General features: G+C 38.8%; 2 protein-coding genes across 2 annotated transcripts; both read right to left on the bottom strand.

The window, feature by feature from the left end:
• Positions 1–35,865: 35,865 nt before the first annotated feature.
• Positions 35,866–52,204, bottom strand: LOC106083027 (keratin-associated protein 19-2-like). The gene is made up of 2 exons (XM_059365698.1): positions 52,103–52,204; positions 35,866–36,327 (listed from the first exon to the last, which is right to left on the bottom strand). The coding sequence occupies exons 1-2, from the start codon at positions 52,202–52,204 to the stop codon at positions 35,866–35,868; spliced, it is 564 nt and encodes a 187-aa protein (XP_059221681.1).
• Positions 52,205–52,497: 293 nt separating this feature from the next.
• Positions 52,498–141,551, bottom strand: LOC106083026 (protein dissatisfaction). The gene is made up of 6 exons (XM_059365697.1): positions 141,416–141,551; positions 130,795–130,875; positions 121,805–121,966; positions 59,132–59,589; positions 58,082–59,002; positions 52,498–53,055 (listed from the first exon to the last, which is right to left on the bottom strand). The coding sequence occupies exons 1-6, from the start codon at positions 141,549–141,551 to the stop codon at positions 52,498–52,500; spliced, it is 2,316 nt and encodes a 771-aa protein (XP_059221680.1).
• Between the last annotated feature and the right edge of the window lie 2,628 nt (positions 141,552–144,179).

The raw sequence follows: 144,179 nt of genomic DNA, 5'->3' as shown, positions 1-144,179 counted from the left end.
CGCACATGCTAACCTCTGCCCTAGGGTGGCCTCAGGTACGAATCTATAACTCTCAGAATGGATCGAGCGGTATAAGGCTCCATACTTGTACCGGATCTCTGCAATGCCAACTATGATGGAATACTGCGAACAGAAATGCCAGGCGCAACCATTCTAGCAGGATATGGTGACGACATCACGGCAAGAGGCACGAAATGTGCATAGAGCAAACCACAGCAGATGATGATAAGGGCAAAGGACTAGTTGAACTTCCACGGCTTGCAACTTGCGATGCAGAAGACGGAGTTGCTACTCCTAATGGGAAAGAATTAAAAGCGTGCTAAGTTTGGCCGGTCCGAATCTTGGGTACCCACCACTATGGATACCGCTTAAAATTTACCCTTATTAACGGACTTTGTATTTGAATTATTTTGGTCTCAAGAAGTCCTAATCGGGATATCGGTACTTTGGGGACCTGTACCACCATATTGACCGATTCGGATACAATTTGGCACTGATGTTGAAAGTCATAAAATAGGGTTTTAGGCCAAATTTCAGCCAAATCAAGTGAAAATTTAGACTACTAAGGGCTGAAAAAGTCAAATCTGGGGATCTGTTTATATGGGGGTTATATATGTTTATAGGCCGATTCGGAAGAGAAGGGAAGGGAAGGGAAGAAAAGGGAAGAAAAGGGAAGAAAAGGGAAGAAAAGGGAAGAAAAGGGAAGAAAAGGGAAGGGAAGGGAAGGGAAGGGAAGGGAAGGGAAGGGAAGGGAAGGGAAGGGAAGGGAAGGGAAGGGAAGGGAAGGGAAGGGAAGGGAAGGGAAGGGAAGGGAAGGGAAGGGAAGGGAAGGGAAGGGAAGGGAAGGGAAGGGAAGGGAAGGGAAGGGAAGGGAAGGGAAGGGAAGGGAAGGGAAGGGAAGGGAAGGGAAGGGAAGGGAAGGGAAGGGAAGGGAAGGGAAGGGAAGGGAAGGGAAGGGAAGGGAAGGGAAGGGAAGGGAAGGGAAGGGAAGGGAAGGGAAGGGAAGGGAAGGGAAGGGAAGGGAAGGGAAGGGAAGGGAAGGGAAGGGAAGGGAAGGGAAGGGAAGGGAAGGGAAGGGAAGGGAAGGGAAGGGAAGGGAAGGGAAGGGAAGGGAAGGGAAGGGAAGGGAAGAAGTGATACCCTAAATATTGTGTTGCCCAAAAAGTAATTGCGGATTTTTTAAAAGAAAGTAAATGCATTTTTAATAAAACTTAGAATGAACTTCAATCAAATATATTTTTTTTACACTTTTTTTTCCAAAGCAAGCTAAAAGTAACAGCTGATAACTGACAGAAGAAAGAATGCAGTTACAGAGTCACAAGCTGCGAAAAAATTTGTCAACGCTGACTATATGAAAAATCCGCAATTACTTTTTGGGCAACCATACATGGTTCTACATTTAGATATCAAATTCGTTTTCTACTCCCAAATACCTTTATTTGAGCCCCATATTGCAATGGTCAATAAAAAATTGCAGTTTGTGGGGTATTTTGGGAAAGGGCTAGACCCCCAGAACGGTGGTCCCGAAAATGGGTATCAATTCTTGCTCTGCCCCCAATACCTTTCATTTAAGCTCCAATTACGCCATTTTCCTGAAAGCCTATGTTCTGCTCAACAAATTTCTGGAATATTTGTTACCGCTTAGATCAACTGGTAGATCAAAAGTTATAGCCCCTTGAAAGTTGGAGACGGGGAAGCGGTCAACTTTGCCACTCTGTATGAAAGATATAAACCAATAACGCAATTTTCCTGAAAGCCCATGGCCTCCTCTATAAGTGTTTATACAGGGTCAACAGTAAAAAAGTTGTGAACTTTTTTTTGAATTTTTTCGATGTTTGGCCCACTGTGCGGCGTAGGTGAGATGATGAGAATAATGAGAAGTTACTTGCATGACGGGATACTTATCTATAATTCTTAGAATGACCGAGTATCAACAGCTGCTGGCGTTAGACAATCTTTAGTGGCTCAGCCAGTTGTACAAAGGACGGTGGTTCTTAGGGTCATATCATCCTACCGGACAGTGCCGGAGTCTGTGGCCTTGAAATAGCCGGAATGGTTCTAATAGACTTATGACACCAAAGAATACATTTTTATGTCAGTTGTGTACTCTATTTTTAAACACCTTTCATTTAATACCCATATTGCCCCAAAGCTGTAAAAGTGTCCTGTTGGGTAGTGTTTTTGGAGGTGGCGGACCACGCCGACGCTTAGGGTGCCATTTTTAAGCCAAGTTCACACTCTACTCTTGAATACCTTTCATTTGATACCCATATTGTCCCAATCGGTAAACATGTCCGTTCGGGTGGGTTTTGGGATGGGGCGTTCCCCCAGGTTATTTGAACCCAAAGATTTATGGCAATTTCGTGTTTTTGGGGTAACATAATATGGCATACAAAATTTAGCTTAAATCGGTGCACCCATATCCGATACCTAGCGTTTTCAAAAATTGGGATAAGGGGGAGGGCCCGCCTGGGCGCCGCCGTAGCGCAGAGGTTAGCATGTCCGCCTATGACGCTGAACGTCTGGGTTTCCTCTACTAATGCTGGCAACACCAGTGCGACACCTCTTAGGTACGGCACCCCGTTCGGACTCGGCTATAAAGAGGAGGCCCCTTATCATTGAGCTGCAACTTAAATCGGACTGCACTCTTTGATATGTGAGAAGTTTGCCTCTGTTCTTTAGTGGAACGTTCAAGGGCAAAATTTGCAATTTTTGAAGGGTCCGCCTATGACACCGAACGCCTAGGTTCAAATCCCGGCGGGAACATCAAACAAAATATTCTACGGTGGTTATTAATTCTGGCTACATTTTTGAGGTATTCTGCCAAGTCAAACCTTCTCTCCCAAGTGGTGTCGCTATGCGGCATGCCATTCGGACACGGCATCCAAAAAGAGGCCCCTTATCGTCGAGGTTAAACTTTAATCGAACTGCAGTCATTGTTATGAGAGAAGTATCCTCTCTTCCTTAATAGAATGTTCATGGGAAATTTAGTAGTAGTAGTTGGATTCAACTTAAAATTAGATGCCAATCATAATCCACGGTCCCTAAGCGTGTGAATACGGCCAATTTTAAACAGCTGCCCAAAAAAGGATATTCCAAAAAGATGTGACCATTGACAAAACCAAAACAGCAAAGAGAGGTACCATCATCATCATCTTCATCACCATCGTTGTCATCATCCATAAATAAATATTCAATAAGCCATCAAACATGAAAGAACGATTTCATTCTTTCTATGCTTGGCCGCCCACCTTTCTTGCTCTTCTTGTTGGCTCAACTTCTTTGTGAACGGTAAAATTTTCTAAGAAAATATCCTTTGAAATTTGTGAAAGTAAAGAAGGAAAAGAAAGCTACACTGCTAAGATGCCTGCTTGAAAAGATGAATGTTTCTTTTGGTGTTTGTGGCCAAGAATGGGATGGGGGGGGAGGGTGGTAACTGATGGCATTACTTGCCATGACAATAAAATCCTTGATAGAAGGCAAAAAGGATTGTTGGTTTGCATGAGAATCAAGAAAAGAAGAAAAAAATATATAAACCATGAATAATACAATCAAAATATAAACATCATGTGCATATGGACATGGCGAGCATGTCATTCATATGTTCGCTTGGCTAAAGGTTATCCCAAGTGTTCCGGTAAGGTGGCATATAACGCCAAGGGTTGGTTTGCTTCATTTCTCCAAGACACTTTTCTTGTTGTTTTGGACATCATGAGGTCTTGGGACAAAAGGACAAGTAGTTTCTTTAAATGATTTTTTTTTATTTATTGCATTTTCTACCATGGTGAAGAAAAATAATCGACATAGGCCACCAAAAAAAGCCTTAAGGATATTGATATGGTGATTGGTTGACAATGATTGAAGTTCAATACAATTCAATCCCTCATCAACATTTTATGGTCATCCGCAAAACATTACCACTGAACACATGGAAGACTTGTTTTGCATAGGGTGAGGGGCCACAGAGTACACATAGGAAAAAGTGATGTCTAAAACCACTTCTCAATTCCCCAGTCCAAGCCCGGGAAGCGAAATGTGTATACAGTATACCTAAATGACAGTTATGGGTTTTAGACTTGTGGAATATCGCATTCACCGTTTTCATTCGCAGTCTACTCGTAAATACCTTTCATTTGATGCCCATATTATGCCAATCGGTGTAGACGTCCTCCGATAGGGCCTTACAGTGGGGAAGTCCCCTTCCTACTTGACTCAAAATTTTAATATCGGATACATAATTTTTGTTAACCATTAGGGGCCAAGGTGGAAATTGATTAAATTATACAAGAAAGATTAACCCATCGTTGCCAATATTTATACATTGCTCTGTTTGCATTAAGAATTAGAGGGCCTTTAATAATTTAAGATCCAACATACTTAACCAATCCTTAGACCAGTATGAAGTCGACAACCCTTACGAAACTCTATAAACACAGGCGATTTATAAACAAATTTTCTGGACGATTTTAACGCAATGGGTTGCGTAAAAATCGGTGCGACGAAATGCTAAATCATACGCACATGCAACAACAATCAATGTGGAGACCATTGAATTTTGGTACGACATTGGGTTTTTATTTTATTGTTTGCATTATTTTCCAATGCTAAGAATTTTTCCCAATCAGTCTGTGTTCAATAGTAGTCTTAAGGTTAGATCATTGCTGCCATATTCGTAAATTCTCGGGTTCTACAGAAAGACAGGCTTATGTAGATAAGTGCCAGTGTCCGTAATCGAGACAGCTTGTCTCGACATAGCACCTGGTGTTTGCCCCGCACTAAGATTAAATCCGCGCTTAGCTCGCATTCGTAAAAGGCTTTCTTCTGCACACAGTTGCATCCACGCTTAGCTCGCAACAGCACTTAGCTGGCATCCGCACTTAGCTTGCATCCAATCCTACCTCGCATCCGCACTTAGTTTGTTTTCCGCACCTATCTCGCCTCAGCACTCAGTTGCATTCGCGGTTAGCTCGCATTCGCGCCTAGTTCGCATCCGAACTTAGCTTGCCCCGGCTACTTAGTGATAGCGTAGCCGACTGCAGATAGCTTTTTGTCACATACGCTCCTCTACTACGTTTTTATACCCTTCACCATAAGGTGGGGATATACTAATTTCGACATTTTGTTTGTAACACCTCGAAATATGCGTCTGAGACCCCATAAAGTATATATATTCTTGATCGTCATGTCATTTTGAGTTGATCTAGCCATGTCCGTCCGTCTGTCCGTCCGCCTGTCTGTCGAAAGCACGCTAACTTCCGAAGGAGTAAAGCTAGCCGCTTGAAATTTTGCAGAAATACTTTTTATTAGTGTAGGTCGGTTGGGATTGTAAATGGGCCAAATCGATCCACTTTTTCATATAGCTGCCATATAAACCTATTTTGGGTCTTGACTTCTTGACGCTCTAGAAGGCGCAATTCTCGTCCGATTTGATTGAAATTTTGCACGTGGTGTTTTGGTATCACTTCCAATAACTGCGCTAAGTATGGTTTAAATCGGTTCATAACCTGATATAGCTGCCATATGAACCGATCTTGGGTCTTGACTTCTTGAGCCACTAGAGTGCGCAATTCTCATCCGATTTGACTGAAATTTTGCACGTAGTATTTTGGTATCACTTCCAATAACTGTGTTAAGCATGATTTAAATCGGTTCATAATCTGGTATAGCTGTCATATAAACTGATCTTGGGTTTTGACTTCTTGATCCAATAGAGCGCGCAATTCTCATCCGATTTTTTGTATGAGGTGTTTCGTTATGACTTTCAACAACTGTGCTAAGTATGGCGCAAATCGGTATATAACCTGATATAGCTGCCATATAAACCGATATGCGATCTTGATCTTCTTGAGTCTCTAGAGGGCGCAATTCTCATCCGATTTGGAAGAAATTTTGTACAACGTCTTCTCTCATGACCTTCTACATACGTATGGTCTAAATTGATCAATAGCTTGATGCAGCTCCAATTTAAAGCTATCTCCTGATTTTGCTTCTTGAGCCCCTAAAAGGCGCAATTCTTGTCCAAATGAACTGAAATATTACACAATGACTTCTACAATGTTCAGCATTCATTTATGGTCCGAATCGGACTTTAACTTGATATAGCTTCAATAGCCTAACAGTTCTTATTCAATATTCTATGTTTGCCTAAAAAGAGAAACCGCGCATAGAACTCGACAAATGCGATCTATGGTGGAGAGTATATAAGATTCGGCCCGGCCGAACTTAGCACGCTCTTACTTGTTTCTGTAGATTTAGTAATAGCGATACGTGAAATCCAGAATGTCATGTTATATCTTAATAGGTAGAGCGTGCACCTCCCCTTACCTACCACCGAACTGTAAGTAGTTACCATATCCACCAACCAGTCACTCGAATCCAATCTTCCTGCCGAATACGATGATCCAGAAATAAGCCACGCTGGCGGTAAATTTGCTCACCACGGGCATCCGACATCAAGGTGCTCAAAAGCGACGCGTTCCATCAAAGCTCAACGAAAGTTCCCGATCAACAACAAATCGACTGTCTTCAGTAAATGCACCGAAAACCACAACAAGAGGGCCTTGAACTTGCGAAGGTCTCACCGTCTGGATTACAGCATCTGAGTCCGCATCAACATCCACCAAAAGTTCCCTATCAACTAAATATAAATCGACTGCCGTCGGCAACTGCACCGACCAAAAGCTTAATCCACCCATCCCGAACGCTCATAAACAAGAACCGAAGATGATAACCTACTCACCCTACGCTACATTTAGATACACATATATTACACAACTGGACTGTAACATAGAATTAAGCTAATGAAGCCACCTGTATTAGCACTAAAGGTTCGTGGGTCCTTAAGTTGAGCCTGGAGACGAATGAACTTACTTGAACTGCCTTTGACAAAACTGCGTTACACCCACCGATTGGAAAGCCGAATCCGTCTTGTTACGCAGGATATGTTAGAACACCTTTGGGGTTCGTATGGTTGCCAGTTGAGGAAATCCAAGCATATTAAGTTCATTGCAAATGAAAAAATTGTCCAACAAGGAACTGTGCGGATAGTTTTCTAATGTTAATGAACGCTTTCCGACTCAAGTTTTAGCTCAATGATAACTGGCCTACCTGCTTGCATAGTTAACTCATAAGAAAATTCAGCTTATGAGATACAAGCATTTTAAGTTATTTACAAATGAAAATATTTTCCACCAATATCTCAACAAGAAACAGGAATGACCGTTTTCCCACCTGAGTTTTAGCTTACTAATAAGGGACCAACCTACGAGTCCGTATGGAATGCTGAACAGCGAAACCTCCCAGTAGAGAAGTTCTAGTTTGCTGAAGATGTTACAAATGTCGCCTGTATAAGTGAGAGGATGGATAGGGTTAAGTAAGTTATGGTGGGTTACAGAATTACTATCGATACCACCGTGATGAAATCCTATCCGCCTTTGACGCCGAACTCCAGGATTAAAAACCTGGGTCATAGTTTAGATTTTTTTGTTATTTGCCTTTTTGCTACTATGGTATCACAATTGTCTCAGTGAGTCTGTTTAAAAGACTACCACACTATCTAACCTTACCTATCCCCTCAGCGATGGTAATCCCAACCCAATGCTGGCGACATTTGTGAGGTTCTGTACTATTTGATATTGCAGCCATGAAAAAACTTCTCTTCAAAGAGGTGGCGCACAGCGCCACCCCGCTCGGACTCGGCTAAAAAAGGAGGTTCCTTATGGAGCACAAACGACCGCGGTAGTTCTGGCTCAATTACGATCCCGATTGGATGTGTGTGCCGATTGTGAACTTGTGCAACGACATTCGTCACCTGTTTAAGTGCCACGCCAGACCCATTCGGTTATTAGTCCCCGGACAGCAACTTTCATAGCTATCACTTGACTTCCATTGGTAATTTTTTCCAATGTTTTTTCCGAAAAGACAAATTTCATGGGTATAATCGTGCCACTTCGTTTGCTTCAACAACTAGCCTTAAATGAAGGGGACCAGCCCATCCAGCTTTTCTCTGCCTGTTTCCTTATGAGATTGACAACTCCCGCTGTTATGACATATGTCATAGTGCTCAGTGATCTGTTATCGAGCAGCCTCTTCCGCGTCTCCTTCTAGTCCTTCATCGACGGCTGGGCGTAGAAAAAACCCCATTTCAATCTTGCTTTCTTTGAAATAAAGATCATGAAAGTGTCCACATATAGCCTGAGTTTCAAGGGTAGTAGATCCCATTCCCCAATTCCGGTTATCATAATGTCATACATCTCTGCCTGACATAGCGATATCAAATGCAACGAAGTGGACTCTCAATACCCCGTCCCCGTCTTCAACTTGGAGTGACCATTCAATATCAAACTCTCATGTTCTTGAATACAGTATCCGCCATCAAATTCTCCCTGTCAGGAATGCCAATACTGAAAATCCTATCTCGAAAGGGTTTTGTTATCAGCTAGTCTGACTGCCAAAACCACTAACTTTTTGCCAATTAATTCGTTCGCCAACTCATCCAAATCAGTTGATTTTATAAAGGAAAAACAGCTGATGTCGAAGATTTGGCGAACGAATCGAATGACAAGCTGTTAGTGGTTTTAGTAGTGAGGTCTTCCTAAACTTTCCCTCCGCATTTAACTAAAACAAGTAAGAGCGTGCTAAGTTCGGCCGGGCCGAATCTCAAAATTTCAGCCAAATCCGACGAGAATTGCGCCCTACAGAGGCTCAAGAAGTCAAAAGCCAAAATCGGTTTATATGGCAGCTATATGAAAGCATGGATCGATTTCGCCCATTTACAATCCCAACCGACCTAAACTAATAAAAAGTATTCCCGAAAAATTTCAAGCGCCCAGCTTTACTCCTTCGAAAGTTAGCGTGCTTTTGACAGACAGGCGAATGGACGGACAGACAGACGGACATGGCTAGATCGACTTAAAATGACATGACGATCAAGAATTTATATACTTTATGAGATCTTAGAATCTTATTTCGAGGTGTTACAAACAGAATGACGAAATTAGTATACCTCCCATCCTATGGTGGAGGGTATAACAAACAGAATGACGAAATTAGTATACCTCCCATCCTATGGTGGAGGGTATAAAAACACAAGCAATAGAAAAACACCAGCTCCGAAATTTCAGGCAAATCGAGTAATACTTGCGCCCTCCAGAGGCTCATAAATTCAAACTGGGAGATCGGTTTATATGGCAGCCATATCAGGTTATATACCGATTTATACCATACAGTTGTTGGTTGTCGTACCACAACGACATATGACAAATTTCAATCATATTGGATAAGAATTGCGCCCTCTAGAAGCCCAAGAAGTCTAATCGGGAGATCGGTTTATATGGCGATTTAGACCCTACTTCAAACACTGGTTGGAACTCAAAATAAAACACTTCATGCAAAATTTCGACCAAATCGGATAAGAGATGCGCCTCTGGAAGCTCAAGAAGTCAAGACCCACGATCGGTTTATATGACAGCTATATCAGGTTATGTGCCGATAGCACAGTTGTTGAAAGTCATAACGAAGCACATCATGCGTAATTTCAGCCAATTAGGATAGGAATTGCGCCCTCTAGAGGCTCAAGAAGTCATGTCGGTAGATCGGTTTATATGGCGGCTATATCACGTTTTAGCACAGCTGGCACAGCTGTCGGAAGTAATACCAAAAGACAACTTTCAAAATTTCACCCAAATGCGCCTTCTAGAAGCTCAAGAAGTCAAGACCCATGATCGGTTTATGTGGCAGCTATATCAAAACATGGACCGATTTGACCTTTTTTACAATTCCAACCGACCTACACTAGTAAGAAGTATTTGTGCATAATTTCAAGCGCCTAACTTAGAGTGCTTTCGACAAACGGACGGACGGACAGACGAACGGACATGGCTAGATCGACTTAAAATGTAACGATGATTAAGAATATATATACTTTATAAGGTCTTAGACGCATATTTCAAGGCGTTACAAACGGAATGACGAAATTAGCATACCCCCCATCCTACGGTGGAGGGTATAAAAAGATAGTGGATTTGGTATTGAGACCTTCCTCAGCTTTCCCCTCGCATTGAACTGAAAAGCGAGATCTGAAAACCCCCGCAATGGGCTGCATAATTAGCATCTCTACGAAACCTACGTTTCGTCGAGGCTGGGTTCGAATCCTGGAGAGAACATCAGAAATAATTTTTCAGCGGTGGTTATAACCTCCTAATGCTGGGGACATTTGCGAGGCTCTTTGCCATGTAAAAACTTCTCCTCATCATTGAGCTTAAACTTAAATCGGACACAACTCGGTGATATGAGAGGTTTTCCCCTGTTCCTTCAGGGAATGTTCATGGGCAAATTTGCATCTACGATACCAATGTATGGCGTTGGCCTCTATGTTTACGTAGTTTTAACTCAGGGTAGTTTGGGGACCTACTTGAACATTCTCAAGCTGGACATTCTAATGGCAAGCGGATGTCCTCTTTGTGAACAGATCTCCAGATCTTGCAATTCTTCCCAGGACCATTTTTGAAATGGTCTTCATACAGACATAATTTTCGATTTTCCTTCTTAAATGTATAGAGATTTTATTTTTGATGATTTTGCTGACGGATATTCAAGCATTGGTTCATGTACTCTTTACTAGATTTTTTTCTCAGTGTATAACATCTGCATATAACATTTGTGGATTTGAGGCATGTCATAGAACTTTTTCCTACGTTTTTATAAAAATATATTTCTTCTCCAACATTATGGCTCAAGAAATTACACTAAAAGACAATGGACAACGAACAATTGGCCAATGGCTAAAAACTTTTTTTTTCATCAAAAAATGAAGGAAAATCCTTTATCTGTATTTTTGCTTTATCGTCTTAACACTTTCTTAGTTTTTTATTTGTTATCCTATCTTGATGTTTTGGGAAAAAGGACCTAAAGGGATTTTCTTCTTCGTATGATAAGATTTTCTTGGTTTCCATTTCTTCGAGAGAGAGCGAGAGATGTTTAATTGTTGTAATCCTATTCATCTTTTTGCCAATTGCAACAATCTGTTTGTGGCGATTATATGAAGCTTTGCCTATGTATGTGTGTGTGTGTGCTGCAGAATATATGTTTGTGTGACAAAATATATTCAATTTTTTGAGGATTTTTGCATTGGTCTACAATAATGAAAATATGTCCTTATTTTGCCTGTAGTTATTATTTTATATGTGAATAAAACCAGATGCTTAAGAGTTGAAGATATTTTGGTGTCCCATTGCAGAGGATATGTTTGCAAAATTCTGCAAATGCAACATAGGCTCTGACAGATGTTGGTTATTATTTCCGATAAGAAAATCCAAAGTAGTTGAAGTTAATTGTTAACTATTTATAGATGATTATTCGATAGATAGAGACATCGTGTGTGTGTTATTGCGGGTTAAATTGCAAATTTTTTTAATATTAGCCAATGAACAGAGAGTATAATTCTCTCGTTAAAAAGTGTGTTGCCTTGTTCAAGTCACAGTTGAATTATAAGCGACTTTTTTTTTCTGAGGAATCCGAACAGCATACCACAGAGGGACAGCACATCTACAATACAATACCCAATTTTCTATTCCATAACCAAATGCAGAAAATTTGTCCCCGCGGACAATTCCAATTCAAAATGATCCCGTTATCGAATTTTTTGTCTCTCCCACGAGCATAGTCTATCCATAGGTGCCCTATCAAAAGACTTTCCTTCTTCATTTTCATATCTTTGAATAGTCAAAGAAGGCATTGTACTTAAATACTCTTTAACTATGTCAAGTTGGACTATATCTCATATAGCTCATGATTCCAACAACATTGATATTCTACTTTTTTCATGTGTGCATGTTAAGGCTGAATTTACCTACGTAGAAGTAAAATGGTTCTTAGATTTTACATAGAATTTCCCTTGCAAATATTCTCAGAGAAGTCTTATACGTTTCAGTAACTTGAAAAATCTATTTTACCGAAGAGGGTACTAAACAATTGTTCTTGAAGAGTGCAACACGCTCATATAAATAAGCCGATATAGAAGGATTATACAGTGGGTTATTAGGTGTTTTATACTAACTAACTGCTCCAAATCCTGGAAAAGACCCGAGAAGGACAAATCCATCTCTTTGTTGACTACAAAGTCGCCTTCGATACTCCTTTACGTTCAAACGTATTTCAAGCCATGTCTGAGTTTGGTATTCCTGCAAAATTAATAGGACTCAGCACTACGCGTTCCTCAGTAAGAATAGGAAAGAACCTCTCCGAACCATTTAATACCAAACGAGGTTTCAGACAAGGAGACAGCCTATCGTGTGATCTCTTTAATATCCTGTTGGAGAAGATTATACGAGATGCAGATGTGAATGGATATGGCACACTAATCACAAGAGAATACATGCTACTCGCCTATGCCGACTACATCGACATTATAGGTCGGTCACCGGAAATATTGAGTAACTGCAGTCTTCGAAAGAATCCAAAGAGAGTCAGTGAAAATGGGTCTGGCTGTAAATGGAGATAAGACGAAATGGATGGTTTCAACTCCCAAAAAGCCTTGCACAACCGAGCAGCTAAAGAACATGGAGAAAGTTTGAACCACAACTTTGAGACAGTGAGTAACTTTATCTACCTCGGCACCGACGTAACCGAAACAAATGACACCTGTTTTGAGACTAAGCGAAGAATAATATTGGCAAACAGATGCTACTTTGGACTAAGTAAGCAGTTTAGAAACAAGGCCACCTTTCGACAGAAGAAGATTAAACTATGCAAGACACTAATACTACCCGTGACAAAATATATTCAAACTAATCTGCCCTTAAGCATCATCATAACCGTCTTCTCAACAGCCACCTCAACACTCACACGATCGCCTCCTTCGCGCACTATGCCCATGGCCTTCTAATCCAGGCGTTTAAGAGCAGCAGAAGACTGCAGCTCAACCGAGATGAGGAGGTTATCTGTATAAGCACAAACCTTAAAAGATCGCGCCAATAGCTGAAGCAAAGAATCCATCATGAGATTCCATATGAATGGACCACATATGTGCTGTTATATGGTTCTGAAGCATGGGTACTTGTGAAAGCAGATGAGAAGTGCTTGGAGTATTTGAGAGAAAGATTCTTCGTATAATATATATGGAACAGTTTGCGTTAATGGAGAATATAGGCGACGTATGAACCACGAGTTGTATGAGCTGTATGACGACAATAGCATAGTTGCACGCTCAGAATACAACGGCTGCGTTGGCTAGGTCATATTGTCAGAATGAATGAAGAAGCTCCAGCAAAGAAGTCTTTGGTACACGCAAACCGGGAAGACCAAAATCCCAATGGAAAGATCAAGTGGTGGGAGACACTTCGAAACTTGGTGTCAGAGATTTTAGAATGAGCGCAGAAGATCGAGGCGCTTGGCACGCTATTCTACGTTCGGCTAGTGGAACAAATATTCTGTCATAGCCAATTAAAGTAAAGTTAGTATACTAACTAAACTAGAATTCCCATGAACATTCCTTTAAGGAACATGGGATACTTCTCTCATATCAATGAGTGCAGTCCGATACAAGTTTAAGCTCAACGATAAGGGACTCCCATTTTATATAACGAGTTCGAACGGCATGTCGTATAGCTACAGCACATGATAGAGAAGTTTTAACATGAAAGAATATCTCACAAAATTAACCAGCATTAGGAGATATTCCCGCTGTCATTTTTAGTCAGGCTTTCGGCGTTCTAGGCGGACATGTTTGTATTCTAGCCATCAAATTCTAGTTACAACACAGTTCCAGTTTTTTCTTAAATTGGGAAACGGTAATAACATTATCCTTTCCCATACAACGGGGTTAGAAAATTACCCCCTCTCACGAAAAGGGTATGAAATTACCTTTTCTCAGGAAAATGGTACTATGAACACCATTTTCCAAGCGAAAGGGTCCTAAAACCACACTTTTCCAAGGAAAAGGGTCCTAAGCCTATACTTTTCCATGCGAAGGGGTACAAAAACTATACTCTTCCAAGGGAGAGAGTACTACAACTATCCTCTTCCAAGGGAAAGAATACTACAACTACCTCTTTCCAAGCGAAAAAGTACTAAAACTGTTCTTTCCCAATGGAAATGGTCTCAAAACTAAACCCTTGACATAGGGTATTAAATCCCTTGTAAAAGGGTACTTCAGCTACCCTTTCCCTTGAGAAAGGGTATTAAATCTCTTGGGAAAGGGCTCTAAAGCTACTATTTCTCTTGGAAAGGATATTACTAATTTCCCAAGGGGAAAGGGGATCAGAACGTTCTCAAGGGAAAGGGCATTAGAACTTCCCAAGGGAAAGAGCACTAAAGCAATCCATTCCCTTTGTAAAGGCTACAAAAACGAATCCCTTGGGAAAGGATACTTAAGCTACCCTTTCCCTTAGGAAAGAGGAGTAAATATACTCTTTCCCTTAGGAAAGGGTACTTATCCTACCCTTTCTCTTGGGAAAGAGCACTAAAGCTACCCTTTCCCTATGGAAAGGGAACTCAAACCACAATTTCCCTCGCAAAATGGCTTTAAAATTATCCCTCCCCTTAGGAAAGAGTATTAAATCTATCCTTTCTCTATCCATAGCTAATTAAACCTATCCTTTCCCAATGTAAACAAGCTACCCACTTCCTTTTAAAGTTACCCTTTTCCTTGTGAAAGGGTACTAAAGCTACCATTTCCTTTGGAAAAGGGTATTTAAGCTACCCTTTCCTTTGGGAAAGGGTATTAAATCCACCCTTTTTTTGGGAAAGGGTATTTCAGCTATCTTTTCCTTAGGGAAAGCGTGTTGAAGATACCCTTTCCTTTGGGAAAGGTTATTAAAGCTATCCTTTCCTTTGGGAAACTACGCTATCCCATGGCAAAGGTTATTAAAACTACTCGTTCCCTTGGGGAAGGTATTAAAACAACACTTTCACTTGGACAAGGGTATTATCACTAACTTTTACTTTGCGAAAGGGTACTTAAACTACCCTGTCCCTTAGTAAGGGGTATTAAAGCTACCCTTTCCTTTGGGAATAGGTATAAAAGCTTCGCTTTCCCATAGGAAAGCGTTTTTTTTCCTTGGGAAAGGGTATGAAAACTACCCTTTCCCTTGGGTAAGGGTACTGCAAATATCCTTTCCCTCGGGAATGGTACTAAAAATAATAAAATCCTTGGAGAAGTGTACTAAAACTACCCATGTCCTTGGGAAAGGGTATTAAAACTACCCTTTCATTTGGGAAAGGGTACAAAAACTACCGTTTCCACTGGGAATGGTACTGAAAATACCCTTTCCTTTTGGAAAGGGTACAGAAATTACCCTTTCCCTCATTAATGGTATTAAAAATAATAAAACACTTGGAGAAGTGTACTAAAACTATCTTTGCCCTTTTCTTTGGAACGGGGTATTTAAGCTGCCCTTTCATTCAGTAAAGGGCATTAGAGCTACCCCTTCCAATGCGAAAAGTTACTTAAACCACCCTTTTTCTTGGGATAGGGTACTCAAACTACTCTTTCTCTTGGGAAAGGGTACTAAAACTACCCTTTTCCTTGAGAAAGTGTACTAAAACTTCCCTTTTCTTTGGGAAAGTGTACTAAAACTTCCCTTTTCATTGGGAAAGTGTACTAAAACTACCCCTTCCATTGGGAAAGGGCATTAAAATTAACCTTTTCTTTGAGAAAGGGAATTAAAACTATCCTTTTTCTTTTGGAAATCGATTTAAGGTGCCCTTTCCCTTGGTAAAGGGTACTAAAACTACTATTACTCTTGGAGAAGTGTACTACATTTACCCTTTCCCTTGGGAAGTGGGGCTAAAATTACCCTTTCATTTGGGAAAGATACTAAACCTTGACTTTCCTTTAGGAAAAAATATAACAGCTACCATTTCCCGTGGGAAAGGGTACTACTACTGCCCCTTCTCTCGGGGAAGGGCACTAAAACTACCCTTTCCCTTGGCAAAGGGTACCAAAAGTATCCTTTCCCTTGGGAAGGAATTAAAACTACACTTTGCCTTGGAAAAGTGTACTTAAACGATACCCTGTCCCTTGGGAAAGGGTATTAAAGCTACCCTTTCCTTTGGGAGAGGATAATAAAGTTACACTTTCCCATAGGAAAGCGTTTTAAAACTACCTTTTTCCCTTGGACAAAGGTTTAAAAGTACATGTTCCCATGGAAAAGGGTTTTAAAGCTAAATGGTACTAAAACTACCTTTCCCTTGGGAAAGGGCATTAAAAGTTTTAATATCCTCTTCCAAGAGAAAGGGTATTTAAATTGTCCTTACCCATGTGAAAGGGTACTGAAATAACCCTATCACTTGGGAAAGGGAACTTAAACTATACTTTCCCTTTGACAAGAATACTAAAACTATCCTTTTCCTTGGGAAAGGCTACTTAAACTTTCCTTTCCCTTGGGAAAAGGTACTTAATTCTCCCATTCCTTAAGAAAAGGTTACTAAAACTTCCCTTTCCAGTCAGAATATATCCTTTCCCATGGGAGAGGGTACTATATCCGCCCTTTTCTTTGGCAAAGGGTACTAAAAGTACCCTTTCCCTTTGAAAAGGTTACTAAAATGAACCTTTCCCATGGGAAAGGTAGTAAAACTACGCTTTCCTTAGGGAAATGGCACTAAAGCTTCCATCTTTTTGGAAAAGGGTACTTAAATTTCCTTTTCTCAATGGAAAGGGTTCAAATTGCCCTTTCTTTTCATAAATGGTACAAAGGCCGTCTTTCCCTTGGAAAGGGTACTGAAACTACCCTTTTCCTTGGGAATGGTTGAATTACCATTTCCCATGGAATTGGGTGCTTAAATTACTATTACCCTTGGAAAACGCTACTAACGCTACCTGGTGAAATAGTACTAAAACTTCCCTTTTCCTTGGAAAAATGGTACTCAAACGACTTCTTTCAAGGCAAAGGGTACTTAAACTACCCGTTTTTAATGGAAAGGGTACTAAAACTACCTTTTACCATGGGAAAGGATAATTAAGCTGCCCTTGTTCAAGGGAAGGGATACTAAAACTAACTTTTATTAAGGGAAAGGATATGAAACTACCCTTTTCCAGTGGAAAGGGTACTAGGTTAGGTTAGGTTGGGTTGAAAACGAGGGTGCGGTTATTAATCGTCCCCATGCGACTATGGACATACACTTGTTTAAAACCCCCTATCCCTAGGGAACAACAACCTCTCCCAAAGCTACACTTTTCCAAGGGAAAGGGTACTTTATTATTTTTTTAACTTGAAATGAATACCCTCCACCATAGGATGGGTGGTATACTAATTTCGGCATTCCGTTTGTAACACCTCGAAATATGCGTCTAAGACCCCACATTTCTATTTTTGATCGTCATGACATTGTAAGTCGATCTAGCCATGTCCGTTTGCCTGTCCGTCTGTCCATCCGTCTGTTGAAAACACGCTAACTTTCGAAGGAGTAAAGCTAGGCGCGTGAAATTTTGCACAAATACTTGTTATTAGTGTAGTCAGTTGGGATTGTAAATCGGCCAAATCGGTCCATGTTTTGATACAGCTGCTATATAATGAAATTTTGCATCAAGTATTCTGGTATGACACCTAACAACTGTGCCAAGTATAGTCTAAATCAGTCCATAACCTGATTTAGCCACCATATAAACCTATATCCCGATTAGACATCTTGCACCTTTAGAGAGCGCAATTTCTATCTGTTTTGGCTGAAATTGTGCATGTGGTGTTTTGGTATCACTTCCGACAATTGTGCCAGGTACGGTGTAAATCGGTTCATAACCTGATACAACTGCCGTATAAACCGACCTTGGGTCTTGACCTCTTGAGCTTCTAGAGGAATTCTTATCCGATCCGCTGAAATTTTGCGTCAAGTGTTCTGATAGGACTCCTAACAACTGTGCTAAGTATAGTCTAAATCAATTTAGACTTTTTGAGCCTCTGGAGGGCGCAATTATTACTCGATGTACCTGAAATTTTGGAGGTGGTGTTTTTTTATGACTGGAGTTTTTATTACCTCCACCATAGGATGGGGGTATACTAATTTCGTCATTCTGTTTGTAACTGCTCGAAATATTCGTCTGAGACGCCATAAAGTATATATATTCTTTACCGTCGTGACATTTTATGTCGATCTAGCCATGTCCGTCCGTCTGTCTGTCAAAAGCACGCTAACTTCCGAAGAAGTATAGCTAGCCGCTTAAAATTTTGTACAAATACTTCTTATTAGTGTAGGTCGGTTGGTATTGTAAATGGGCCATATCGGTCCATGTTTTGATATAGCTGCCATATAATCCGATCTTGGGTCTTGACTTCTTGAGCCACTAGAGTGCGTGCGCAATTCTTATTCGGTCGGAATGAGATTTTGCGCGAAGTGCTTTGTTATGATATACAACAACTGCGCCAAGTACGGCTCAAATCGGTCCATAACCTGATATAGCTGCCATATAAACCGATCTTGGGTCTTCACTTCTTGAGCCTCTAGAGTGCGCAATTCTTATCCGATTGGAATGAAATTTTGCACGACGTGTTTTGTTATGATATCCAACAACTGTGCCAAGTATGGTTCAAATCGGTTCATAACCTGATATAACTGCCATATAAACCGATCTTGGGTCTTGACTTCTTGAGCCTCTAGAGGGCGCAATTATTATCCGATTGGCAAGAAATGTTTTGTTACGATATCCAACAACTGTGCCAAGTATGGTTCAAATCGGTTCATAACCTGATATAGCTGTCGTATAAACAGATCTGGGGACTTGACTTCTTGAGCTTCTAGAGGGCGCAATTCGTATCCGATTTGGCTGAAATTTTGCAAGACGTATTTTATTCTTACTTTCAACAACTGTGTCAAATAAGATCCAAATCGGTTCATACCTGATAAAGCTGCCATATAAACCGATCTTGGGTTTTGATTTCTTGAGCCTCTAGAGGTCGCAATTATTATCCGATTTGCCTAAAATTTTGTACAACGGATTCTCTCATGACCATCAACATACGTGTTTATTATGGCCTGAATCGGTCTATAGCCCGATACAGCTCCCATATAAATCGATCTCTCTATTTTACTTCTTGAGCCCCCAAAGGGCGCCATTCTTATTCGAATTGGCTTTAATTGTGGTCCGAACCGGACCATATCTTGATATCGCTCTAATAGCAGAGCAAATCTTTTCTTTTATCCTTTCTTTGCGTAAGAAGAGATGCCGGGAAAAGAACTCGACAAATGCGATCCATGGTGGAGGGTATATGAGATTCAGCCAGGCCGAACTTATCACACTTTTACTTGTTTTAAGGTTTCGTGTCTTCATTTATGTTGCCATGCTCCTGAACCTCTCATTTTTAGGTCTCTTATGATTTTTCTTAAGTGTTTTATTAAATTTGAAGGAAATTTTATTATTTTTTTAAATTTTTTTCTAACATCAAAATATTTTTTAGTGATAAAATTGCAAAACGTGATCTAGTTCCAATTTAATACCACCCAACTCGTTGTTAACACCTTTTTGTCTTTGCTCTTTATGACTGAAAATAAAAGAGAAGGAGTTTCCCCTTTCAAAAAGGAAAAACCAAAATGTCTGATGTCCATTCAACTTTAATGTAAGTCCACGAAACTCGTTAACAGTTAGACAAACAAGCCAAAATAAAGAAGGACACTGATGACAAAGTGCTGTTTCAATGCCAGAACATCATCAAAAACACACACACAGACACACACTGACAAGTACATATAACCAGCGCTGTCATTATTGGCTTGATGGCCAAAAGCAGCCAAAGATGTTATGCGGGGTCAAAAAGACAAAAAAAAAGATGGCAGGATTGGCAATAAAATCAAAACGTTTGGCGGAGAAGCCACATGGCATCACATGGTGTAAGAATGTAATAAAGCTGCCTGTAAACCCTTTCTAGAACATGACATTAATGGCATGAACTTATCGCATTTAGAAGTGACTAACCTTAGCGGGAGTGCTATGCAGCAAAGGCAATAAGGCCATATATAAGCAAGAAAGAGAGAGGGAGAGAGAGAGAGAGTTAGAGAAAAAGAGAAACCAGGTAAGGTCCATTTTATCATTTTGTAGTCTATCTGTTTATCTATATGTGTGTGTTTGTGTGTGTTAAGGATATGCAAGTCCTTTAGCGTTATCAGAGCTGTTTAACTCCCTGCACAAAGACATAAAGTAAAACCACAGTTTGCGTGATTCGCTGCATTACACTCATGGCGCAGCTTCTCATAAGTGTGTACTTGTTATGTGTGTGAGTGTATGGGTGTGTGTTTTACCATTTGCTTCTGTTTCCTGTTTTTCTTAACAGAACCTGGGCCATCGGTACCATCACTAGTCATGACCAGATACCAAATGCGATTTTCAATGTGAGTATCAACAGCATCCATCGTTTGTTCTGGTTGTAGAGGCACACTCCTTTCTTTTCTTCTCTCTACCTTAATATGGGGCGATATATTAAACTTAACAAGTCGTATGTCACATCTTTATACTGCGCCAGGTGATGTTAGGTATATAAGAGAAGAAAGAAAATGAGAGAGAAGCAAGAAAATGAAAGAGAGCAATGAACAAATAAAAGCATGTTTGGCCGGGCCGAAACTTGGGAACCCACCAGCATGGATTCTCGTAAAATATGGGAGCTATATCTGGTTATAGGCCGATTTGGACCGTACTTGGCACAGTTGTTGAGAGTCATAACAAAACACAATGTGCCAAATTTCAACCAAATCGGACAAACATTGAGGCTTCTAGGGGCTCAAGAAGTCAAATCGGCAGATCGGTTTATATGGGAGCTTTATCATATTCTTGACCGATTTGGACGGTACTTGATAAAGTTGTTGGAAGTCGTAAGAGAACACTTTGTGCAAAATTTCAGCCACATCGGACAAACATTGAGGCTTCCAGTGGCTCAGAAAGTCAAATCGGGAGATCGGTTTATATGGGAGCTATAACAGGTTATGGACCGATTTGAATCGTACTCGTCACAGTTGTTGAAAATCATAACAGAACAGCACATACAAAATTTCAGTCATATCGAATGAAAATTGAGGTTTCCAGAGGCTCAAGAAGTCAAATCGGGTAATCGGTTTATGTGGGAGCTATATCCACATCTGAACCGATATGGCCCATTTGCAATCCCCAACGACCTACATCGATATTAAGTATGTGTGCAAAATTTCAAGCGGGTAGCTTTACGCGTTCAACTGCTATCGTGATTGCGACAGACGGACGGACGGATATGGCTAGATTGACCCAGAATGTCGAGACGATCAATATGATGTCCTAGATCAATATTTCGAGGTGTTACAAACGGAATAACTAGATTAGTTCACCCCCATCCTATGGTGGTGCGTATAAAAAAGGTCTTACTCTCAACATGCCGCCTCAGCGTACATGTTTGTCCTTTTTTACTCATAGGAGTGGCACATCCCAGAGTGCCACAGCCTCTACACGCTTCTGGTCCGTGCCGGGATTGGAGAAAACCCCGGACGCTGGCTCTGTTCGGTTTGCCAGAACCTCATAAAAAGAATTTTTTTTTTCAAACTTTCGTCGAATTTAATTTTTCTAAAAAATTTCGTTAAAATTTTGATTTTCAAAAAATTTCATCAAAATGTAATTTCTTAGAAAATATCGTCATGTTTTTTTTAGAAAATTTCGACCAAATTTGATTTTCACAAAAATTCTTGTCGAAATTAGATTTTCATAAAAAATCTCGTTCTTAGAAAATCTTGTCGAAATTTGATTTTCAAAAAACAAATAATCGAAATGGGATTTGCTTTGAAAATCTCGTCGAAGTTTAATTTTTATAACAAATCTAGTCAAAATTAAATTTTCATAAGAAATGGCGTCGAAATTTGAGTTTCTTCGAAAATCTAGTCGAAATTTTATTTTCGTAGGGAAAGGGGATCTTCTTTGATAATCTCGTCTTAATTCTATACTCATAAAAAATCTCGTCGAAATTTAATTTTCATGGAAACTCTTGTCGGAATTTGAATTCCATAAAAAATCTAGTCGATATTTTGAATTCTTAGGAAATCTTGTCGAAATTTTATTTCATAAATACTCTTGTCGAAATTTGGTTTTCATAAAAATTGCTTCGAAATTTGAGTTCGAAACCTATAATTGAAATTAGATTTTCTTCAAAAATCTCGTCGAAATCATCAAAATAGAATTTTTATAAAAAATAACGTCAACATTTGATTTTCTTAAAAAATCGCTTGGAAATTTGATTTGTAAGAAATTTTATTTTCATATTACATTTAATCGAAAGTGGAATTTCTTCACAAATCTCGTCGAAATTTGATATTCGTAGAAAATATCGCCGAAATTTAATTTTCACGGAAACTCTTGTCAGAATTTGATTTTCATAAAACACCTCGTCGAAATTTGGGTTTCATAGGAAATCTTGTTGAAATTTGATTTTCATACAAAGTTGTGTCGAAATTTGAATTTCTTAGAAAATCTCTTCGATTTTCATAGTTACTCTTGTCGAAACGTATAATCGAAATGAAGTTTTCTTCAAAAATCTCGTCGAAATTTAATTTTTATTAAAAATCTCGTCGAAATTGAATTCTTCTGAAATAGCATCGAAATTTGATTTCGTCAAAATTTGATTTGTTAGAAAATATCGTCGATATTTAATTTTCATATAAAATTTTAACGAAACTGGAATTTCTTCGAAAATTTTGTCATTGATATTTCGGACAAAATATGGTTGAAATTTAATTTTCAGAAGAATTTCGGAATTTGTTTTCATAACAAATCTTGTCGAAATTTGGATTTCTTAGGAAATCTTGTCGAAATTTGGATTTTTTAGGAAATCTTGTCGAAATTTGATTTTCATACAAAGTTGTGTCGAAATTTGAATTTCTTAAAAAATCTCGTCGAAATTTTATTTTCATAGTTACTCTGGTTGAATTTTCTTCAAAAATCTTGTCGAAATTGTATTTTTATAAAAAAGCGTCGAAATTTGATTTTTAAGTAAGTCTCCTCGATTGATTTCTTAGAAAATGTCGTCGAAATTTAATTTTCATCCAAACTCTTGTCAGAATTTGATTTTCATGAAAAATCTCGTCAAAATTTGGATTTCTTAAGAAATGTTGTCAAAATTTGATTTTCATTAACATCTCGTCGAAATTTGATTTTCGTAAAATATTTAAACATTGGATAATCTTCAAAAATGTCGTCAAAATTTGATTTTCATAAAAAAATCTCGTTGAAATTTGAGTTTTTTAGAAAATCTCGTCGAAATTTGATTTTCATGAATCATTTAATCGAAATTGGTATTTATAGAATGTCTCGTCGAAATTTAATGTTTACAAAAAAATTTCGTCGAGATTAAATTTTCTTCGAAAACCTGAACAAAATTTGATTTCCATAAAAAATCTTGTTGAAATTTAATTTTTATGAAAACTTTCGTCGAAACTTGATTTTCAAAAAAAATCTCTTCGAAATTAATTTTTTTACAAAATCTCATTTTAATAGAAAATCTCGTCGAAATTATATTTTCATAAAAATCTCGTCGAAATTTGAATTTCTTAGAAAATCTCGTCGAAATTCGATTTCCATAAAAATTTTAATCGAAATTGGATTTTCTAAGAAACTCTTATACAAATTTCATTTTTATAAAAAATCTCGTCGAATTTTAATTTTTTTTGAAATTAAAATTCTTGTCGAAATTTACGTTTCTTAGAAATTTTCGTCGAAATTTGAGTTTCTTAGAAAATTTCGCCAAAATTTAATTTTCATACAAAATCTCGTCCAGTTTTGATTTTCATAAAAAATCTACGCAAATTTTGATTTTCATAAAAATCTCGAGGAAATAAATATGATCTTCATAAAAAATTTCGTCTAATTTTGAGTTTCTGAAAATTTCGTCGAAATTTGATTTTCTTAGAAAATCTCATCCAAATTTGATGTTCATGAATCATTTAATCGAAATTGGTATTTATAGAATTTTCAGCAAATTTTCTTCGAAATGCTGAACAAAATTTGATTTCCATAAAAAATCTTGTTGAAATATAATTTTCATGGAATATTTCGTTTAAACTTGATTTTCATAAAAAATCTCGTCGAAATTAATTCTTTTACAAAATCTCATCTAAATTTTAATGTTTTTTTTTAGAAAATCTCGTCGAAAATTGATTTTAATAGAAAATCTCGTCGAAAATTGATTTTAATAAAAAATCTCGTCGAAATTTGAGTTTCTTAGAAAATCTTGTCGAAATTTGATTTCCATAAAATTATTAATCGAAATTGGATTTTCTAAGAAACTCTTATACAAATTTTATTTTTATAAAAAATCTCGTCGAATTTTAATTTCAAAAAAGTCTTGTCGAAATTTACGTTTCTTAGAAATTTTCGTTGAAATTTGAGTTTCTTAAAAAATTTCGCCACAATTTCATTTCAATACAAAATCTCATCGAGTTTTGATTTTCATTAAAAATCTTCGCGAAATCTTAAAATTCATAAAAATCTCGATGAAATAAATATGATCTTCCTAAAAAATTTCGTCTAATTAAGAGATCCTCAGAAAATTTCGTCGAAATTTGATTTTCTTAGAAAATCTCGAAAAAATTTAATTTTCCTAAAAAATTCTCGAAGAAATTTGATTTCCATAAAAATTCTCGTCGAATTTTGAACTTCATAAAAAATTTCGTCTAATTTTGAGTTTCTCAGAAATTTTCGTCGAACTTTGATTTTCTTAGAAAATCTCGTCGAAATTTGGTGTTCATAGAAACTCTTGTCAAAATTAGATTTTCATAAAAAATTTTGAAGAAATTTGATTTTCATAGAAATCTCGTCGAAATTTGATTTTCATAGAAAATCTCGATGAAACTAAATTTGCAGGGAAACCGTCATCTAAATTTTAGTTTTTTAGAAAAATCTCGTCGAAATTGGATTTTCTTAGGCATTTTTAACGAAATTTGATTTTCGAAAAAAATTTCGTCGGGAATTGATTTTCATAGAAACTAAGAAACTTTAGTCAATATTTGATTTTCTTACAAAATCTCGGCGAAGTTTGATTTCATAAAAAATCTCGTCGGAATATGATTTTCATAGATACTCTCGTTGAAATTTGATTTTTATAAAAAATTTCGTCGAAATTTAATTTTTTGTGAAAACTTTCGTTATATCTTGATTTTTATAAAAAATCTTGTCAAAATGTTAGTTTTTAAAAAAATCTCGTAGAAATATGATTTCAATAGAAAATCTCGTCGAAATTTGAATTTCTTAGAAAATCTCGACGAAATTTGATTGACAAAAATCTCGTCGATATTTGAGTTTTATAAAAAATCTTAGGGAATTTAGATTTTTTTAAAATTGGATTTAAAATTGGTATTTCTTGTCGAAATTTTATTTACCTAAAAAATCTCGTCGAAATTTAATTTTCATGGAAGCTTTCCTCGAAATTTAATTTTGATAAAAGTCTTGTCGAAATTTGATATTCATAAAAAATCTCGTTGTAATCCCACCGAAATTTGATTTTTATTGAAACTTTTGTCGGAAAATGTTTTCAAAAAAAAACTTCATCGAAATTTTATTTTAATACAAAATTTTATCGAAATTTGAACATGTGGTCCAAATTAATTTTGCATGGAAAATTAGGACGGAGTTTAAATTTTTTACACATAAAAAAAATTCTGCGATTATAAATTTCCGTAGATAATGTTCATGGTGGAGTGTACAAAATATTCCGCTATTTCAAATTCATTTTTAATTTTCTTTTGTTAACCCCCCCCCACCTCTTGTGCCCTTCAGGGTTAATCATCATCTTCAACATTATCAACATGCAGTTGGTTGTTACGCGTTAATACCTTCATGTGAGCAGGACCACGTGTTTAATTCACCACATTCAAGCAATTGCCTGTTAGTACGTTCGTTCAACCCACACCAACACCCACAACAATCCAACCCAAGTCATAGCCATAGCCAGGATATGAAAAAATCCCATCCACGATAATGCCACATGCAACTCAACGAGCCAAAGAGCCACATTTAACCGCAGCCAGTCATACAAGCAACCGACCAACCAACTAACGTGTGCCTGTGTGGTTCGAATTCAAGCATTTTCGGCCAACAAGCTTCGAGTCAATCATTTTCATCCTTTAACCGTTGCATTGACTCAGCTTTCAGCTGTGAGCATTACCAGAAATGGGGGCAAAGCAACAATTCTTGCAACACCATCATCGGTAATTGCTAGTCCCCTGTGGTAGAGATGGTGAAATGGTGGCTGTAAGGGAGGAAACTTTATCGCGTGTTTGGTGTGTTAATTCATGCTTTACCCATGGCCTTTCAAAAATCTTCTCCTCCGCCTTCGTAACCCCTTTACGAGGGAGTGGAATTTACCAGTGCACGGGAAAAATTTTCAGCATCTAACTTTGAATATAAATCTTCTCTCAAACACAAGGACAAAAACTACAGACAGCCAAGGAAAAATTGTGGGTAAAGGCAGATATTTTGACTTTTTCTATGAAAGTCATATATCCGCGAGATTTTCTAAGAGAATTAAATTTCGACAAAACAACCCTATGGTCGGACAATATCCGATTGTATGAAAACAATTTCGATACAAATTTCAATGAAAATTTTAGTTTCAGCGAAATTTTCTAGGTTTTGTAAGGTTCAAAGAGGGTGCGGGTTTTAGTCTGCCCCATGACACTATGAACTATGAACATTATTCAGCTTAATGTACACTCTAAAAATGAAAAGTATCTCCGAAATGATCCAAGCCAAAGGATCCACGCTGCTCACACAATCCTTCACCGTTTCCCATTCTATGCGCCTTAGTTGGTTTAAGCTAGGTATCATATCAGCATCTAAGTTACCGAGTCTGTTAGCTGACATAGGAAATGTTCCAACATCTCATTATCTTGTTCATCAGCCCTACATACGTTGCCACTTGTTACACCTAATCTGCATAATTGCTCCTGCAGTCCTATGTAAACCGTAATGATAGTGAAAGCCATTCTAACCTCCTTCTTGCTTCCTCTCCGTGAAAGCCTCGTCTTCTCAAGATCCGGGTCCCCCCATAGCTCATTCCTCGTCCTACCGGCCGTGTCACTGATCCACAGCGCTCGTTTCCCACGCCCTTAACTTCAACTGCGTCATCCCGAAAGGTTTACCAAGTTTAATGGTAATAGTCCTCTAGCCTCTACTGTCAATTCGTCTGCTCTTTCGTTGCCCCTTACTACGCTATGGCCACTCACCCAAAGTATGCTAATCATGCCATCCTTAGTGACCTTACCATCCTGTTTGTTATAGCCCTGATGACCAGTTTACTGTCCGTACAGATAATCACACTCTAAGTCCTAGCGATAACCCCATACCAACTCAAGCTTTCGGTGATCGCCCGGTTCTCCGCTTTCAAGACCGTATTATGGTCAGGCAGTCGGAAACAGATATCAGACCCTGGGTCCTAAATTAAGACCCCTAGGCCCATTCTGTCCTCTAGCTTTGATTGATCCGTATAACAAAAACTTCCTCTTTGCAATACCAGAGTTTTATCAATCCAAGACTGTGACGCTGACAGTTGCAGATGCTTGAACTCGATCTCAAGCATAGTCATTCCATCCATGTTTTCTATCGTCGCTTCTATAAAATCGCGTTGAGGAACAGGTCCAATCTTCTCCCATATCAATGAGTGCTCCCCCATTCAAGTTTGAAGCTTAATGATAAGGGGCCTCATTGATGCGTGCCGCAGTGCGAGAAGTGCCGCAGTGCGAGAAGTGCCGCAGTGCGAGAAGTACCGCAGTGCGAGAAGAGCCGCAGTGCGAGAAGAGCCGCAGTGCGAGTGGTGCAGCAGTGCGAGAAGTTTTTACATGACAAAGTACCTCACAAATGCTGCTAGCATTAGAAGGATACCGCTGACATTTTTTTTTCTGATGTTCTCGCCATGATTCGAACCCAGGCTTCAGCGTCATAGAAGGACGTGCTAACCTCTGCGCTACAGTGACCTCCACTTATGTCATGAGACCCACAATTTATCCACTATTCCCTAGCACATGGTTTATGCAGTTTCTAAGAACCAGGTCAACCCGATACTGGTCTAAGGATTAAAGAAGTGTTTCGATCTTCTCCTATCCTTCTAGTCTTCCCAATCATGAAGAAGCACAAAGCAGCCTTGAACACGTATCCATATCTTAAGTTTAAGCCAAGCTTGCCATGGAGACTTGGTCAAGTCCTGCCACAAGAGAAGTTCCTTCATCCTTCTTCTCCCTATGGAGGACATCCCATGTCTCTACGACCAAGCCTCCGTAGAATGCCATGTCTTAAAATTTAAGCCAAACTTGTCATGGAGACTTGGTCAAGTCATGCCATAAAAGAAGTTATTTCATCCTTCTTCTTCCTATGGTAGATGTCTCTACGATCAAGCCTCCGTTTCGCTTGCCTATGACCTCCGGCAAGCGTTCCGTCGTAAACTTGTTGTTCAATCCTTTGATGAAGATCGTCGCCTTTGCGAGCTGGAAAATATCCCCCTTCCTCACCATGTAGAGCTTTGCTCTCTGTTAGGGCAGTAAGGATTCGTCCAACGAGATTCTTAAGCATGTCAATACATCAGCATGCCTCCATTGTTCTCGCAGCTCCTGAATTCAATATATTGATCCTTTTCGGGATTAAACATATGTTCCAAGATCTGCTCGTTAACCAGATCCTCCACTTGGAATTGATGATCTAGTCGAATCTTATCGGATTTATTGCTGATGTCGATAACTGGTAACGATCTCTGATCTGCCTACTACTACTTTGGGGTTAGAGGGCGGCTTAGCGAGCCCCTGCCTTTTCCGATGTGGTTGTGGGGGCTCAAGGGCCTCACTTTTTTCCTAACAAAGTTGATCCAACTTTGTCTTCTTCCGTCACATACTGTCCGGGGTCTTCGACGTGGGAGAGCTGACACCTCTTCCCAGAGTACTTAAAACCGTGGAGCTCTTTCTCCTTTTTCAGCGGTTTTGCGGTGTTCTGCTCTTCGGGAGACTTGAGAATCTGTTTTACTACCGCTGAAGTGGTTTTAGTGTTTATTGTATCCCTAGAAACGTCCTGCACATCCCCAGATCGCGTTGCTGGTACATCTTCCACAGTTTCCTTCGTTTTAACCCGCATGGATTTTTAGGTTTTTTGGGTCTTTGCTCACTTTTGCAGTCATCCTACTGACCTCTTCTACAAATTTTGCACAAATACTTTCTATTAGATTAGGTCGGTTGGAACTATGAATGGGCCATATCGCTCTATGATTTGAATTTGCTGCCATAAAAACCGGTTCTTGGATTTTGATTTCTTGAGCCCCTAGAGGGAGCAATTCTTTTCCGATTTGTCTGAAATGAGATGCATGAGATGTTTTGTTATGGCTTCCAACAACTGTGCTAAGTATGGTCCAAATTGGTTATTAACATGATATAGCTGCCATATAAACCGATCTCGGATCTTGACTTCTTAAGCCTCTAGAGGGCGCAATTATTATCCGATCTTGCATGAGGTGTTTTGTTTTGACTTTCAACAACTATGCCAAGTTTGATCTAAATCAGTTAGTAACTTGATGTAGCTGCCATATAAACCGATCTCGGATCTTGACTTCTTGAGCCTCCAAAGGGCGCTATAATTATAAAATTTGGCTGAAATCTTAAAAGAGGTGTTATGTAATGACATTCACCAACAATGTCAAGTATGCTCTAAATCGGTTCATAGCCAGATATAGCTCCCATATAAACCGATCTCCGATCTTGACTTCTTAAGCCGCTAGAGGGTGCAAATATTGGCTCTAGCCAAAGACATCACAGCGGTACACCGCATCATCGGTCCATGTTTTGATATAGCTGCCATATAAACCGATCTTGGGTCTTGACTTCTTGAGCCTCTAGAGGGCGCAATGTCTGAAATTTTGTATGAAGGATCCTCTCATGACCATCAACATACGTGTTGCATCGGTCTATAGCCTGATGCAACTCCTATATAAATTGATCTCTCTATTTTACTTCTTGAGTCCCCAAAGGGCGCAATTTTTATTCGAATTGGCTGACATTTTACACAGGTCTCCAACGTATTTATAATTTAATAGTGGTCCGACCCGGACCATATCTTGATATCGCTCTTATAGCAGAGCAAATCTTTTCTTATATCCCTTTTTTGCCTAAGAAGAGATGCCGGGAAAAGGACTCGACAAATGCGTGGGTGGAGGGTATATAAGATTCGGCCCGGTCGAATCTAAGCACGCTTTTATTTGTTTATATCTGAAGGGGGAGCGGACCCTCTCCCTTACCCTAATTTTCGGAACTGCCAGATCTTGGAGATGGGTAGTGCGATTACAAAAATTTAGTATCCAAATTTCGGATGGGGTACCTGGGGGGGACGCCCCACCCCCAAAACCTACCAACTATATACATAGATCAATCACGACAATATGGGACTGAAATGAAAGGTATTTAGGATAAGAAAACGTATTTGATATCCAATTGTCGGACCAAGTGTTTGGAGGACCACCCCAACCCGCAATACACCCCTAAATCGGACATATTTACCGACCATGGCAATATGGGACTCAAATGAAAGATATTTGCGAGTAGAATAAGAATCTAATATCCAAATGTGGAACCAAGTGTTTCGGGGGCCACCCCTCCCCAAAAATATTCCCCAAAGAGGACAAATTTACGACTATAGCAATATGGGGCTCAAATGAAAGGTCTATGGGAGTAGAGCACAAATCTGATATCAATATTCAGGAAGAAGTGTCTATGGGGCCACCCCACTCCCATAAAACCTCCCATTCCTATATGAGGCTGTAATAAGAATTATTCTAGAGTAGAACACGAATCTGATATATATTTTCAGGGCCAAGTCACTGAGTGGCCCCCAAACCGGACTTATATGGGGCTCAAATGAAAGGTATTTGGGAGTAGACTACCAATCGAAGGTGTTTGGCCACGTTTCTGGGGGTCCGCCACCTAAACCCACCAACGATCACCATGGGTGCCTTCCCACAACCAAAATCCCATAAGAATATCGGGCTCAATTAAAATCGTTTATGAATGGAGTACATTTAACATCCAAACATATATGAGCCTAAAACCGTCGAGAGAATTCATAGACCAATAAAGATCAAATGGGATTCAGATAATGACATTTATATTGTTATACTGTTACACAAGCGAATCACACATATTTTTGTCGTAGGATGGTATTTCACTAAAAGCTCTTTAATTGTCGAAAATAAATATTCTAGGGATAATTTTGTTCCATATAAAGTAAAAGAAGACGCAGCGGAGCGGGCCCGGTTCAACGGACGATATTAATGCATTTTTACTTGTTATCCATTGGGATAACAGGAAACTCCTAGATGAGACTCACTTATCTCCTACTACAACTCACCACCAGGGGATACACCAGGTTGGAGATTGACAACCCCCGCGAAAATAGAAATTTTTTCATAAACCTAATTTCGACAAAAAATTATAATTTCAACAAAATTTTCTATAAAATTAAAATTTCGAAGAAATTTTGTATAAAAGTCAAATTCTCTATGGAAATCCAAATAATAATTTTTGCTCGACTGTATCAACTCCATATCCTCAACCACATTTCAGTTAAACTGGTTTTTTGTATTTGGAAGCTGTAAAGTTGCATGATTTCAATTTTTTTTTTCTATCACTCTTTCTCTTCCTTCCTCTCTCTTAGTCATTCGCTTATCCCAGGTCATTCGAGTGGAAGGATAAATGATTTTACTTTAACACATACATATGTATATTTTTGGCATAATGATAATGGTGGAGTCCTGTAAATGAGTTGCAGGGTTTCATGAAACTTTTCGTTTGTGCGGTATGCCATTGTAATGTGCCAAAAGGGCGTTTTGAAATGAAGCGATTAAATGGTTTTGTTATTGTTGTTGCCAACAACCAATTCAGCATCATTGCATTGCTGACAATGGAATTCAATGAAAAACTTTCAATTTGTATGTGTTTGTATATAGAAGGAGCACAAGCATCAGCAGTTGGCATTTTGGTTTTGGCCCATCATCAGCGTCATCATGTCAATGGTGGGCTTTGATGCATTAAAAAAAGAAATTTGGGAGTTTTTTTTCTGTTCTGCTATCTGGTAATAATGGGTTTACAACTATTTGGTAATAACTGCAGTGTAGGGGTTTCTAAACTAGTGCCCACCTTGAGTTGTATGGGTGTCTCCAGAGTTTTGAATAACAAATAAAAAGGCCGGGTCGAACTTTGGATACCCACCACCTTAGTTATATATGCAAACCACTTTTCGTCAAAATCCGGTAAAAAATTCATACCTTATGCCCCATAGCTCCTATAAGTACAAGTCATTGTTCAATTGTATATTAGAAAATATTGGTATTTTAAGTAGCTATATCTAAAAATAAACCGATCTAAACCATATACGACACGGATGTCGAAAAACCTAACATAAGTCACTGTGTCAAATTTCAGTGAAATCGGATTATAAATGCGCCTTTTATGGGGCCAAGACGTGATATCGGTCTATATGGCAGCTATATCCAAATCTTGACCGATTTGGGCCAAGTTACTGAAACATGTCGAAGAGCCCAACACAACTCACTGTACCAAATTTCGGCGAAATCGGACAATAAATGAGCCTTTTATGGACCCAAAACTTTTAATCGAGAGATCGGTCTATATGGCAGCTATATTCAAATCTAGACCGATCTAGGCGAAATTGAAGAAGAATGTCGAAGGGCCTAGCACAACTTACTGTCTCAAATTTCGACGATATTGGACAATGAATGCGCCTTTTATGGGCCAAAAACCTTAAATCGAAAGATCGGTCTATATGACAGCTATATTCAAATCTGAACCGATCTGGGACAGATTGAAGAAGAATGTCGTAGGGCCTAGCACAACTCACTGTCCCAAGTTTCGACGACATCGGACAATAAATGCGCTTTTTATGGGCCAAAAACCTTAAATCGAGAGATCGGTCTATATGGAAGCTATATCCAAATCTGAACCGATCTGTGCCATATTGCAGAAGTATGTCGAGGGGCTTTACTTAACTCACTGTTCCAAATTTCGACGATATCAGACAATAAATGCGCCTTTTATGGGCCAAAAACCTTAAATTGAGAGATCGGTCTATATGGCAGCTATATCCAAATCTGAACCGATCTGTGCCATATTGCAGAAGTATATCGGGGGGCTTAACATAACTCACTGTCCCAAATTTCGGCGACATCGGACAATGAATGCGCCTTTTTTGGGCCAAAAACCTTAAATCCAAAGATCGGTCTATATGGCAGCTATATCCAAATCTGAACCGATCTGTGCCATATTGTTGAAGTATATCGAGGGGCTTAACTTAACTCACTGTTCCAAATTTCGTCGACATCGGACAATAAATGCGCCTTTTATGGACCCAAAACTTTAAATCGAGAGAACGGTCTATATGGCAGCTATATTCAAATCTAAACCGATCTGGGCCAAATTGAAAAAGAATGTCGAAGGGCCTAGCACAACTCACTGTCCCAAATTTCATCGACATCGGACGATAAATGCGTCTTTTATGGGCCAAAAACCTTAAATCGAGAGATCGGTCTATATGGCAGCTATATCCAAAACTGAACCGATCCGTGCCATATTGCAGAAGTATGTTGACGGGCTTAATTTAACTCTCTGTTCCCAATTTCGGCGACATCGGTTTATAAATGCGCCTTTTATGGGCTCAAAACCTTAAACCGAGAGATCGATCTATATGGCAGCTATATCCAAATATTGACCGATCTGTGCCATATTGTAGAAGTGTATCGAGGGTTTTAACTTAACTCACTGTCCCAAATTTCAGCAAAATCGGATAATAAATGTGGTTGCTATGGGCCTTAGACCCTAAATCGGCGGATCGGTCTATATGGCAGCTATATCCTAATATGGACCTATCAGGGCCAAATTGAAGAAGAATGTCGAAGGCCCTTACATAACTCACTTTTCCAAATTTCGGCGACATCGGACAATAAATGCGCCTTTTATGGGCCAAAATCCTTAAATCGAGAAATCGGCCTATATGGCAGCTTTATCCAAATCTGAACCGATCGCGGCCAAATTTAAAAAAACATGTCGAAGGGCCTAACGCAACTTACTGTACCAAATTTCGGCGACATCAGACAATAAATTAGCCTTTTATGGACCCAAAACCTTAAATCGAGAGATCGATCTATATAGCAGCTATAGTAAAATCTCAACCGATCTCCCCCAAATTTAAGAAAAATGTCGAAGAGCCTATCACAACTCACTGTCCCAAATTTCGGCAAAATCGGATAATAAATGTGGCTTTTATGGACCTAAGACCCTAAATCGGCGGATCGGCCTATATGGCAGCTATATCCTAATCTAATCCTATCAGGGCCAAATTGCAGAAGGATGTCGAAAGGTCTAACACAACTCACTGTCCTAAATTTTAGCAAAATCGTATAATAAATATGGCTTTTATGGGCCTAACACCCTAAATCGGCGGATCAGTCCATATGGGGGCTATATCAAGATATAGTCCGATATAGCCCATCTTCGAACTTGACCTGCTTATGGACAAAAACAGCATTTGCAAAATTTCACCTCTATCTCTATTTTTAAAGACTGTAACCTAATTTCAACAGACAGACGGACGGACATGGCTAGATCGTCTTAGATTTGTACGCTGATCTAGGGTCGGAAATGGATACTTCGATGTGTTGCAAACGGAATGACAAAATGAATATACCCCCATTCTTCGGTGGTGGGTATAAAAACGATGGCCTCTAATCCTTTGTAGTACTCCCTACTCAGGAAGCTTGGCGTGCCTAGATTCTTATGCAGTACTTTGTGCAGGCTATATACGTCACGTAGGCCACCTAAGAGCAGAGGTTAGCATGTCCGCCTATGACTTTGAACTCCAAGGTTCGAATACTGGCGGGACTATCAGAAAACCATTCTCAGTGGTGGTTAACCCCTCCTTATGCTGGCGACATTTGTAAGGTGCTATTGAAGCTTTATAAAAACTTCTCCCCAAAGAGGTGTCGCTCTGCGGCACGCCGTTCGGATTCGGCTATAAAAAGGAGTTCCCTTATCATTGAGCTTAAACTTGAATCGGACTGCACTCATGTGACAAGTTTGTCCCTGTTCCTCAATGGAATCTACATGGGCAAATTTGCATTTGCAGATACTTTACTGGTCCCTATCAATTCACCATAAACCAAGCTTTTCACATCAGTACAGTCCGATTCAAGTTTAAGCTCTATGATGACGGACTTCCTTTTTATAGCCGATTCCGAACGGCGTGCCGCCGTGCGACACCTCTTTAGGGAGAAGTTTTTACATTGCTTCTATGCATGGCATAGTAGCTCTCAAATATCACCAACATTAGGAGAGAATAACCACCGCTGACATTTTTTTCTGATGGTTCCGCCAGGATTCGAACCTATCCTTATCTTTCTTGAACCAGCCAGGGGCTTAGCCATATTCGTTCCTCTGCCATGTATTTTGCCTCTGTCTTATTAAAGGTCTCCGCCTTTCATTTCTGAGTAACTTCAGGTCTGGTGACCAACATGTTTGGATTGGCTCTTTATAACTACCATATAGGACTTGTGATGGAGTGGGAAGGGCATCTCGGTAACATAGAAAGGGAATTTTGATAAGAAAAACAGACGAATAGGAAGGAGAAGTGGAACTGTCGGAAATATTAGTCTGCTCTATGACTATATAATGGAATGTGGCTATGCCACTGCAAAAATAGGAGTAAACAGGATCAGATTTCTTGGCTTGTACCAAAACGAGTTTCGCGCCAGCCATTCCTGCAGTGTTTTAAACATAAGATTTATTCCCTACGTATCCTATTTCCAAATAGTTCAGTAAAATTTTCAACTTAAAAGTCTTTTTTTTTGTAAAAAAGTTAACAATATTTATTGGCCTACACAAATATATAACAAAAACTTATCTCTTGAAGGGTCTTCCACCATACAAACCACCATAACCCGGATAGCCTGGATAACCTCCAAATCCACCATAGCCGCTGTAGCCATTATAGGCATTGTAACTGTTATGGCCCCCATAACCGCTATAACCTCCATAGCCACCACCACCAGGATTGAAAAGTCCATAACCACCTCCATAACCGGCAGTGTTGCTGGCAAAGCCACTGCTATATCCATTGAAGCCACCATAACCACCAAATCCATTGCCAGGATATAAACCATAGGCATTATAGGGAGAAATGCCAAATTGTCCAAACGAGCTGGAGCTACTGGATGTCTGGGCAGTGCTTTGACCATAGCCAAAGGAGTTGCCAACAGGAGGACCACCGAAACCAAAGTTTCTACCCTGCACCTTGGCAGGTCTTTGGCCATAGCAGCAAATGCTGGCCATTATCACTAGCAGGGAAATGGTGCTTATATGCTGGAAAAGAGAGGGAAAAAGAGAGTGTAGTAGCGAAGTTAGAGAATGTATGGTAAAATCGGATGTGCTAATAAAAGGAGAAGTGCAAGATGCTGCTTTATGTTAATTATACCCTCCACCATAGGATGGGGGTATACTAATTTCGTCATTCTGTTTGTAAATCCTCGAAATATTCGTTTAAGACCCCACAAACTAGACATTTTAAGTCGATCTAGCCATGTCCGTCCGTCTGTCTGTCAAAAACACCCTAACTTTCGATGGAGTAAAGCTAGCCGCTTAAATTTTGTTATGACTTCCAACAACTGGACCAAGTTTGGTTTAAATCTATCTATAACCTGATATAGCTGTCATATAAACCGATCTTGGGCCTTGACTTCTTGAGTATCTAGAGGGCGCAATTCTCGTCGGATTTGACTGAAATTTTGCACGTGGCGTTTTGGTATCACTTCCAACAACTGTGCTATGTATGGTTCATAACCTGTTAAAGCTGCCATATAAACCGATGAAAACAAGAACCGATTTGGCCCATTTAAAATGCCAACAGACATATGACAATAAAAAATTTTTGTGCAAAATTTCAAGCGCATAGCTTTTGAAAGTTTGCGTGCTTTCGACAGACAGATGGATGGACATGGGAAGATCGACTTAAAATGATTCCTCCTTCTTACTTCCATTCAGTAATACCCTTGTCTTCCAACGATCTGGATGCCCCCATAGGTTTTTCGCCGTTCTTCGGACCGTTTCGCTGTTCCACAGTGTTGCATGCGCATTCTTCGCCCACGCCCTTAGCTCGGACTGCGTTGACCCGAAAGGCTTCGGGTTAACCAAATTTATTGACGGCAGTTCTCCGGCCTTCACCGCCAAATCATCTGCCCTTTCATTTCCACTTACTCCGTTATGGCCCGGCGCCCAAACAATGCGGATGTTGCCATTCTCAGAAACGGCGTTAATCTTCTTCTTGCACTGCAAGAATGTTTGCGACCTTACCGTCCTGGTTGTTAACCCGCTTATGACCATTTTGGTGACCGTAAAGATTTTTACACCCGACATCCTCGAGTTAACACTACACCACTACCCGCATTCCGTAATCGCCCGGATCTCCGCCTGCAGAACCGCATTATGGTTAGGTAGTATAAAACAGATCTCTTCCAGATGGCAATACTAGGATTCGATCAGTCCAAGACTGTGACTGATAGCAGTCCAAGACTGTGACTCCACCTATGCCAAGACAACATGTTCTCTGAACCTGTTGTATGGTCACCAACTGTGCCCTCTAGCTTTGATCCATCCGTGTAACATGATCTTCCAGATGGCAATATTAGGGTTTCGTCAATCCAAGACTGTGCCGATGGGAGCAGTGCCCCGCGTTGAACCTCAAGGTTTATCTCATGTATTCGATCGGAAACCTCTTCCCTTCCTTCCAGGTATCCTATGGTCGCCTTGATTATACCACGATGGTATGAGCTGCTCCCATCCTCAATCCATTCTCCCATCGCCTTAAATCTCATAGCCGCTGTGGCTGCTTGACATTTAAACTGTATGTCGGATGTCGGATGTCTAGAATTGTCTCCAGTGCCCTCGTGGGCGTGGTTCTTATCGCTCTGCCTATGCCAAGACAACATGTTCTCTGAACCTGTTGTATGGTCCTTATAATTAGATATAACTGCCATATAGACCGATCTTTCTATTGAGAGTCTTAATTCAATAAGAAGCGGATTTGTTGCCCGACTTTGCTGAAGCTGTGATATGTGTATGAGCTCTCAGCCCCTATTTGCATATTATAATGGATATGGTAGTGGAGTTTTTATAAAAGAGAATGGTCAATTTATCCATGGTGGTGGGTTTCCAAAGTTCCACGACCGAATTTAACACCCTTTGTACTTGTTTTAATTATTTTTTTAATTTATTGTATCTTATTTTATTTTATTTTTTTTTGTTTTTATTTTATTTTATTTTATTTTATTTTATTTTATTTTATTTTATTTTATTTTATTTTATTTTATTTTATTTTATTTTATTTTATTTTATTTTATTTTAATTTGTTTATTTTATTTTATTTTATTTTATATTATTTTATTTTATTTTATTTTTTATAATATTATATTATTTTATTTTATTTTATTTTATTTTATTTTATTTTATTTTATTTTATTTTATTTTATTTTATTTTATTTTATTTTATTTTATTTTATTTTATTTTATTTTATTTTATTTTATTTTATTTTATTTTATTTTATTTTATTTTATTTTATTTTATTTTATTTTATTTTATTTTATTTTATTTTATTTTATTTTATTTTATTTTATATTATTTTATTTTATTTTATTTTATTTTATTTTATTTTATTTTATTTTAATTTATTTTGTTTATTTTATTTTATATTATTTTATTTTATTTTATTTTTTATAATATTATATTATTTTATTTTATTTTTTATAATATTATATTATTTTATTTTATTTTATTTTATTTTATTTTATTTTATTTTATTTTATATTATTTTATTTTATTTTATTTTATTTTATTTTATTTTATTTTATTTTATTTTATTTTATTTTATTTTATTTTATTTTATTTTATTTTATTTTATTTTAATTTATTTTGTTTTGTTTTATTTTATTTTATTTTATTTTATTTTATTTTATTTTATTTTATTTTATTTTATTTTATTTTATTTTATTTTATTTTATTTTATTTTATTTTATTTTTATATTTATTTATTTTATTCCATTTCATTTTATTTTATTTTATTTTTTTTTTATTTTTATTTGTTTTATTTTATTTCATTTTTAATTTTATTTATTTATTTGCTTTCGTTAATTTTTTATTATTTTTCTGTTCTCTTAATGTTATTTTTTACAAAACTTACTTTCATTTTCGTTTCTGGCTTCGAATTATTCTGCTACTAATCCAACTCTGCTGCTTGGTGAATATCTCGATACTGTTGACATGGTTCTCAAAGATCATTCATTTTATAATAAATCGCCTGTTTTGAAATCCACATTCGTTTACACGGTACAAATCCATTTTGGCCTTTTAATTATGTTTTGCTAAATGTTTGAAATGAAATGAAAATCAAGATTTCATCACTCGAGAATGACTAGAAGTCTGTTTGTAGCTCCGCAGACAATAGAGCGGAAATTTCGAATATTTTCCGGGTGCTCTGCCACATTCCCATGCAATGACCGAAACCTCTAAGCAAAGCACAAGTCATTCACACACAATCAACGCTCAATGGATCATCAGCGGCAGACTTCATCAGCTGTAGTTGCTTGGAAAATATTGTTATAATTTGGGTTACTGACCTAATACTTGGGAATTCCCTCCGCCAACACTTCATTTAGTCTTGCCACCAAACATCTAATAGAGTTGCAAACCTCGCATGTTTTTAACAAATTAGACAGATCTCAACATAGATTTAATGTCCCAATTTTAATCATAAACTTAACATTGAAAAAGTTCATTGTCTTTGGATTTTTTTCGGAAAAAAAAGGAAAATTATGACAAAAAAAATACAAACGAATCACAAGTGTAGAAAACTCCAAATGACCATTAAATTTCACACGCTTGGTTTATTTTTTCCAACATTAGTTAAGCTGCAAATACATTAAAAGCGAAATGAGTTTCAGAGTTCAATGTATGAATGAAAAATGTAAAAAAAAAAATTATTTAAATTTGAACATACATATATGATTCAAAATGTCATTTATATTTTAAAAATAATTAATTTTTACGTAACATTAAAAAATATAAAACATAGAGGAGGACAACTTGTCCAAAATTTCGTCGGGCTGTGATGAGGGAAGTAGGAACTATGTTAGTTTGTCTAACAACTCATTCTAGCACTTAAGAATTCAGAAGTGGTGTGGAGCTAACGCGAGGTCGTTGAGTGTGAACATCTTTACCGAAAGTAAAATTGCCATAAGGGCAATAACAACCAGGACGGTAAGGTCACGAACTGTTTTGCAGTGTAAGAAGGAGATTAACGCCTTCTCTGAGGATGCCAAAATCCGCATCGTTTGGGTGCCGGGCCATTACGGAGTAAGGGGGAATGAAAGGGCAGACGATTTGGCGGTGAAGGCCAGAGGACTGCCGTCAATAAACTTGGTTAACCTGAAGCCTTTGGTATCGACGCAGTCCGAGTTACGGGAGTGGGCGACGAATGCTCATGCAACATTGTGGAACATCGAAACGGTCGGTAGGACGGAGAAAATCCAATGGGAGGATCCAGATCGTGAGAAGACGAGGCTATTACTGAAAGGAAGCAAGAAGCAGGTCAGTATAGCTATTGGTATCATGACGGTACACATAGGACTACGAGCTCACTTATGTAAAATCGGTGCGATAAGTGCGACAAGTGATAGCATGTGTAGGGCATGCGGGAAAGATGGTGAGACATTGGAACATTTCCTTTGTCATTGCCGGGCTTTCGTGTCTAACAGATAGCGGCACTTAGGTGATCATGAAGCATCTTAGGGGAGTGGTATTGAAAACAATTAAGGAATTTGTAAGTAGCACGGAATTCCTAACTTATTGGGTTGCCCAAAAAGTAATTGCGGATTTTTTAAAAGAAAGTAAATGCATTTTTAATAAAACTTAGAATGAACTTTAATCAAATATACTTTTTTTACACTTTTTTTCTAAAGCAAGATAAAAGTAACAGCTGATAACTGACAGAAGAACGAATGCAAAACTTTCGGCAATGATGAGGCTATAAAATCGCACTTGGTTCAGTTTTTTGCAGATAAAGGCCAGAAGTTCTATGAGCGTGGAATACTATATTTGCCAGGAAGATGGCAAAAGGTTATCGCACAAAATGGCAATTATATATTTGATTAAAGTTCATTCTAAGTTTAATTAAAAATGCATTTACTGTCTTTTAAAAAATCCGCAATTACTTTTTAGGCAACCCAATATTTTTAGAGATTGGAAAATGCAAATGCAAATTTTGCCGATGAACATTCCACTAACGAACAGCGGCTAACTTCTCACATATCAATGAGTGCAGTCCGATTCAAGTTTAAGCTTAATGATAAGGGGCCTCCTTTTTATAGCCGAGACCGAACGGCGTGCCGCAGTGCGACACCTCTTTGGAGAGAAGATTTACATGGCATAGTACCTCACAAAAGATTGGCCAGCATTAGGAGGGGAAAACCACCGCTGACAATTTTTTCTGATGGTCTCGCCAGGATTCGAACCCAGGTTTTCAGCGTCATAGGCAGACATGCTGACCTCTGCGCTACGGTGGTTACTTTATAATTTTTAGAGCACACAACAAGCCGATTACTGGCTTAGGTTAATGTTCATAGTGGCATGGAGCGGATTAATATCTGCACCCTCTTTTCAACCTAACCTAACCTAACCTATTCAAAAATTGTGTCAAATGCGTCTATGGTGGTGGGTATATAAGATTCGGCCCGGTCGAACTATACACGTTTTTACTGTTTTTATACCCACCACCATAAGATGGGGGTATACTAGTCTAGTCATTTCGTTTGTAACACCTCAAAATATTGATCTAGGGCCCCATAAAATATATATATTCTTAATCGTCTTGATATTCTGAGTCGAACTAGCCATGCCTGTCCGTCTGTCAAAATCACGATAACAGTCGAACGCGGAAAGCAGGCCGCTTGAAATTTTGCACAGATACCTAATATTGATGTAGGTCATTGGGGATTGCAAATGGGCCATATCGGTTCAGATATGGGTATAGTCCCCATATAAACCGATCCCCGGAATTGGCTCCGTGAGCTCCTAGAAGCCTCAATATTAGTCCGATTTGGCTGAAATTGGGAACAAAGACTTGAATTAGGACCTCCAACATACGTGCTAAGTAAAGGGTGATTTTTTTGAGGTTAGGATTTTCATGCATTAGTATTTGACAGATCACGTGGGATTTCAGACATGGTGTCAAAGAGAAAGATGCTCAGTATGCTTTGACATTTCATCATGAATAGACTTACTAACAAGCAACGCTTGCAAATCATTGAATTTTATTACCAAAATCAGTGTTCGGTTCGAAATGTGTTCATTCACCGTAACGTTGCGTCCAACAGCATCTTTGAAAAAATACGGTCCAATGATTCCACCAGCGTACAAACCACACCAAACAGTGCATTTTTCGGGATGCATGGGCAGTTCTTGAACGGCTTCTGGTTGCTCTTCACTCCAAATGCGGCAATTTTGCTTATTTACGTAGCCATTCAACCAGAAATGAGCCTCATTGGTAATAAAATTCAATGATTTGCAAGCGTTGCTCGTTAGTAAGTCTATTCATGATGAAATGTCAAAGCATACTGAGCATCTTTCTCTTTGACACCATGTCTGAAATCCCACGTGATCTGTCAAATACTAATGCATGAAAATCCTAACCTCAAAAAAATCACCCTTTATGATCTGAATCGGCCTATACAAAGATATAGCACCCATATAAATAGATCCCCCCCGATTTGACTTCTTGAGCTCCTAGAAGCCTCAATTTTCTTCCGATTTGGCTGAAATTTGGTACAAAACTTGGAGTTATAACTTCCAACGTCCATGTAAAGTATGATTCGAATCGGTCTATTAACAGATATTGCCTTTATATAAACCGATCCCCGGATTTTAATTTATAAGCTCTTAGAAGCGTCAATTTTCATCCGATTTGGCTGAAATTTGAAACAAAGTCATGTACTACGACTTTCAACATCCATACCAGGTATGATCCGAATCGGTATATCAACAGATATAGCCCCCATAAAAACCGATCCCCGGATTTGACTTCTTGAGCCTCTAGAAGCCTCAATATTCATCGGATTTGGCTGAATTTTGGAACATAGACTTGAGTTACGACTTCCAACATCCACGCAATGTATGACCCGAATCGGTCTATTAACAGATATTACCTTTATATAAACCGATCCCCGGATTTTTATTCTTAAGCTCTTAGAAGCCTCAATTTTCACCCGATTTGGCTGAAATTTAGAACAAAGACTTCTGTTATGATGTTCAACATCCATAAAATGTATGATCCGAATTGGTCTATAAACATATATAGCCCCCATATAAACCGATCCCTGGAATTGACTTCTTGAGCTCCTAGAAGCCTCAATATTCATCCGGTTTGGCTGAAATTTGGAACAAAAACTTGTGTTGTGACTTCCAACATCCGTGCTAAGTATGATTCGAATCGGTCTATAAACAGATATAGCCCTCATATTTTCACCTGATTTGGTCCAAAACTCTATCTTATGACTTACAGTGCCAAATTTTATCCGAATCGTTTACTATGGTGATGTAGGTCCCCTTAAGTATCGATATCCCGATATGACTGCTTGAGACCAGAATACTTCAAATACGAACATTTTTAGCGGAATCCATGGTGGGGGTACCCAAGATTCGGCTCGGCCGAACTTAGCACGCTTTTACTAGTTTAGTCTAGGCTCGCCTGTTCTCTTCCATTGACTATGGTTTCGATGACACCAGTTAGAACTCCTTTAAGCAAATCTGGATTATAGTTAACATTTTAAAGCATTGCCTGAGAGGGGAATTTTGTTCGAAACTCAGCAGTTTTTGAGCAAATTCTGCCACATGAACAAATTCTGCCAAAATTTTCGAAACACAATTATTCCAATGGACATGAATACATTCTCTTATAGTCTTGTAAGTATCATAATTTCGGATAGGGTACCTAGGGGGGCCGCGCCACCCTAAAACCTACCAAACATATATTTAGACCAATCACAACAATATGGGACTCGAATGAAAGGTATTTAAGATAAGAAAACGTACCTGATATCCAAATGTTGGTCCAAGTGTTAGGGGGACCACCCCCAAACACCCAAAACACCCCTAAATCGGACATATTAACCGATTATGGCAATGTGTAGCTTAAATGAAAGGTATTTGCGAGTAGAATACAAATCTAATATCTAAATGTGGGACCACGTTTCTGGGGGTCCACCCCTTCCCCAAAACACCTCCCAAACAGGACTTATTTACTGACCATGGGAATATGGGGCTTAATTAAAAGGTATTTGAGTGTAGAATTAGAATCTGATATCCAAATATGGGACCAAGTGTTTGGGGGGCCGCCTCTCCCCAAAAACATCCCCCAAAGGGGACAAATTTACAACCATAGCCATATGGGGCACAAATGAATGGTCTTTGGGAGTAAAGCACGAATCTGATATCAATATTTGGAAAAACTGTCTATGGGACCACCCCACCCCCACAACTCCACCACTTCTTCCATTTACAAATATTTTTCTAAGCACTTAAATTATTATCCTTACACAACTTACCATAACCTCATCCATTTTAAAGATTTTTTTCATTTACTATTTTATTGTAATTTGTTATATATTTTTTGTTTTTCTTATATACTATACATTATTACAATTTAAATATTAAGCTAATAACTCTCATATTCATCTCGATATATACTAATAACCATATTGTGATGCCTTCGATTGAGTATTTTGTTTATTATTATCTCAACGCTAAAGTTAACATATTAAAGAGATTATTGTTATATTATATTAAATGCCTAATGACTGTTATAGATTTTTTTTCACTCTTTCTCACTCGCATACATTGTCAAAGGATTCCTTTGTTCCAAACACAATTCATCAATTCAAACAATTTTATTACAATAATAATACTATGCATATGTTATATGCTAAAAAATACTACAAAAATAGAATAATAACAAGAGAATCTTAAAAAAAAGAGAGAATTAAAGCATAAAAAAAATGCAATTTACAATCATGTGAATATGAAGTAACAAGCTTGCATGCATGAGAGAATGAATTTCAAAAATTCAATTTAAATTAAAATATTGCTGGCATATATGCGAATGTATGGGAATTATCAGGGAACGCTTAAAGCAAAGTTATTTTTTCATTATTTCTAAATTTGAGCAGAATGCAATAACTCAAATCAACCACCCTCAAACTCATACATCATCATGATGATGTTCCCGGAATAACTCAGGCTGCCAGGTTTGTGCTTTACTTCAATGATGGAAACGCGCCAAATAAACCACGAAATATAGAAAAAACATTAAAAAATATTTTTTTTTTTTTTTCATAAAAAACACACACACACACAGACCATTACACATCCATATATTCCTCCTTCCTCCCAATGTAGTATAAAAAAAAATTTATAAACCAATTTAGAACCAAAAACTGTAGCAAATGCCATGTGGTAAAGTTGTGCGCCTGATGATATGCTATGCTTTTGATATATTCCCCAAACAAAGTGATTGTAACAAAATATCCTTTGGCCTGCATTTTTTTTCTTCTTTGTAAGAAAACAAGCATAAAAAACCAAATCCTAACCCACCTGTCAGCTGCAGCATAAAACTGAGCTCCCTTTTAAAAAATGTGCCCTCCAACTAACGAAGAGCAATAAAAAGCTAAAAAGCGATATTCCATTTAAGTTTTCTTTGCCTTAAAAAAAGTCCTACTCCCCCCCCAAAATAAAAACATGGTATATTTTAAATGAAATATAAACATTGAAATGGAATAAATCTATTTCTAAGAAATAAAATGGGGAAAAAGAACCTAATTTCCATTAGGCATTGTTTAAAAAATAGTTTTTTTAGGAAAATTCAAGAAAAAGTTCAAAGTTAATAGAAGCCAATGAAACCCAGTAAGGAAAGGCAAAAGTCGAGCGGTGCCGACTTTATAATACCCTACACCCACACTATAGATACAAAGTGGGAGCTATATCTAATTCTGAACCAATTTTTTCAGATGTTTTCAGATGGGTTATTAAACAATCCGTATCAAATTTCTGGCAAATGTGTTCAAACTGTAATAAATGCGGTGGACATATGACAAAATTGTTGCAAATCTAACGAACATATATATGGGAGCTATATATAAAGCCGAACCGATTTCTAGCAAACTTCTTAGATATTGGGGTGGTAGTCGGGGAAAGTCACCAGAAATATCGAGAGTCATTAGAAAATCCTTCCTGCTAAATTTCGAGAGAACCGGTTAAGAAATGAGCACTTTATTGCAATATTTCTCAAAATCGGATGAACATATACATGGGAGCTATATCTTAATCTGAACCGATTTCAAGCAAACTTAACAGATATTGTAGAAGTCGTCTGGAAAATCGCTGTACAAAATTTTGGCAAGATTGGTCAATGAATGCGCTTGCAGTGACCATAGAAGTGAAAATCGGGCGATATACATATATGAGAGCTATATCTAAATCTGAACCGATTTCTATGAAATTCACCAGTATAATCGAGAGTCATTAAAAAATCCTTGCTGAAAAATTACGAGAGAATAACTTAACAAATGACCATTTTATTGCATTATTACTGCAAATCGGACGAACATATATATGGGAGCTATATCTTAATCTGAAGCGATTTCAAGCAAACTTAACAGATATTGTGGAAGTCGACGAGGAAAGGGCTGTACCAAATTTGGGGAAGATTGGTCAATAAATGCGCTTGCAGTGGCTCCAGGAGTGAAAATCGGGCGATAAATATATATGAGAGCTATATCTAAATCCGAACCGATTTCTATGAAATTCAAGAGTGGTATCGAGAGTTATTAGAGAATCCTACCTGACAAATTTCGAGACAATCAGTTAACAAATGGCCATTTCTTTGCATTATTACTGCAAATCGGACGAACATATATATGGGAGCTATATCTTAATCTGAACCGATTTTGGGAAAACTTAACAAATATTGTGGAAGCCGACGAGGAAAGGGCTGTACCAAATTTTGGCAAGATTGGTCAATAAATACGCTTGGAGTGGCTCTAGGAGTGAAAATCGGGCGATATATATATATGAGAGCTATATCTAAATCCAAACCGATTTCTACGAAAATCACCAGTAACATCGAGAGTCATTAGAGAATCCTTCCTGCCAAATTTCGAGAGAATCGGGTGACAAATGCCCAATTTATTGTTGTATTACTCCAAATCGAACGAAAATATATATGGGAGCTATATCCAAATCTGAACCGATTTTTATCAAATTCACCTGTAGTATTGAGGGTCGGAAGAAAATCCTTCCCAAAAAATTTCAAGAGAATCGGTCTACAAATGACCATTTTACTTCGGTATTACTAGAAATCGGACAAACATATATATGGGAGCTATATCCAAGTCTGAACCGATTTTTTCCAATTTCAATAGGCTTCGTCTCTAGGCCGAAAAACATGCCTGTACCAAATATGAAGACGATCGGATGAAAACTGCGGCCTGTTAACACAAATTAACATGGACGGACAGACAGACATACAGCTCAATCGAATCAGAATATGATTCTGAGTCGATCGGTATACTTATCAATGGGTCTATCTCTCTTCCTTCTGGGTGTTACAAACAAATGCACTTAGTTATAATACCCTGCACTAAGTTATAATACCCTGTAGAGGTGTAGGGTATAAAGAGTAAATATGTAAATGATATTCTTCTTCTTTTCTCTATGTATAGAAGAGACCCATGATTGACTGACTGATCACTGCTCATGAAATTTTGCTCGAATGTTGATCTTCGTAGGTGCGAGATAAGGCCAAGTTTGGTGATATTCGTATGTTTAGCTAGTAAAAAGTACCAACTAGTATGAAAATGGGTAATATTTGCCCAGGGCGAACATATAGAGCTTAAATTATTACTTTCGGCTCAGCAGAGCATTTCGAAAAAATAAGGTCTGAAGAAAACAAATTTGAAATATCGTAACGGAGTACCGTAATTGGTACTGTTTGGTACCTTCCTTACCCACTGAGCTAAAGTTCCGAATTTTGGTACTTATTTGGTACAAATATAGTACCAAAAATGTACGAAATGATTGTACTTTGGACATGGCGAACGAATAGAGCTAGAATTTTGGATTTTTTTTAAAAAATGGATGTTGGTTAAAGTGGAGGTGGGTAAATTTGTGAAAAATAATTCTATAGAACGGCGGAAAACATACGTTTAGTAACGGAGTTGGTTCATGTCTGGTATACGGTACCAGACATAAACCAACTTAGGGGAGTGGCATGGAAAACAATTGGGGATTTTGAAAGTAGCAAGGAATTACTAACTTAAATTTTCTCTCACAAGGTTACTTTTTTTTTGTACCCTCCACCATAGAATGGGGGTATACTAATTTCATCATTCTGTTTGTAACATCTCGAAATATGCGACTGAGACCCCATAAAGTATATATATTATTGATCGTCATGTCATTTTAAGTTGATCTAGCCATGTCCGTCCGCCCGTCTGTCTGTCGAAAGCACGATAACTTTCGAAGGAGTAAAGCTAGCTGCTGGAAATTTTGCACAAATACTTCTTATTGGTGCAGGTCGGTTTGAATTGTAAATGGACCATACGGTCCATGTTTTGATATAGCTGCCATATAAACCGATCTTGGGTCTTGACTTCTTGAGCCTCTAGAGGGCGCAATTCTTATCCGATTTGAATGAAACTTTGCACGAAATATTTTGTTGTGATATTCACAACTGTGCAAAGTATGGTTCAAATCGGTCCATAACCTGATATAGCTGTCATATAAACCGATATGTGGACTTGACTTCTTGAGCCTCTAGAGGGCGCAATTCTTATCCGATTGGAATGAAATTTCGCACGACGTGGTTTGTTATGATATTCAATAAATGTGCCAAGTATGGTTCAAATCGGTCCATAACCTGATATAGCTGTCATATAAACCGATCGGGGATCTTGACTTCTTGAGCCTCTTGAGGGCGCAATTCTTATCCGATTTGGCTGAAATTTTGCTTCATGTATTTTATTATGACTTTAAACAACTGTGCCAAATAAGGTTCAATACCTGATAAAGCTGCCATATAAACCGATCTGGGATCTTGACTTCTTGAGCCTCTAGAGTGCGCAATTCTTATCCGATTGGAATGAAATTTCGCACGACGTGGTTTGTTATGATATCCAATAAATGTGCCAAGTATGGTTCAAATCGGTACATAACCTGATATAGCTGCCATATAAACCGATCTGGGATCTTGACTTCTTGAGTCTCTAGAGGGCGCAATTCTTATCCGATTTTAATGAAATTTTGCACGACGTGTTTTGTTGCGATATCAAACAACTGTGCCGAGTATGGTTCAAATCGGTCTATAACCTGATATAGCTGTCATATAAACCGATCTTGGGTCTTGACTTCTTGAGTCTCTAGAGCGCGCAATTCTTTTCCGATTTGGCTGAAATTCTGCATGACGTATTTTATTATGACTTTCAACAACTGTGTCAAATAAGGTTCAATACCTGATATAGCTGCCATATAAACCGATGTGTGGACTTGACTTCTTGAGCCTCTAGAGTGCGCAATTCTCATCCGATTGGAATGAAATTTCGCACGACGTGTTTCGTTATAATATCCAACAACTGTGCCAAGTATGGTTCAAATCGGTCCACAACCTGAAATAGCTGACATATAAACCGATCTGGGATCTTGACTTCTTGAGCCTCTAGAGTGCGCAATTCTTATCCGATTGGAATGCAATTTTGCACGACGTGTTTTGTTATGATATCCAACAACTGTGCCAAGTATGGTTCAAATCGGTCCATAACCTGATATAGTTGCCATATAAACCGATCTGGGATCTTGACTTCTTGAGCCTCTAGTGGTCGCAATTATTATCCGATTTGCCTGAAATCATGTACTACGGATCCTCTCCTTTTTTGCCTAAGAAGAGATGCCGGGAGAAGAACTTGGCAAATGCGATCCATGGTGGAGGGTTTGTAAGATTCGGCCCGGCCGAACTTAGCACGCTATTACTTGTTTTGCCTAAGAAGAGATGCCGGGAAAAGAACTCGACAAATGCGATCCATGGTGGGGGGTATATAAGAGCCGAACTTAATCAGTGTTTTTATTTCTTGCTTCTAATCAAAACAACAAATACACTTTAAAGAGTCTCAGCAATTGTGATGTGTTAAATATATCAGGGGCGGTCTGCAATGATCGCAATTTGGCCCCTTTGCCAGAGGGCTCATCATATTGCGATGACACCAAAAGATTACACGCTTCCACCTTCTCTCTAATAAGTGAGCAGAGCAACGGTTTGGAGGCCACCGTAGCGCAGAGGTTAGCATGTCCGCCTATGACGCTGAACGCCTGGGTTCGAATCCTGGCGAGACCATCAGAAAAAATTTTCAGCGGTGGTTTTCCCCTCCTAATGCTGGCAACATTTGTGAGTTACTATGCCATGTAAAACTTCTTTACAAAGAGGTGTCGCACTGCGTCACGCCGTTCGGACTCGGCTATAAAAAGGAGGCCCCTTATCATTGAGCTTACACATGAATCGGACTGCACTCATTGATATAAGAGAAGTTTGCCCCTGTTCCTTAGTGGAATGTTCATGCATTTGGAGTGGTAGAAGCATGCCACTCGAATGAAACGTTGGATCTTTTTATTCAACATTTTCTTACAGCGCAGCAAGAAAAAACTTAAAAATTAAAATAGTTATTCTCCTTCTAACACTGCAAGACTGTTTGTGACCTTACCGTCCTGGTTGTTGTTGCCTTTATGGCCATTTTAGCACCTCGCGTTAGCACCACACCACCTCACGCATTCCGTGATCACCCGGATCTCCGCCTGCAGGACCGTATTAGAGACAGGCAGTCTAAAACCGATCTCAGTCCTTGGGTTCTCCATGCATTCCCCTTCTTCCCTTCCTTCCAGGTTTCCTATTGTCGCCTCGATTATACCGGCGTGTTATGAGCTGCTCCCATTCTCCATCCATTCTCCCATCGCCTTAAGTCTCATAGATGCTGTGGCTGCCTCACACTTGATCTGCATGTCAATCAGTCGGCCATCTTGACCCCTCTACATAGTGCCAAACATCTGTGAGCCTTCGCAGGGCGCTCCTACATGTGACACTTTCCCTTAAGTTTCCTGTCCAAGATCACTCCTAAGTATTTGAGTTCGTCAGATATCGAAATCGTTTGAGGAAACGTGGTGCGTCAAATTGGCCTACCTTCACCTCGTGAACAGGCAAATTTCAGTCTTCTCTGAGTTAACATTGAGACCCCTGGGTCAGGCCCAGTCATATGCCATATGCAAGACCTTTTCGGCCCTTGTGCATAGCTGGTTCGAATCCTTACCCCTAAGAAGTATTATAACATCGTCTGCATTGTAGACGAGTTCAAAGTATGAAAGTTGTTAATAAACTTTCTTACGGTAGTTTTGATGCCTAAAAACTAATGCTCATTCATGATTGACGTCGGTTATTCATTGTACAAAGCACCTTTAATTCCCAAAAATGCTTCCATTTTATATTTCTTGACAGTGGGAGAACCCTCAATGTAGGCGACTAGATCGTGAAGGGCTGTTTCAGTGTACTTGACCTTTACTATACTCAAGCTGTTGCCGAGACAGGTGATCCCCAGGGATCTTTGCCCTAAGATATGTTTCCATCAACCTCTTTAGAATCTTCAACATCAATGATGACAGACTAATAGGACGAAAATTCTTCGCCTTCGCATCTTTGCTCTAAGATATATTTCCATCAATCTCTATAGAATCTTCAACATCAAGGATGACAGACAAATAGCCTTCTTAGCCTTCGTGTGGTAAGATTTTTCTTATTTTGGAATGAAAATTTCCTCTGTGTAACCCCATCCCACATATGACATGCTGATTCAAGCAGAGTATATCTCTCTTAGCCTACGAGCCAGTCTATCGGACACAGCTTGAAATTCAACCAGTGACACATCATCAGGGCCAGGCGTTTCAGGTGTTGAAACCTTTTATCTCCCAAAGGATTTTCGACTCAGACACAATTTCCCCAATTACCTCCGACGAATGCAAATCAGTGACAACCTCCACATAGACCATTGGAGATTTTCCCGGTAAATGTACTTCAACGAGTAGTTCTAGTGTTTCTTCACTAGACATTATCCATGCGTTCTCTGACTTCTGAATATATCCCTCCATAATAGGTCTCGAGGATACCTTAGGAACCGGATAATCATTTACCCCGGATACTACATAGCTTTAAATAAAACTAGCAAATAACCCACATTTTTAAAGGCGGCCTACAGTTAAATGATAGAAATTAAAAAGAAAAATATTTAAATTAGATAATCTTTTAAAAAACTAAAAAATTCCGTAAATTTTTTCCAAAATCCTCCAATCCTAATCATATTTCTTCCTCACATAAAATTTCTCCCAATAACATTTTAGAAAATTTACTTCTCCTGCTGTTGTTGCATCAAAGCCGTAGCGGCATTTGTCAATCCTGCATGGGCTGAATTTACAGCTGAACTTCCTGTGGCCGTTGTAGGTTCCATGGTGTACATATCCCTTAAGAGGCGAGCTATGGGTACATTACCAATTGTCTCCTTAAAGAATAAACTCTCTATGGTACCCGTTCTTATCGAACGCAATGAAGGCAACAGCAACAACAATCTGCCAAAACGTGTGGCCTGACGTGGATAACGTATACGCACATGATCCGAGAGTATACATTGGGCCTGATCCTGTAGCATTTCCACAGGTTGAATATCACACAACCCGGGAACTTCGGGAGAGAAGAGAGCAATGGCCTTCATACAACCCACCTCACTGCCATCGGGAGCTATTTGACGAAACCGCAATAGGATTTCTTGTATTGTCTTAATTTCACCTTCCGTAGTCTCATCTTGAGGCAGACGCTCCTTGATCATGGATGATTCAAAAATGGGTGTTAAATCCAAAGGTATTATCCATTGGGCCAGATTGAGAAGGAATAACTCCTTCCAGGATTCCTGAGAAACAAAAAGAGATAAAAAGATATTAAAAGTTTTGAAATTTCAAAGAATTGGGGACCATATAGACAAGCAAGAGCGTGCTAAGTTCAGCCGGGCCGAATCTTATATACCCTCCACCATGGATTGCATTTGTCAAGTTCTTTGCGCGGTATCACTTTTTAGGCAAACAAAGAATAAAGGATAAAAATTTTTATGCTATTGGAGATATATCAAAATATAGTCCGATTCGGACCATAAGCGAATTGAATGTTGAAGACCATGGTAGAAGTCATTGTGTAATATTTCAGCCCATTTGGATAAGAAATGCTTGTAGTGGCTCAAGGAGCAAAATCGGGAGATCGGTTTATATGGGAGCCGTATCAAGCTATAGGTCGATTCAGACCATATTGGACACGTATATTGAAGGTCATGGGAGAAGCCGTGGTACAAAATTACTGCCAAGTCGAATGAGCCCTCCAGAGGCTTAAGAAGTCAAAACATACCATCACGTGCAAAGTTTCAGCCAAATCGAATAAAAATAGAGCGCTCTCGAGGCTCAAAAAGTCAAGACCAACGACCGGCTTATATGGCAGGATGTGGACCGATTTCGACCATACTTAGCACTGTTATTGAAAGTTATACCAAAACACCACCAGTAAAATCGGGCGATAACTGCGCCCTCTAGAGGCTCAAGAAGTTAAGGCCCAAGATCGGTTTATATGGCTGCTATATTAGGTTATCAACCGATTTGAACCATACTCAGCACAGTTATTGAATGTTATACAAAAAAACCACGTGCAAAATTTCAACCAAATCGGACGATAACTGAACCTCAAGAGGCTCAAGAAGTCAAGGCCCAAAATTTGTTTATATGGCAGCTATATTAGGTCTTGAACCGTTTTGAACCATACTTATCACAGTTGTTGGAAGTGATACCAAAACACCACGTGCAAAATTACACTCAAATCGGACAAGAATAGCGCCCTCTAGTGGTTCAAGAAGTCAAAATCCAACAACGGTTTATATGACAGCTATATCGGGTTGTAAACCGATTTCAACCATACCTAACACAGTTGTTGGAGGTGATAACAAAACATCACGTGCAAAATTTCGGTCAAATCGGACGATAATTGCGCCATCTAGAGGCTCAAGAAGACAAGACCCAAGATTTATTTGGCAGCTATATCAAAACATTGACCGATTTGGCCCATTTACAATCCCAACCGACCTACACTAATAAAACGAATTTGAGCAAAATTTCAAGCGGCTAGCTTTACTCCTTCGAAAGTCAGCGTGCTTTCGACAGATAGACGGACGGACGGACATGGCTAGTGCCATCTAAAATATCATGACGATCAAGAATATATATACCTAATGGGGTCTTAGAAGCATATTTCATTGTTCAATTTTGTAGAAAAATATATTGGTCTCTTTGGTAGCTATATCCAAATATAGAGCGATCTGAACCATATACGATGTGGAAAAGACTAACACAAGTCACTGTATCAAATTTCAGCGAAATCGGATTATAAATGCGCCTCTTATGGCCCCAAAACCTAAAACCGAGAGATCGGTCTATATGGCAGCTATATTCAAATCTGAACCGATCTGTGCCATATCGCAGAAGTATTTCAAGGAGCTTACCTTAACTCACTGTCTCAAATTTCGTCGACATTGGAAAATAAATGCTCCTTTTATGGGCCAAAAACCTTAAATTGAGAGATCGGTCTATATGGCAGCTTTATCCAAATCTGAACAGATCTGAGTCAAATCGAAGGAGGATGTCGAAGGGCCTAACACAACTCACTGTCCCAAATTTCGGCGACATTGGACAATAAATGCGACTTTTATGGGCCAAAAACCTAAAATCGAGAGATCGGTCTATATGGCAGCTATATCCAAATCTGAATCGATCTGGGCCAAATTGAAGAAAGCTGTCGAAGGGCCTAAGACAACTCACTCTCCTAAATTTCAGCAAAATCGGAAAATTAATGTGGCTTTTATGGGCCTAAGACCCTAAATCGTAGGATAGGTCTATATGGCAGCTATAACCAAATCTGGACCGATCTGGGCCAAATTGAAGAACAATATCGAAGGGCCTAACACAACTCTTTGTCCTGAATTTCAACAAAACCGGACTACAAATGTGGCTTTTATGGGCCTAAGACCCTAAATCGGCGGATCGGTCCATGTGGCAGCTATATCCAAATCTGGACCGATCTGGGCCAAATTGACGAAGAATGTCGAAGGCCCTAACACAACCAACTCACTGTCCGAAATTTCAGCAAAATCGGATAATAAATGTAGCTTTTATGGACGCGAGACCTTAAACCAAGAGATCGGTCTATATGAAAGCTATATCGAAATCTGAACCGATCTGCACCAAATTGAAAATGGATATCCAAGGCCCTAACACAACTCACTGTTCCACATTTCAGCAAAATTGGATAATAATTGTGGCTTTTATGGGCCTAAGACCCTAAATCGGCGGACTGGTTTACATGGCGCTATACAAAGATATAGTCCGATATAGCCCATCTTCGAACCTAATCTGCCTATGGATGAAAAACGAATCTGTGGATAGTTTCAGCTCAATATCCCTATTTTTAAAGACTGAACCGTGATTTCAACAGACAAACGGACAGACATTGCTAGATCGTCTTAGATTTTTATTGCTAGATCGACTTACAGCTTGAAATTTTGTACAGACTTAACATTGATGTAGATCGTTGGGGATTGCTAATGGGCCATATTAAGATATAGCTCCCATATAAACCGATCTCCAGATCTAATTTCTTGAGCCCCTACAAGCCGCAAGTTTTGTTCGATTTGTCTGAAATTTTGCATGTGATGTTCTAGTATGACTTCCAATAAATGGGCTAAGTACGGTCTAAATAGGTCTATAACTTGAAATAGCTCCCATATAAACCGATCTCCCGATTTGACTTCTTGAGCCCCTGGAAGTCGCAGTTTCTCTCCGATTTGGCTGAAATTTTGCTGGTAGGGTTTTGTTATGACTTCCAACAACTGTGTCAAAAACTGTACAAATCGGTATATAACCTGATATAGCTCCCATATAAACCGATCGCCCGATTTGACTTCTTGAGCCCCTACAAGGAGCAATTTTGGCCCGACTTGGCTGAAATGTTGTATGTAGTGTTTTGTTATGACTTCCAACAATTGTGCAAAGTGCGGTCAAAATCAGTCTATAACCTGATATAGCTCCCATGTAAACCTATCTCTCGATCATCCTTGTTCGGTTCCTAGAAGCTTTAAATTTTGTTGGTTTGACAGAAGTTTGGTATGTAGAATAATATTATGCCCTTAACTTATTTTGTATAAATTTTAGCAGAATCCATGGTGTTGGGTTCCCAAGATTCGGCCCGGACGAACTTAGCATGCTTTTACTTGTTTTTTTGTATCCTCCACCTAGTATAGGGGTATTCTAACTTCGCCATTCCGTTTGTAAAACATCGATATATTGGTCTTAGACCCCATAAAGTATATATAATCCTGATCGCCATGACATTCTAAGTCGATCTAGCATGTCCTTATTTTCGATGGAGAAAATTGAAATTTTGCACAAATACTTCCAATCAGTGCAGGTCAGATGGGATTGTAAATGGGTCATACCGGTGCATGTTTTGATATAGCTGCCATATAAACCGATCTTGGATCTCGACTTCTTGAGCCTCTAGAAAGCGCAATTATTATCCGATTTGGCTATAATTGAGCATGTAGTTATTCTTTTTTACTTACAACAACTGTGAAAAATTTGGTTGAAATCGGTCCATAACCTGATATGGCTGTCTAGTGGATCAAGAAGTCGCAATCCCTATCCGATTTGGATGAAATTTAGCATGACGTGTTTCGTTACGACTTTCAACAACTGTGCCAAGTATGGTTGAAAACGGTCCATAAACTGATATAGCTGTCATGTAAACCGATCTGGGATCTTGACTTGTAGAGCCTCAAGAGGTAGCAATTCCTATCCGATTTCGCTAAAATTTTGCGCGACGTGTTTCATTACAATTTCCAACAACTGTGCTAAATATGGTTTAAATCAGTCCATAACCTGATATAGCTGTCATATAAACCGATCTGGGGTCTTGACTTCTTGAGCCACTAGGGGGTGCAATTCATATCCGACTTGGCTGAAATTTGGCATGACGTATTTTGTTATGACTTCCAACAACTGTGCCAAACACAGTTCATATCGGTCCGTTACCTGATATAGCTCTCATGCAAACCGATCTGGGGTCTTGACTTCTTGAGCCTCTAGAGGTCGCAATTCCTATCCGATTTGGATGAAATTTGACGTAACGTGTTTTGTTATGACTTCCAAAGACTGTGCCAAACACGGTTCATATCGGTCCATAACCTGATATAGCTGTTATATAAACCGATCTGGGAACTTGAAGTCTTGAGCCTCTAGAGAGCGCAATTATTATCCGATTTGGCTGAAATTTTGTACAACGACTTCTTCCATGACCATCAAAAAAAAGTGTCAAATAGGGTTTTAATCGGTCTATATACGTGCCAAGTACGTTTGAAATCGTTCAGGAACCTGATATATCTCCCATACAAACCGATCTCCCGATTTGGCTTCTTGAGCCCTTGGAAGCCACAATTCCGATTGAAATTTTGCATTTGGTGTTATGTTGTAACTCTCAAAAACTGTACCAAGTACGGTCCAAATCGGTCCAGAACCTCATATAGCTTTCATATAACTCGATCTCCCGATTCGACTTATCGAGTCCTTACAAGCCGCAATTTTCGTCCGATTTGGCTTAATATTAATATAGACCAAATTATATTAAGACCAATTTTCTATAAAGTTTGTTAAAAGTTAAAAAATTATTGAAATTCCAATTTTTACTTTTATTTTTTTTAAAAATTATTTTCTTAACTGTTTGTTAAAAATGGTTTTCAAGTTTGCTTGCACAAATTTGTTGTACAAATTTTTTTGTACAAATTTGCTTGCACAAATTTTTTCGCACTAATTTGCTTGCACACATTTCTTTCTTTTCCTTTTTGCCCTTACCTGCAACAAAAGTATCTGATCACTGCGTGACAATGTCTGAAATGGCATCAAGCATTTCACCCATCGCACAGCCATAAAAAGCAGACGGGCTGTGGTCTCCTGCAACATTTCCCACGACATGAGGCGTGAGTCCAGGCCAATCAATTGCTGTGGCAATGGTGGAAACAGTATGGAGTTATGCATTTGGTATTGAATGATTTCCTGACATTTGTCAGGACTTAGAAGGAGTTCAATGAAACCATTCTGGCGTGCAGCATAAAGGGCAGCAGCAGCTTGCTGTTGCTGTTGCGAGGGTGTTGAGATGCTGGTCGTTGCTGTGGCATTCGTTGAGGTTGGGGCTGTTGAGGAAGAGGTTGCCGCAGCCGTTGGCAATGGCATTCCCGCATGTAGACTTGAATGTAAGCCCAAAGTTGTGGGTGGTGGTGGTGTTGTACGGCTCGAGGCTGGAGAGGGTCTTATCTGGGTGAAAGCAGTCAGGTGTGGAGGTGAATTATTCAATGTATTGGAGGGCGATGAAGAGGGTGAGCCTCCATTGTGGGTGCTTAAGTGCATTTGATGTAGGCCCAAATTGCGATTGTTAAAGGAAGAATTGTTGTTGTTGTTGTTGCTAGTCGACAGATGACCATTGTTGCCACCTAGATGTTGTAGGTGTTGTATGCTGTGTTGCAGTGTTATGGGCGAATCGGAAGCATTTGTATGATCTGTTGCCTCGGAGGGTGACAAGGGTTCCTCCGGTTGGCCTTGTGAATGATAGCCAGGTGACAAAGGTGGTGGGGTAGCCGAGGGTGTCTCTGTTTCAACATTGACGCGAGGCGACTCACTGCCCAAAGAGGAACGACCACCCACTGATGATATGGACTGTATGGAAGCCGTGGGCGAGGGTGACGAATAGTGATGGGCCAAAGCGTTTTTACTATAAAACTCCAGGCTGGTGGTGCTGGCGGCTCCATTACTGCCCGCCGATGAGCCCTCTCCTCGACTGGCAGAAGTGGTTGTCAAGTCATAGGTGGCCACAGGATTTGCCAATGAAGCCATATTAGGCCCTGGCACTGAGGCGGTGGAGGCATTATTATGGTTTGCCCCCAGATTGACACTGGCTGCCGCCGCCGTTAAGCCCGGCAGCTTGCTGGTCGCCTCCGCCAAGAGATTGTGATGCATATGTGGCAAAAGATGTGGGGGAAAAGGCAAGTGTGGCGGTGGCACATGTCCTGCAGCCGCATTTGGTCCATGTCCCGGATGATGAAAGGCCGTAGGATGTGGAGTTCCATGATGGAAGCCTGCGGCAGCTGCATGATGTGTGGATATATGTGAAGTATAATTGAAGGAGGCGGAAACATTGGTAACCAGCGAAACTGGCAAGTGGCCAGCATGAGGATGAAAGGCTCCCGGATGTGGGGCCAAGCCATTTAGATGGTGATGATGATGATGGCCATGATGGTGGGCAGCATGATGTTGATGCAATTGTGGATGAAGCTTAGGTTTGCGGGGGCCTCTTTCGTGTTGGACAGCTGGAAAGTAAAAGAAAAGAAAGGAGGGGGAATTTTAATTATCTAAAAAAAAATCAAAAAAAGTACTTTTTTGAATTTTTCAGCTTATCACTCGCTTTTTGCTTTGACTGCAAAAGTTAACCAAATTAAATGAAGAACAATATGAAGGCAAATGAATTTTCATATTCTTGTAATACAAAAAAGTTAGATTCGACCTCCAAAATCTCTACCAAATATGATTCAAATCGCTTCATAACCTTATACACCTCCCATATAAACCGGTCTGGGATCTTGAATTCTAGAGCGGCTAGAGGGCGCAATTACTACCCGATTTGGCTGAAATTTTGCATGAAATGTTTTGGTTTAACCAACAACAACTCTGCCCATAATCTCAAAACAGTCCATAATCTGATAAAGTTCCCATATAAACCGTTCTCGGATCTTGAATTCTAGAGCCGCTAGAGGGCGCAATTATTAACCGATTTGGCTGAAATTTTGCATGAAATGTTATGGTTTAACCAACAACAACTCTGCCAAGCATAGTGGAAATCGCTTCATAATTGGATATAGCTGCCATATAAAGCTATTTCGGATCTTGATTTCTTAAGCCGCTAGAGGGCGCAATTATTATCCGATTTGGCTGAAATTTTGCATAAAGTGTTTTGACGTGACTATCAACAACTGTGCTAAGTATGGTTTGAATCAGTTCATAATCTTATAAAGCTCTTATATAAACCTTTTTCGGATCTTGACATTTTGAGGCGCTAGAGGGCGCTGAAATTTAGCATGAAGTGTTTTGGTTTGACCACCAACAACTGTGCCAAGTATGGCCCAAACCGGTGCATAACCTGATATAGCTCCCATATAAACTGATTTCGGATCTTGACATTTAGAGCCGATAGAGGGCGCAATTATTATACGATTTGGCTGATATATTGCATGAAGTGTTTTGGCTTGACCATCAACAACTGCGCCAAGTATGGCCTTCAATAGCATAGCAACTCTCATCCATTATCCTTTGTTTGTCAAAAAAGAGATATCGGCCAAAGAACTTGACAAACTCGATCCATGGTGGAGGGTATATAAAATTCAACCCGGCCGAACTTCGCACGCTATTATTTGTTTTTAATTTTATTAACTTTTTTTCTATAAATTTTATATATACCTAGGTCCTTGCTTCCAACTACTCTAATTCAAAAACAAAAAGTGTCATATTAACTCAATTATACGCTTGAATAGAGATTTTCATTTACCGTCTCAAAACATCTTAAAGAAGACCTCCCCCACATCATGGGGTGTAGAGATAGAAGTTCAAACTTCATGGAATTCCTTGGCAGTCTGCTTTTATGCTGACTTTGCGCAAAAAACTCCCCACATTACAGTAGCAAGAATACTAAGAAACTTAAACACACCCATACACACAGCCCTCGCATATATCAATACACAAACCATGTACAGGACCTGTAATGGAAGAGCAAATATTCTTGGCAAGGCAAAAAAAAAAACTCAAAATGGCGCTGAGGTTTGAGTTTTTGATTTTTGCCACTGTGTATGTTTGCCATTGCTGATGATGTATCAAGCACAAGCAGCATGGGGGTTCAAAGGCAAAATGCCATATACTAGCATAATGCCCCACCCAACTCCCCGGCAGCTATAACCATCCCTTGAACTCAACTAATTTGCATAGAGTTGAAATTATTGCGGGTGCTGACATATGTCAGGGCAGAAACTGAAGATGAAAGATGATGGAGAAAAGTATAAAACTTGAAAGATTATCTTAAGTTGTTGTGTCTGTGCAAATATTGGAGCTGGCAACTTTTTAATTTTCTTTCTTTTTTCTATGGACGAAAGGCGAATGGAAAACGTAGGGTTTATGTGTTTTAAAAGGTTCAAATGGAATGCGGGATAAAGTTTTGCAAAATTTAAAATGGAAAAACCTCAAGAACCCATAAGTCATTAAGATAATTTTTTAATGCCCAAGAAAGGAAGTGAAGGAGTGAAGGCGAAAACTTTACCCACTTTCATTTTCTGAGGAAATGAAGAAAGATGAAGACCAATGAAAATGTATTAGGATAGAATAATTCAAAAAAAAAAAGGAAATAAAAAAGAGGACTAAAGTATTAAATAATTCTTTTCACTGATGTGTAAGAAGTTTGCCCCTGTTCCTTAATGAAATGATCATGTGCAAATTTGCATTTGCATCATCTTAAAAAATTGTCTTAAAATTTATGAAAATATTCATCTTATCAATAATTCATATATAAAAATATTCCAAAAGAATATGAAATATTTCCTGAATATTGTGAAATAATTCCTAAAAATTTGATTAAAATAAGCTAAAAGTTTTTGAAAACTTTTTAAATTTTATTAAATATTACTACACATTAATAATTGGATTTCGAATTTTCATTTTATTTTCATCTTATCAATAATTCCTAAATGACAATAAAAAAAATATTCCTAAAGAGTATGAAATATTTCCTGAATATTGTGATATATTTCCTGAATATTGTGATATATTTCCTGAATATTGTGATATATTTCAAAAAATTTATAAAATTTTCACCTAATTGAATAAATATGCTTAAAGTTTATGAAAACTTTCTCAATTATGATAAAGATTACTAAAATTAAATAATTGGATTTCCAAAACTGTTGGAAAATTTTCTTACAATTTATTAAAATTTTCCTTAATCTAATTCAAAATTTCCTAAAACTCTTAGAAATTCTAGGAGGGAACAACTTTGACCAAATTCTTGTTTCTATACCCTCCACCATAGAATGGGGGTATACTAATTTGGTCATTCTGTTTGCAGCATTTCGAAATATGCGTCTAAGACCCCATAAAGTATATATACTCTTGATCGTCATGTCATTTTAAGTCGATTTAGCCATAACCGTCCGTCCGTCTGTCCGTCAAAAGGACGCAAACTTTCGAAGGAGTAAAGCTAGCCAATTGAAATTTAGCACAAATACTTTTTATTAGTGTAGGTCGGTTGGGATCGTAAATGGGTTAAATCGGTTCATGTTTTGATATAGCTGCCATATAAACCGATCTTGGGTCTTGACTTCTTGAGCCTCTAGAGGTCGCAATTCTCTTCCGATTTGACTGAAATTTCGCACGTAGTGTTTTGATATCTCTTCCAACAATTGTGCTAAGTATGGTTCACATCGGTTCATAACCTGATATAGCTGCCATATAAACCGATCTTGGGTCTTGACTTCTTGAGCTTTTAGAGGCGCAATTATTATCCGATTTGGTTGTAATTTTTCACGTGGTGCTTTGGTATCACTTCCAACATTTGTGCGAAGTATGGTCCATATCAGTCCATAACCTGGTATAGGTGCCATATAAATCGATCTTGGATCTTGACTTCTTGCGAGCGCAATTCTCACCCGAATTGGCTGAAATTTTGTGTGAGGTGTTTTGATATGACTTCCGAAAACTGTGATGAGTATGGCGCAAATCGGTACATAACCTGATCTTGACTTCTTGAGCCTCTAGAGAGAGCAATTATAATCCGATTTGTCTGAAATTTTTTACAACGCCTTCTCCCATGGCCTTCAACATGCGTGTGCAATATGGTTTGAATCTATCTATAGCTTGATACAGCTCCCATATAAACCGATCTCCCGATTTTGCTTCTTGAACCGCGAATCGGACTATAACTGGATATAGCTCCTTCTCCTTCTCGTCCTCCTCCTTCTCCGTCCTTATTCATTATTCTTTGTTTGCCTAAAAAGAGATACTGCGCAAAAAATTCGACAGATGCGATCCATGGTGGAGGGTATATAAGATTCGGCCCGGCCGAACTTAGCACGCTTTTACTTGTTAATTTTAAAAATAGTCCCTAAATTAACCAAAAACTTTCCTAGAATTTATGAAAATATTCAACAAATTATCAACCTAACTATGAAAAAAACCAAAATTCCACCTTTTTTCTTAAAATGTATAGAAATTTATCCTGTATTACAACATTTTTCTTAAATTTCATGAATTTGGTTATAAAATGAATAAATAAACTTCGAAACACAAAAAATGATTTTGTGTTCCTTAAATTTATGAAAATTTACAAAACGTATGAAGAGCTTTCCTAGATCCTATGGAAATGTTTCTATATTTTAGGACAATTTTCTTAAACTGTGTGAAGGTTCTCATAAAATTACATTTTTTTTTATTATTCATAAAACAATTTTGAATTACAAAATTTGTTTTATTCAATGAAATTGTTCTTAATATTAATAACTAAAGTTTGAAATACAAAAAATAATTAAAATTTCCTAAAAGTTATGAAAAGATTTCCTAGAACTTATGAATACGTGTATCGTTTGAAATTTTACATCATGAGAAAGCCTTATGGGAGGGACCGTTTACCACTTTTTGGACATTCGTTTCAAGCTTCTTTGTGATCCTGGTAGTATAATTTTTGGAGAAATATTTTTGTAGAACATTTGAAACCCAACACTTTGGGAAATCAGTCTATTCGACAGAGATTTAAATTGGTATACCCTACACCACTACTTATTGTAATTTATTGAATTTGTTTACACCCTCCAGAAGGAAAAGAGATAGACCCATTCAATAAATATACCGATCAACTCAGAACCACTTTCAAATTCGATTAAGCTATGTCCGTCGGTCCATGTCAATTTGTGTACAAACTACAGGTCGCAGTTTTCACCCATCGTCTTCAAACTTGCTAAAGGCATGTTTTTCGGCCTAGAGACGAAGCCTATTGATATCGAAAAAAAAACCGGTTCAGATTTAAATATAGCTCCCATATATATTTTCGTCCGATTTGCAGCAATAATGCAATAAAATAGCCATTTGTTAACTAGTCCTCTCGACTCTTGACTCTGGACATTACTGGTAAATTTCGTAGAAATCGGTTCAGATTTAGATATAGCTGCCACAGATATATATCGACCGATTTTCACTTTCATGATCACTGCAAGCGCATTTATTTACCAATCTTGCCAAAACTTTGTACAACGCTTTCCTCGACAACTTTAACAATATCTGTAAAGTTTTCACGAAATCGGTTCTGGCATAGATATAGCTCCCATATATATGTTCGTCCGATTTGCAGTATTAAATGCAATAAAATGGTAATTTCTTAACCGATTCTCTTGAAATTTGGTGGAAGCGATTTTCTCTTGACTCTCGTTATTCCTGATGACTTTCATGGAAATCTGTTCAGATTTAGATATAGCTCCCATACATATGCCATTTGTCAACCGTAGTTAGAACATACTTGATAACATTTGAATTTTATATAGCTCCCACTTTGTACTTCTAGGATAGGTGTAGGGTATTAAACAGTCGGCACCGCCCCACTTTTGCCTCTCCTTACTGATTTTTAATACAATCCACCATACTTATATCGTCATTCGGTTTGTAACACATCGAAAAATTGATCTAAGACCCAGCAAAGAATATATTTTCAGGATCGTCTTGACATTCTTAGTTGCTTTAGTCATGTCCGCCCCTCTGGCCGTCCGTCTGTTTTGCCGTCCGTTCGTCTGGCCTCCGTCTGTCTGCCTGTCTGTCGAAAGCGCTCTAACTTTCGAAGGAGTAAAGCTAGGTGCCTGAAATTTTGCATAAACACTTTTTATTAGTGTAGGTCTGTTGGAGTTGTGAATGGGCCAAATCGGTCCATGTTTTGGTACAGCTGCCATACAAACCGATATCGTATCTTGACTTCTTGAGCCTCTAGAGGACACAATTTTTCTAAGTAGGTTCATAATCTGATATAGATCTATGACCTTGACTTCTTGAGCCTCTACAGGGCGCAATTATTATCCGATTTGGTTGAAATTATGCATTTAGTGTTTTGGTTTGACGCCCAATAGCTGTGCTAAGTATGGTCTAAATCGGTTCATAACCTGATATAGCTGCTAAATAAACCGAACTCGAATTTTGAATTCTTGAGTGGCTAGAGGGCGCAATTATTATCCGATTTGGTTGAAATTATGCATGAAGTGTTTTGGTTTGACCCCCAATAGCTGTGCTAAGTATGGTCTAAATCGGTTCATAAACTGATATAGCTCTTATGTATTCCGATCTGGGATCTTGATTTCGTAAGACTCTGCAGGCGCAATTATTATCCGATTTGAAATTCAGCATGAAGTGCTTTGATTTACCATCAACAAGTGAGCCAAGTGTGGCCCAACTCGGTTCACAACCTTATATAGCTCGATAATAAAATGATCTCCCGATTATTCTTCCTGAGCCTCTAGAGGGAGCTGTGATATATTGGGTTGCCCAAAAAGTAATTGCGGATTTTTTAAAAGAAAGTAAATGCATTTTTAATAAAACTTAGAAAGAACTTTAATCAAATATACTTTTTTTACACGTTTTTTCTAAAGCAAGCTAAAAGTAGCAGCTGATAACTGACAGAAGAAAGAATGCAATAACAGAGTCACAAGCTGTGAAAAAATTTGTCAACGCCGACTATATGAAAAATCCGCAATTACTTTTTGGGCAACCCAATATATGGCAATTCTTGTCCTACTTGGTTGAAATTATGCACAATGAACTACACTTTGGTCTCCAACAGCCAAAAAAAGTATGGCCCCAATGGGTTCATAACTCGGTATAATTTCAGCTTAGCAATTCTTATCCATTATCCTCTGTTTGTCTATAAAGAGATATTGGAAAATAAAACTTGACAAATGCGATCCATGGTGGAGGGTTTATAATATTTGACCCGGCTGAACTTCGTACGTTTTTACTTACTTTAATATCAAGTTACCGGGCCGGGCCAATGGTCTCAAAAAGTCATTAGGGGATATCCGTACTTAAGGGGCCTATATCACCATATTGACCGATTCGGATAAAACTTGGCTCTGCTGTTGTAATTCATAAGATAGGGTTTTGGGCCAAATTTCAACAAAATCAGGTGAACATTGAGGCTTCTAGTGGCTCGACAAGTCAAATCCTGTGATGAGCATATATGGGGACTATATCCGTTTATAGACCGATTCGGATCATACTTGGCAAATTATCCGCAAATTTTCCAAATTTCAGCCAAATCGAATGAAAATTGAGGCTTCTAGTGGCTCAAGAAATCAAATCAGGGGATTGGTTTATATGGGGGCTACATCTGTTTGTAGAACGATTCGGATCATACTCGGCATAGATATTGTAGGATCCATGGTGATGGATTCCCAAGATTCGGCTCGGCCAAACATTGCGAACTTTAGCTTGTTCTTTCTCTAGACAATGCTGCTGACAAAATAGTAAAATGGCAAATTCACTTATTCTTTTTCTACACCACCAATTCCAAAGAATTCACCAGCACCAACCATTCACTTAACCCCTCCCCATCCTTCTATACCCTTTCTCTAGACAATGCTGCTGACAAAATAGCAAAATATCAAAAAAGCCTCAAAGCCTTTTTAAAATCAAACATTTCAATTAAGAACAAACATCAGCATTCACTCGCAGCACTCTTCTGTCTGGTGTCAAAAGTAAAAAAAAAGAAATTTTAACGAGCACAAAAGGACACAAAAGTGGCAAAAATCATGCAGCGACAACACGCACAATGCCAAAAAGAACCAAACTTTTGACTCATCAAAATTTTTAACTAAGGACTTAAGTAAGCGTGACAAAAAAAAAGAACAGCATCAAAACAACAGAAAGTAACCAAAATGCTGCAAAAAAGACGAAAGAAGCTTTTGGCAATGAAAGTGGAAAAAAATCTTTACCCAAAAGTCTTACGGCGTTGCTTTTTTGTGGTCTACTCTATTTTTCCCCAAGGCATAACATAAATGTACATTAAAATAAAAAAAATTATATAAAGAATTAAAAAACCAAGAAAATATTTCTATTGCACTTAAGTGTGCTTGTTGAAGGGATCAATCTCAGCTATGGTTTCGCACGAAATTTTCATTGCAATAAGTTTACAACACTTTTGTAAACATTAAAATTTAATAATTTCTGTAAAAAAAAATCTATGAAAAAATAATTTAAGGCTCTATATATGCAGCTATAATTAATAGGATATAGGTATTGATGACAAAATCATCAACGACATGAATTAGAAGACATAACCATGGCTATGTCGTCTAACCATAGATGACATAGTCAAGGATGACATAGTCAAGGATGACATAGTCAAGGATGACATAGTCAAGGATGACATAGTCAAGGATGACATAGTCAAGGATGACATAGTCAAGGATGACATAGTCAAGGATGACATAGTCAAGGATGACATAGTCAAGGATGACATAGTCAAGGATGACATAGTCAAGGATGACATAGTCCAGGATAACATAGTCATAGGCGACCAGAGGATATGGTTACAGACGACACAGACGGGGACCACATATAGTGCAATGTAAGGCCAGGCACGTCAAGGACGACATAATAATAGACGACAAATTCTAGTGTGAAAAAGTACTAGACGGCACAGTCATGGATGACAAATAGGGCATACATGGAGCAGGAATAATTTTTTACGAAAAAAATTTGCGAGGCTCGATACATGCAAAGATAATCAATACGATATAGTTATAGATAAAATAATTATCGATAGCACTTATTAGCAGACATGATAATAACGAAATATTTATAGACAACAAAGTTATAGACGAACTTGTCATAGACGACATAGTCATAGACGACCTAATCATAGACGACCTAGTCATAGACGACCTAATCATAGACGACCTAGTCATAGACGACCTAGTCATAGACGACCTAGTCATAGACGACCTAGTCATAGACGACCTAATCATAGACGACCTAGTCATAGACGACCTAGGCATAGACGACTTAGTCATAGACGACCTAGTCATGGTCATTGACGACAAAATCATAGACGATGTAGTCATAGACGACATAATCATAAAGGACATTGTTAAAGATGGCATAGTCAAAGATGGCATAGTCTTAGAAGACATTGATATAGACGACATAGTGAAGAACAGCATACAGTGCAAAGTTAGGCCCGGCATGCCATGGACGACATACTCACCGACAATATCGGGGCAAAATTTTCAATAAAAACTAAATTCCATGCAGAGATAATCAACACGAAATAGTTATAGTTGAACAATTAAAAGCGTGCTAAGTTCAGCCGGGCCGAATCTTATAAACCCTCCACCATGGATCGTATTTGTCAAGTTCTTTTTCCGATATTTCTTTATAGACAAACAAAGGATAATGGACAAGAATTGCCATGCAGAAACTATTCCAAGTTATTAACCCATTGGAGCCATACTCGATTTGGCTGTTGGAGACCAAAGTGACATTCATTGTGCAAAACTTCAGCCATGTCGAATAAGAATTGCGCCCTATAGTAACCAAAGAAATAAAATTGGGTGATCTGTTTATATGGAAACAATCTCAGGTTAACGACTGAATCTAGCCATATATAACACGTATGTTGAAGGTCATAAAAGAAGTCGTTGTGCAAAATTTCATTGCTCCCTGTAGAGGCTCAAGAAGTCTAATCGGGAGATCGGTTTATTTTGGAGCTTTATCAGGTTGTGACCCAATTTGGACCACACTCGGTGTTGGTGGTCAAACAAAAACACTTCATTCAAAATTCCAGCCAAATCGGATAATAATTGCGCCCCCTAGCGGCCCAAGAAGTTAAGATCCCAAGTCGGTTTATATGGGAGCTATATCATGCAATAAACCGATTTAGACTATGCTTAGTACAGCTGCTGGTCTCCAACGAAATCAGATAATAATTGCGCCCTCTAGCGGCTCAAGAATTCAAGATCCGAGATCGGTTTATATGGGGGCTATATCAGGTTATGCATTGATTTGGACCATACTAGGCACAGCTGCTGCGGGTCAAACTAGAATACTTGATGCAAAATTTCAGCCAAATCGAACAATAATTGCGCCCTCTAGCGGCTCAAGATATCAAAGTCCCTGATCGGTTTATATGGGAGCTATATCAGGTAATCAAACGATTTCGACCATTCTTAGCACAGCTATTGGGGTTTAAACCAGAACACTTCAAGCAAAATTTCAACCAAATCAGGTAAGAATTGCGCCCTCTAGCGGCTCAAGAAGTCAAGATCCGAGATTGGTTTATATGGGAGCTATATCAAGTTATGCATTTGGACCATCCTTGGCTGAGATGTTGGAAATCCAAATAAAACACTTGGTTCTAAATTTCAGCCAAATCAAATAGGATTTGTGCCCTCTAGAGGCTCAAGAAGTTGAGATCTGATATCGGTTTATATGGCAGCTGTACCAAAAAATGGAACGATTTGGCCCGTTTACAACCCCAACGGACCTACACTAATAGGAAGTATTTGTGCAAAATTTGAAGCGACTAGCTTTACTCCTTCGAAAGCAAGCGTGCTTACGACAGATGGACAGATGAACAGACGGACAGACCTGGCGTAATCGACTAAGAATGTCAAGAAGATCATGAATATATATGGTTTGTTGGGTCTGAAATCAATATTTCAATGTGTCACAAACGGATTAGAGACATAGTGATAGATGACATTGTCGTGGACGACATAGCCATAAAGGACATCGTTGTAGACGGCATAGTCATAGACGACATAGTCATAAAGGACATTGTTATAGAAGACATAATCATAGACGACATAGTCATAGACGACATAGTCATAGACGACATAGTCATAGACGACATAGTCATAGACGACATAATCATAGAGGACATTTTTATAGACGACAAAGTAATAGACCACATAGTCAGGAACGACATATAGTGCAAAATTAGGCAAAGCATGCCATGCACGATATACTCATTGACAATATTGGTGCAAACTTTTTTTATAAAAAATAAATTTCGAGGCATGCAAAGATAATCAGTAGAAAGTTATATTGGGTTGCCCAAAAAGTAATTGCGGATTTTTTAAAAGAAAGTAAATGCATTTTTGATAGAATGAACTTTAATCAAATATACTTTTTTTACACTTTTTTTCTAAAGCAAGCTAAAAGTAACAGCTGATAACTGACAGAAGAAAGAATGCAATTACAGAGTCACAGGCTGTGAAAAAATTTGTAGTTGAAAAAATTATAGATAACATTTATTTATTAGCCGACGAAATCATAAACGAATTAGTTATAGACGACATAGTCATAGACGCCATAGTTACAGACGCTATTATCATAGATGGCATAGTTATAGACGACGTCATAGATATCATAGGGGACAAAGTTAGAGCAAGCATGTGAGACATAGTCACAGAAGACATAGACATAAATCATATAGACATAGACGACATAGCCATAGGCAAAAAAGTCATTGACGACATATTCATAGATGACATAGCTATGGACATAGTCATAGACGACATAGTTCATAGACATAGCCATAGCCAACATGGTCACAGACGACATATTCATAGACGAAAATATCATAGACGACATAGTCCAAAACTATTTAATCATGGATGACATATAGAGCATATTTGGTTTTAGTATACCATGGACAATATTATCTCGGCATGGGATAGCTGTGAGCACCACACGGGCTGGAACATAGAGCTCAAATTTGTGTGGTGTTCATTGCTGTTATGAAAAGCTTAGATGCGAGCTACCGACCGCGTCCACAGGTTTCGGATAGTAGAATGCTCCATACGGAGTAGCTGCAACGGCAGTCGCGGACAATTAACGGTATCAAGCGGAGAGTCTCAGTGAGAGATTGGGCGGCACCGGCTCTTGCATAAATACTGATCACCTATGATGCTCGATATGACAAGGCGAAAAAGGCGCCTTTAAATAACCAAGGGCCATCCTGTTGCCGCACCGATCAGTCCTTTGACCAGAACGAGCATGCTCACCTACGGGAGCTTGACGACATGAAAATGTGGCTACATAAACAACAACAACAAACAATATTATCACAAACACTATCATCAAAGGCGACAATTTCATAGATGACAAAGTCATAGACAGCATTTGACATTGTTTTAAAAGACGATTTAGCCATCATAATGGACTTACGACATTTATGAAATGAAATTGGGTTAAATTTCGTTGAGGATGCATTTTCGAGGCTCTCTATTTGCATCAATAATCATTAAAATTTAATAATTAGTTATAATAAATCTCCTTTTAATGATTAAATACACCCCTTCCAACAACCAGAAGTTGATATTATCCACCATTTGTTGCTGGGGCAAGTATTGAAGAAGAAAATAATGATAAGCGTTACAGAGGTAGACAATAGCGTGTGATTGGTAACACATGTGGGCAATGAGATGAGAGCAAAAGGGGCACATAGCGTTAAATTTAATAGGATGAGACGAAGAAAACTTGAGCATGTCTTGAGAAGATTTTGATTTTTTGGAAATTTTGAATTTTTTGTTTGGAGTAAACGCATAGGAAATATAGACTAGAAGATACATCCCATTTTATGCTCTCATACAAAAATTAAGATTTTTGATGGATTTTCGTTGAAATTTTGAATTTTTAAATAGGGGTCACCAATTAAAGCCCATTTCCCTCTAGGACGCATAGTTAGGAGATACAGCCATTCCAAGGGTTTCAAAATGAAAATTCGATTTTTGACGGATTTTCGATGAAGTCTTAGTTTTTTATGAAGTCACGAGGTATGAAGTTACGAATTAAAGCCTATTTTCCTTTAGGACGCATAGTTTAGAAGATGCAGCCATTTTCAAATTTTCAAGGTTAAAATTCGAGTTTTGATGGATTTTCGATGAAATTTTGAAATTTCTGATGGAGTTCGAATTAGGGCCAATTTCCCTCTAGGCACACAGTTTTGTAGATGCAGATTTTCCATGATATTTTGAATTTTTTGATGGAGTCACGAATTATGGCCCGTTTTCTCTAGGACGCATAATTTAGGAGATACAGTCATTTTAAAGTTTACAAAGTGAAAATTCTTGTTTTAGATTCATTTTCGATGAAATTTTCAAAGTTTTGATGGAGTCACCAATTAGGGCCTACTTCCCTCTAGGACGCATAGTCTAAAGTTTTCCTGGTTAGGGTTTGCATACAAAAATTTTGATTTTTTAATGGATTTTCTATGAAACTTTGATTTGATAGATTGCCAAAGTAGAGCCCATTTTTGCTCTTGGAAGTATTTTTAAGAGATCCAGCCAATTTAAAGTTTGCATGGTAAAATTCCGATTTTTTGTAGATTTTCGATAAAATTTTGAATTTTTGGATAGAATCACAAATTAGAGCCTACTTCCCTCCAGAAGTATGTATATGGGAGCTACATCATATTATGAACTAATTCAAACAATAACCCCATCTAGTGGTAAAAAGCATTAAAAAAATTTATTAAAGAATTACAATTCAATTTTTTTTTTCAATACACCCTATTGTATTCGTATTCATATGAATACAAGTCCCTGTACCCAATGGTACCAACATAGAAAAATTCCATATACTACTATAGATGGGGTTTCCTATGCAATCAAACACTCACTGCTACACATTCATAGTTCCATGTGTAATCTCCCTTCCGGGAATAATGGCAAATGGTGAGGGCGTATCATAGTGACTTTTATTTGTTGATAATTAAAAACAAAGTGAGAAATGAATAAATAGCAAGTATGCTGTATGCGAGAGCACACTCACGCACATCTAGGATGTATCAAATATTAACATATCCTGCACACACATACTCACACCAGAAATCCTTTCCTCTTCACCTAAGAGTGTGTAGCAACTAACCATCCAAAGAGGGGGTGACATTTTAATCCATTGCTAATCGTGTGTGTTTTGTGCATTGTCCTTCATCCATCTATGATGTTGCCAAACAGAAATCCTTGTGACTTGACATGAGTAAGGAATGATGTTGGATTTTATGCTACTGCTCTTAAAGGGTTCTGTGAGCTGTTTATTTTTGTTGGCGCTTTGTTGCCGTAACCGATATGTCATGCATGGACTAGGGAAATGTAAACACTTGACAAAGTTCACACCTTTCATGTGTGGTGAGGATGATGATGATGGAAATTGTAAAACAGGCACTTGAAATGATTGATTAAAGTCTGAGTTGGAATTTTTGAGAGTCGTCAATATATGTTAGAGGTTAATTCACTTAATTCGAGGTCCAAGGTCAGTTTTTGATTAAATCGAATTATCACATAAAGGATTATTACTTTTAGGAACATGAAAATTCGGAAAAATCAAACTAGAAACTAAACAGAGGCTACTACACGGGTGTTAATTTAAAATCCTTGCTTCTTAGACTTTGTTTTAATAGAAGGCTTCTTCGAAAACGATATGGTTATGTACGACATAGTCATACACGACATAGTCCTACATGACATATTGATGCACGATATAGCCATGCACGACATAGTCAAACATTAAGCAATCAAATACAATATAAACGACACAGTTTTTGAGCCTATATAGAGAAAGAGAGACGACATGAATTGGCCGACATAGTCATAGACGACATACAGAGCAAAGTAAGAGCAGGCATATCATGGACGAAATCTGGCATATCATAGAGGATATAGTCCTATACGATATAGACAAAAACTATGACTTTGTTTTAAAAAATAGTTCGTCATCATAATGGACTTACCAGATAGTCACAGATGGCTTAGTCGTAGACGACATAGAGATATGTAGATGATATATTCAAAGACGACATAGTTATAGACGATTAAACATAGACGATTTAGTCATAGTCGATTTAGTCATAGACGATTTATTCATAGACGACATAGTCAAAGCCGACATAGTCAAAGGTGACATATTCATAGACAACATAGTCATTGATGATATAGTCATAGATGACAAAGACATAGACGATTTAGTTATAGATGACATAGTCATTGACGACTTAGTGATAGATGACATAGTCATAGACGATATAGTCATAGACGACATAGTCATAGACGGACATAGTCATAGACGACATAGTCATAGATGACATAAGTCATAGACAAAGTCATTGACAACGTAGTAGCTGACGACAAAGTCATATACGACTCAGTCTTAGATGACATAGCCATAGAGGACATAGCCATAGACAACATACTCATACATGAATGACATGGTATGAATTAGACCACTAGATATTGACTAAGAATTTGCTTTACAAGTCGATTTTGTCAGCATAATGGACTAACCACTTAGTCAGAGTCGGCGTAGTCCGAAACGACATAGGCATAGACGGCAAAGTCATATAAGACATAATCAAATACATTGTCATTGACCACATTGTAACTGACCGCATAGTCATAGACTACATAGTCATAGACTGCATAGTCATAGACGACATAGTCATAGACAAAGTGATTGACACCATAGTAGCTGACGACATAGTCATATACGACACAGTCATAGATGACATAGCCATAGAGGACATAGCTATAGACGACATAGTCATACATAAATGACATGATATGACTTAGACCATGAGATCTAGACTATGAATTTGCTTTGCAATTCTATTTTGTCGACATACTGGACTTACCACATATTCGCAGTCGGTGTAGTCCTAAACGACATAGTCAATGACCACATATTCAAAACGGGATAGTCATAGACAAAGTGATTGACAACATTGTAGCCGACGACATAGTCATATACGACACAGTCTTAGATGACATAGCCATAGAGGGCAGGGCACAGCAGGATGGTAGGAAAGCACAAAACTGTTTAACAAGGCAGAAAGTGAATACAAAGCTTAAATCTAGGACGAATATCATGAAGCTCTGAGCAGCAGGGATGTCGCCCCAGACGGGAAGGGGGCCTTTCAGAGTATTTCCCGGGAGAATTGTATTACATGCTGCGTGGCTAGATTATCAACTTGGGCCAGGAAGATATTACGGTCGATTCTCTGGAACCTAGTGATAAGCGAAATCTTGTTCTATCTCAACAGGAATGGCTTAAAAATGATAGCTTATGAAAACGAAATCGTACTACTGATGCGCGCCAAATTTGTGTCCACGATCAGCGAGATCATGGAATGGTCACTGTGAAGACTATCGAAATGGGCTAAGAGAAATGGTTTGAAGGCAAACTGGAGGTGGCTCTTTTAACTTGAAGATATAAGATAACGTATTTGAGCCTCCCGTCTTTGCATTTGTCTTTGGTCGGTATTACCCTGCAGTTGTCGAAGAAGGCAAAATATCTAAGACTAGTCCACGATTCGAAACTTTTATAGAAAAGGAATGCGGAGGATAGAAACCGAAAATCGCTGTGCGCCTTCGACTCCTGCACGAGGACACTATGGATGCGGCAGGCAGTCGGAGTAGGAACTCAGATTATCTGGCGCTGAGACCTATTCGAGATAGAATTTTCGGGATTTAGTTTCTCAGGAAGGAGACGAATGCTGCTAAAATGAGCCCAAGATAGTGTTAAAGACTGCCTACCAGTCTCTAGCACTATCTTGGGCTCTCTAACACTTTTTTGGTTATACATTGAGATACATACCACTGAGACCGCCGGACGAGTGTACGGTCTTAAAGGCAGAGGTCTGTGATGAAACGTACTGACTTATTGAGGTAGTCATTATAAAACATTTATTCTATTAGCCGTGCCTTGACGAAATTTACTGACTTACTAAGTGGCCACTACAGAACATTAATATCACAAGCCAAACGTAGCATAGATTTCCATTTCTGATCCTCTGCGCTGCTTCTTCAATCTCTGGCACCCAGTTTTGAAATGTGTTTCTTATTCCGCCTTAAAAAAAGCCGCAAAAGAAATTCTGGGATGGGATTTAATGTCTACAGAACTCAGAATTTATGTGGGTAGTATGGAGGCCCCCAAAACTTCGGGTTCGAAGACGGTGAAATCGAAGTGCGTGGCGGAGTGTTTGGAGTCCTTGCACTGAATGCGGGCTCACGACATAAATCCAGCTTGGGCTCCCTCACAAGGGCTGCTCCTCTGAAAGCGAATCAGCCGCTGGACTTTCATGAGTGCCACATGTCGAACTGCTCAACATAGTAGAGAGGTTTTCAATGCTGAAAATAGTAAAGGTATTGCTTATGCTTTGACGGCCGTTGACCGCAAGCGGACCCAAGAACTGTTGTCCTTTCATAAAAGGTTTAAAACTTGAGTAGTAATAACCGGGCACCGTACAATAGGCTAAAAGACCGCCCACAAGTGAAGTCCGCATAATGATCATGAGAAGGAGACGATCGTGCTCTGCTCACGTCACGGTCTATAGGGACAAATACTTTCGACCTAAGGGAGGAGGTTGTTATTGTTATTCATTTTATAAAGGCAAATATGTGAAAACAAAGTCGTCTTCGAAGACAAGGTCGTCTTTGAAAACAAAAACACCTCTGAAGACACGGTCTTCTTTGAAAAAAGTATTCTTTGAAGACAACATCTTCTTTGAAGACAAAGTCTTCTTTGAATACAAGTTCTTCTTTGAAGACAAGTTCTTCTTTGAAGACACAGTCTTCTTTGAGGACCAATTCGTCTTTGAAGACAAAGTCGTCGTCATTTACCCTTTCCAAAGTGAAAGGGCAGTTTTAGTAGTTTTTCCCAAGGAAAAGGGTAGTTAACGTAGTTTTAGTACCCTTTCCCTTGGGAGAGGGCAGTTTTAGTACCCTTTCCCTTGGAAAAGGGTAGTTTTAGTACCCTTTTCCATTGGAAAGGTTTTCTTCGGGCCGTTTCCCTTGGGAAAGGGTAGTTTTCGTACCCAATCCCTGGGGAAAGAGTAGTTTTAATATAGTTCCCCTTGGGAAAGGGTAGTTTTAGTCCTTTTACCTTGGGCAAGGATTGTATAGGAATCCTTTCCCTTGGCAAGGGTTGCTTTCCTTTCGAAAAGGGTTGTTTTAGAACTCTTTTCCTTGGGAACGGGTAATTTCAGTACCCCTTTCCTTGGGAAAGGGTAGTTTTAGAATCCTTTCCTTGGGAAGGGGTAGTTTTAGTTTCCTTTTCTAGGTGAAAGGGTAGTTTTGGTACCCTTTCACTTAGGAAAGGATTGCTAACACACTTTCCCCTGGAAAAGGGTATTTTTATCACCCTATCCCCTGGCAAAGGTAATTTTTACCTATCCCTTTCCCTTAGGAAAGGGTAGTTTTGGTATTTTTTTTTTCCCCTTCCCCTGAGAAAGGGTAGTTTAAGCTCCATCCCTATTGAGAAAGGATAGTTTTAGTACCCTTCCTCTTGGGAAAAGGTAGTTTTAGTACCCTTCCCTTTGGGTAAGGTGGTTTTAGTACCTTTCCCCTTGGGAAAGGGTGGTTTTAGTACCCCTACCCTTGGAAAAGGGTAGTTTAAGTACCCATCCCTTAGGTAATGGTAGCTTTAGGGTAACCCTTTTCCTTGCTAAAGGGTAGTTAAGTAGCCTTTCCCTTGGAAAAGGGTAGTTTAATACCCCTTCCCTTGGGAAAGGACAGTTTTAGTACACTTTCCCTTGGGAAATTTCAGTTTTAGTACCCTTTCCCATGGGAAAGGTTAATTTTAGAACCCTTTCCCTAGGGAAATTTTAGTTATAGTACCCTTTTCCTAAAAAATTTTAGTTTTAGTACCTCTAGGGTAGTTTTAGTACCCTTTATCTTGGGAAAGTTTAGTTTTAGTACCCTTTTCATTGGGAAATAGTAGTTGTTGTTCCCTTTCCCTTGGGAAAGTTTAGTTTTAGTACCCTTTCTTTGGGAAAGTTTAGTTTTAGTACCCTTTCCCTAAAAAATTTTAGTTATTGTACCCCTAGGATAGTTTTAGTCCCCCTTCTCTTGGAAAAGGGTAGTTTCAGTATCCTTTCCTATGGGTTCAGTATCCTTTCCTATGAAAGGTTAGGTTTAATACCCCTTCCATTGGGAAACTGTAGTTTTAGTACCCTTTCCCTTGGAAAAGTTTAGTTTTAGTAACCTTTCCCTAAAAAAATTTTAGTTTTAGTAGTTTTAGGACCGACTTTAGTACCACTTTATCTAAAAAGGCTAATTTGTCTCTAAAGACGACTTTGTCTTTAAAGACTGCTTTGTCTCTAAAGACGACTTTGCCCTTAAAGACGACTTTGTCGTTAAATACGACTTTGTCTACAAAAACGACTATGTCTTCCTTCATTTTCATCCATATCCATATGTTTATTTTCCAAACGTTACATTAGCTTTGCCCATTTCAAATTGTTTAAAAGTTACTCCACAATTCCTCGAGGAACAACAAATTTAACTTAACCAAGAAAACCACATTTTTGTGTTGGCACCACAAAACATTCCGCACCCCCCATCCACAACGCCCAAAGGCTTAATGCCTGAAACCTTTACCATGAAGTTTCTTAAGATTTTGGCCATAGGCTAAGATTTTATGTGAGAGTGTTTGTACACAAAACACCAAAAGTGTTATATACTCTGAGTGAGAGACAAACGAAAGGCTTAAAAGCCTTAAAATTGTGTGTTTATGCCATTAAGATGGCAAATGCCAATGCAGGAGATGTTGCCTACTTGAATTTATTTACTGAAGGATTTTTGCTAGGAAAGGACTTTAGTGGGTACGATGAGGATAGATGAACAATTGTGCCATCTAGGGGGTGGCGTAAAACTTTTAAAGCAATTGTGATTACTTTGGAAAAGCCTACAAACTGCCAATAAGGGACATGGGTTTTGTGAAACATTTGTGGCATGTTGGAAGCCTCTCGGAAAGTCTCTAAAGATTCTGTGGGAATATCTGGTCAACAGATCAGATGAGGCGAATACTAAGAATGAATTTCCATTGGAAAATACTAAGATGTTTGCCGGTTATGTTTGAAGCGACTAACAGTGGAATGGACAAAGAAACTATTTTGAAAATAGGACCCTAAATGCTGCTTTCGCAGCCCGAACATCATTTTGTTGTACCCAGGTGACCAATTTTGAAGGAACACCAATTAACTCGGGTCACCAGATACGGCCCTGAGCGGTTGCACCTAATCTGGTGAACATCTAAGCCATGAAAACATTAAAAAGTGGTAGACTTTTACCTTTAAAAGTGTGTCCCATCCCATTGTGCGTTCTTGTTACAAGTTGTTAAATGTCCCCTCAATAAAAAAACAAGTAAAAAGGCGCATTTTGAATACCTACCGTATTTTGGATACCCACCGAATTTTGGATAGCCACCACCTCAGATATATATATTAACCACCTTTCGTCACAATACGGCGAAAAATTCACAATTTATGCCTCCATAGCAGCTATATCGAAAAATGGTTTGGACCAAATTCAAATTCGGCGCGGACATTGAGTGGTCTAAAAAGTGCAAATCATTGTTCAATTTTGTAGAACACACCCTTGGTCTTTTTGGTAAATATATCCAAATATAGACCGATCTGAACCAAATACGACACGGAAGTCGAAAAACCTAATAGAAGTCATAGTGTCAAATTTCAGCGAAATCGAATAGTAAATGTGCCTTTAAGGTGGCCAAGACTTAAAATCGCGAGATCGGTCTATATGGCAGCTATATCCAAATCTGAACCGATCTGGGCCAAAATGAAGAGGGATGTCAAAGGGGCTAACACAACTCAAAAATTGCAAATTTTGCCCATGAACATTCCACTAAGGAACAGGGGCAAACTTCTCACATATCAATGAGTGCAGTCCGATTAAAGTTTAAGCTCAATGATAAGGGGCCTCCCTTTTATAGCCGAGTCCGAACGGCGTGCCGCAGTGCGACACCTCTTTGGAGAGAAGTTTTGCATGGCATAGTAACTCACAAATGATGCCAGCATTAGGAAGGGAAAACCACCACTGAACATTTTTTCTGATGGTCTCGCCAAGATTCGAACCCGGGCGTTCAACGACATAAGCGGACATGTTAACCTCTGCGCTACGGTGGCCTCCTAACACAACTCAGTGTCCCAAAATTTCGGTGACATCGGACAATAAACGCGCCTTTTATGGGCTCAATAACTTAAATCGAGGGATCGGCCTATATGGCAGCTATATTCAAATCTGGTCCGATCTGGGCCAAAAAAGATGACGAAGGCCCTAACACAACTCACTGTCCCACATTTCAGCAACATCGGACAATAGATGCATCTTTTATGGGTCCAAAACCATAAATCGAGAGATTGGTCTATATGGCAGCTATATCCAAATCAGGACCGATCTTGGCCATATTGCAGAAAGATATAGAGGGGCCTAACATGAATTACTGTCTCAAATTTCTGTGAAATCGGACAATAAATGTGCCTTTTATGGGCCTAGGACCTAAAATCGAGAGATCGGTCTATATGGCTATTGGACAATAAATGCGCCTTTTATGGGTCCAATTCCATAAATCGGGGGATCGGTCCATATGGCAGCTATATCCAAGTCTGGACCTATCTGGACCAAATTGAAAAGGGATGTCGAAGGGCCTAAACCCAAATTTCAGCGAAATTGGATAATAAATGTAGTTTTATGGGCCTAAAACCTTGAATCGGCGGATCGGTCTTTATGGAGACTATGTCAAGATGTAATCGGATAGAGCCCATTTCGAATTTAACCTGCTTGTGAACAAGAAAAGAATTTGTGCAAAGTTTCAGCTCAATATCTCAATTTTTGTAGACTGTAGCGTGATTTCAACAGACGGACGGACGGACATGGCTAGATCGTCTTAGATTTTTACGCTGATCAAAAATATATATACTTTATAGGATCGGAAATGGATATTTCGATGTGTAACAAATGGAATGAAAAAATGAATATACCCCCATCCTTCGGTGGTGGGTGTTATCTGTCGAAAGCACGCAAACTTTCGAAGGAGTAAACCTAGGTTGGATGGATGCAATCCCATCCGACCAAATCGGTCCATGTTTTGATACAGCTGCCATATAAACCGATCTTGGGTCTTGACTTATTGAGCCTCTAGAGGGCGTAATTCCTATCCGATTTGACTGAAATTTTGCACGTGGTGTCCGATAACTTTGCTAAGTATGGTTCAAATCGGTTCATAACCTGATATAGCTGCCAATAAACCGATCTTAGATCTTGACATCTTCAGCTTTTAGAGGGCGCACTTCTTATCCGATTCGGCAGTAATTTTGCATGTGGTGATTTGGTATGACTTCCAACAACGGAGTTATGTATGGTTCAAATCGGTCTAAAACCTGGTAAAGCTGCTACATAAACCGTTCTCGGGTCTTGACCTCTTGAGCAGCTAGAGGGCGCAATTCTCATCCGATTTGGCTGAAATTTTGCACAAAGTGTTTTGGTGTGACTTTCAACAACTGTGTTAAGTATGGTGCAAATCGGTGCATAGTCTGATATAGCTGCCATATAAACGGATCAGGGATCTTGACTTCTTGAGTCTCTAGAGGGCGCAATTCTCATCTGATTTGGCTTGTACAACGGCTTCTCCCATGGCCTTCAACATACGTGTCCAATATGGTCTGAATCGATCTGTAGCTTGATATAGTTCTCATATAAACCGATCTCCTGATTATGCTTCCTGAGCCCCTACAAGGCGCAATTCTTTTCCAAATGGACTGAAATATAACTCAATGACTTCTATAATGTTCAGCATTCAATTTTTTGCCTAAAAAGAGATACAGCGTAAAGAACTCGAAAAATGCGTTGAATGATGGAGGGTATATAAGATTCAGCCCGGCCGAACATGGCACGCTCTTACTTGTTATACCCACCACCGTAGGATAGGGGGTATATTCATTTAGTCATTCCGTTTGCAACACATCGAAATATCAATTTCCGACCCTACAAAGTATATATATTTCGGATCGTGGTAAAATCCTAAGACGACTTAACGATGCCCATGTGTCTCTCCGTCTGTCCGTCCGTCTGTTGTAATCACTCTAAAGGCTTCAAAAATTGAGATATTGCGCTGAAATTTGATACAGATACGTCTTTTTGATGCACGCTGGTTAAGTTCTTGAACGGGCCAAATCGGATCATATTTGGATATAGCTGCTATATAGACCGATTTTTCTATAAAGGGTCTTATGCCCATAAAAGCTTAATTTTTCATCCGATTTTGCTGAAATTTTAAACAGAAAGTCGTTTTAGGCCTCCCCACATCTGACCCAGATCGGACTATATTTAGATATAGCTGCCATATATACCGATCTGCCGATAAAGGGTCTAAAACCAATAAAAGCTTAAATTATTGCCCAATTTCGCTGAAATTTGAAACAGTTGGTTATTTTGAGCCTCCCGACATCTGACTTAAGTGTAGTTCAGATCGGACTATATTTAGATATAGCTGCCATAGAGACCGATCTCCCGATAAAGGGTCTGAAGCCCATAAAAGCTTTATTTTTTAACCGATTTCGTTACAATTTGAAACAGTGAGTAGTTTTAGGCCTCCCAATATACCATCCAAATATGGCTCAGATCGGACTTTATTTAGATATAGCTGCCATATAGACCGATCTGCCGGTCAAGGGTCGGAAGCACATAAAAGCTTAATTTTTTATCCGATTTCGCTGAAATTTAAAACAGTGCCCCAAGTATGGTTCAGATCGAACTATATTTATCGATCTCCCTATAAAGGGTCTGAGCCCATAAAAGCCCTATTTGTTACCCGATTTCGCTGAAATTTGAAACAGTGGGTAGTTTAAAGTCTCCCGACATTCGTGCCGAATTCGGGTGCATAAGTAATCCAATTTTCATCTGATTGTGACGAAAGGGGGTTTACTTATATACCCGAGATGGTGGGTATCCAAAGTTCGACCCGGCCGAACTTAATGCCTTTTTACTTGTTTTGTTTAATATTAAAAAATATTCCGTGTTTTTGTCAAAAAAATTACTTTCTCCAAATGGTTTATCCCTTAAAGAAAATTCATTACTACCCCACTGTGTTACAACATCCCATGTCCTTTGAACACCTTGACGAATCTCCACAAGTAGTTAGAGGTAGGGCAATTTCATGGTTAATACTTTTTGGCCTTTTGTACTTTTAATGAATTCGCGGAATTGTTTGTGGCCGATCGAAGGAAAGGAAAGAGATATCCCTTATTCGAGGGGTGAACTCAATACAAATGGCAGGCAATACAAATGTCATTATGTTCTTTATTTGTACTCATTGTATGGTTGATTGTTTGTTTTTTGTTGTAGTTGTGTTATTGCTTCACGGATGAGAAATGTTTTCTTTTCATTAACGGTGATAATAATTTCTCGGATGCTGTGCTGTTACATGCTAGAGGTGGTTTTGGTGGTGTTGTTGTTGGAGATATTATCACAACTTAATGATTGCCACAAAAGGTAAATACGAAGAGGAAACAAATAAATCGCGTATATAAGTTAACAAAAATTTGATTTTATATCTTATTTACTACAATTACTACAAAGAGAAGAAGAAGGGGACAAAGTATCATGCCTTAAAAAAAAAAATTCAAATTGTTGTTTAATTTTTATTTGCCATTTCATTTTCAAATATTTGTAGCTCAAGGCCTTTTATATAACCTGTGCTACTGTTCTCTAAACCGCCTTTTGCTTGAGCATTTGCGTGTATTGATGCCTTTCGCAGTATGAAAACCCCAAACACCCTCTCGAGGCAGAAGAGTAGCTTTAGCCTTTCATTATTTGTTAGCTGCTGACGTCTATAACCTACTGACAACAGTAACGAGTTAATGTCTGAGAATTTTTGCATCTGTTCTTCTTGGTTGGTTTGGCAATTGTTAAGAATTTCTTTCACATGATTTACGAGACGTTATAATGTGGACAATTAGAAAGAAATTTCATTTTGAAACATTATCAAGAGGATTTAGTGCTGCAATGAACGATTGGATGATAAGAAGGAAAGCAAATAACATTTGAGGCCATAGGGAAATGCAGATGATTTTTATGTGGAAAATGCTCTATGGTATTTTTTTCTTTAAGGTGTTCAAGATATATATCGAAGATAGCTGTGCTCGTGGAGAAAGAATATCAGCCCAGAGAAGCCATGAATGTCCAGGGAGATACACTAGAATGATAAGAAAGCAGCAGTGTCTGATGTGAATACTTAGTTAGAATTGGGGAATACCACAACATAATCGAAGCGTAGTTCCTGAGAGCTATTGGGTTGCCCAAAAAGTAATTGCGGATTTTTTAAAAGAAGGTAAATGCATTTTTAATAAAACTTAGAATGAACTTTAATCAAATATATTTTTTTACACTTTTTTTCTAAAGCAAGCTAAATGTAACAGCTGATAACTGACAGAAGAAAGAATGCAATTACAGAGTCACAAGCTGTGAAAAAATTGGTCAACGCCGACTATATGAAAAATTCGCAATTACTTTTTGGGCAACCCAATATTTCTCGAACCAGTCTACAGCATTAGTGACACTGCTAGGATAAAACAAGTCTTTTAAAAACGCATTTCCAAAGCGAGACGATGCACAGTGGAATAGAAACGAAAAAAATTAGTAAAAACAATTGAAGAGGCATTAAGTTCGGCCGGGCCGAACTTTGGATACCCACCACCTTGAGTATATATGCAAATGGATAACTTATGCACCCAAATTCGCCATGGACATTAAGTGTTCAAATTTCAAAAAAAAAATCGGGTAATAAATAAAGTTTTCATGGGCTTCAGACCCTTAATCGGGAAATCGGTCTATATAGCAGCTATATCTATGGACATAGTCTGATCTAAACCATATTTGGGTCCTATGTTGGGAGGCGTACAACTACTCACTGTTTTAAATTTTAGTGACAACAGTTAAAAAATAATGCTTTTATGGTCTTCAGACCCTTTATTTGGAGATCGGTCTATATGGCACATGTAGTCCTATATAGCAAATGTTGTCCAAATGTAGTCCTAAGTAATCCATATTAAGGTCAGATGTCGGTAGGCCTAAAAATAAAAAGGATAAAAAATAAACCTTTTATGGGCTGCAGACCCTTAATCGGTAGATCGGTCTATATGGCAGCTATATCTAAGTATAGTTTGATCTGAACCATATTTAGGTCAGAAGTCGGAAGGCTTAAATTTACCCACTGTTTAAAATTTCACCGAAATCGGGTAATAAATAAAGCTTTTATAGGTTTTTGATCCTTTATCGGCAGATCGGTCTGTATGGCAGCTATATCTAAATATAGTCCGATTTAATCCATATTTAGATCAGATGTCGGGAGGCCTAAAACTATTCTCCGAAATCGGTTAATAACAAGCTTTTATGGGCTTTAGACCCTTAATCGGGGAATCGGTCTGTATGGCAGCTATATCTAAATATAGTCCGATCTGAAGTATTTCTGGGTCAGATGTTGGGATGCCATAAGCTAATAACTGTTTCAAATTTCAGCGAAATCGGATAAAAATAAAGTATTTATGGGCATTAGGCCCTTTATCGGCAGATGGGTCTATATAGCAGCTATATCCAAATATGGTCAGTGTGCATCAAAAAGACGTATTTGTGCCAAATTTCAGCTCAATATCTCAATTTTTGAAGGCTGTTGAGTGATCACAACAGACTGATGGACAAACGGATAGACACACGGACATCTTTAAATCGTCTTAGAATTTTACGACGATCCGAAATATATATACTTTGTAGGGTCGGAAATCGATATTTCGGTGTGTTGCAAACGGAATGACTAAATGAATATATACCTCCTATCCTTCGGTGGTGGTTATAAAAAGTAAAAGCGTTCTAAGTTCGGCCGGGCCGCATCTTATATACACTCCACCATGGATCGCATTTTTCGAGTTTTTTTCCCGGTATCTCTCTTTAGGCAAACAAAGGAAAGGAAAGTATAAAAGAAAAGAATACCTTTGAGCTCTTTCAAGTTAAGGTCCAATTCGGACCATAATTGAATTTAATGTTGGAGACCATAATAGAAGTCATTGAGTTAAATTTCACCCAAATCGAATTAGATTTGCGCCGTTTAGGGGCTGAAGAATTAAAATAAAAACAAGTAAGAGCGTGCTAAGTTCGGCCGGGCCGAATCTTATATACCCTCCACCATTGATCGCATTGAAGTTTAAGAAGGAGACTAACGCTTTATTTAAGAATGCCACGATCCTCATCTTTAAGGGGCCTAGCCATAGCGAAGTAAGGGGAAATGAAAGAGCAGACGATTTGGCATCGAAGGCTACAGGACTGCCTTCAATAAACTTGGTTAACCTGAAGGCTTTCGGGTCGACGCAGTCCGAGCTAAGGTCATGGGCGACGAACGAGTAGCTATCATAAAATTCTGTGGAACAGCGAAACGTTCAGGCGGACGTCAAAAATCCTTTGTACCATGATAATATATTGACTAGATAACACTTGGTACTCGCCAAACCCTGAAACACCGTTTAACCAAACTATTTTTTGATGTAATAAGCCTCGTAAGTCTAATAACAGCCCAGTATTTGAACATCAGAGCTGCAGTCGTCGAAGATAAATGGGAAATATAAAAATTCTTTAATTTCCCCATATCAGGCAGTTTTGAGCATTTTTATAAACATTTTGGGAATTCCAAAAACACACTTTGTAAAATTATCTCCCCATTTAAGAGAATTTCGGGGATTTTTAAAAAAATGTTGAGAATTCGACTTCAGCCAAAAATAGCTTAAAATCTCACTTTTAAAACATATTTTCCCATATGAGGATTTCTATAGATTTTTATACCCACCACTGTAGGAAAGGGGGTATATTCATTTAGTCATTCCGTTTGCAAGACATCGAAATATCAATTTCCAACCCTACAAAGTATATATACTTCGGATCGTCGTAAAATTCTAAGACGATTTAACGATGTCCGTGTGTCTGTTCGTCATATTTCAGCTCAATACCTCAATTTGTAATTCCGTCATTCTGTTTGTAACTACTCGAAATATTCGTCTGAGACCCCATAAAGTATATATATTCTTGATCGTCGCGACATTTTATGTCGATCTAGCCATATCCGTCCGTCCGTCCGTCTGTCTGTTGAAATCACGCTACAGTCTCTAAAAATAGAGATATTGAGCTGAAATTTTGCACAGATTCTTTTTTTTTTTGTCCATAAGCAGGTTAAGGTCGAAGATGGGCTATATCGGACTATATCTTGATATAGCTCCCATATAGACCGATCCGCCGATTTAGGGTCTTATGCCCATAAAAGCCACATTTATTATCCAATTTTGCTGAAATTTGGGGCAGTGAGTTGTGTTAGGCCCTTCGACATTCTTCGTCAATTTGGCTCAGATCGGTTTAGATTTGGATATAGCTGCCATATAGACCGATCCTCCGATTTAGGGTCTAAGGCCCATAAAAGCCACATTTATTATCCGATTTCGCTGAAATTTAGTACAGTGAGTTGTGTTAGGCTTTTCGACTTCCTTCGTTAATTTGGCTCAGATCGGTCTAGATTTGCATATAGCTGCCATATAGACCGATCCTCCGGTTTAGGGTCTTAGGCCCACAAAAGCCACATTTATTATCCGATTTTGATGAAATTCTTGACAGTGAATTGTGTAAGGCCCATCGACATCCTTCGTTAATTTGGCTCAGATCGGTCCAGATTTGGATATAGCTGCCATATAGACCGATCCTCCGATTTATGGTGTTATGCCCATAAAAGCCACATTTATTGTCCGATTTTGCTGAAATTTGGGACAATGAAATGTGTTAGACCCTTCGACATCCTTCCTCAATTTGGTTCATATCGGTTCAGATTTGGATATAGCTGCCATATAGACAGATTTCTTGATTTATGGTTTTGGGCCCATAAAATGATCATTTATTGTCCGATGTCGCCGAAATTTGGAACAGTGAGTTAAGTTAAGCCCCTTGACATACCTCTGCAATATCGCACAGATCGGTCCAGATTTGGATATATCTGCCATATAGACCGATATCTTGGTTTTAGGTTTTTGGGCCATAAAAGACGCATTTATTGTCCGATGTCGCTGAAATTCGAGACAGCGAGTTTGGTTAGGCTCTTCGACGTTCTTGTTCAATTTTGCCCAGATCGGTCCAGATTTGGATATAGCTGCCGTGTAGACCGATATCTCGATTTAAAGTCTTGGCCCCATAAAAGCCGCATTTATAATCCGATTTCACTGAAATTTGACACAGTGACTTATGATAGGCTTTTCGACATCCGTGTCGTGTATAGTTCAGATCGGTTTATTTTTACATATAGCTAGTGTACTTATTAGTATTTGGTCCAAATCGGAACATATTTCTATATAGCTGCTAGGGGTCATAAGGTATGCATTTTTCCCCGGATTTGACGAAAGGTGGTTTATATATATGAAATTTGAAACAGAGGGTTAATTTAAGTTTCCTGACATCTGGCCTAAATATGGATTAAATCGGGCTATATTTAAATATGGCTGTCATATAGACCGATCTGCCGATGAAGGGTCTGAAGCTCATAAAAGCTTTATTTTTTAACTGATTTCTCTGAAATTTGATACAGTGAGTAGTTGTAGGCCTATTAACTTCGAACCTAAATATGGTTCAGATCGGACTATATTTAGATATAGCTGCCATATAGACCGATCTGCCGATAAAGGTTCTGAAGCCCATAAAAGCTCTATTTATTACCCGATTTTGCTGAAATTTGAAACAGTGGGTCTTTTTAGGTCTCCCGACATCCATCCTTATTATGGTTCCGATCGAACTATATTTAGATATAGCTGCCATATAGACCGATCTGCCCATAAAGGTTCTAAAGCTCATAAAAGCTCTATTTATTACCCGATTTTGCTGAAATTTGATACAGTGGGTAGTTTTAGGCCTCCCGACATCCATCCTTAATATGATTCCGATCGAACTATATTTAGATATAGCTGCCATATAGACCGATCTCCCGATAAAGGTTCTGAAGCGAATAAAAGCTTTATTTTTTAACCGATTTCGCTGAAATTTGAAACAGTAAGTAGCTCTAGGCCCTCGCCATCCGACAAAGTTAATGCCTTTTTACTTGTTTTCTTTTCTTTTAACGTACACAACACGATATGAACAAATTATACTTCCATATTCGAGTTTTTCTTAAAAAAATTGTCTGCAATTTTCCTAATCTGTTTGGTATTCCTCTATGGGGGGAATACCATTGCTCCCCATAGCCCCATTACCCAGACTTCATTTAGCCATACTCACAGAGTTTTCGTAAAACAATTCCTGTGGCTTTTGTTATTGTTTCCATTGTAACATTCTGACATGTTTGCTTTTTGGTCTTTGGTAACAAAAGTGTTCAAAACACCAAAAAAAAAAAAAAAAACAACAAAAATAGCACCAAAAGCATAGAAAATGGCAGATAGTGAAGGAAACAATTTATTTTGACATTGGACAGAGGATTGCGTGTTAGATTGGTATTCATAGAATCCTAAAACACCCTGCCACCACAACATCTGACCATACGCCCATTCTGTTATTCCAGCAACACAACCGGACAACATTATCCTTAGGATTAACCACATGTTGTGGAGCGTCAGAGGCACACTGACTACGGCGTTGCTCCAATATCCTTTGCATGACTCAAGGGGAGGCTGACACAGACAAAGATGATGGTGATGATGATGCGTAACTTTTTCATTTCTTGGTTCTTGGCTCATTCATTCATCCATTTCATTCAAAAACACACATTTAGATACTTAATTTCTCCTAATTTTTTTCTTCATTTTCTTGTGTATAATTTCATTATCCTTTTCATAGTCATTTTTCTTAGAGTTGCACATATGTAGGAAGAGCAACGTCTATGTATGTGTGTTTATGTCTAGCATGCATGTTTTTCCAACCATCTATGCTTAATTAATTGATTAGCTTTGCTAAATCGTTCAATATGGCTTTGTTTTCTATTCGAGTAACTGAATTTTTGCCCTTTTTTTGCTCAAGAGCTAGTAAGGAAAACGCATCGTAATTGTAGCCCTACATAATGAGCTGCTAATTAGATTTGTAACGTTGTTATTTAGTTTAATTTTGGCCTTTCCTTTTTTCACTCTTGTTTGCCTTTAGGTTGAAAATTAGCTTTATTTTTCTATGGTATCTTAGCTTTGTGGGAATTATAACACATGATGTGCAAGAATGAAGAAAACCAAGAAGTTATTGTATGAAAAGGAAAACTCCAAATATTTGTATGGAAATTAAGTTTTTTAAAAATAGTGATACGATGGAGCGAAAAAAGTATCAGAATGGAGTTTTCGGTTTATAAGGGAGCTACTTCAATAAAGAATATTTGTGCGAAATTTCGAACAGCCTTAGCCTTAATCCTTCGAAAGACAGTTGGCCAGACGGACAATGCTAGATCGACTTAAAATGTTATACCGATTATATGTGCTTAAGTCAATACAGAAGACAAGGGCAAACAGACTAAGGATCTATTTAACGAGGGCCTAGAAGGAACATGTGAGTGCTGGCATCGTTGTGATAGATTGAAGATTTCATCCAGCATATTAGACGTAGGATCGATCGGAGGAGTGAACATCTATTCGAATCATCAGATAGTTGAAGCAACGTTTTGCATCCGACTACACGTACTAGCTTGAAGGTACGAGACCCAAAACGTCTTTTCGCAGGAGAAATAAAGGAATGGAAAGTCGTGATTGTGAGCGAATCAAGATATTCAGTGACGAAATGAAATCCAGACATTCTATTTGAGAATGAAACATCCAACCGACGACAGGTCACACAAAGACAACTTTCCTCTTAACATTCCATTAAGAAAGAGGGGCAGACTTGTCACGTATCCATCCAAGGAGTCCAATTCAAGTTTTAAGCTAAATGATAAACAACTTTCTTTTCATAGTCGAGTCAGAATGGCGTAACGCATTGCGTACTTCACAAATGTCGCCAGCGTAAGAAGGGGATAACCTCCGCTGAATTTCTTTTTCTGACGATAGTGCCACAATTCGAACCCTGGCCATCAGCGTCACAGACGGACATGCTAAACACTGCGCTAAGGTGGCATCTAATGCCAGGAAATAAAGCCATATCCTCTTGCACAAACAAAGTAGACAAGTTCCAATGGTATTTTATGCAGGCCATTTTGGCTTAATCCTTCATGTCTCTAAACCCCAGGTGAATATAATGCGTCTACCAATGTTCCCATACATGACCAAGCTTCGCTCATGTATGGGCATGAGTACCAATTCGATGCCACGTTGTTTGGACGTGATCTCTCTCATCTAAAACTCCTTCCGATCTATGGGTTACGGCACCCAGATGATTACATGCAACACCACACCAAACATCGAAATAACCTTCCTGCAATTTTAGATCTAAACCACAGCCACCATATTTCTCTCAACTGGGGCCTCGTCATAGTCAGGCTGGAACCAAAGTTCCAGTGATTCCGGATTCAAGACTCTGGGACAAACTCGTACTCAAACTTCAAGATCGGTTTATATGGCAGCTATATCAGGTTATGAACCGATTTGAACCATACTTAGCACAGTTTTTAGAAGTCATAAGAAAATAATTCATGCAAAATTTCAGCCAAATCGGATAAGAATTGCGCCCTCTATTGGCTTAAGAAGTCAAGATACAAGATCGGTTTATATGGCAGCTATATCAGGTTATGAATCGATTTGAACTATACTTGGCACAGCTGTTGGAAGTCATAACAAACAACCTCATGCAAAATTTCAGCCAAATCGGATGAAAATTGCGCCCTCTATTGGCTAAAAAGTCAAGATCCAAGATCGGTATATATGGCAGCTATATCAGGTTATGAACCGATTTGAAACATACTTAGCACAGTTTTTGGAAGTCGTAAAAAAACACTTCATGCTCAATTTCAGCCAAATAGGATTATAATTGCGCCCTCTAGTGACTCAAGAAGTCAAGATCCAAGGTCGGTTTATATGGCAGCTATATCCGGTTATGAACCGATTTGAACCATACTCAACACAGTTTGTGGAAGTGATAAGAAAATACTTCATGCAAAATTTCAGCCAAATAGGATTATAATTGCGCCCTCTAGTGACTTAAGAAGTCAAGACCCAAGATCGGTTTATATGGCAGCTATATCAAAACATGAACCGATTTGGCCCAATTACAATCCCAACCGACCTACACTAATAAGATATATTTGTGCAAAATTTCAAGCGACTAGCTTTACTCCTTCGAAAGCTAGCTGAGTTTCTGAGTTTCTAGGGCGGTAAGCCCCTTGCCAGAATTTCTCTTGTGGCTACTGCAATGGCATAGACCTCTGCCTGAAAGACCATACACTCGTCCGGAGATCGAGGTCTCATCCTCCTCAAGTACACCATCCGCCCTCCATTCATTCCTCTCAGGAATACGCATCGCGAATGCCCTCACTACAGTCGGTACTGGTGCCAGGTAGTCGGAGATCCTCCTCAGTCTACCCTCCGTATCCTAAACACCCAGAATCGAACTGTGACAGCAACCATCCTCCCTCAGCATGCCGAGCTCTCTCAGCCTAAGCGCGACCCTGGCGGCGCAGTGCCAAATATAGTCTCCAATGGGCTGCATATTCTCGAACTCCTTCGCACGCGTCCTCTTCCCTACGGTGTCCCACCATACCAGTGCTCCATAGGCCTGTACTGGTCTCACGATGGCCGTATACATCCAATAAATCATCTTGGGAGTCACCCCCCACTTCCTACCGAAAATCCTCCTGCCGTAGGATGTGTAGGATTTTATTGCATTTTCCGTCTAATTCACGTACCTAAGGAGACTTCCCACAAAGACATATACAAGATCGCCGAGAGCGAAGAAAAACCTCCTCGCAAAGATGGAAACCCTGTGCACCGTTAGCCACGGACATGAGCAAGTTATATAACACCTGGTTCCTTTCCATGTTTCTTTACGATTAACCTAATTAAGGTAAATAAAACAATCAAATTTATTTTCAACTTAAGACCCTATAAAATATTTCCATTATCCGCACAGCAACAACATTTTTATTAACATAATCCCTCACCCCACTTATCATCATCCTCATTTGATTGTTAAACGAAGCAAAAAGCAGAAAAACAAATTGCCATCATGTAAATTTTCCACATCATTTGACATTACTTTTCAACCGTTGACGATTTTGAAATTAACCTTACATCTTCATTGTTGTGAGAAAAACACAGAATCCAATAGGCAAGAACCAGCCTGGCACATGCTCCAAATAAATCCTCAAACACTTCTGTAACTGTATTTACCCACCCACCTCCAATCATTGGTAGTTGAGCAATGACAATGACATATAAGAAGAAAAAAAAACTGTGGCAAATGTATCATCAACAAATCCTGTCAGAGAAGTAGAAGATTTTTAACATTTGCCAGGACTTACTGCTGGCAAAGCAAAGAAGTTTTTAACAAATGCCTGAGCAAATACCATTAAAAATTGCAACATAATTTGTTATGGGATCCTTTAAAACCCCCCCTACCCTCTTTACTCACCTACAACGCTCTCTTACAGTCATTTGGTAAAAGATTTTCCAGTATTTTACTTTGATGTGCGCTTTTTTTTCTTTAAATCTTCTTTGTTAACCATGGGAAGCTTTGAATGCTGCAAAATGTCAAGGAAACAGCTTTCAATGGTAATGAAAACCAAGATGTTCTTATTTTGCCATTGTGAGTTGATTGAGGTAGGTATACAAATTGAGGGAAAATGAGAAAAAAATGAAGAGAAAATATTGAAGTACAGCATGGAGAGTATAATAAAAGAACAAAATTTTTTGAATTTTTTTCGGGACGAAAAATTTTCTTCGGGGCGAAAATTTTTCTAAAGAAACTTTTTCGGGTCGAAAATTTTTCTAAAGAAACTTTTTCGGGTCGAAAATTTTTCAAAAGAAACTTTTTCGGGACGAAAAATTTTCTAAAGAAATTTTTTCGGGACGAAAAATTTTCTAAAAAAACTTTTTCTGGGCGAAAAATTTTCTAAAGAAACTTTTTCGGCAGGAAAAATTTTCTAAAGAAACTTTTTCGGGACGAAAAATTTTTTTTTGGGATTAAAACTTCTCTAAAAAAATTTTTCAGGATGAAAAATTTTCCAAAAAATTTTTTTCGGGATGAAAAATTTTCTAAAGAAATTTTTTCGGGACAACAAATTTTCTAAAGAAATTTTTTCGGGACGAAAATTTTTCAAAAGAAACTTTTTCGGGACGAAAAGTTTTCTAAAGTATCTTTTTCTAAGGAAATTTTTCTAAGGAAACTTTTTTGGGACGAAAAATTTTCTAAAGAAACTTTTTCGGGACGAAAAATTTCCTAAGAAACTTTTTCGGGACGAAAAATATTTAAAGAAATTTTTCGCAACGAAAAATTTTCTAAAGAAACTTTTTCGGGACGAAAAATTTTCTAAAGAAACTTTTTCGGGGCGAAAAATTTTCTAAAGAAACTTTTTCGGGGCGAAAAATTTTCTAAAGGAACTTTTTCGGGACGAAAAATTTTCTAAAGGAACTTTTTCGGGGCGAAAAATTTTCTAAAGAAACTTTTTCGGGGCGAAAAATTTTCTAAAGGAACTTTTTCGGGGCGAAAAATTTTCTAAAGGAACTTTTTCGAAACGAAAAATTTTCTAAAGAAACTTTTTCGAAACGAAAAATTTTCTAAAGAAACTTTTTCGAAACGAAAAATTTTCTAAAGAAACTTTTTCGAAACGAAAAATTTTCTAAAGAAACTTTTTCGAAACGAAAAATTTTCTAAAGAAACTTTTTCGAAACGAAAAATTTTCTAAAGAAACTTTTTCGAAACGAAAAATTTTCTAAAGAAACTTTTTCGAAACGAAAAATTTTCTAAAGAAACTTTTTCGGGACGAAAAATGTTCTAAAGAACTTTTTCGAGACATACGATTTTTTATAGAAACTTTTTCGGGGAGAAAATTTTTTTAAAGAAACTTTTTCTGGACGAGAAATTTTCTAAAGAAACTTTTTCGGGACGAAAAATTTTCTAAAGAAACTTTTTCGGGGCGAAAAATTTTCTAAAGAAACTTTTTCGGGGCGAAAAATTTTCTAAAGGAACTTTTTCGGGACGAAAAATTTTCTAAAGGAACTTTTTCGGGGCGAAAAATTTTCTAAAGAAACTTTTTCGGGGCGAAAAATTTTCTAAAGGAACTTTTTCGGGGCGAAAAATTTTCTAAAGGAACTTTTTCGAAACGAAAAATTTTCTAAAGAAACTTTTTCGAAACGAAAAATTTTCTAAAGAAACTTTTTCGAAACGAAAAATTTTCTAAAGAAACTTTTTCGAAACGAAAAATTTTCTAAAGAAACTTTTTCGAAACGAAAAATTTTCTAAAGAAACTTTTTCGGGACGAAAAATGTTCTAAAGAACTTTTTCGAGACATACGATTTTTTATAGAAACTTTTTCGGGGAGAAAATTTTTTTAAAGAAACTTTTTCTGGACGAGAAATTTTCTAAAGAAACTTTTTCGGGACGAAAAATTTTCTAAAGAAACTTTTTCGGGGCGAAAAATTTTCTAAAGAAACTTTTTCGGGGCGAAAAATTTTCTAAAGGAACTTTTTCGGGACGAAAAATTTTCTAAAGGAACTTTTTCGGGGCGAAAAATTTTCTAAAGAAACTTTTTCGGGGCGAAAAATTTTCTAAAGGAACTTTTTCGGGGCGAAAAATTTTCTAAAGGAACTTTTTCGAAACGAAAAATTTTCTAAAGAAACTTTTTCGAAACGAAAAATTTTCTAAAGAAACTTTTTCGAAACGAAAAATTTTCTAAAGAAACTTTTTCGAAACGAAAAATTTTCTAAAGAAACTTTTTCGAAACGAAAAATTTTCTAAAGAAACTTTTTCGAAACGAAAAATTTTCTAAAGAAACTTTTTCGAAACGAAAAATTTTCTAAAGAAACTTTTTCGGGACGAAAAATGTTCTAAAGAACTTTTTCGAGACATACGATTTTTTATAGAAACTTTTTCGGGGAGAAAATTTTTTTAAAGAAACTTTTTCTGGACGAGAAATTTTCTAAAGAAACTTTTACTGGACGGAAAATTTTCTAAAGAAACTTTTTCTGGACGAAAAATTTTCTAAAGAAAAAATTTCTAAAAGACTATTTCGGGACGAAAAATTTTCGGTACGAAATATTTAAAAAAATTTCAAAGTATTTTTTGAAGACAAATTTTCCAACGAAACTTTATCGTAAGAAAAATCTATTAATGAAACTTTTTCGGGACAAAAAAATTTCTAAAGAAACTGTTTTCGGGGCTAAAAATGTTCTGAAAAAATTTTTTCGGGACTATAAATTTTGTAGAGAAACTTTTTCGTGGCGAAACTTTCACGAAATATATACTACGAAACTCTTTTAATAGAAATTTTTTAGGTGAGAAATATTTGCTAAAGAAACCTTTTCGTGATGAAACAGTTTTTAACGAAACTTTTTCGTAACAAAACCATTTCTACTTTTTTTTAGAGAAGTTTTAATCCCAAAAAAAATTTTTCGTCCCAAAAAAATTTCTTTAGAAAATTTTTCGTCCCAACAAAGTTTCTTTAGAAAATTTTTCGTCCCGAAAAAGTTTCTTAAGAAGAAAAAATGATTCTTTGGAAAAATTTTCGTCTGAAAAAAGTTTCTTTGGAAAATTTTTCGCCCCGAAAAAATTTCTTTAGAAAATTTTAAAATTTTTTGTACATTTATTTTTTTTTTTATTATTATTTACAAATTCCTGAAAATTTGTTTCTACACCTTATTTTTTAGAAGCTCCTTTGGTTGTTTTAATTTTTATTTTTATTTTTTGTATTCCATCACAGCTGATGCCATTACCATAAAACCGCTGGAATACCAAACGTTTACCATTTATTATAAGCTCAAGAAAAAGACATTCAATGGCGGTTAAATAAATACACGCGCCATAAGAATGAACGTAAAGAGATGTAAAGAAAGCAATCTTTCGAAAAAGACAAGGGATGGGATGGATGGAGGTCCTGGAGGCCAAGGCAAGGCAATGAAAAAATATGTTCATCATGTCATATTTTCCCATAATAACTTATTTGCTTTTCATGTCAACGCAAGCCAATATTTCGATGCGCCGAGTCAGTGATGAAGATGAGTGAATACCACTCCACTCCACAATGTTGATGAATGAATGACAAAAGGCATTAAGGGCAATTTTCAATGTTGGAGGTAGTCGAATGGGAAGATGTAAAGCGAAATGTGAAGTATAAAGCGTTTATTTGTTTGGTATCACAAGGCAAACAATTCCAAGGAAGCGTTTAATACAGAAACGCGCCATTTTTGTAATCATTTACAACTCGGGCAAGAAATCCCTCAAAATGATGAACTAAAAATTTCTGAATTTCTTGTAACCAATTTAAACTGCTGTTAGCCATCATCATCATCATCATCATCAACATTATTCACTTGAATAAGCTTTAAGCTCTTCATTATATTACAACATGGATTTCTGTGGGCCCACAAGTAGGAATGAGGGCTGGAGAGACCGGGAGTGAGGGGAAATGTATAGGGAAAAAGTGTATTTCCTTGCTTGATGTTCCCATTTTTAACATGACAATGAAGGTCCTTTTGTATCGGCTCTATTTTATATTGGGACTATTCAGCCTATCGGCTTATTCATCAAATCTATTTGTTTTTGTAATTTTTGTTGAAATTTGTCACAAAATTCAGATTCAATTGTATTTGTGTTTGCCATTCGCATTAGGATAATAAAATTATGGGGGCTACATGAGGCTTTGTGAATATTTTACTATATAGGCGGGGGATAAACAGCTGCAAGGATATCAGCTTGAAGAATGAAACAAAGAGGAAGCGAGAAAAAGAAAAATTTTCATAAAACAATTCGGCGAAAATTTGCCTTGCATTGATTAAAAACAAAATCGTAGAACATTCTCCTGTGCCTTCTACTCCTGCATGAGAATGTGCCGTAAATAACTAGGTAGTTGGTAGTGGCCCTTTTGAGACCAGTGCTGACATATAAGGCAATGGTATGGTGGAAGGATGTTGATAAGAAAATGCGCATCAGGAACATCGAAAAGGTCCAAGCATCAGGGACATCGAAAATCACTGAACTAAAATCACATCCACACTGCAGACAGGTTTTGAAGCCAAATATTAAGGTTGGGTTCAGGCTGACGGACCGCAACATATTGCAAGCCCATGGCTACGGCCTCCATTTCGTTCTGGCTACAATACATGTGAATGACAGACTGAGGTGAATGTCGACTACCTGGTGCCAAAACCAAATTGAGACAAAATCTTTAGGATTCGCTTTCCCGAAAGAGAAGATTGGCAAGCGGATGCTGTGTTCGATCTTGGATCTTGACTTCATGAGCCACTGGAGGGCACAATTCTCATCCGATTTGACTGAAAGTTTGTCCAAAATGATTTGTTATGACTTGTAACTACTGTGCTAAGTATGGTTTAAATGTGTCCATAACCTGATATAGCTGCCATATAAACCGATTTGGGATCTTCTTGAGTCACTAGAGGGCGCAATTATTATTCGATTTGGCTAAAATTGTGCATGAAGTTGTTCGTTATGATTTCAAACAACTGTGCCAAGTATGGTTCAAATCGGTTCATAACCTGATAGAGCTAACATTTAAACCATTCTTGGATCTTGTTTTCCTGAGCCACTAGAGGGCGCAATTCTTATACCATTTTGCTGAAATTGTGCATGAAGTTGTTCATCATGACAACAACTGTGCTAAAAATGGCTCAAATCGGTCGATAACCTGATATAGCTGCCATATATACCGATCTTGGATCCTGACTTCTTGAGCCAGTGGAGGGCGCAATTCCCATCCGATTTGGCTGAAATTTTGCATTTAGTTGTTTGTTAATACTTCCAAAAACTGTGCTAAGTGCGGCTTTAATCGGTCCATAGTCTGATATAGCTGTCATATGAACCGATCTGGGATCTTGACTTCTTAACCCTCTAGGGGCCGCAATTCTTATCCGATTTGGCTGAAATTTTATACAACGGGTTTTCCTATGACCTTCAACATACATGTCCAATATGGTGTTAATCGATCTATAGCCTACAGCTTCCATATAAACCGATCTCTCGATTATGTTTCTTGAGCCCCTACAAGACGCAATTCTTATCCGAATGGACTGAAATGTTATGCAATGACTACTACTATGGTCTTCAACATTCAATTCACTTATGGTTCAAATCGGACTATAATTTGATATGTATATCTCCAATAGCACCGATGACTCTCGACCCCTCATTAAAACTCTCCACTTGATATCGCTAATTGTCTGCGACAGCCATTGCAATTACTCCGCATGGAACTTTCCATTGTACCCAACCTATGGACGCGCCTTGTAGCTCTCAGCTGAACTTCTCGTGACCATGTTAAACACCATACCGATCGTAGCTTAAAGTTCTAGCCTGTGGGGTGCTTTAATTATCCCCTGCCGTGTACGGAGATCCCGGAGATCTGAGTCATTACGAAACAAGTAAAAGCATGCTAAGTTCGGCCGGGCCGAATCTTTGGTACCAAGCACCATGGAATCCGCTAAAAATGTACCCTTCTTAATCGAGTTTGTATTTTAACTATTTTGATTTCAAGAAGACAACGGTATATCGGTACTTAGGAGGCCTATATCACCTTATTGACCAATTCAGATAAAACTTGGCACAAATTTCAGCCAAATCAGGTGAAAATTTAGGTTTCTAAGGGCTGAAGAAGTCAAATCCGGAAATGGGTTTATATGGGGGCTATATCTGTTTATAATCCAAATTTTAGCCAAATCGGATGACAATTGAGGCTTCTAAGAGTGGTCGCAGCCATTTGTTTACCCACAATGTCTAGAGGCATAAGACATAGCATAAAAGTCAGTGCATCAGATTGTGTAGTCCTCAGTGCGGCTGTGATGTACAAACAAGTCATCCTTTGAATACGATTTAGTATTTGAAGCGCCGTCCACCAGATCACAACACCATATAGCATTATAGGCCTGACAACTACAGCAAATACCCAACGAATGTATGACACGCGGTCTGACCCCCAACGTTTGCCAATGGCTCTCTCACAGGTGTATAGGACAAGAGTTGCCCATCTTAGACTGAAAGAGACAATGTTACCGATATGTCAATAAATAGATATAGCGCTTATATACTCCAAAAATGTATGACACGCGGTCTGACCCCCAACGTTTGCCAATGGCTCTCTCACAGGTGTATAGGACAAGAGTTGCCCATCTTAGACTGAAAGAGACAATGTTACCGATATGTCAATAAATAGATATAGCGCTTATATACTCCAAAACTCCGAACTGACATCTTGAGCACCTACACATATCAATTTTCTTACGATTTGGCTGGGATGTGGTACAATTATGCCCCCCACTTAACATGGTTCATTGCAGTTGGAGTTTTCTGTGTTAAAATTTTAAAATAATTAACACTCAAATTTCTATTAAGGGCCCTCCCTTATAGGTATTGTTGCTATACAAAGGCTTTTGCGAAAAATAGGTATGTGTGTGTAAATCGCATATGCATCTCCTACATCAACACAACACAAACTCATCAGACATTGATTTTAATCCTCCTCAACATGTTAAATTCTCATGCACTCCAGAGTATGAAGACCAGAGTGCATAGAAGCCCTTATGAGAAGAGCACCAGTCTCGCATGTGTACCTACACATACATATAACCCTTCTCCCACAACAGTTAGAGGAATGGGATTATGTGAGAACGAACGAAAAGGGGGAACGGGGAAAAGTGTTTGCATTGTCATTTGACATTTCAGCCTACAAGTGTGTGACATCATAAAAGTGTCAGTGTCAACATTAAAAGCGGATTAAAATTGTACACAACACTTGTGAGGGGAGTTGAAAGATACAACAGAGAGAGGGAGAGAGAGAGAAAGAGCAAGAGAGTGAGTCAGAATGGATGGATGTAAAAGCTTTGAAAAGGGTTGCAATAGCTTGTAATGTAAGGGGTTTTGAAATTAATTATAATCATATGATGGAAAAAGTTTTTTCGTTTGCCACTGAAGGATCATTGGGCGATTATAAGTGATATGATTAAATCCTTTAAAATTTTGTATTTTTAAGAATTGCGTATATAAAACAAGTAAAAGCGTGCTTAGTTTGGCCGGGCCGAAACTTGGAAACCCATCACCATGGATTCTGCTAAAATATGGGCGCAATATCTAGTTATAAACCGAATTGAACAGTACTTGGCGCAGTTTCATAGCATAGCATAGAGTCATAACAGAACACTATGTTCAAAATTTCAGACAAATCGGACAAAAATTGCGGCTTCCAGAGGTTTAGGAAGACAAATCTGGAGATCAGTTTATGTGAGAGGCGACTTCCATGGGCTCAAGAAGTCAAATCGGGAAATCGGTTTATATGGTAGCTATATCAGATTATAGACCGATTTCTTCCGCAATTAGCACAATTGTTGGAAGTCATAACAGAAGACTACATGCAAAATTTTAGCCTAATCGGGTGAAAATTGCGACTTCCAAGGGCTCAAGAAGTCAAATAGGGAAATTGGTTTATATGGTAGGTATATCAAATTATAGACCGATTTGTACCGCAATTAGCACAATTGTTGGAAGTCATAACAGAAGAATACATGCAAAATTTCAGCCTAATCGGGTGAAAATTGAGGCTTCCAGGGGCTCAAAATGTCAAATCGGGAGATCGGTTTATATGGTAGCTATATCAGGTTGAAAGTCATAACAGAAGACTTCATGCAAAAATTCAGGCAAATCCGACAAAAATTGCGACTGCCATGGGCTAAAGAAGTCAAATCGGAAGATCGGTTTATATGGTAGCTATATTAGACCATCGATCGATTTATCCCGTACTTGGCAAAGTTGTTGGAAGTCATAACAGAAAACTATATGCCACAGACTACAGACTTTCACCCAAATCGGACAAAAATTGCTGCTTCCATGGGCTCAGTAGGTCAAATCGGGAGATCGGTTTATATGGGAGCTATGCCCAAATCTGAACCGATATAGTCCACTTCCAATCCCCAACGTATCTGTGCAAAATTTAAAGCAGCTACCTTTACGCGTTCGACCGCTATCGTGATTTCGACAGACGGACGGACGGACATGGATATTTCGAATCAAAATTTCGAGACGATCAAGAAAATATATACTTTTTTGGTCCTAGATCAATATTTCGAGGTGTTACAAACGGAATCACTAGATTAGTATACCCCCATCCTATGGTGGTGGGTATAAAGATACAAAAACAAGTAAGAGCGTGCAAAGTTCGGCTGGGCCGAATCTTATATACCCTCCACCATGGATCGCATTTGTCGACTTCTATGCGCGGTATCTCTTTTTAGGCAAACAAAGAATATTGAATAAGAACTGTTATGCTATTGGAACTATATCAAGTTATAGTCCGATTTGGACCATAAATAAATGTTGAACATTGTAGAAGTCATTGTGCGATATTTCAGTTCATTCGGATAAGAATTGCGCCTTGTAGGGGCTCAAGAAGATAAATCGGCGGATCGGTCTATTTGGGGGCTCCATCAAGCTATTGGATGATTCAGACCATATTAGACACGTATGTTGAAGGTCATGAGAGAAGCCGTTGTACGAAATTTCTGCCAAATCGGATGAGAATTGCGGCCTCTAGACGCTCAAGAAGTCAAGATCCCAGATCTCTTTATAGGACAGCTATATCAGGTTCTATACCGATTTACGCCATACTTGGCACAGTTATTGGAAGTCATAACAAAAACACGTAATGTAAAATTTAAGCCAAATCGGATGAGAATTGCACGCTTCATTGGCTCAAGAAGACTAGATGACAGCTATAACAGATTATGAACCGATTTGAATCATGCTTTGCACAGAAGGGATACCAAAACACTACATGCAATTTCAGTTAAATCGGACGAGAGTTGCGCCCTCTAGAGGCTCCAGAAATTGATACACAAGATCGGTTTATACGGCAGCTGTATCAAAACATGAACCGATTTGAACCATACTAAGCGTAGTTGTTGGAAGTGATACCAAAACACCACGTGCAAGATTTCAGTTAAATTCAGATAAGAATTGCGCCCTCTAGAGGCTCAAGAAGTCAAGACCCAAGTTCGGTTTATATGGCAGCTATATCAAAACATGAACCGTTTTGAAGCATTCTTTGCGCAGTTGTTGGAAGTGATGCCAAAACACCACGTGCAAAATTTCAGTCAAATCGAACGAGAATTGCACCCTTTAGAGGCTGAAGAAGTCAAGACCCAAGATCGGTTTATATGGCAGCTATATCAAAACATGGACCGATTTGAACCATACTTAGCGCTGTTGTTGGAAGTGATACCAAAACACCACGTGCAAAATTTCAGTCAAATCGAACGAGAATTGCACCTTTTAGAGGCTCAAGAAGTCAAGACCCAAGATCGGTTTATATGGCAGCTATATCAAAACATTGACCGATTTGAACCATACTTAGCGCTGTTGTTGGAAGTGATACCAAAACACCACGTGCAAAATTACAGTCAAATCGAACTAGAATTGCGCCCTCTAGAGGCTCAAGATCGGTTTATATGGCAGCTATATCAAAGCATGGACCGATTTGGCCGATTTACAATCCTAACCGACCTACACTAATTAAAAGTTTTTGCGCAAAATTTCAAGCGGCTAGCTTTACTCCTTCGAAAGTTAGTGTGCTTTCGACAGACAGACGGACGGACAGACGGACTGACGGACGTACAGACGGACTGACGTACGGACTTGGCTATATCGACTTAAAATTACATGACGATCAAGAACATATACACTTTATGGGGTCTCAGACGCATATTTCGAGGTGTTACAAACAGAATGACCAAATCCGTACACCCCCATCCTATGGTGGAGGGTAAAAAAAAAAACAAGTAAAAATGCGTTCAGTTCGGCCGGGCCGAACTTTGCCCCACCACCTCGGGTATATATGTAAACCACCTTTCGTCATAATCCGGTGAAAAATGCATTATGTATGCCCCCATGGCAGGTATATCGAAATATGGTCCAATATCGACCAAATTCGGCACGGACATTGAGTGGTATAATATATACAAGTCATTGTTCAATTTTGTAGAACAAAATATTGGTCGTTTTGCTAGCTATATCCAAATATAGACCGATCTGAACCATATAAGGCACTGAAGTCGAAAAGCCTCACATAAGTTACTGTGTCAAATATCAGCGAAATCGGATTTTAAATGCGGCTTTTATGGGTCCAAAACCATAAATCGGGAGATCGGTCTGTATGGCAGCTATATCCAAATCTGGACCGATCTGAGCCAGCAATAGCAGGGAAAAACCATCGCTAAAATTTTTTTCTGATGGTCTCGCCGGGATTCGAACCCAGGCGTTCAGCGTCATAGTCGGCATGCTAGTCTCTGCGCTACGGTGGCCTCCCCCTAACAGAACTCACTGTCCCAAATTTCGGTGAAATCGGACAATATGTGTTTTTTATGGGCCCAAGAGCTTAAATCGAGAGAACGGTCTTTATGGCAGCTACATCCAAATCTGGACCTATCTGGTCCAAATTGCAGAAAGATGGCGAAGGGTCTTACAAATCTCACTGTCCCAAATTTAGGCGACATCCGACAATAGATGCGCCTTTTATGGGTCCAAAACCTTAGATCGAAAGATCGGTCTATATGGCAGCAATATCCAAATATTAACCGATCTGGGCCAAATTGAAGAACGATGTCAAAGCCCCTAACACAACTAACTGTCCCCAATTTCGGCGACATCGGACAATAAATGCGTCTTTTATGGGCCCAAGAACTTAAGTCGAGAGATCGGTGTACAAAGCAGCTATAATCAAATCTTGACCGATCTGAGCCAAATTGAAGACGAATGTTGAAGGAATTAAATCAACTCGCTGTCCCAAATTTCGGTGAAATCGGACAATAGTTGCGCCTTTTATATGGCAGTTATATACAAATATGGCAGTTATATACAAATCTGGACCCATCTGTGCCATATTGCAGAAGTATGTCGACGGGCTTAATTTTACTCAGTGTCCCAAATTTCGGCAATATCGCACAATAAATGCGCCTTTTAAGGGCGCAAGACCTTAAATCGAAAAATCGGTCTATATGGCAGCTATATCCAAATCTGGACCGATCTGGCCCAAATTGCAGAAAGATTTCGAGAGGCCTAACACTACTCACTGTCTCCAATTTCGGCGACATTGGACAATAAATGCGTCTTTTATGGGCCCAAGAGCTTAAATCGATAGATCGGTCTATATGGCAGCTATATTGAAATCTAGACCGCTCTCGTCTAAATTGCAGAAAGATTGCGAAGGGCCTAACACAACTCACTGTTTCGGCGAAATCGGATGATAAATACGCCTTGTATGGGCGCAAGACCTTAAATCGAGAGACCTATCTCTCGACTTAAGGTCTTGCGAAATTTGGAACAGTGAGTTGTGCTAAATCTGATCTGATCTGAGCCAAAATGAAGAAGGATATCGAAGATCATAGCACAACTCACAGTCCCAAATTTCAGCAAAATCGGATAATAAAAATGGCTTTTATAGGCCTAAGACCTTAAATCGTCGGATCGTTTTTTATGGCTGATATATCCAAATCGGGACCGATGTAGGCCAAATTAAAGCAAGATGTCGAGTAGCCTAACACAACTCAATGTCCTAAATTTCAGCAAAACCGGATAATAAATGTGGCCTTTATAGGCCTAAGAGCTTAAATCATTGGATCGGTTTATATGTAGGCTATATCAAGATATAGTTCGTTAGAGACCATCTTCGAACCCCCATCCTTCGGAGGTGGGTATAAAAAATTGAAAAAAAATACCCAATAGATAGCTTTTGATGGACGGACAGACACCGCCTCATCGACATCGAAGAATTTCATCAATATCAAGATTATACTCGTATATGCACATATATAACTTATAGATTTCGACCAATAGTTAAATGTATTACAAACGAACTATGGTGGAGTATACAAAGTATTATAAAAATTAAATTTTAAAGTTATTCATTAATAATTATAATTTAAGTATAAAACAAAACCAAATTGTTTAAATGATTTCGCACATTCCCTTTTAATACAAGTTCCTATACTTGCAGAAGTGGAAGGTATTTAATCAAAAATTGTCTATGTCTTCAATGTGAATGCGATTCATATGTAGTATATATCCTTATGTGCGAAATAATGCATATGTGTAGTGTTTCTATAATGAATGATGGTTGTTTCCAACTCAGAAATGTGTGTATGCTTGTCATAATCATACGCCTGTTCTTTATTGCTATTGCTGATGATGTTGCCCATGTCAATGCTGATGATGCTGATGCTGATTGAGTCTATATGTCACAATATTATGTTGACATAAAATATCCCCCGGCAAAACATTAATAAATCATTTTCATCACAAATGCACTTTCAGACTTTCGCAGCACAATAACGAAAAAAAAAACAAAACCAAGCATGCAAAAGTTTTACTGCCATCACCATATGTGAGTTATTTGTGTGGTTGAGTTTGTGTGCTTCCGTTTCCGCTTCAATGCCTATCTCTGTATGCCATGCAGTTAGTCATTAATAAAATGACATTTTATTTTTATTTTAACTACCTATTTAAACAGACATTTTTAATGTAAATATTTAATAATGAATATGAAAATTAATATAAAAAAAAAAATTATAATAACAAAAAAATTTGACTATCTCTGGGCATATGTGGCAATGTAAATATATGTGCATTTTGCTAGGCATAGAGCTAAAAGCTAAAAATTCAATGTCATTTGGCAGGTTTTGTATGTCTTGTCGGCGAATATTTGTTTTAGAGAAAAATTTTTGTGTAAATATGTAAAGTGTTTTTAGGGAAAAAAATAAAATGAAATAAAAAAAATAATATAAAATAAAATTAAATAAAATGAAATAAAATATAATAAAATAAAATAAAATAAAATAAAATAAAATAAAATAAAATAAAATGAAATAAAATAAAATAAAATAAAATAAAATAAAATAAAATAAAATAAAATAAAATAAAATAAAATAAAATAAAATAAAATAAAATAAAATAAAATAAAATAAATTAAAATAAAATAAAATAAAATAAAATAAAATAAAATAAAATAAAATAAAATAAAATAAAATAAAATAAAATAAAATAAAATAAAATAAAATAAAATAAAATAAAATGAAATAAAATTAAATAAAATAAAACAAAATAAAATAAAATAAAATAAAATAAAATAAAATAAAATAAAATAATATAAAATAATATAAAATAAAATAAAATAAAACAAAAACAAGTAAAAGCGTGCTAAGTTCGGCCGGGCCGAATCTTATATACTCTCCACCATGGATCGGATTTTGTCGGGTTCTTTTCCCGGCATCTCTTCTTAGGCAAAAAAAGGATATACGAAAAGATTTGCTCTGCTATTAGAGCGATATCAAGATATGGTCCGGGTCGGTGTACAATTAAATTATATGTTGGCCAATTCGAATAAGAATTGTGCCCTTTGGGGGCTCAAGAAGTAAAATAGAAAGATCGATTTTTATGGGAGCTGTATCGGTCTATAGACCGATTCAGACCATAATAAATACGTATGTTGATGGTCATGAGAGGATCTGTCGTACAAAATTTCAGGCAAATCGGATAATAATTGCGACCTCTAGAGGCTCACGAAGTCAAGATCGCAGATCGGTTTATATGGCAGCTATATCTGGTTATGAACCGATTTGAACCTTATTTGACACAGTTGTTGGAAGTAAGAATAAAATACGTCATGCAAAATATCAGCCAAATCGGATAAGAATTGCGCCTTTTAGAAGCTCAAGAAGTCAAGTCCCCAGATCTGTTTATATGACAGCTATATCAGGTTATGAACCGATTTGAACCTTACTTGGCACATTTGTTGGATATCATAACAAAATACTCAATAAGAATTGAGCACTCTAGAGGCTCAAGAAGTCAAAACCCAAGCTCGGATTATATGGCAGCTATTTCAAAACATGGACCGATATGGCCCATTTACAATACCAACCGACCTACACTAATAAGAAGTATTTGTGCAAAATTTCAAGCGGCTAGCGGAAGTTAGCGTTCTTTCGACAGACAGACGGACGGGCATGGCTAGAACGACATAAAATATCGCGACGATCAAGAATATATGTACTTTATGGGGTCTCAGACGAATATTTCGAGTGGTTACAAACAGAATGTCATAATTATTATACCCCTCCTCCTATGGTGGAGGGTATAATAAAATAAAATAATTCCCTTCTGCTCATCACACATCAATTTTCTCCCCATTGCTATGACTTGCTGCCAGCCTACATCTAAAACTGGTCTCTGAGTAAACTTTACTTCAACACCCTGTCTAAGTTTGGTTGTTTTGATATTACAAGCTCAAGGACCAAAACGAGAGAAAAGAAAACGAAAAGAAAAATATGTACCAATATGTTTACACATGACAGCTGCATGGAGATAAGTGAAGGATATGTGGGAGAAGTGGAAAACAAAAAAATTTGTTACAAGATGTTTAACTTATAGGCAACTAGAAATTCTGTAAGGATTAGTTGTTATTGGGCAAATGGATAGATACGAATGAAGGAACAAAAGAATAAGATAAACAAGAAAATACATCAATTTAGCCCTGGGCTAATCGTTTAATAACCTTTCCTTTGGAAAAGGTAGTTTTAGCACCTTTTCCCTTGGGAAAGAGTAGTTAAAGTACCCTTTCCATTGGGAAAGGGTAGTTTTAGTGCCCTTTCCTTTGAAAAAGGTAGTTTTTGTGCACTTCCTTTGGGAAAGGGTAGTTTAAGTACCATTTCCTTTGTAAAAGGGTGGTTTTAGTACCCTTTCCTTTGAAAACGATTAGTTATAGTATCCTTTCTTTAGGGAAATGGTAGCTTTAGTACCCTTTCTCTTGGGAAAGGGTAGTTTTAGTACCCTTTCCTTTGGAAAAGGGTAGGTTTAGTACCCTTTCCTTTGGAAAAGGGTAGTTTTAGTACCCTTTCCTTTGGAAAAGGGTATTTTTAGTACCCTTTCCCTTAGAAAAGGGTAGTCTTAGTACCCTTTCCTTTGGAAAATGGTAGTTATAGTACCCTTTCCATTTGGAAAAGGGTGGTTTTAGTACCCTTTCCATTGGAAAAGTGTAGTTTTATTACCCTTTAGTTTGGGAAAGGGTAGTTTTAGTACCCTTTCCTTTGAAAAAGATTAGTTATAGTACCCTTTCTTTTTGGAAAGGGTAGTTTTAGTACCCTTCTCTTGGGAAAGGGTAGTTTTAGTACCCCTTCTCTTTTTTTAGTACCCCTTCTTTAAGTACCCTTTCCTTTGGAAAGGGCTAGTTTTAGTACCCTTTCCTTTGGAAAAGGGTAGTTTTAGTACCCTTTCCTTTGAAAAAGGGTAGGTTTAGTACCCTTTCCTTTGGAAAAGGGTAGTTTTAGTAACCTTTCCTTTGGAAAAGGGTAGTTTTAGTACCCTTTCCTTTAGAAAAGGGTAGTCTTAGTACCCTTTCCTTTGGAAAAGGGTAGTTTTTGTACCCTTTCCTTTGGAAAATGGTAGTTATAGTACACTTTCCATTTGGAAAAGGGTGGTTTTAGTACCCTTTCCTTTGAAAAAGGGTAGATTTTGTGCACTTCCTTTGGGAAAGGGCAGTTTAAGTACACTTTACTTTGTAAAAGGGTAGTTTTAGTACCCTTTCCTTTGTAAAAGGGTAGTTTTAGTACCCTTTCCTTTGAAAAAGATTAGTTATAGAACCCTTTCTTTTTGGAAAGGGTAGTTTTAGTACCCTTCTCTTGGGAAAGGGTAGTTTTCGTACCCTTTCCTTTGGAAATGGGTAGTTTTAGTACCCTTTCCTTTGGAAAAGGGTAGCTTTAGTACCCTTTCCTTTGGGAAAGGGTAGTTTTAGTACCCTTTCCTTTGGAAAAGGGTAGTATTTGTGCCCTTCCTTTGGAAAAGGGCAGTTTTAGTACCCTTTTCTTTGGTATATATATTCCTGATCGTCATGACATTTTAAGTCGATCTAGCCATGTCCGTCCGTCTGTCTGTCGAAAGCACGCTAACTTTCGAAGGAATAAAACTAGGCGCTTGAAATTTTGCACAAATTCCTTTTATTAGTGTAGGTCGGTTGGGAGTGTAAGTGGGCCAAATCGGTCCATGTTTTGATACAGCTGCTATATAAACCGATCTTGGGTCCTGACATCTTAAGCCTCTAGAGGGCACAATTCACTTCCGATTTGACTGAAATTTTGCATGCGATGTGTTGTTATGACTTCCAATAACTATGCTAAGTATGGTGCAATCGGTACATAACCTGATGTAGCTGCTATATAAACCGATCTGGGATCTTGACTGCTTGAGCCTCTTGAGGGAGCAATTCTCATCCGACTTGGCAGAAATTTTGTACAACGGCTTCTCTCATGACCTTCAACATACGTGTCTAATAAACCGATCTCCCGATTTAGCTTCTTGAGTCCCTACAAGGCGCAATTCTTATCCAAATGAACTGATAGCACAATGACTTCTACAATGTTCAGCATTCATTTATGGTCCGAATCGGATTATAACTTGATATAGCTCCAATAGCATAACAGTTCTTATTCAATATTCTTTGTTTACCTAAAAAGAGATACCGCGCATAGAACTGGACAAATGCGATCCATGATGGAGGGTATATAAGATTCGGCCCGGCCGAACTTAGCACACTCGTTTTAGAGACGTTTTAGAGACAATATCAAAATTTTGTCTTTAGAGTAAATTTTTAAGAAATTTTAATTTGTGGTCGGCTAATTGAAGATTTGATTTTTGTTTTTGTCCGTCCGTCTATTGAAATCACGATAGCGGAAGAACGCTTAGAGCTAGCCACTTGAAATTTCCACAGGTATTGTTATATTGTCGATGTAGGTCGTTGTTGATTGCAAATGGGCCATATCGGTTCAGATTCGGATATAGCTCTCATATAAACCGATCTCCCGATTTGACTTCTTGAGCCCCTGGAAGACGCATTTTTGTGCGATTTGGCTGAAATTTTGCATGTAGTGTTCTTTCAACAACTATGTCAACTACGGTCCAAATCGGTTTATAACTTGATATTGCTCCCATATAAACCGATTTCCCGATTTGACTTCTTGAGCCCGTGGAAGTCACAATTTGTGTTTGATTTGTGTTCTAGTGTTCTGTAATAACTTGCAACAACAGTGCCAAGTACGGTCTAAATCGGTCAAGAACCTGATATAGCTACCATATGAACCGATCTCCCGGTTTGATTTCTGGAGCCCCTGAAAGCCTCAATTTTCCCCTGAAAGCCTGAAATTTTGCACATAGTATTCTGTTATGACTCTCAGCAACTTTGCCAAGTACGGTTTAAATCGGTCAAGAACATACTATAGCTCCCATATAAACCGATCTCCCGATTTGATTTCTTGAGCACCCGGAAGCCTCAATTTTAATCCGATTTGGCTGAAGTTTTGCATGAGGTGTTCTGTTATGACTTTCAACAACTGTGCCAAGTACGGTCCAATAACTATATAACTATAACTAGATACAGCTCCCATATTTTAGAAAAATCCATGAAGGTGGGATTCGGCCGAGCTGAATCTTGGGAATCTTATTCTGTTGTTTTTGGTTGTTTTTCATTAGTGACGTTGAGCAGGAGAATTGAATGGAAGCCCAAAAAATCATTCGTAAGGCCGAGGTGACCAAATTTGAGGGCCCATTAATAGGATTCAGGAACCTTTAGAGCCCATAAATTTCATATATAATTTTGTAAATTTCCCAGAGATATCTCTGTCTGTTTAAAAATGACAGACTTACTTCCTTTTTTTTCTTTACCCAGGCCATAACAAAGCACCCACAATATGGGGTTCCCAAGTTGACGCAAAAAGTCGACTTTAAGACATTTCGACTTTTATGAAAATAGCAAAAGACTTATTATTACAAAAAGTCGACTTTTCGACTTTATCAAAGCCGACTTTTGCAAAAGTAGACGTGACGACTCTTTGTCAAAATTTTCTAAATAACTTTCTATTTCCTATAAGTCTTCGAAGACTTTTGCCATGAAGATATAATCAATTTCTTTGTATTTTCATAAAAGGGAGTTTTTAGGAAGAATTTAAAATGCAAAATTGGCGCATTTTAACATCAAAACTACCCAGCTATCTCAAAGCCAATATGGCTTATTGCAGAAGTTTCCACATTTCCGTTTATTTTCTCCCTTTGTGTAATTGAATTGAAGGTTGAAATGCTATAATCTAGCCGACTTTCAATTAGTGTTATGATATGGCCCATTTGCAATCCCCAACGACCTAAATCAATATTAAATATCTGTGCAAAATTTCAAGCGGCTAGCTGTACGCTTTCACCTGCTATCGTGATTTCGACAGACGGAAGGACATGGCGAAATCGACTCCGGATGTCGAGACGACCAAGAATATATAAACTTTATGGGGTCCTAGTTCAATATTTCGTGATTTTACAAACGAATTGACTAGATTAGTATAACAACATCCTATGGTGGTTGGTATAAAAGTCACAGTTTGGTGTGGCTTATGGGCTGGTGGCATCATTGGCTCGTACTTCTTCAAAGATGATGCGAATAGTAACGTAACTATGAGTGGTGAGCGCTATCGTGAAATGATATCCAACTTTTTTTTTGCCCAAAATGCAAGAGCTTGAATTGCATGACATGTGGTTACAACAAGACGGTGCCACATGCCACGCAGCATGCGTAACAATGGACTTACTGAAAAGAATGTCAACATTGTTGGAAAAACAATTGAAAATAAAAATTTTGCCATAAAAATCAAATTGTTTGAGTTTTTTGTTCCACTTTTTTACACACACACACACAATGAAACACAATTAAATTCTTTAGCATTTATTAAATGCCATTCACTTTGCCCATAATCAATGAGCAATTTGACAACCTAATCGTTTATAAATCTATTATTTGTCAAAAATAATGCAATTGTTGCTGTCATGTTTAAGCCAAAATGATGTCATGTCATCATCATCATCATCATCGCCATCACCATCAACAACTTCAGCATCCTCAAACATTAGAGCAAGAGCCAAAAACCTACCATAACCACTAGACCCATATACACACACTAACGCCCACCCTCGCAACCATAGAAAATTCGAAAATCCCATTGAAATGGGCAAAAATAAAGGCATAAAGTGTAAACACTTTTCCACTTTCGAGATGGGATAATTCATGTAATCCGCTATTAGATTGTTTTGGAAAAATGGTTTATGCTGATGTTGCTGCCACATCCGCAGTCTCCATGCCACATGCCCTTTAAGCCTCGACTAGTTCGTGCCAGCAGAGCCGCAACAACCACCTCAACATAATTCACCACTTTTGGCCTTTGAACATCGAAACTTTTTCACTCTTTCAAAATCATGGCATAAAGGTTTTTCGAAATACTCATACCTTGTGCTCGTTGCTTTTGTTTGTTTCGCATTTGCCATACCCGTCTTTCCCCTTGAACCATTTTCACTTCCACTTGGGAGGTCCTTCCTTCATTCGTTGTTATCCTCCAACGCGATAGACACTGCCATTGTGTGTGTGTGAGTGTGTGTGGTTCGTTTTGGGACAATGTGTTCAGGTTCCCACATTCTGACAGAGGATTCTCACTTTTATGATTATTTTCATGGACTATTATTTTCCATCCACCTTTTGTTAAAGTTGTAGAGGAAAATTTCTGAATTTTGCATGGCTAGGCCCTCGAGGAAAAACTTAGAAAAAAATATAAAAACATAAAAAAATATGGAATTTTATATCAAAATCAAGTGCAAAAGAAAGCTCATTGCCTTGAAAACAGGGTACATTAGTTTTTTACATACCCCGGGGGCGAACACTCCCTATTACCCAAATTTTCATAAAACGTTTAGGGGTGGGGCAAGATTTGCGTGGTTGTATACCCTTTACGCCCTTTCTGTGTTAAACATTCTTATTAAATTTGAGATTAAGTGTATGAGGGGAGCGCCCCACCCGCAAAACCCCCAAACGGGCATTTAAGGAGATTGGGACAGTATGAAACTTAAATGATAAGCTTTCGGGAGCATAGCATGAATCAGATATCCAGAATCCCAATTCTTAGGAACTGTTAGGAATCCCAACAGTTTAGGATGAAGTGTCTGGGGCTAGCGCGCCACCCTCAAGATGCCCCTAGAGGGGGATCTAACAACTAAAAAGTAACCTCGAAAAAGAAAATCGAAGTTAAGAACTCCGTGCAACTTACAAAATCCTTAATTGTTTTCCATGCCAGGCCCCTACTTTGGTTTATGTCTGGTATTGTGTCCCCACCTAAGTACTGGTATCTGTAAGACGCGAAAGCCGATTAATGACATAGGAAATGCTCCAACGTCTCATCATCTTCCCCGGATGCCCTACACATGCTGTCACTTACCGCACCGATTGAGATTAAGTGTATGAGGGGAGCGCCCCACCCGAAAAACCCCCGAACGGGCATTTAAGACGGTTGGGGCAATATGAAACTTAAATGAGAAGCTTTCGGGAGCATAGCATGAATCAGATATCCAGAATCCCAATTCTTAGGAACTGTTAGGAATCCCAACAGTTTAGGATGAAGTGTCTGGGGCTAGCGCCCCACCTTCAAGATACCCCTAGAGGGGGATCTATCAACTAAAAAGTAACCTCGAAAAAGAAAATCGAAGTTAAGAACTCCGTGCTACTTACAAAATCCTTAATTGTTTTCCATTTGGTTTATGTCTGGTATTGTGTCCCCACCTAAGTACTGGTATCTGTAAGACGCGAAAGCCGGTTAATGACATAGGAAATGCTCCAACGTCTCATCATCTTCCCCGGATGCCCTACACATGCTGTCACTTACCGCACCGAATGAGATTAAGTGTATGAGGGGAGCGCCCCACCCGAAAAACCCCCGAACGGGCATTTAAGACGGTTGGGGCAATTTGAAACTTAAATGAGAAGGCTTTGGGAGCGTAGCATGAATCAGATATTCAAAATTGGGACCAACAGTTTAGGATCTAAAAACTTAAAAATAACCTGGAAAAAAAAATCTCGTCTACTCACTATCAGGATCCCCACCCATAGGATTTTAGTCGTCCTACCAACCGTTTCGCTGTTCCACAGTGTTGCATGAGCATTCGTCGCACACGCCATTAACTCGGACTGCGTCGACCGGAAAGGGTTCGGGTTAACTAAAATTATTGACGGCAGTCCTCTGACCTTCACTGCCAAATCGTCTGCCCTTTGATTCCCTTACTCCGTTGTGGCCCGGCACCTAAACGATGCGGATGTTGCCATCCTCGAAGAGGGCGTTAATCTTCTTCTCACACTGCAAAACTGTTCGTGACCTAACCGTCCTGGTTGTTATTGTCCTTACGTCGATTTTACTGTCCGTAAAGATGTTCACACTCGACGTCCTAGCGTAAGCACCACACCACCTCACGCATTCCATGATCGCCCGGATCTCCGCCTGTAGGACCGTACTATGGTCAGGCACCCTAAAACATATCTCAGTCCCTGGGTTCTCAATGTAGACCCCCAGGCCCACTGTGTCCTCTAGCTTTGATCCATCCATGTCACATGATCTTCCAGATGGTAATGCTAGGGTTCCGTCAATCCAAGACTGTACCGCTGGCAGCAGTGCCTTGCACTCGACCTCGCGGTTCATCTCAAGTATCCGATCGGTAACCTCCTTCCTTTCTTCCAGTTTTCCTATCTTCGCCTCGATTATACCGCGTTGGGACTTAAACGAAAGATCTTTGGGAGTAGAGAACGAATCTGATATCCAAATTTGGAGATTACGTGTCTGGGGGAGTGCCCCACCTGCAAAACCCCAAGAGGGCATTTAAGCTGATCGGGACAATATGGAATGAAAGGTCTTTGGGAGTAAATGACGAATCAGATATCAAAATTTGGGCTTAAGAGTTTGGGATCTAGTATATGGGGGGAATGCCCTACCCGCAATTACCAACCAGGCATTTTAGCGGATCGAGAATGTATGGAATTTAAACGAAAGCTCTTAGAGTGTAGAAAATTAATCAGATATCCAAATTCATGCCCAAGAGTTTTGGATCAAGTGTCAAGGGAGCTCCCCACCCACAAAACCCAAAGGGGGCTTTTAAGATGATCGGGACAGTACTGGGCTCAAATGAAAGGTATTTGGCAGTAAATAGCGAAACAGGTATCAAAATTTGGGCTTAAGATTTTGGGATCTAGTATCTGGGGTGAATGCCCTACCCGCAAAACCCAATCAGGGCAATTTTGCTGATCGTGACAATAGGGTGCTCAAATGAAAGGTCTTTGGAAATACAGCATGAATCAGATATCCAAATTTGGAACCAGGAGTTTGGGATCAAGTATTTAGGGAAGCTCCCCACATGGAAAACCCACAAGAGGACATTTAAGTCGATCGCTACAAAATAGTACTTAAATGGCAAGCCTTTGGAAGCAGAGAATTAATCAGATATCAAAATTTGGGGATAAAGTGCCAGGGGGAGCGCCTCCCAACAGGGAATTAAAGCTGATAGGGACATTATAGGGCTCAATTGAAAGATCTTTGGGAGTAAAGAAGGAGTCAGATATCCAAATTATCCCAATTTGTGTAGTGCTCGGATTGCAGCACAGGGGACGTGGGTTCGATTCCCACCAGAGGCCTTGGTCAGCCGCTACTTTGGTATAACAATGGACTTCAAATTGTCTAAGAGAGTCTTTAAAGGACGCAACTCTAAACTAATCTAACCAAACCCATCTGGGGGAGTGCCCTACCAGTCACCCTCAAGTAGGCTTTTAAGCCGATCGAGACAATATGGAACTGAAATGAAAGAACTTGGGGAGTAGAAAACGAATCAGATATCCAAATTCATGCCCAAGAGTTTGGAATTAAGCGTCTTGGGGAAGCGCCCCACCCGCAAAACACCCCAAGCGAGCATTTAAGCATATCGGGACAATATGGGACTTTTATGAAAGATCATTGGGAGAAGAGAATGAATCACATATTCAAATTTGAGCCAAAGAGCTTGGGATCATGAGTCCGGAGGGGAACGGCCTGGTCCTATATTTTTCCGATCGAAAAAATAGTAGAGAAGAGTAGATAGTCGTGTATCCAAATTTGGGTCAATGGGGTCGCTTGGGATTGTAAATGAGCTATATCGGTCCATGTCTTCACATTGCTACCATATAAACCGATCTTGGATCTTGACTTCTTGAGCCACTAGAGGGCACAATTCTTATCCGATTTGGCTGCAATTTTGCATTAGGTGTTTCGTTATGCCTTCCAACAACTGTACTGCGTATGGTTGAAATCGGTCTATAACCTGATATAGCTGCCATATAAACCTATCAGGGGTCTTGACTTCTTGAGCCACTAGAGGGCGCATTTATTATTCGATTTGTCTGAAATTTTGCATGAGGTGTTTTGTTATGACTTTCAACTGATGTGGTGAGTATGCTTCAAATCAGTACATATCCTGGTATAGCTGCAATATAAACCGATGTGGGGTCTTGAGTCTCTACAGGGAGCAGTTTCTATCCGATTTGGATGAAATTTTGCATGACGTTTTTTGTTATGAATAATTGAAATCGGTCTATATCCTGATATAGCTGCCATATAAACCGATCTGGGGTCTTGACTTCTTGAGCCTCTAAAGGGCGCAATTTCTATCCGATTTGACTAAGAATAGTTGAAATCGGTCTATAACCTGATATAGCTGCCATATAAACCGATCTGGGGTCTTGACTTTTTGAGCCTCTAAAGGGCGCAAGTATTATCCGATTTGGCTGAAATTTTTTACAATGGCTCCCCTATAAACCGATCTCCCTATTTTACTTCTTCAGCCCCTAAAGTGCGCAATTCTTACTAGATTTTTCTTATTTTCATTTTTCTTTGAGTGTATTTTTACATTTGTGCTAAGTTCTAGCACAATTTCTATAAATATTTCTATATCTATACTTTTTCAATTATTTGTTTATTTGTATCGCTAAAAACGCCATACCTTCTCTTCTGTGGGCTGCTATTGCCCTCCGAAATGGCCACAGAAAACTTTCATCAATAGCTGGAATCCCCCCACTCCCCACACCTTTTGTCGACCATTTGAATGGTCTGGTTAGGTCAGTTCATAGCTAATCGCCTTTTGTGTCTTTATGCTACATTTAATATTGGCTTAAAAGCTTTAAAGTTAGCATTGAACTTTTATTTGAAATCCAATGTTTAATTGGTAATGCTATGAAAAGTCGCAAACAATTTTTGATTCTGGGATATTTAAAATGGGGAAAAGTTTTATTTTCCAGATGCGAAAATAGCTTGAAATAAATTTTGTCTGGCAGATGGATTTAACCCCATTTGGGATTAAATTAAAAAAAAAATATTTCTACATATACAATATTTGGCTAGATGGAAAATTAAAAAAATATATTAGAAGAAAATTTAAAAAATTATGTTTTTTTGTTGTTGGAAGAATGAAACTTCATTGAAAAATAGAGGTTATGCACTCCATTCCTCCAAAAGCTTATGCTCAAATTTCGGCAAGAACATTTATCGGTGATGCATATTACTAAGCTTATGGAAAGAGGGTATTCTTACAGCAAACTTAAATACTAACGGCCTTATTCACAAAACTTTTGAAGCCTTGAAATAGGTTCATTAGATAGTTCTATAAAGGAAATATGTCGAATAAACCTAATTCAAATCTATTGGGTTGCCCAAAAAGTAATTGCGGATTTTTTAAAAGAAAGAAAATGCATTTTTAATAAAACTTAGAATGAACTTCAATCAAATATACTTTTTTTACACTTTTTTTCTAAATCAAGCTAAAAGTAACAACTGATAACTGACAGAAGAAAGAATGCCATTACAGAGTCACAAGCTGTGAAAAAATTTGTCAACGCCGACTATATGAAAAATCAGCAATTACTTTTTGGGCAACCCAATACATTAAGTTTTGTGAATAAGGCCGTAAAACTTTTACTGATATGAGGAAAGTTCCCTCTGCTTCATACTGAGCACCATCTTTCGAACTTAGAACTTAGAACTCTGAAGCAACTGAAGAGCGAAATTCTAATAGGAATTCGAAGAAATTTCGTATGTGGCCTTCTGTGTTAGCTTCCAATGTCCTCGTTAATTATGGTATGCAACACGTTAAGGTTAAATGGGTAGCCCACCATAAAGATGGGTTCATTCGGTGGCCTATGGGCTCTAGAGACCCCACATAAAATCTAAAGTCTCGTCTCTAAGGGATAAGGAGAAACCAAAACACAATTAAAAAGGCGTTAAGTTCGGCTCGGCCGAACTTTGAGTACCCATCACCTCGGGTATATATGTAAACCATCTTTCGTCAAAATCAGATGAAAAATGCATACCTTATGCCCCATAGCAGCTATATCGATATATGTTCCGATTTGGAGCAAATACTAATAAGTAGAAGTTATTGTTCAATTGTGTACAACAAAATATTGGTCTTTTTAGTAGCTATATCTAAAAATAAACCGATCTGAACCATAAAGGACGCGGATGTCGAAAAGCCTAACATAAGTCACTGTGTCAAATTTCAGTGAAATCGGATAATAAATGTGGCTTTTGTAGTGTAATAAATGTGGCAAGTTTAAGAGAAGGGCCTAACACAACTCACTGTCCCAAGTTTTGGCGACATCGAACAGTAAATGAACCTTTTATGGACCCAAAACCTTTAATCGAATTATCGGTCTGTATGGCAGCTATATGGCAGCTATATCCAAATCTGGGACGATCTGAGACAAATTGAAGAAGAATTTCAAAGAGCCTAACACAACTCACTGCCCCAAATTTCGGCAACATCGGACAATAAATATATTCAAATCTGGACAGATCTGGGCCAAGTTAAAAAGAAATTTCGAAGGGCCTAACACAACTCACTGTCCCAAATTTCGGCGACATCCGACAATAAATGCGCCTTTTAGGGGCGCAAGACCCTAAATGGAGAGATCGGTCTATATGGCAGCTATATCCAAATCTGGACCGATCTGAGCCAAATTCGAGAAGAATGTCGAAAGGCCTAACTTAACTCACTGTCCCAAATTTCAGCGATATCGGACAATAAATGCGCCTTTTATGGGTCCAAAACCTTAAACCGAGAGATCGGGTTATATGACAGCTACATCCAAATCTGGACCGATCTGGACCAAATTACAGAGACAAATAAAAGATGAATGTTGACGGGCCTAACACAACTCACTGTCCCCGAATTCGGCGAAATCGGATAATAAATGCGCCTTTTATGGACCCAAGACCTTAAATCGAGAGATGGGTCTATATGGCAGCTATATCCCAATCTAGACCGATCTGTGTCATATTGCAGAAGTATGTCTAGGGGGTTAAATTAACTGACTGTCCCAAATCTTAACGACATCGGACAATAAATGCGCCTTTTATGGACCCAAGACCTCAAATCGAGAGATGGGTCTATATGGCAGCTATATCCAAATCTGGGACGATCTGGGCCAAATTCAAGAAGAATGTCGAAGGGCCTAACCTAACTCACTGTCCTAAATTTCGGCAACATCGGACAATAAATGCACCCTTTATTGGCCCAAAAACTTAAATCGAGAGATCGGTCTATATGGTAGCTATATCCAAATCTGGACCGATGTGGGCCATGTTGAAGAGAAATGACAAATGGCCTAACACAAATCACTTTTTTGTAACCGAGTCCAGCATGCCGCAGTGCGACATCTCTTTGGCGTAAATTTTTTACATTACAGTGCATGGCATGGTACCTCGCAAATGTCGCCAGCATAAGAGGGGATAACCACCGCTATAAATTTTGTCCAATGTTCTTGCCAGGATTCGAATGCAGGCGTTCAGCGTCATGAATTCGATATCCATATTCAGAGATATGAGAGAGTTAAAGAAGGAGCAGGGGAGCAGGCCCGGTTCGGCTGGTATACATACATACATACATACATACATACATACATACATACACATACATGTATATAAATATTTTTTTTTTCGAAAATCAGGTTTTACCAAAGTTTGTCATATTTCGAAAGCCGCAAAGTTCCATGAACTTTCTATTGGTTGTTATTTCTTTAAGACTTAACCAATCCACCCAAAAAAAAATGCCAATAATTCATTACAACATTCTCCCTTAAAGACTTAAACTAAAAAAAAAACCTTCAACGTAAGCTGTTCTAAGTATTTCGACATCTTGCACAACCTGTGTAATTAAGCCTTTGGAGCTCCACTCCAAAGGCATAACATCATCGCTCGATGTGGTAAAGCATTATCATTATCCTTGTGGCATGTTCAACATTTACATTTTTAATGAGATTTTTCTGCAGAGTTTTCTGTAAAGGATTTCCCAACATCATCTCCATTGTCATGGAGGAAAACTGGCTCTCCGACACAAATTGCTACTCGTCATCTTATTATAAATCGTATTTTGCATAATTAATTCTATTTTCTTTAATAAAACAATGACAACAATAAAAGCGCTTGAGGTTGCTCCAACAAGGAAGCTGTCATTGTGTTTTTTACAATAAGTTGTTGTTTTAATACCAAACCAAAAATCACTTTACCAACATTTTCAACAACAACAAAAAAAAAACACAATTAGCCTTACTAAATTAACATCTCCCTTACTAAAGGGAGAGTGAATTTGGATAAAAGTCCTTTGGAGTCCTTTTGTTACTTACCATCTTTGTTCATGGCCGATTGAAAACATTTGGATAGACGACAGGCACGACACTGATTACGGTGTGTTTTATCCACGGGACATCGTCCTTTCATATCACCTGTAGCCTTACAGGTATAGATGCGATTGCGATGAATACTCCTTTTGAAGAACCCCGAACAACCTAAAGGGCAAATGAGAAAAAGGTTAAAAGAGAATTTCTATGAAAAAACAAGTAAAAAGGCATAAAGTTCGGCCGGGCCGAACTTTGGATACCCACCACCTGGGGTATATATGCAAAAACCCTTTCGTAACAATCCGGTGAAAATTGGATAACTTATGCACCCAAATTCAGCACGGACATTGAGCGTTTAATAATTATAAGTCACTATTGAATTTTGGATTTCAAATCTTATATATAAAAATCAATTTGTGTTTGTTTGTATGTTTGTGTGTTCCTTATAGACTCAGAAACGGCTGAACCGATTTTCTTGAAATTTTCACAGATGGTGCATAATGACCCCGTGGTGAAAATAGGGTACTACATTTTTTGATATCTGAAGGGGGGCGGACCCTCCCCCTTACCCTAATTTTCAAAACGCCAGATCTCGGAGATGGGTGGTGCGATTTAAGCGAAATTTTGTGTGCTCTCATATGGTACCCTAAAAATAAAAATTTGGTATCCAAATTTCGGATGGGGTACCTAGGGGGGCCACCCACCCTAAAACCTAACAAACATAAATTTGGACCAATCACGATAAAATGGGACTCAAATGAAAGGTATTTAGGATAAGAAAACGTATCTGATATCCAATTGTCGGACCAAGTGCTAGGGGGACCACCCCAAGCCCCAAAACACCCCTAAATCGGACATATTTACCGACCATGGCAATAAGGGACTCAAATGAAAGGTATTTGCGAGTAGAATACGAATCTGATATCCAAATGTGGGGCCACGTTTCTGGGGGTCCACCCTGGCCATGGGAATATGTGGCTTAAACAAAAGGTATTTGAATGTAGAATACGAATTTGATATCGAAATATGGGACCAAGGGTTTGGGGGCCGCCTCTCCCCAAAAACATCCCCAAAGGGTACAAATTTACGAACGTAGCAATATGGGGCTCAAATGAAAGGTCTTTGGGAGTAAAGCACGAATTTGATATCAATATTCAGGAAAAAAGACTATGGAGCCACTCCACCCCAACAACACCACCCAAATAGAAAGTATTTGCTGACTATTGCAATATGAGGCTCAAATAAGAGGGCTTTTAGAGTAAAACACGAATTCGATATATATTTTCAAGGCCAACTCACTGAGTGGCCGCCCATCCCCCAAAACACACCCCAAGCCGGTCATGTTTACCAACTATGGAAATATGGGAGTAGACCACATATCTGATACCAACATTAGGGACCAACTGTCTAGGGGACGTACCACCCACCACCCCCAAATAGGACGTATTTGCTCACCAAGACAATTTCGGTCTTAAAGAGAGTGGGAGAAAATATATTTAGTTTTTAGGGCCAGTACCCCAAACCGGATATATATGCTGACTTTTGCAATAAGGAGTTTCAATGAGATTAGAAATCGATAATGATATCCATTTTTGAGGCCAATGGCAATATGGTTCAAATAAATGATAAATAGATATATGAGAATAGGTCACGTTGCTGATATATTTTCAGGGCTTAATGTTGGGGGACCATGTTGGATAATGTTGGAGGCCACCGTAGTGCAAAGGTTAGCATGTCCGCCTATGACGCTGAACGCCTGGGTTCAAATCCTGGCGAGACCATCAGAAAAAATTTTCAACGGTGGTTTTCCCCACCTTATGCTGGCAACATTTGTGAGGTACTTTGCCATGTAAAACTTCTCTCCTAAGAGGTGTCGCACTGCGGCACGTCGTTCGTACTCGGCTATAAAAAGGAGGCCCCTTATCATTGAGTTTAAAAACTTGAATCGGACTGCACTCATTGATATGAGAGAAGTTTGTCTCTGTTCCTTAGTGGAATATTCATGGGCAAAATTTGCATTTGCAATGTGGGGGACCACCCCAATCCCCAAAACCCCCCCTAAATCGGGCATATTTACCTAGCATGTCAATGTGAAGCTTAAATACAAGGTATTGGGGGGTAGAGCAAGAATTGATACCCATTTTCGGGACCAATTCTCTGGGGGTCTACCCCTTCCCCAAAACACCCCCCAAAGGGCAAACATTTTTCCATGCCAATATTTGGCCCAAATGAAAGGTATTTGAGATTAGAAAACAAATTTGATAACCAATTTCGGGGCCATGTGTTTTGGGGACGCCTCATCGCGTAAACTTCCATTAAACCAATGGCAATATGGGATTTTAAAAAATGGTATTTGAGAGAAGAGCACGATGCTGATATTTTTTCAGGGCCAAAAGTCTGGGGCATCACCTCAACCCCGAAAACACCCCTAAATCAGATATCATGAGAATTTCGGGCTGAAATAAAGTATTTTAAGAATGGAATAAACCTTACATCCAAACTTAAATTCGTAGACCAATAAAGATCATATGGGATTCAGATAAAGGCACTTATATTGTTAAACTGTTAGGCAAGCGATATACTATTTTCGTAGCATGGTATTTCACTAAAAGCTCTTTAATTGTCGAAAATAAATATTCCAAATAAAATTTTGTTCCATATAAAGTAAAAGAAGGCGCAGCGGAGCGGACCCGGGCCCGCTAATATATATAATTTGTAGGGTCGGAAATTGATATTTCTATGTGTTGCCAAAGAAATGATGAATGAATATACCTCCTATCCTATGGTGGTGGGTATAACAAGTAAAAGCGTGCTAAGTTCGGCCGTGCCGAATCTTACATACCCTACACCATGGATCGCATTTGTCGAGTTCTTTTCCCGGTATCTCTTTTTGGGCAAACAAAGGAAAGGAAAGGATAAAAGATGGATGTGGCATCCTTTTGGAAATCACAGTCCTCCATGAAGACTCAGCACTGTCTGGTGTCTCCATTGCAGGAGGGATGGTTTGGTTTTCCCTGAGTACTTGAAAGCGGGGAGCTCTTTTTCTTCTTCAGAATTTTAGCTGTGTTATGCCCTTCAGAAGTTCTGATTCTCTTTCCTCCTTCCGTAGAAGTGCTTGATATTACAGTTCCATCCCTTCCATCATCCTGCACTTTAGCCCTATTGGCTGCCGGCACATACTCCTCTTTCTCTCTTGTAAGGACTCAAGAAGTCAAATCGGGAGATCGGTTTACGTGGAAGCTGTTCCAGGTTATAACAGAATACCGCATACAAAACTTCAGCCAAATCGAACAAAAATTGCGGCTTCCAGGGGCACAAGAAGTCAAATCGGAGCTATACCTAATTCTGAACCGATATGACCCATTTGCAATCACCAACGACCTACATCAATATTAAGTATCAGAACCGATTACCTTGAAATTTTCACAGATTGTGTAGGTTGGTCTGAAGGATATCGGAAGGGGGGCGGACCCTCCCCCTTACCCCAAAAGTCCTACCCAAAAATAAAAGTGCACCGATCGAGACAATATGGAACTCAAATGAAAGTTATTCAGGAGTAGAGTACGAATTTGAAATTAAAAATTGGTTCCAAGTAACTGGGGGGCCGCCCCAACACCAAAACGCCCTAAAATAGGTTCTTTGGACGATCATGACAATATGGGACTCAAATGAAAGGTATTCGGGAGTAGATTCCGAATGTGGGCAGGAAAGGAAAATAGGCTTTATAATTTGAGGATTTCGGAAGGGGGCTGACCCTCCCCCTTTACCCAAAAAACATCACCCAAAATCAAAAGTGCACCGATCGGGACAATACGGGTATCAAATGAAAGGTATTGGAAAAGAGAATACGAATATATATAGCAGCTACATATAAATACAGACCGATCTAATCCATACATAAGTATGATGTCTAGAAAATTCAAATATCCCACAGTTTCAAATTTTGAGCAAAACCGGATGAAGAATGAAGCTTTAATGGACATTAGACCCTTTATCGGAAAATCGGTCTATATAGCAACTACATCCAAATATGGTCCGATTTTACCCGTTCAAGAACTTAACCAGCGTGCATCAAAACGACGTATCTGTGTCAAATTTCAGCTCAATATCTCAATTTTTGAAGGCTGTAGAGTGATTACTACAGGCAGACGGACAGACAAACAGACATCGTCAAATCGTCTTAGAATCTTACGACAATCCAAATTATATATATACTTTTTAGGGTCGGAAATTGATATTTCGATGTGTTGCCAACGGAATGACTAAATGAATATACCCCCTATCCTACGGCGGTGGGTATAACAAGTAAAAGCGTGCTAAGTTCGGCCGGGCCGAATCTTATATACCCTTCACCATGGATCGCATTTTTCGAGCTCTTTCCCCGATATCTCTGTTTAGGCAAACAAAGGAAAGGAAATGATAAAAGAAAAGAATTGCTATGTTATTGGAGCTATATCAAGTTCAGGTCCGATTCGGACCATAATTTAAAATTTCAGCCAAATCGAATAAGGATTTCGGCCTTTAAAGGCGCAAAAAGTAGGATAGAGGAGCTGTATTAGGTTATAGTACTCCATATTCGACACGTATGTTGAAGGTTATGGGAGAAGCCGTTGCACAAAATTTCACCCAAATCAGATAATAACATACACAGTTGTTGAAAGTCATAACGAAACACGTCGTGCAAAATTTCAGCAAAATCGGATAAGAATTGCGTCCTCTAGTGGCTCAAGAAGTCAATATTCAAGATCGGTTTATAAGGCAGCTATATGAGGTTATGGAACGATTTGAACCATACTTGGCACAGTTGTTAGAAGTTGTGACGAAACACGTCATGCAAAATTTCAGCCAAATGGGACGAGTATTGCGCCATCTAGAGGGTCGGGAATTCAAGACCCAAGATCGGTTTATATGGCAGCTATATCAAAACATAGACCGATTTGGCCGATTCACAATCCCAACCGACCTACACTAATAAAAAGTATTTGTGCAAAATTTCAAGCGCCTAGCTTTACTCCTTTGAAAGTTAGCGTGCTTTCGACAGATAGACGGGCGGACGGACGGACAGACATGGCTAGATCAACATAAAATGTCATGACAATCAAGAATATATATACTTTATGGGGTCTGAGACGAATATTTCGAGGACTTACAAACAGAATGACGAAATTAGTATACCCCCATCCTATGGTGGAGGGTATAAAAAACATTTTTCAAGGGCATTACAATAATAAGAACAAACCACACAATTGTTGTCCGATTTGGTTAAAATTTTGCACGTGATGTTTTCTTATGATTTCCAACAACTGTGGTATAACCTGATATAGATTCCATATAAACCGATTGCCCTATTTGACTTCTTGAGCCCCTGTAAGCCACAATTTTTTCCCGATTTGGCCCAGTCCGGTGGAGGTTTATGGAAGTTTATCTGGATGACCTCAATCATTTGTCCTCCATTGGCTTCTTGGGAGTGGGTGATGGTCTCATCGTCTGCTTCCTGTTCTTTAGGCTGCATTGAATTTCCCGTTCTCGCACTGCCGGATGTTTTAATATTAGGATCTTTGCATATCATAGTCATCCAAAACTTGAGAAAGTCGGTGATGGGTTCATCATCGGGTCCCGTTCGTTTATTTGTATTGAATCTACCGTCCCTGCACTACCTGATGTTCCAATATTAAGATCTTTGCCTATACTAATCTTCCAAATCTTGGGTAAATGGTCTTCTTGGCATTAGGTAAAAGGTCCCATTGTCGGCTCCCTGTGCGTTTGGCGGCATAGAGTTCTCTGTCACTGCGCTGCATGATGTTTTAGCATTAGGCTCTTTATCCATCCTAATCTCGAGAAAGTGGTTGACCCGATAACGGGTCCTTGTTCCTTAGGTTGTGTTGGGTCTCTCGTGCCTCCACTGCCTGAAGTTTTAGTATTAGGATCTTTGCTTATCCTAGTCCTTCCAATATTGAGAGAGTCGGTGATTGTCTCATCGTCGGCCCCCTGTCCGTTAGGCTGCATTGAGTGTCCCACCACTGCACCGTCTGATGGCTCAATATGAGGATACTTGTCTTCCCAATCTTGAAAGAGACGGTCATAGACCCTTAAGTCTTAGCCAAACTTGTCACGGAGACTTGATTAATGCCCACCACAAGGAGAGTTCCTTCTCCCTGTGGAAAACCTCCCATTTCTCCACGGTCAAATCATGGTTTTGCTTGTTTAAGACTTCCACCATGCGTTCCGTCACGATTTCGCCGCCCACATACTTAATAAAGACCGTCGCCTTTGTAAGCTGTGGGATGTTCATGTTTTTCACAAGGTCGAACTTGCGCCCCAGGGAGTATGGATACTTCCAACGAGCTTTTTGATGGCATCAATACATTGAATGCATTCCGCTTGCACAAACCGCAGTGTTAAGATGTCCCCTCTATACTCGCAGCTCATAATTCGTATGGGTGGATCCCTTTCAGAGTTCAACACATGTTTGACAACCAGTTCGTTTACCAAATGTCTCCCCTGGACCGACAATCTGGTGGAATCCTCCCTGAGTACTTGAAAGCGGGGAGCTCTTTTTCTTCTTCAAAATTTTAGCAGTGTTATGCTCTTCAGAAGATCTGATTCTCTTTCCAGCTTCCGTAGAATTGCTTGAAATGACAGTTCCATCCCTTCCATCATCCTGCACTTTAGCCCGATTGGCTGCTGGTACATACTCCTCTTTCTCTATTGTAAGGACTGAAGAAGTCAAATCGGGAGATCGGTTTACGTGGGAACTGTACCAGGATATAGACCGACTTAGACCGTACTTGGCACAGTTGTTGGAAGTCATAACATAATTCCGCATACAAAATTTCAGCCAAATCGAACAAAAATTGCGGCTTCCAGGGGCTCAAGAAGTCAAATCGGAGCTATACCTAATTCTGAACCGATATGACCCGTTTGCAATCCCCAACGACCTACATCAATATTAAGTATCTGAACCGATTACCTTGAAATTTTCACAGGTTGTGTAGGTTGGTCTGAAAGGATATCGGTTTTTTGGACGATCATGACAATATGGGACTCAAATGAAAAGAATTCAACAGTGGATTACAAATATGACATACAAAATTAGCTCCAAGTAATGGGAGGATCCAAGTACCCCCAAATGGGCATATTAGTCAACCATGTCTATATGGGACATAATTAAAAGGTATTTGGCAGTAGATAACGAATATGACATTAAAATTTGTGTTCAAGTTTAGGTGGCGTTTTTCTTTCCAAAAATTAGTCAAATAGGTTGATTGGCCCATTATGGCAATATGGGGCTCAAATGAAAGGTATTTGAGAATAAACAAGGAATTTGATATCCAATTTTGGATCCAATTATTTGGGGATACGCCTTAAAGCGCCCCCTTAACTGAACTTCATTTTCGATTATGGCAATATGGAGCTCATTTCAACGGTATTTGGGAGTAAAGAACGAATTTGATATCAATTTTCAGGGTAAAGTGCCGGTGGCCTCCCCAGCCCCAAAAACCCTCCAAACATCTGCTATTTACTGACTATGTCAATATGGGGCTCACACTAAATGGATTTGGGAGTGCAGCACGAATTTGATATCCATATTTGAGTCGAAATGTTTGAGTGCCATCCTTCCCCTTAAAAGTACTTCTCATTACCCTATTTTTCAAAACCACCAGATCTCGGAGATTGGTAATGAGATTCGTTCGAAATTTTTTTGCACTCTCGCAGTCAAAACTAAGTCCCTGGGATCAATCCCACCCTCAAACAGATTTTTTTACCGATCATGCCATAATGGGGCTCATAAAAAAATGTATTTGAAAGTAGATACGCTCCGTTTAGGGCCAAGTGTCTCCCTGAACTGCAAGTATTTACCAGTACGATAATATAGGACTCAAAAGAAAGATATTTGGGAGTGGAGTATAAATTTACCTAGGAACCGAGAAGGGGCACACTTCTCACACATCAATGAAAGCTTTTCGATTCAAATTTAAACTCAATGATAAGGGACTTTTTTTATAGCCGAGTCCGAATGGCGTGCCGCAGTGCGACATCTCTTTGGGGAGAATTTTTTACATGACCATGCATGGCAAATGTCCGCCTATGACGCTGAACGCCTGAGTTCGAATCCTGCCGAGACCGTCAGAAAAAAATTTTTGCGGTGGTTTTCCCCTCCTAATGCTGGCAATATTTGTGAGCTACTATGCCATGTAAAACTTCTCTCCGAAGAGATGTTGCACTGCGGCACGCCGTTCGGACTCGTCTATAAAAAGGAGGCCTCTTATCATTGAGCTTAAAACTTAAATCCGACTGCACTCATTGATATGTGAGAAGTTTGCCCCTATTCCTTAGTGGAATGTTCATGGGTAAAAATTTGCAATTGCATGCCAAATGTCGCCAGCATTAAGAGGGGATCACCACCGCTTTAAATTTTGTCCGATGTTATGGCCAGGATTTGAACGCAGGCATTCAGCACTATAGACGGACATAGGCTACAGTGGCACGAATTCGATATACACATTCAAGGCGAAGTGTCCCCACCCTAAAAAGATATTAGAGAGTTAAAGAAGGCGCATCGGAGCGAGCCCTGTCCAGCTAGTATCCACATAAAGGCCGATTTATACCAGGTTTGGTAAAAATACCAAAATGCCTAACACAACTGACTGTGCAAATGTCAGCGAAATTTGGCAATAAATGCGCCCGTTATAATTCCTAGGCAATCAATACGGCTGATATAGGTCCAAGACCTCATTTCAGAGGGAGATCTGTGAATTGGCAGCTATATCCAAATAATGCCCAATCTAAACCAGGGCTACAGTGTCGAGGTTTTAAGGCAGAGGTGAAAGTTTTAGAAAAATTGGGCTTTAACTCGAAAGATCGTTCTATATAAGGACTATATCAAGATATATTTTTGGATCGGAATTCGATATTTCCAAGTGTTACAATGGAATGCCAAAATGAATAAACCCCCGTCCTACAGTTATTATGAAATGTTCCATCGATTTACTTACCATCACAACTGTAGATGCCATAATGTTTCCCTGAACTCCTATCACCACAAACCTTGCAGGGTATATCCAAAAGGCGATCACCTAGAATAGAACAATATAAATAATTATTTCGAAATAGAAAACAATAGTCACCATAGCCTAATTGTGAATAACACCCATAAAAATCCTTAAGCCTTTTGTTGCTCTCGAAAAAGGATACTAAACCCAGAGTGTAGAAAACCAGCAAAGCACACTCTGCCACCCCTTTTGTTTTTTTTTTTTTTTTGAGTTACTTTTTCGGTTGACGCATTTCAACGTTTATTTTGCTAATCCATGCCAAACGCCAAGGCACGTAAAACATTTTATTTTCGAAACATTAAAATTCCTTTATAAACATTCGACGATGACACGGCCACTTGTCAAAACATCGACACCAACAAACAGCAAAGAGTAGGAGAGGCTATTTGCCAATGCCCCTGCTTAGGAAGGAATGACCGTATCGGTTTGGGCTATAAGGTGAATTAGTGACAATTGACATATTGTTTTTGGGAAGTACGCAAAGGAACAAACGAACAACCAGCCTCCTTCTCCTGCTACTCCTCCTCCACCCCTTGGCTTTTATATAAAGCCAACTGAACATCTACTTCAATGACGCGTGCCCTACATTTTCACACCCTTCATGTTTTTGTTTGTTATGTGTTAGTAAGCGAGTGAGTGTGCTCTCAATTATCCTGCTTCATGTTGCTTGGGCAAAGTCTTGGCTTAAAAAGGTCCTGGTTTTGTTTTGTGGTACACTTGGCTATCCTTTTTTTGTGCATGTATGTACTGTATATGTGAGTGTGTGTTTCGATTGTTTGAGGTTTAACCTGGTCTCGCTTCATATATTCGGGGGGCTATCTAACACTCACTCGACTCAAGTGTTTTGGTTTTGCTTGCTCTTTTTGACCAACTAGCTCTACATTGAATGTCTGTCCTTCCTTGCCTTATTTCATGGCTTATGAATCTCTCCGACTACCCTCTCAAAATTGTTGATTTTTCAAAAACTTTTCTCTTTTTTGTTATTCTTTTTAAAGTAAACTTTTGTTTTCATAAGTGTTGTGCTGTAGCTTGTCTTCCTTTTGTGAGATTGTCAGATTTTTAAATAATTTTTAATGTTTTTGTTATTTTTATGATTTGCTAAAAGAAAAACATATGGAAATCACTACAAGGTGTGAAAGCATTTTTGTTTATTTAAAAATTTGAATAATTTTTTGAAAAAAATCTCAGGGGTTGAATTTGGAATCTTCATTCATGGCGGAGGAACTGTGGATCCTGAGTTCCCATGGGAAAAAAGCATTGAAAAGTAAATGTGGACAACAACTTTTATGTGTAAAGATTGTCCGAAAATTCCCAAAATTTTATTGAAAGAAAAATTTTTAGTTTTATAGGAGGCTAATGTAGAACAGCGGAGCGCAGAGGTTAGCATGTCCGCCTACGATGCTGAACACCTGGTTTCGAATCCTGGTGAGAGCATCAGAAACAAGTAAAAGCGTGCTAAGTTCGGCCGGGCCCAATCTTATATACCCTCCACCATGGATCGCATTTGTCGAGTTCTTTTCCCGGCATCTCTCATTAAGCAAAAAAGGATATAAGAAAAGATTTGCTCTGCTACTGGAGCGATATCAAGATATGGTCCGGTTTGGACCACAATTAAATTATATGTTGGAGACCTTTGTAAAATGTCAGCCAATTCGAATAAGAATTGCGCCCTTTGGAGGCTCAAGAAGTAAAATAGAGAGAACGATTTATATGTCGTGTCGTCGTACAAAATTTAAGGCAAATCGGATAATAAATGCGACCTCTAGTGGCTCAAGATTTCAAGATCCCAGATCGGTTTATATGGCAGCTATATCTGGTTATGAACCGATTTGAACCTTATTTGACATAGTTGTTGAAAGTAACAATAAAAAACGTTTTGCAAAATTTCAGCCAAATCGGATAGGAATTGCGCCCTCTAGAAGCTCAAGAAGTCAAGTCCCCAGACCTGTTTATATGGCAGTTATCAGGTTATAGACCGATTTGAACCATACTTGGCGCAGTTGTTAGATATTATAACAAAACACGTCGTGCAAAATTTCATTCCAATCGGATAAGAATTGCGCACTCTAGAGGCTCAAGAAGTCAAGACCCAAGATCGGTTTATATGGCAGCTATATCAAAACATGATATGGCCCATTTACAATACCAACCGACCTACACTAATAAGGAGTATTTGTGCAAAATTTCAACCAGCTAGCTTTACCCCTTCGGAAGTTAGCGTGCTTTCGACAGACAGACAGACGGACGGACGGACAGACGGACGGACATGGCTAGATCGACATAAAGTCATGCATAACAAAACATCACGTGCAAAATTTCAATCAAATCGGGTGGTAATTGCGCTTTGTTTATTTTGTTGATGTTCACACCGGGATTTTAACCCGGGCGTTCGGCGTAATAGGCGGACATGCTAACCTCTGCGCCACGGTGGTGTCCAATCCTCTGCTAAAGCTGCTATATAAACCGATCTCCCGATTTGACTTCTTGAGCCTCTAGAAAGCCCAATTAGCACCCAATTAGATTCAAATTTTACACCTGATGTTTTGATATGCCTTTCAAAAACTGTGCCAAATACAGTCCCAATCGGTCTATAATTTGATATAGCTGGCATATAAACCGAACTCCCGATTAGAATTCTTGAGCCACTAGAATGTGCAATTCTTATCCGATTTGACTGAAATTTTTTAAAAGGTGTTTGGTTATGACTTCCAGAAACTGTGCTAAGTATGGTGCGAATCGGTGTATAACCTGATATAGCTGTCATATAATCCGATCTGGGATCTTGACTTCTTGAGCCTCTAGGGGGAGCAATTATTATTCGACTTTACTGAAATTTTGCACGTTGCGTTTTGTTATGACTTTAAATGTCTGTGCCAAGTGCGGTTCAAATCGGTGTATAACCTGATATAGCTGCCACATAAACCGATCTCCCGATTTGACTTCTTGAGCCTCTAGAAAGCTCATAAAGCTAAATTTTGCACAGTGACTTATTCCGAGACCCTTGACATACGTGGCAAATATGGTCTGTACCGGCCCATAAGCTGATATAGCTCCCATATATACCGATCCGCTGATTTTACTTCATGAGGGCGTCTAGAGGGCGTAATTCTAATCCGATTTGGTTAAAATTTTGCACATTGACTTCTGCTATGACCTTCAACATGCGAACCACCAAATATGGTTTGAATCGGTTTAAAACCAATAGAATGTTTACCTCCTAGTCAGAACGATGTCCAAGTAGCAGTGACCCGACTAAAGAATAGCAAGGCAGCAGGAGCCGAAGGGTTATCCGCTGAACTATTTAAGACCGCAGGCGGCACGCCGATAAGGCGTACGCATCAGCTTATCTTCGCAATCTGGCTAGAAGAAAGCATACCCGATGATTGGATCCTCAGCTTACTATGACCGGTACACAAGAATGGAGACAAGAAGGAATGTGCCAACTACAGACGAATAAGTCTCCTCCCTATCGTACTGTGTGAAAGACCTAAAACCTAAAGTAAATGAGATAATTGAATCCTATCAATGCGGATTTAGATTTGGTAAATCCTTCCTGGACCAGATATTCACACTGCGCCTAATCCTGGAAAATACCCGAGAAGGATAAATCAACACCTACCATCTCTTTGTTGACTACAAAGACGCTTTCGATACCGCTCTACGGTTCAAGCCATGTCTGAATTTGGAACCCCTGCAAAATTAATAAGACTATGCAGGATGATACTTGCTGATACGCATTCCACAGTAAGAATAGGAAAGAATCCCTCCGAACCATTTAACACCATACTAGGTTTCAGACAAGGAGACAGCCTATCGTTTTTTTTATCCTGTTGAATGCAGATGTGAATAGATGTGGCACACTTATCACAAGAGAACACATGCTACTCGCCTATGCCGACAACATCTACATCATAGGTCGGTCACCAGAAGTATTGGGTTGCCCAAAAAGTAATTGCGGATTTTTCATATAGTCGGCGTTGACAAATTTTTTCACAGCTTGTGAATCTGTAATTGCATTCTTTCTTCTGTCAGTTATCTGCTATTACTTTTAGCTTGCTTTAGAAAAAAAGTGGCGCTTGAGGCGCTGGAAGGCGCAATTCTCATCCGATTTGGCAGAAATTTTGTACAGCGGATTCTCCCACATATCCTTTCAATTCAATATCCTTTCAACATACGTTTCCAATATGGTCTGAATCGAGCAATAGCTTGATACAGCTCCCATAAAAACCCAATAGACTGAAATATTACACAATGACTTCTACAATGTTCAGCATTCAATTCATTTATGGTCCGAATCGGACTATAATTTGATATAGCTCCAAAGCATAACATTTCTTATTCATTATTCTTTGTTTGCCTAAAAAGAGTTACCGCGCAAAGAACGACGATCCGAAATATATGTACTTTGTTGGGTCGGAAATTGATATTTCGATGTGTTGCAAACGGAATGATTAAATGAATATACCCCCTATCCTACGGTGGTGGGTATAACAAGTAAAAGCGCCTTAAGTTCGGCCCTCCACCATGAATCGTCATAAAAAGTACCACATTTAAAATTTCAGCCCTAGAGTCTCAAGAAGTCAAATAGGGCGATCGGTTTATATGGGAACTATATCAGGTTATAAACCTATTTGGACTATACTTGGCACGGCCATTGGAACCCATAGCAAAACATTGCGAGCAAAATTTCAGCCACATCTGGTGGTAATTGCGCCTTCCAGAGGCTCAAGACATTAAATCTGAGGATCGTCTTATATGGCAGATATATCAGGTTAAAAACCGATTAAGACCACAGTCGGCGCAGTTGTTGAATATCAACAAGTCAAAAGGCGTTAAGTTCGGCCGGGCCGAACTTTGGATACCCACCACCTCGGGTATATATGTAAACCACCTTCCGTCAAAATCCGGTGCAAAACTCATACCTTATGTCCCATAGCAGAAATATGTGGAGGGGCTTAACTTAACTCTTTGTCCCAAATTTCGGCAACATCGGACAATAAATGCGTCTTTTATCGCCCCAAAACCTAAAACCTAGATATCGGTCTATATGGCAGCTATATCCAAATCAAGACCGATCAGTGCGATAATGCAAAAGTATGTCAAGGAGCTTAACTTAACCCACTGTCCCAAATTTCGGCGACATCGGACTATAAATGCGTGTTTTATGGGCCTAAAACCCTAAATTGGAGGATCGGTCTATATGGCAGCTATATCCAAATCTAGACCGATCTGAGCCAAATTGACGGAGAATGTCGAAGGGCCTAACACAACTCACTGTCCCAAATTTCACCAAAATCGGATAATAAATGTGGCTTTTATGGGCCTAAGACCCTAAATCGGAGGATCGGTCTATATGGGGGCTATATCAAGACATAGTCCGATATAGCCCATCTTCGAACTTAACCTGCTTAACCTGACAAAAGAAGAATCTGTGTAAAGTTTCAGCTCTAGTTATAGCTATCTCTAGTTTTAAAGACTGTAGCGTGATTTCAACAGACAGACGGACGGACGGACATGGCTAGACCATCTTAGATTTTTACGCTGATCAAGAATAAATATTCTTTATAGGGTCGGAAATGGATATTTCGATGTGTTCCAAAAGGAATGGAAAAATGAATAAACCCCATACTTCGGTGGTGGGTATAAAAATGGTTGAATCAATTAATTTTGTAATTGAAAACGAATTTAAATTCCAATCAATTTTTATTTGGAAATTTCAAAGCGAATTTTTTTAAGTGTAACCATGCCTTTCTGTTTGTCCATACCTCCATCCGTCTGTTTTTGTAAATGGAACTAATCGGTTCATTTTTAAACCCACCACCATAGGACGGGGGTATACTAATCTAGTCATTCCGTTTGTAACACCTCAAAATATTGATCTGCGTCCCAGCTACAACTTATTGACTTGATTGAGATTTAGATATAGCTCCCATATAAACCGATCTCCCGATTTGACTTCTTGAGCCTCTGATAGCCGCAATTTTTGTCCGATGTGGTCAATGTAATTATGCACATAGTGTTCTGTTATGACCAACAATTTTGTCAAGTACGGTCCGAATCGGTATTAAACCTGATAGAGCTCCCATATAAACCGATCTTCTGATTTGATTTCTTGAGCCCCCCTGGAAGCCGCAATTTTTGTCAGATTTGGCTGAAATTTTGCACATAGTGTTCCCTTATGTCTTCCAACAACTGTGCCAAGTACTGCCCAAATCGGTCTATAACCTGATACAGCTCCCATATAAACCGATCTCCGATTTGACATCTTGAGCCCCCCTGGAAGGCACAATTTTTGTCAGATTTGGCGAAAATTTTGCAAGTGTTTTTCCGTTAAATGTTTAGCAGAATCCATGGTGGTGGGTTCCCACGATTCGAACCGGCCGCACTGAGCAAACTTTTACTTGTTTGATATAGCTGCCATATAAATCGATCTGCCGCTTTGACATCTTGAGCTTCTAGAGCGCAACTCATATCCGATTTGGCTGAAAATTTGCGTTTTGTCACGACTTCCAACAACTGTGCCAAATATGGTCTAAATTGGTCTATAACCTGATATAGCTACCATATAAACAGATCTTCAGATTTTTCTTTCTGAGTTGGTATTTTTCTATGACTGCCATGACAAGTAAGGTCTATATCGGTCTATAACTTGATATAGTTTTTATATATAGGAAAACTTCATTCAAATAACTTGTCACATGCAATCCATACCGATTCATGCCACGTCCGAACTTAACGTGCTTTTAGTGTTTCTTAACCCATTCAATTTTACAAAAATTCCACTAAAATAATTTGATAAATCAAAGGAATTTTCAAAACCAAATACACTAATGGAATTTCAAATGCCGACGGCAATCACCAAAAGCATACGCACCACTTCCGGTCCCCATCTTCCGTTGGTGGAAGTATTTAAAACTTAAGGTATCCAGGATGAAAGATTTTTGGTTTTTAAATTTTCTGATAACAAAGGAAAACTTAACACTTGTATGGAGATGTTTTTAGCAAACAATTTTTATAGATATTTTTTTAATATTTTAGCTTAAAGCTAAATTTTTCACTCATCAGGAATATTTTTCAATTTTTTTTCTATTTTCACTTGTTACAACTTTTTTATTTTGAATGCGAATTTTCGGTTATTTTTTCAAAAATTTTAAAAAATTTAATCCATTTTTCTTTGTTCACTTTACGTTTTTTTTTCACAGTCCACGACTTGGCCTTAGTAGTGCCAAAAAAAAATTGGCCAGAACCGTAATTTCCGTTTGGTTTTTTTGCAACTCTATCAACGACTGATGGCTGATGAAGAGGACTATCTCGTTGTTGGCTAGCTGAGTGGCTAGATGGCTTTGAACAGCGATGCTCTGTGCCAGCTGCCAAGCGACAACTTGACAGCAGAGACAGCAAAACAAAACCAGGACGAAGACTTTGAGGCCCCCTTAACAAAGAAAAAAAAAACAAAAGAATAGATCTTTAAAATTTGTTACGAATATCTCAGGCCAACAAAAAAAAAAACACAAAAGCCAAACCCATACCACCCCCAAACCCATACATAAGAAGGAACCCACCACCAACCGCAATGCCACCCCCAAAAAGGCAGACCCATACCCTTATAACATAAGGCTTTTCAACAATACACCACTACAACCACGGAATACAAGAGGGCATCAAGTGCATACACACACACACACAGAGACTGACATATACAACTGATATTATCCAGTTTGAAGGATATTGAATGAAAGTTCAAAAGAAAATCACGAAAAAATAAACAAAAAAGTCGACAATATTCAAAAAGCCACAAAATACATGGAGAGTGTATGTGCGTAAGAGAGTATGTGTGTGTGTGTTCACCACCCACTCACAAATGGCGAGCCAACAATACGCACACACGCACTCACTCCCACAACACCCTCAACAACTTTATGACCTTTTTTGCTTTTTGCTGCTGCAGCTTCACTTCTTACAAGCTTTGCCTACACCGACATACACACATTTGATTCAGCCAACCGGAAAACGCCTTCTCTCACACACTTGCACTGACGCACACTCACACACACACACAAAGAACTTAGCCAGCAGAGCCTTGACTCTGCCACCGAAAACCGATTACAACAAATCAAACTCTTGGCCACACTTACATAACCTCTCTCGGCCTTACATTACAGTCACAGCAACAACATCCTTTGAGCAGGTCAAGAACACGCATACACCTATTAAGTCTCCCATAACACCCACAACATCCTCTATAACTCACTCTCTCTCTCTTTCGCTCTCACTCTCCCTATCGAAAAGGCAAACACACTCATTTAAACTCACGCATATTGCGACTTTGCTGAAAATTATGGCTTTTAGACAGAAATTCACCACAAAATGTCAAGCACACACAGCAAATGCTACAGTAAATGTCATTTCACTCCCCCGACCAACGCCTCATATGAACACCCAACTCAGATGGAAACACAAATGCATACAGCCATTCATACACAACACACTGATGACACAGACTAACACAAAGGATCTCTAAGCACTGTGATGTTTAACTAATCAAAAAATTTTAACTATTACTTTGAGGAAAAATGTTTGTTATCACAAGTAAAAACATGATAAGTTCGGCCAGATCTTATATTCGCTCCATCATGGGTCGCATTTGTCAAATTCTTTGCCCGGTATCTCTTAGTATCTTTTATGCGAAGGGGAGGAGACTTATTCCCCTATAGTTGACACATTCCGTCTTGGCTGGGACGTTGTGATTGTAACAGTTTGTTGAGTTCGATCTTTCTACTGTTTGATTCTATTGAGTATCCTGATCCAGGAACTCTGCTACTTAGATAGGGTGCTTCCTGAGGGATCAGGGTTTGAAAGTGGGTCTGAATGGGCTGTTAAATAGGTGACGTGTGTCGTGTGGTCCCTGGTCACAATCGGGACATACACTCTGAACGTCGGCATCAATCCTTGCTCTGTAGTAGTTGAGGCGGCTCCATCAACTGGATCGTTATTGTGCCAGAACTACTCTGATTTGCCGGGAGAGGTCAATTTCTTTAGGTGCAATGGGAGGCGGTCGTTCTCCAAGGCCCACATTCACCCGGTAGCCATTTACCGCATTTGGGTACCATTTACCATTTGGTCTACATACATATTGTCTGGACCCGCTCGATATGCCGATCTAGAGGTTCTCTCTTCCAGCGCTGAACCTCAAGCTCCAGATTATGTAGATCAACCTTAATGCATCTGGGCGGTGGTGATGATTTGGATGTTCTCTGCGATAGCAGCCCAAAAGGTAATGTTTCGCACTGGCAGGATCTTTGTCTCCTGATGGTGGTGGTCCACATGAGGGGTATTCCAAAAGATCTGAATATTATTTCACTGCGTGTCACAGAGCTGAGGAGACCACACTGGAGCTGCATAACTTACCATAGAGCGGCCAAAGGTTCTTTGTCAGCACCCACACGCTGACGGCAAGTGACTTAAGGACCTTATATCTACTTTTGGACCTTATCGCAAATTGTTGTAGCTTGCGGGGAGAATGTGTAAGAGCTGTCAAATGTGACGCCAAGTATTTTGGGACACTTGATGGTCGAAATCATATCTCCATCGACCATCATTTTCAGTTCAGTATTCACCTCACGCGTATTTGTAGTGAACAATGTGGCTGCAGATTTGGTGGCAGATAACTTCAGATCTCTTGCAACGAAATATTAGGCAAGTTATTTTTTGTAGACTTTTAACCTATCGGATAAGTCTTCAATGGGTCAGGGGCCTGATGGCATGATCATACAATCGTCCGCATATGATACAATCTCTATGCCGTCTGGGGGGGAGTGGAATGGAGGATAGGTAGATGTTTAATAGTGCCGGAGATGTAACCCCACCTTGGGCAACTCCCTGTTTCACTCTACGGTGCTTCGACTTCTTATCCCTAAATTCCTTAAATGACTGGCGACCACGCAGATAATTCGCGACCCAGCGTTTCAGGCCTGGCTGGAGGGACGCGTTGACGATGTCCTCAAATAGTTTGGCATTGGTGTACTCTCTGAAGGCTACCCAATCAGCCTTCCTGATAAACGTCCGGCGCTCAGAGGTTATGAAGTCGGGTGGTGGTCTCATTCCAAAGAAATGACGGTTTGCCAGGATACGTCACTCAGGCGATCAGGGACGCATTGGAAATGTCTGGCGAGCTTTTGCTGCAATTCTCTGCGGTGGTGGCACACAAAGCAGTTGTTGTGCTATGCAGTCTTCGAAATCCACACTGATGCCCGGCGAATGGAAATTCTTCAACGAGGTTCGGAAGAAGTATTCACTCAAGCGACTTGGCTACCGGTGAAAGAAGAGAGATAGGTCTGTACGACTCCCCCAAATTCGGGTCCTTGCCTGGCTTCAGTAGCGGGATCACTGTGCCCACCTTTCAGACATCGGGAACTATAAGAGTATTTAAAGACAGCTTGAGGACAGTTGTAAGGTACTCAACTCCAGTAAGATTCAGATTCTTGAGCATCAGTGTAGAGATTCCAAAGGGGCCCAACGCCTTGGATGATTTGGTGCCACGGATGACATTCGTAACTGCGCCCACCACAAATTGTGATGGATCTCCATTGGCTCGGAGTCCACGGATACAACGAATGGCTTTCCTCATAGCCCTTGTCACTCTCGGGATGCACAATAAATTGACGGTTATACAACCTGGCGCTTCCCTTCGGAGCACTCATAGTTATGTCGTCAAAAGTAAATGAGGTCCTGTCATCCCATCTACCAGGGTTCGAGAGTGACTTAACAGTAAACCACAGCTTACCTAAACCGGTGCCTAAGTTACATTGCTCCAAGTGTTCCAGCCACAAATTCCGCTTATGTTTGTTGACTACCCTGTTTATATTCCAGATTCAGCTCACTGATTAGTCCGTACAACGAATCCCATCACGCTCATCTTCGAGTACAACGGCCTGCGCCGGGAAATTGGGCCGTACTTGGGGTATTCTACCGGCTGGTATAAAGCGAACGGCTGCTGCGTTAATGATGTCTAGGAATTTCCTCTCGACAACAAACACATTCGAGGGGGGTGCCAGTTCACTGAAGCGGCGATTGGTGTACTCTCTGAAGCCGACCCAAAAAGCGTTCGGCCGGGCCGAATCTTATATACCCTCCACAATGGACGCCATTTGTCAAGTTCTATGAATGCCTTTTACAAAAAAACATCAGTCATAGAAAAAGTACCACCTCCAAAATTTCAAGCAAATCAAAGGCTCAATACGTCAGACTGGGAGATCGGTTTATATAGCTGCCATATCAGGTTATATACCGATTTAGACCATACTTGGAACAGTTGTTAGAAGTCATACCAGAACGACATATCAACCATATTAGACAAAAATTGCGTCCTCTAGAAGCCCAAGAAATCTATTTGGGATATGAGTTTTTATGGCGGCTATATCAGGATATGGACTTATTTAGACCGTACTTGACACAGTTGTTGAAAGTCTAAATAAAACATTTTATGAAAATTTCGGCCAAATCGGATAAGAATTGCGCCCTCCAGAAGCTAACGAAATCAAGACAAAAGATCGGTTTATATAGCAGCTATATCAGGTTATGGACCATACTTAGCACAGTTGTTGGAAGTCATAACGAAACACGTCATGCAAAATTTCAACCAAATCGGGTAGGAATTGCGCACTCTAGAGGCTCAAGAGATCGGGGATATCGGTTTATATAGCGGTTAAGATAAGTCAAATCAGGAGATCGGTTTATATAGCGGCTATATCAGGTTATGACATCATACGAAAAAACTTCATGCAAAATTTCAGCCAAATCGGATAAGAATTGCACCCTCTAGAAGCTCAGAAAGTCAAGGCCCAAGAGCGGTTTATATGGCACCTATATCAAAACATGGACCGATTTGGCCCATTTACAATCCCAACCGACCTACACTAATAAAAAGTATTTGTATAAAATTTCAAGCACAGCCGGACAAACATTGCGGCTTCCAGGGGCTCAAGAAGTCAAATCGGCAGATCGGTTTATATGGGAGCTACAATATATCAGGTTATAGACCGATTCGCACTGTACTTTGCACAGCTGTTAGAAGTCATAACGGAACGCTACATGCAAGTTTTCAGCCAAATCGGACAAAAATTGCGGCTTTCAGGGCCCCAAGAAGTCAAACCGGGAAATCGGTTTATATGGAAGCTATATCAGGTTATAGACCGATTCGCTCTGAACTTTACACACCTATTAGAAGTCATAGCAGAACACTACGTGCAAAATTTCAGCCAAATTTGACAAAAATTACGGCTTCCTCGGGCTCAAGAAGTCAAATTCGGAGTTCGGTTTATATAGGAGCTATACCGAAATCTGAACCGATATGGACCATTTGCAATCTCTAACGACCAACATCAATTTAAGTATCTGTGCAAAATTTCAAGCGGCTAGATTTATGCGTTAGTAATTTCGGCAGACAGACGGACATGGCTGGTTCGACTCAGAATGAATGTCATATCGGGAAACAGGGAGATTTTTTATTCTAGAAATTTTTTATTCTCTCTCTGAAATTTGGGATACAAGTACACCTTGAGCGTATACATCGGAGGACAGGGAGATTGCTTTTTAAATTCATAGATTTAGGCAGTAACACGTACAAAATTGGGATGCAGTTACACCTTATTATGAGTATAGCATCGGGGTCGACGAAGCGACTGGGGGTAATTTATAGTCAATTAATTAACATAAATAAAATTTTTCCTTGCTGAAACTACTGTTTCTCATATTCTCATGTCGTCGACAGGTACTTCTATCTTCACTACTACTTTGCCATGAGAATGGCATTCGTTGGTTTCGGATGAATTCTTGTGCAACTTGCGTGTGTACACACGTACACCCATACACTTGTGCCATCAAGGCCTTATGACTGGTATTTGCCATTCTGATATCTATACGCTTCTGAGGTGGTAAATAAGCCAAAGAGACTTTTTGTAGTGTTTTTTTTTTTTTTTCATTTCTTAATTTCGTTTTATGTTCTCTCATACAAGCTGGGGGTCGTAGTATGTGTATAGAAGTGTATGTGTATTAGCACACATATATCTACAGGGTGGCTGATGAAAGCCGCTACCAAAAAAAAATGTAATAACTTTTTTTCTATTTAATAATAATAATTTAATAATTAATTTAATTAATTAATTAATTAATTTAATTAATAATAATTTAATAATTAATTTAATAATTTAATTTAACATGAATAAAAGAAAAATGTATTCCATACACCGAAAAAAAAATGTAGCAATATTCATCATTGTAGCAATATTCATCAGCCACCCTGTATGTGTACCATATATACTGACTCGTAT

Source organism: Stomoxys calcitrans, chromosome 3 (genome assembly GCF_963082655.1).
Source record: "Stomoxys calcitrans chromosome 3, idStoCalc2.1, whole genome shotgun sequence".
Classification (NCBI taxonomy): Eukaryota; Metazoa; Arthropoda; class Insecta; order Diptera; family Muscidae; genus Stomoxys; species Stomoxys calcitrans.
The sequence above is the reverse complement of the archived record's forward strand: the minus strand, read 5'-3'. Positions and strand labels throughout refer to the sequence as shown.

Bases quoted from the DNA above. Each gene is read 5' to 3' on its own strand.
- LOC106083027 (XM_059365698.1), bottom strand. From the start codon at position 52,204: ATGTCTAGTGAAGAAACACTAGAACTACTCGTTGAAGTACATTTACCG. The intron at 36,328-52,102 runs GTAATTGGGGAA...TCTCTTTTCCAG, and splicing joins CTGATTTGCATTCGTCGGAG to CATATAAGCACCATTTCCCT.
- LOC106083026 (XM_059365697.1), bottom strand. From the start codon at position 141,551: ATGAGTGCTCCGAAGGGAAGCGCCAGGTTGTATAACCGTCAATTTATT. The intron at 130,876-141,415 runs GTGGGCGCAGTT...GTTCTATTCTAG, and splicing joins GAGATCCATCACAATTTGTG to GTGATCGCCTTTTGGATATA. The intron at 59,590-121,804 runs GTAAGTAACAAA...TTTACTTTCCAG, and splicing joins ATCGGCCATGAACAAAGATG to CTGTCCAACACGAAAGAGGC.